This window comes from Engystomops pustulosus, chromosome 8 (assembly GCF_040894005.1).
Source record: "Engystomops pustulosus chromosome 8, aEngPut4.maternal, whole genome shotgun sequence".
In the NCBI taxonomy this organism is placed as follows: domain Eukaryota; kingdom Metazoa; phylum Chordata; class Amphibia; order Anura; family Leptodactylidae; genus Engystomops; species Engystomops pustulosus.
Genome location: NC_092418.1, coordinates 25,941,322 through 26,085,500, shown reverse-complemented (window position 1 = coordinate 26,085,500; position 144,179 = coordinate 25,941,322). Strand labels below are relative to the sequence as shown.

At 44.5% G+C, this 144,179-nt stretch overlaps 5 protein-coding genes and 1 non-coding gene across 13 annotated transcripts; 2 read left to right on the top strand and 4 right to left on the bottom strand.

Moving 5' to 3' along the window:
- Nucleotides 1–2,618: 2,618 nt before the first annotated feature.
- Nucleotides 2,619–20,105, bottom strand: LOC140074980 (uncharacterized). Its single transcript, XM_072120382.1, has 4 exons — nt 20,043–20,105; nt 16,227–16,436; nt 7,041–7,198; nt 2,619–5,069 (listed from the first exon to the last, which is right to left on the bottom strand). Exons 2-4 carry the CDS (start codon nt 16,426–16,428, stop codon nt 4,728–4,730), a joined length of 702 nt encoding a protein of 233 aa, XP_071976483.1. The 5' UTR covers nt 16,429–16,436; nt 20,043–20,105; the 3' UTR covers nt 2,619–4,727.
- A 7,065-nt stretch (nt 20,106–27,170) lies between these two features.
- INTS1 (integrator complex subunit 1) lies at nt 27,171–66,126 on the bottom strand. Its single transcript, XM_072120381.1, has 48 exons — nt 65,949–66,126; nt 65,486–65,553; nt 62,840–63,130; nt 62,016–62,212; nt 60,887–61,024; nt 60,323–60,482; nt 60,108–60,213; nt 59,631–59,817; nt 58,681–58,826; nt 57,793–57,934; nt 56,205–56,381; nt 54,626–54,734; nt 54,416–54,536; nt 53,528–53,605; nt 52,462–52,619; nt 52,249–52,345; nt 51,827–51,918; nt 51,654–51,714; nt 50,094–50,291; nt 49,808–49,937; nt 49,076–49,255; nt 48,692–48,841; nt 48,288–48,467; nt 48,109–48,213; nt 47,642–47,809; nt 46,545–46,656; nt 46,299–46,457; nt 45,858–46,004; nt 45,251–45,349; nt 44,927–45,051; nt 44,151–44,405; nt 43,613–43,772; nt 40,544–40,684; nt 39,300–39,480; nt 38,465–38,588; nt 38,064–38,194; nt 37,120–37,207; nt 36,440–36,666; nt 36,088–36,214; nt 35,150–35,277; nt 34,691–34,883; nt 34,477–34,604; nt 33,078–33,190; nt 32,681–32,794; nt 30,760–30,830; nt 29,287–29,378; nt 28,220–28,329; nt 27,171–27,365 (listed from the first exon to the last, which is right to left on the bottom strand). The coding sequence occupies exons 2-48, from the start codon at nt 65,541–65,543 to the stop codon at nt 27,250–27,252; spliced, it is 6,570 nt and encodes a 2,189-aa protein (XP_071976482.1). The 5' UTR covers nt 65,544–65,553; nt 65,949–66,126; the 3' UTR covers nt 27,171–27,249.
- A 3,826-nt stretch (nt 66,127–69,952) lies between these two features.
- On the top strand, nt 69,953–93,574 carry MAFK (MAF bZIP transcription factor K). 6 transcript variants are annotated; one of them, XM_072120378.1, is made up of 4 exons: nt 69,953–70,146; nt 72,173–72,295; nt 83,610–83,689; nt 85,710–93,574. In XM_072120378.1, exons 3-4 carry the CDS (start codon nt 83,654–83,656, stop codon nt 86,142–86,144), a joined length of 471 nt encoding a protein of 156 aa, XP_071976479.1. In that variant the 5' UTR covers nt 69,953–70,146; nt 72,173–72,295; nt 83,610–83,653; the 3' UTR covers nt 86,145–93,574. The 6 variants fall into 6 exon arrangements, 5 of the variants coding, with proteins under 5 accessions (XP_071976479.1, XP_071976477.1, XP_071976478.1 ...); XR_011849321.1 differs by lacking the exons at nt 69,953–70,146; nt 72,173–72,295 and adding an exon at nt 80,382–80,529 and having other exon boundaries at nt 85,710–90,513; nt 93,153–93,574; XM_072120376.1 differs by lacking the exon at nt 72,173–72,295 and having other exon boundaries at nt 69,954–70,146.
- Nucleotides 93,575–97,544: 3,970 nt separating this feature from the next.
- Nucleotides 97,545–118,849, bottom strand: TMEM184A (transmembrane protein 184A). Of its 2 annotated transcripts, none has more exons than XM_072120372.1 (9): nt 118,617–118,849; nt 108,991–109,239; nt 105,176–105,341; nt 104,435–104,525; nt 103,972–104,047; nt 100,969–101,060; nt 99,401–99,570; nt 98,669–98,866; nt 97,545–98,159 (listed from the first exon to the last, which is right to left on the bottom strand). In XM_072120372.1, the coding sequence occupies exons 2-9, from the start codon at nt 109,237–109,239 to the stop codon at nt 97,909–97,911; spliced, it is 1,293 nt and encodes a 430-aa protein (XP_071976473.1). In that variant the 5' UTR covers nt 118,617–118,849; the 3' UTR covers nt 97,545–97,908. The 2 variants fall into 2 exon arrangements, with proteins under 2 accessions (XP_071976473.1, XP_071976474.1); XM_072120373.1 differs by lacking the exon at nt 118,617–118,849 and adding an exon at nt 110,132–110,224.
- On the top strand, nt 102,347–102,419 carry TRNAV-UAC (transfer RNA valine (anticodon UAC)). The gene has a single exon. It is a non-coding gene; the product is annotated as a tRNA-Val (tRNA).
- A 5,165-nt stretch (nt 118,850–124,014) lies between the features above and the next one.
- PSMG3 (proteasome assembly chaperone 3) lies at nt 124,015–126,268 on the bottom strand. Of its 2 annotated transcripts, none has more exons than XM_072122572.1 (3): nt 126,123–126,268; nt 124,396–124,627; nt 124,015–124,270 (listed from the first exon to the last, which is right to left on the bottom strand). In XM_072122572.1, exons 2-3 carry the CDS (start codon nt 124,624–124,626, stop codon nt 124,118–124,120), a joined length of 384 nt encoding a protein of 127 aa, XP_071978673.1. In that variant the 5' UTR covers nt 124,627; nt 126,123–126,268; the 3' UTR covers nt 124,015–124,117. The 2 variants fall into 2 exon arrangements, with proteins under 2 accessions (XP_071978673.1, XP_071978672.1); XM_072122571.1 differs by having other exon boundaries at nt 125,999–126,132.
- Nucleotides 126,269–144,179: the final 17,911 nt, after the last annotated feature.

Genomic DNA, 144,179 nt, shown 5'->3' with positions numbered 1-144,179 from the left:
AGGGCTACTTTTGGGTGCTGCACCTCTGGGGCAGAGACCGTTGCCTGTTAGTGATGCCTCCACAACACAAAGATGACTTGACGTCAAGAAGGGAGCGAACGGTGTTTGGAGGAACTTTCCATCATTGAGGAAATTCTGACTTTTTAGGGGGGTTTCGGGCTCTGTCCTGACAGATGGGAGTTATGTCCTGGAACATCAACTCTGTCGGCCTCCTCCGGCTGTCAGCTTCCAGCACTATCACTATGCCTCCTCTCCCATAATTCTTTATTTTATATAGTGCCTACAGATTATGCAGCGCTGCACAAAGCATGACAAATTGGTCCCTGTCTCCATGGGGCTCACAATCTAAACAACCTACAAGTATGTTTTGGAGTGCGAGAGGAAACCAGAGGACCCGGAGGAAATCCACGCAAACACAGAGAGAATATACAAACTCTTTGGAGATCTTGACCTTGGTGGGACTTTAACCCAGGACTTCAGTGCTGCAAGGCAGAAGTGCTACTCACTCAGCCACTGTGCCGGCCTCCTATTGCTCCTATTGCTGAATGTAGCAGGGCCGTATGTGCAATGTGATGATGTCATGCCTGCAATAATCTCTATAATATCTGTATATCTATATCTACAAATATACAGAACGGTATAACTAAATGGCAGACTATCTCCTAAAGAGCAGGGGTGCACCATCCCTGAAGGCGAGTTGAGTCTCTTGCCTCAGGCAGCAGTCACCTGCTACAAATCAGGATCTTCCACCTAAAAATAGTGCATCTTCACACCCAATGTAAGCATGGGTGTGATATTCTTCATGGAGAACCCACTTGCTAAAAAAAATTATTGTGTTATATAACTACTGGATGGGGGTGGAGGTAGGTGTGTTTCAAGAGCGAGCCCTCAGGCAGCTGAGAGTTAGGGTTCACCCCTGCTACAGGGTCACAGAGCCTTCACTCATCTATAGGGTTATGGAGAATAAACTCATTTATTGTATCAGTTTCTGAATCCTCTTGTCTCCCATAGTGAAGGTGTTATAAGATCTGCATATAAATCACTCGTTTGCATTTCCATTCAATGGTCCTTTAATTAAGTGATCTCCGAAGGAAAACGGAGCCAAATTAATTAGGGGATGTAATGGATTCTAGCACATGTCAGACGTACAGGAAAGTGTTACCGCGCCCGCCATGTCATTATATGTATGCGGATGGCACCGCACTGCCTTGTGTATATGTAATGGCGAGGGGATGTATATGGGGGAGGGGAGTGTTACAATTGTTGACAAGGAAGGGACAATTGTGCAGATTAGTCTTAACCATGAGACATAGTATTAGTAATGGCCTAGTTATAGGGACACAGAGGTTGTGGACACAACCAGGACCCGGTTCAAATGTCCACATGGGGCAATAGATTAGTACAGTGTTATATAGTGACACTCATTGCATAGGTGCACAGACCCTGTGCAGTGACAAATAGAGTCAAGGCAGGATTATGGGGACCCACCCAGTAGTGGATTATTACATAGGCGGTTTGGGCGTTAGCCCGAGGATCAAGCCTTTTAGGGGGAGCATGGCCACTGAAATCACCCAGACGTTATACTGATAAGAACCCTTACCCAAAAAATCCTTGTACATCCTGCTCTCAATATACATGTACACAACAGCCATTTCAGGACCTTTGAAGGTCCTCCAAAGGTCCTGAAACCGCAGATGGAAAGCAGACGGAAGGGATTTATCCCCCATTTCCCAAGAAGCTGATTCTAGTACCAGATGTAGGAAGTGATTCCCGACTTGTAGGGGCTGTAATAGTCATCCAGCCCGGGATATTCTTAAGCCGCCCCCACCAACTTACTTTTAAGGGGGCCCCCACCAGCAGGTGACTGTCTCTGGGAGAGCTGCACAGCGGTTTTGGATCATCATTAGAGCTCTTGGAGCACCGGCCTCGAGCTTCAACAGCTACAATGATGAGCCGGTTTCGGTATGTAATCGCCTGCATGTGCGTCCCACATGCCCCCACCAACCTTAATCCGGCCCTGAATACGATCTCTACCGGTTCTGTACTGTCATGTAGGGCCACATCTCTTTCCCTGAGAGTATAATGGGATTTTTTATTTCTGAGTGAAGTGGGGTAAAACATAAAAGTACACACAAAGAAACAATAAGGATACATCACACAGCAGCTGGATGTGACATTCGCTGACTACGAGGAGACGTAAAACGTAATTTAGGGCAATAACTTATTTTCAGCACAATTAAAATTCTTCTGCGTCAGGGAAATGCCCCATAAATTGGATGCAAATGGTCCACAGACTGATGTATGGAAAGCGCTTCCTATGGATTTGTAGCGGTGGCGCTTTGATGTTTTTATCGGTAGGGATATGGCTTCCTCTAGTGAATGCATTGAGTATTGCAGGTGGAGGAAGAGACAGTTATGAAAAAAAAGAGACAACTTAATTCTTCTGCCAATTTGGCTTTTCAAATGATGGATCAGGGAGCAGTTTTCCAACAAGAAGAAGTCCAAGAAATTTGAGGCATATGTTATGGGTTGGAATAAATGACTCCTTTAAAATTGACTTTAATTACTAATTTTTACTTAAAATTATGAAAAAAGTTTAAAAAAAAAAACACTAAAACAATAGAATACATATAACATCATATAAGTTACAATGATGGAATACATGTACATGGCCAGAACATCACAGAACTGGTTATCCAGCGTTACATTGGGTAAGATAACATTAGGAGGTGTCACCCCATCTCCCTCAAAGACAAGTGCTGATAGAGTCTTCAGGGGTCATGATTGGGTGTCAGTCTCTATGTTTGTGGGTGCCAATAAATAATCAATGGTCAAGTCATCTGGGAAATAGAAAAGACTGTTTAATGGTGTCAGACAAGAGGAAAGTCTGTGTCTAGGTTGAAATTTTTGCTGTTTGGATCAATTACAACTAATAGTTTCAGAAAGTGTTACCAGGGCTGGCGCCAGCACTGGGCATGCCCGGGCAAGTGCCAGGGCCCAGGGCTGCTGGGGGGGGCCCACATAATGCTGTATATAAGGAATCCATGGGGGTGAGGGGGCTGTATCTTATGAATCCATAGAGGGTCAAGGGTGGTTTATATCATAGTATCATAGTATATAAGGCTGGAAAAAGACGCAAGTCCATCAAGTCCAACCTTTAAGAATTAAATAAATGTTTTATCCCCATAACCCGTGATATTTTTCCTCTCCAGAAAGGCATCCAGGCCTCTCTTGAACATGTACATAGAGTCGGCCATAACGACCTCCTGCGGCAGAGAGTTCCATAGTCTCACTGCTCGTACAGTAAAGAACCTTTGTCTATGGTGATGGTAGAATCGCCTCTCCTCTAAAATAACCAAAACGGGGCTGTATATAATATAACCATGAGGGGTTGATTAGTATGATAAGTTAGGGAATATTTTAGGGAATAGCAGAACTGTTTTAGTTTCTGAATTTTTAATGCTGCCATGTGAGCTCACTGCAAAGGGACCCACGAGGCTCTGTCAACCAGGGGCCTACTGATACCTGGAGCCGACCCTGAGTGCTACCCTCCCAAGTGTCTTATCCAGTACCAAACTGGCCCACTAGAGATTCAGAGGATCTTCCGATGAGCCCCAGTTTGAACCCAATACTTGACATCGGTCAACAAGAAAAAGATAATCTCATTTGAAGGCTACTGAGGTCCAGTGTCAGGCTAGAATGCCTAGGGCCTAGTGGTAAAATATTTTAATGGGGCCCACTGCTGTACACCCTAGCTTGCTTTTTAGCCATTGGCTTGGACTGTTATGGTCTTAGGAGCCCCGTTAGTAACCTGCTGACCGGTATTTGCCTTTAACTCATAGCTCTGTGACTTAGCAATATATACCCATTAAATAGGTCCTGGGGCCCACCAAGCTCAGGGGCCCACTAGTGAATCCACCTGTTCACCTGTGGGCCAGTCCAACCCTGCTATTTATTAGGATTCGATTGGATGATGCGCACCAAAGATAACTTTATGCAGTGATCTGAAGGACTCCAGTCCAACACTGGTCCAATCTGTTGGCTTTAGACTGGATTTTCCTATACTGGATATTTGGGTTGGGCCAATTAATCATGTAAAAACTAACATCACATAAAAGCGTCTAATGGGTCTATTGAACACTTTATCTGTTTTACCTCTTCTTCACCACATAGATAATCGTGCCCATTAAAGTCAATGGTGGAAAACATCAACCGTCCATCACTAGATTTTGAGCTTAATTCCTCTCCACCGGTTGAATCAAAAGAAAAAAATATGTTCTACATCATTCTGTTTTGTACCAAGGATGGGACATAGCATTATTTTTGACGTAATACTCAAAATATAATCTATGAAATGTCTCTTCTTACATATGGGTCCTTGAATTGTGTAACTAACTTTACATATTACCTAGAACTTTTACTGTTAGATATGCAGCCAATGAGCAGTTATGGAGCCACCATCATGACATGATTCCATGTGACCTCCTTACAACCTCAGTGAAGGAAGCTCCAGTTGGTTGGGAGAAGATCATGTAGGTAGGTACAGGTGTAACAGTGGTATATTCTATAGAAGGCACAGAGAGCAAGTGTGTAGTAAGATGAAATCTTCTATGGTTTGGTAGACATCTTGAAGAACACAGTAGACATCCATCTTGAAATCATGGGACAAAACCATTCCAGATCCTCGTCCATGAGTGGTAACATGAAGATTATACTTATTGCTGCTCTTAGTGTGTGACATTTGCCCCTGAATCTTTGTTCATGGTCAAGTCTTGAGGTCCTTCATGTGTTGCTACCAAGCCGTGTATCCCAGCCTCGTGCTCCCGTGCTTTACTACGCAGGATGGCGATACTACGGGTTCTTGTATCTTCTACTTGGTCTGGACCTTCTCTCTTGTGATTTTTGGGGAACAGTAAGTTGTTGTTGGTAGATTTTATGTCCTCTAATGGGTTTTCCTCTGGTCTTTTATGATTTTTACAGTCTGATCTACTCTTTGCTTTCATTTGGATATGATAATTCTGCATCTTCATTTGCCTTCTCATCTTGGCTCGCCTGTTTTGAAACCAGACCTGGGGACGGAAATGAAGAATTATATCAGGTCACCTATCAAATCTGTGTATTCATGTAGCCTCGGAAGGTCTGGGTTACATGGGTGGTTGTTAGGAACCTGAAAAGTTTGTCCGCTTAAGGACAGATGCTTTGTTAGCAAGGTCCCCCATTGGGTTAAATTCTGGTTGTTCTTCTCCTGGAACTCTCAAAATGAAACTACGGAGAAACCCTTGAAGTCAATCTGTCACCAGGTTTTACCCCATTAAAGGGGTTATCCGGGTTTAAAAAATTTCTTATGGCCAGGCTGGGGAGGGCTATTTAAACACAATAAACATGTACTTACCTCCTCCGGTGCTGCCGATGTCCCGCGCCGCGGCCCGTCTTCTCCGTGCGCCGGTTTCAGTACAAGGGCGCACAGGGAGCTTCCGGCCAGCCGGAAGCTCCCATGCGCACCATCTCCCAACGCTTACAACGCTGAGAGATAGGGACGGATGGGAGGAGCCTCCACATCGCGGACCGGAAGCTCCCTGTGCACGGCTTCCGTGCCCCTGTAAACAAACAGGGGCATGGATCGAAGGGACCGCGGCGCGGGACATCGGCGGCGCCGGAGGAGGTAAGTACAGGTTTATTATGTTTAACTAGCCCAGCCCGGCCATAAGAAATTTTTTAAACCCGGATAACCCCTTTAAACTAGCAGCCCCCCTTAGGTCAGGGATGAAATGTGTTTTCTAGAATTTCCTATTTTATGTGAAATGTCACACGTTTACCTATAAAAAATCTCCTCCAAAGTCGTGTGAAAATCAGCAGAAAGCTGTCATCTTTTGCCAGAGATGAGTCAGGCTCAAAAGGCGGAAAGGAGAGAGTAATTTTAGACGCCTATAGTCTTGGGTTCTATAGCAACTATTACCATGATTCTGCTATTATATTAAAGAAGAGAATCTAATCTTTCAGGTTATAGCTCACAGAACCATAAGTCTGATGCAATGTGAAAGAAAAAACTCTTCTAATGCTAGAAAGGACATTTCACAACCTGTCTTAGGCTGCTGCTAGTTTAGTGGGGTAAAAGTAGGTGACGGGTTCCCTTTAATGTCCCTGCAGAACCATCAGATGAAAACTAAAGTGTCCATATCAAAGAGGGCTGTTGGGGCCCTGCATAAAAATCCCTATCACTGCAGAACCATCAGATGAAAACTAAAGTGTCCATATCAATGGCGTCCATATAATCAGAAGGATTTAATTGTTTAGTGCTGAATGAGAATGGCTTGCAGATTAACAGGATGAGATAGGCAAAGAATATTATATATCCACGTCTTTTACAGGAAGAGACAAGAAGGAAGTAGTTTCTGTGCCAAGATGATTTACTGGAAAGAGTATGAAGGTAAAACTATCTGTACCTGCAATATTTTGTAGAGAAAGGCAAGGAGGCAGTGCTATCTGTACCTATATTATTTATAGACAGAGACAAGGAGGCAGTGCTATCTGTACCTATATTATTTATAGACAGAGACAAGGAGGTATTTCTATCTGTACCTATATTATCTATAGACAGAGACAAGGAGGTATTTCTATCTGTACCTATATTATCTATAGACAGAGACAAGGAGGTATTTCTATCTGTCCCCACATCAGTACAAACATCATATCAAGGAGATGTAATGCAATGTACAGGGAGAGACAAGAAGGCGATACTGGGGCTCATTTACTGCTCACTTTCATTGGACTGTGCACCTTTTTCGGGGATTACACGAAGTGTCTGGGATAATTATGGGTCAATGTGGTTTTAGACTGTTATTTTTGCCAGTTTTATGCCAATAGGTTAAGAGGTTTGTTGGGTTGGATGGTTCTGTGGCTACTTTTCTAGTTTCCATTTACATTGTATTTTGGAGAGGTGATGTGCTTGGTAAATGTAGGTAGTTATGCAGCAATACCTTCCTCAAAAGGGGTATAATTGCTACCCCACTACTTATTCCCAGTCACCGTGCCCGTCTCACCTGCACCCGAGTCTCTAACAGGTCCAGCTTCAGCGCCAGGGCCTCCCTTATGAAGATGTCTGGGTAGTGGTTGGTCTGGAAGACTTTCTCCAGTTCTTCTAGTTGCCAGGCGCTGTAATTAGCTCGCGATCTCCGCTGCTTCAGACGATGGCTCCTGTCTAATGGGGGGGGGGACAGAAAGACGACTGAAGAAGACGACTCACACAGAGATGACAAGATCAAGACCTAATGAAGGAGGAATATACAATCCACATCACATCACACCCTATGGTGTGGGCACTGCCATGTCCAGGTGGGTGCCAATCTGCCTGAAGCTAAGATAAGATATACAATCAGAGGAAACTTTAAGTTGTTTCTCCATTGTGATGCCTTTAGGTAAGATCAGAAATCTAGCTTTATTTACATGTTTTCATTAAATTTTTAACATTTATTTCACTTGGGGGATTTATTAGCCAAGTATAATATTTTACGAGACACTTAAAATTGGCAATAAATGTTTCAGGAATGGGAAGACAATTATTACAGTTTCAGATGGGCATATTCACTATGTAAAATATGGAGCATTTACAGGGGCATAACTACGGTGGTAGCAGCCATGGTAGCTGTTATGGGGCCCACAGTGTCATGGGGCCCAGTCATCCAACCTGACACGCTAAAAAATGGAGGATGTGCAACATTATATACATATTGTGCTGCACTTCTTATATCATAACATGTAAAGAACATATATGTGATGTGTATATGCTGTATCTGTGATGTGTATATGCTCTATATGTGTGCGCATGACTGTATAAATATGTGATATTTTGGGAAGCTATGGCGACTGCTATGGGGCCCTGCTTCTAGTTACGCCACTGAGCATATATCCACCATTTTTTCGGGACTGGACATTGGACACTGCCAGGAACCTGGACTCTGAGCATCACAGTCATCTAGCCCCTGCCTAAATTAAGGGACATTCCATCTGCTGCCTCTAAAAACTTATCTCATTTCATGTGAAAATGAGGAGAGAAGAGTCATATTTGCCTGACTTTGGGGGAGATTTTTCTACAGTTAAATGGGTGAGATTTCACATAAAAGAGGGAATTCCAGAAATACATTTCATACCCTTCCTGGGGGGGAGTTGGCAGGGGAAACCTGATGACAGGTTCTCTTTATGTTAAATTGCTGAGTAGTAAAGGTCAGACCACCTGGTCCCCACCAAATTTCTTCCAATGGACTTTCGGAAACTGGGACAAATCCTCTTTTGGTGAGGAGTGGGACTTATGTTGGTTGCATGAGGAGCTGCACCATTCATTAAAATTCATGAGCCATCTCCAATAGAGAGTAAACCCCCATTTTTTGTAATCGCAGCGGCCCCACAAGGGGGATCCCTACCAAGTTACCGCCATAGATGATGTATTATGTATCTGTATCACAACCTACAATGGGGCATGTTTATTAAAGCCCTTGCGCCAGTTTTTTGTCTGACTTTGCACCTTCTTTTCAGCGTAAACTGCTTGCACACGTATTTATTGAGTGTCTGTTACGCTATACCTGATGCAACACGAAAAGGGGAGTTCCAGCTCTCAGTCGGACCCGGAATTGTGTCGCACGCCCCATGTTAAAGGTGCACCAAAAAAAAAAAAAGTTGATGCACTTTTTTGGGGCAGTGCAGGGGGCGCCAGATTCATGAAATCCTAAAACTGGCGCCCCCTACACACTACACAGGACACTGCACATAGTACACACTACACTGTTTTTGATAAATGTGTTTATGGGCAAGGGTATCCACAATAGTCACATATTAATAATTTATAATAGCTGTTGCCCAAGTCTTGTACCTCTTCATCTGTCATCTTATAAGAATTCATAGACGGTTCCCTTCCTACAAGTTACAGATGTAACGCTCATCGTAACTTTCAACAATCCCAGCAATTAATAATTAATGGCAATAATCTCTCGTCTGCTCACAGCCTGGCAGTAAAAACTCACATGGAGAATGAAAAAACATTTGATTTATAGAGTTTTTCTGTGAATATATTTAGGCAGTGGAGTAAATTTGGAAAGTTACAATGCATCTGATCCTGGTCTAATAAATAAGTGAAGTAACTAATAATCTTTGTCACCTTTAAGGGACATCCGGACTGCTTGCATCCACCATGAGGGGGAGCTCTGGAGCTTACTGTATACTGTATGATTATTATGTCCATTGCATTACAGTGTGTCATCAGCTCCGAAGCTCCCTCTAGTGGTGGCTGCTTGTTTAAAAGTTATATCGTTGCTAAAGACTTGAAGCTCGGCATTGTGAGAGTTCCAAATTGTTATAAAGATACATTAGGGAATGAATTACATCAGAATTGTAATGCCAGTCACAGCATTCTCCTCAATCTTTTCCCATGGGATGGTGCCTTAGCATAAGGTCCCTAGAGGAGGTATCCATATATGTTTGGACCAGAATTTTTATTGACATGTTAATGCAAGTGAATCTTTTCAGCTGGTTTCAGTGGAGACCACTTTCTTTTTAGAGCACAGAGAGAACTTTATAATAATAATATTTTTTTATTTGTATAGCGCATACAGATTACGCAGCGCTGCACATGGTGCTCACAATCTATTCAACCTCCCAGTATGTGTTTGGAGTGTGGGAGGAAATTGGAGAGAACATACAAACTCTTTGCAGATGTTGACCTAGATGGGATTTGAACCCAAGACCCCAGCGCTACAAGGCTATAGTGCTAACCACTGAGACACAGTCAGCATTTGACTTCTACCTTTTTTCGTGATTTATAACTTGCTCATACCTGTCTGCCAGTTATTGAAGGCACCTTCCCTTTTAGGATGGTGTCTTAGCATACTTTTACTGGCTTATTAGTGTCCCACAGAGGTGTCTATATAAATTTATACTTTAACCATGTTTGACTTCTGTTTACTGAACTTTGAACCTCTTCTGACTGGGGTTATTGAATATAATTAAGGACACTTTCTTCATGGGATGGTGCCTGAGCAATATGGCTTCTACGTTACTAGAGTCCTGCTGAGGAGTCCTTATAAGTTTGTCCTTTTAACTTTTTCTGACTTCTACCCGAATACCCAATTCAGCCTTCCGTGACTTCTTCTTGATTACCAAATTGACCCAGTGGACCAATTGCACTGCACCCAGGGTCATTTAAGGCACCTTCTCCTACAAGATGGTGACTGAGCATTAAGGCTTCTACATTACTAATGTCCAGTATGCGATGGAAAGGAACGCAGTGTAGTGCAATCAGCACATGACAAGGGGAGTGAATAAGCAGAGGTGGTGTGTGGGTCACACAGAGTTTAGATGGGAGGGGGGTTGTTTATGTTAGAGCAGGTGAGTACGTGCAGGGAGGTGGGACATAAGGTTTAAGAATCATAACCTGAATAAAGTACTCACCATTGGGCTGGAGAACGCTGACCAGAAAGTTTTTTAGATGTCTGGCAGCATGGATCCTGGACTGATGGAGAAAGTGCGGCAGGCAGTGGCCTTGAGGGGCTGTGCATGGCTGGAACAGCAGCTGGACATTCCAGGGGGGTCTGCCTTGTCTCCAGCGGAGGAGACCCCCAGACCACGGAGGAGCAATCGTGCTCGCCCTCCATCCCGTTTGAGCCCGGAGCTGACGTCCCGGTCCCGGCGCCGCTGTCGGAGCCCCAGCAGGGACCCTCCCGCTAGGAGAGCCTAGCTGTGTCGCCGCGATCAAGTGGATCTGGGTGTCGGCCTTCCAGGACGCCGGCAGCTAACGCTGTGCAGGTAGCACGTCGCCCAGGAGGTGGTGAACGGGGACGCGCGGGCCGCAGGAGTGACCTACCGGAAGTGGCGGCCCGTCGGCCATCTTGCGAATGGCAGCTGGAAGAGGAGGTTCCGGAAACGGGGGAAGGGGGGTGGAGCCCCTCCCCTTGTGACGTCAGCGATGACATCTTCCGGGATGTCGACGGAGGCGAGGGGCGGTCCCCGCCTCTTGGGCAGAGTTGGCCACAGGAGGCTGAAGAGGAGGAGCAGACGGAGCGGCGGCCGCGGTCGGCGGTGGCCTGCTCTCGGGCGGCTGAGTTAATGCCAGGAACGGGCTCAGTGGTCGGGAGCCCTGGATCGTCGGCAGTTCCACGAGGAGGATCGGCCCTGCATGCTACGCCCGCTGCGGCTGGAGCCGCGGCGCGGTCAGGTGAGGTAACCACCCATGCAGTCAGCGGGTTAGCCGGGGGTGGGAATTTCTCTAGGAATAGTTTACAGCGTTTGTTGCTTAGTGTGCAGGAGGTATTGGGATCTGGGCAGGACGCGGTGGCGGATTCCCCGGTAGCTGTATGGGGAGACCCGGGGGGCCCTGAAGGGAGGGAGTTAGCGGTAGTCCCGTTAGTAGCCAACAGGGATAAAAGGGAGCCCCCTGCTACAGCAGTGGCTGCTCCTAGTGCCACGGTTGAGGATGTCCGCATGGCTGACAAGGCGCGTTGTGAAGTATATATTTGCTATGCTGGCCCTTTGGGTTCTCACTTGAAGCTAGAGGTTAGGGAGAAGATTTGGCGGGGGGAATACGTAGAGATATTTTCCCTTTTGCCCTTGGATAAATTTAATTTGGAAAGGGGCAGGCCAGATGAGAGCAAAAAGGAGGAGGAAGAACGGAGGAGGTATCGGTTGATACCTCGCACGTTTTTTAATTGGTTCCAGGCCTTTGCCATCTTAGCATCAGTTATTGGCGAGAAGCAGCCCGAACATTGTTCGGCTCTTTTTTGTTACATGGATGTAATTGGGGAAGCCTACAAGGTGTACGGTGGCACGGCTTGGTTACGTTATGACGAACAATTTCGTCAACGGAAGGCCATCCGCCCATCGCTCGGCTGGGAGCAGAAAGATATCAATCTTTGGATGGGATTGATATCAGCCCCGCGGTCCGGACAGTCCTTTCGGGAGTCAGTCGGGGGCTTTGGAGCGCCCTCAACCCGTCCGGCAGTCGCAGGGAAGGGTTGTTGTTGGCAATTTAATGAGGGTCATTGCAAGTTCGGCAATGACTGTCGCTTCAGACACGAATGTTCCGGTTGCGGGGGGGCGCATGGTTTGTCCAGATGTTTCAGGAAGGGAAAAGGAAAGCTCGGGGAGATTGAGGCGAAGAGGGGCGACTCCAGTGAGGGTGGAAAGGATGCGTCAGTATCTAGAAGCGTACCCAGACAAGGGGGTAGCGGGGTTTCTAACTGAGGGTTTTAGTACTGGATTTCCCATCCCTTGTACGTCCGCAAGGGCAAAAAGGGAACCACTCAATTTGGCTTCAGCTAGGTCTCATCCGGAGGTGGTGGGGGCCAAATTGAGTAAGGAAGTCGAGTTAGGCCGGATGGCAGGCCCCTTTAGTTCTCCTCCGTTAGAGGAATTATGGGTGTCACCGTTGGGAGTTGTCCCCAAGAAGGAGCCTAATAAGTTTCGGCTCATTCATCATTTGTCCCACCCCTATGGTGGTTCGGTGAATGATGGGATAGCTGAGGAGCTGTGTACTGTTTCTTATACCTCTTTCGATGCAGCACTGGGTTGGGTCAGACGTTATGGGAAAGGGGCCCTGATGGCGAAAACGGATGTGGAGTCCGCCTTTCGTCTCTTGCCGGTGCACCCGGATAGTTTTAAGTTTTTGGGCTGCAAGTGGGGGGATCAGTATTTTGTGGATTTGTGCCTTCCCATGGGGTGTTCAGTTTCATGTGCCTATTTTGAGAAGTTTAGCTGTTTTGTTGAGTGGGTAGTTAAGAGGGAGGCAAAAGTGCAGTCAGTGCTGCATTATTTGGATGACTTTCTGTTGATTGGCCCGCCATCGTCGTGGGTGTGTTCACTGTTGCTGCAAACCATGGAACGGGTTGCCAAGAGCTTTGGCATCCCTTTAGCTCCAGATAAGACTGAGGGCCCCTGCACCGAGCTCAAGTTTTTGGGGATTGTCATAGATTCAGTTAGAATGGAATCTAGATTGCCCGAGGATAAGTTGCAGGAGATTCGGAGGGAGGTTCGTGATGGGTGCCGCTCGCGTAAAATAAGACTGCGGGATTTGCAATCTTTGATAGGTCGTTTGAATTTTGCTTGCAGGGTTATGCCTATGGGGAGGGTTTTCTGCAGAAGGTTGGCTATGGCTACGGCTGGTGTGCGGCACCCAGACCATTTTGTCACTTTGTCGGCGGATTTGCGGGCAGATCTGAGGGTTTGGGATGAGTTTTTGGGCAAGTACAATGGGAGATCTGTGTTCCAGGAGAGGTCAGTGTCCAACGGCGAGTTGGAATTGTATACAGACGCAGCGGGTAGTTGCGGGTTTGGCATCTATTTTCAGGGCGAATGGTGTGCTGAGGGTTGGCCGGATTCGTGGAAAGAGAAGGGCTTAGTGTCTAACTTAGCATTATTAGAGTTATTCCCGATTGTGGTCGCGACTGTAGTATGGGGAGAGAGACTAAGGGATAAGAAAGTGCGTTTTCACTGCGATAATCTTGGGGTTGTTCAGGCTATTAACAGCCAAACCGCTAATTCTCCACCGGTGGTGAAGCTTCTGCGGCAGTTAGTGTTGAGGGGGTTGGAGCTGAATTCTCATTTTGTTTCGGTTCATGTGCCAGGCGTGAATAATAATGTGGCCGACGCTTTGTCTCGTTTTCAGTGGGAGCGGTTTCGAGAATTAGTGCCGGATGCCGAGGATCGGGGGCACGCCTGTCCAGGGCACTTGTGGAATCTGGTTTGAGTGTGGGCTTGGATTTGGTAAGGTGTTCGGTGAGTGATACTACGTGGGCCGCGTACAACGGCATTTGGAGCGAATGGGAAGGCTTGGTGAGTGCGTTAGGCCAGGTCCGAAGTAGGCTAGAGTGGGAGTCAGCTTTGCTTTTTTGGATTGGGGATTTTTTTGATGGTGGCAGCTCGGCTTCAGCTATAGCCAAACGGATGTCAGCGGTAGCATTTTGGTTCAAGTTTCGAGGGTTAGATGATTATACGAAGTCTTTTGTGGTGCGTCAGGCTGTGAAGGGCTTTAAAAGAGTGAGAGTAGTCAGGGACGCTAGGAAACCAGTTACATTTTCTTTGTTAGGAGATTTGGTGGGGGTTTTAAGGGAGCTGTGCTGGTCAGATTTTGAAGTAATTTTATTTAGGGTAGCATTTATTTTGGCTTTCTTTGGAGCTTTTCGCATTTCTGAGCTAGTAGCGCCTAGTCGGAAAACGCTGGGTGGGTTATTGGTGACTAATGTTCGTGTGGAAGAGGGAGTGATTATTTGTTTTCTGCCCAGATCTAAAACGGATCAGGCTGGAAAGGGGGCAGCTGTACGGCTGGCTTCCCTGGATGGCTCTGCGCTTTGTCCGGTGGTTAACGTTGTAGAATTTTTGAAGGGAAGACCGGAGGTGTCAGGGCCTTTGTTAGTGCATGCTGATGGGTCATTCTTGTCTCGGTTCCAGTTTAACACAATTTTTCGTAAAGCCTTAGGCAGGTTAGGTTTGGAGCCGAGGGCCTACAGTTCCCATTCATTCCGAATAGGGGCAGCCACTGAGGCTTCTAGGTGGGGTTTGAGTAAGGAGCTGATTAAGCGTTTGGGAAGATGGGAATCGGAAAGGTTCCGCCTTTATGTTCGCCCACACCTGGTGGGTTAAGAGGGGGGAACATCATTACACTGGTTCTTTATGTTTGTTTATTGTTTTCAGGTTCGGATCCGGGTTTACTGTGGATAGTCGGTCATTCCTTTGTACATTGGGGAGCTTTAAGAGCAGACGTACGGCCAGCAGGAAGGCAGCTTGGCTTTGCAGCGTCTGAGGTACAGGTACGGTGGATAGGACAGAGGGGATTGTTGTGGTCCCGTTTGTTGCCAGAGATTCAATTTCGAGTGGGGCTGGATAGGCCACCTAATATATTAGTTATTCATGCTGGGGGTAATGACATGGGGATCAGGTCATCGTGGGCCCTGTTGCGTGACATTAAGTTAGACCTATTGTGTTTGTGGACGACTTTCCCGGGCATATTAATTGTGTGGTCTGATATTGTTCCACGCTCCAAATGGCGGCATGCGCGCTCGGTCAAGAGGATTAATAAAGCAAGGATTAAGGTGAACAAGAAGGTTGGTAAATTTGTAGCGCGGAACGGGGGTATTGTGGTCCATCACAGAGAGCTAGAGGAGGGTGGCAACATGTATCTTAGGGGTGATGGGGTTCACTTAACTGATGTGGGTTTAGATTTGTGGCTTCTGGATGTACAAGATGGAATTGATAGAGCCCTAGGAGTGTGGGGAGCGGCGGCGTGTAAGTGAGTTACACTCGCCGCTTTGGCAGGGGAGGAGGGGGCTCTCGAAGGCAAGGCGTTTTAAAGTAGAGAACTTGGAATTAGGATTCCAGTTCTTGGGAATGTAAATTTACAGTTAAGATGGGATAAGCACCCAGCAGGTTGGATATATTCCTGCGGGCAAGGACCCCAGGATGGGTTTAGGTCTTCAACAAGGGGTGCCCGCAGGTTTGGTGATCGACGACCGCGGGCAAGTTGAGACCTGGGGAACAATGTTCAGGGAAAGCGCCTTCGAGGACCCCTCCAAATTTTTCCTTTCCTGTAAAATAAATAAAGTTGGCCGCTGTGGCCTTTTTCTTCCACCTATTATGGAGTTTGGTGTTTATTCAATGGGGTGGAAATGGGGAATTCTAATTGGATATTATTACCGCAGCGGCAGTTTCACTGTCCCTAAGTCATGTCGAGGTGTCTATAAAAGTTTGTCCTTTTAAATGTTTGACAACTTCTTACCCAACTCTTAAACTCTTCAACCAACTTCACCACATCCAGGATTATCAAAGGCACCTCCCTCATGGGATGGTGCCTGAGCAATAAGGTTCCTAGATTATTTATGTCCTCCAACCTTTTAACTGTGTTTACCAGATTACCCAATTTAGAACCTATTTCATCAGCCCTGACCTTTTTCCTTACTACTTGACCTATTACAAACGAACTTCCTACGCTGACCTTGTCATGCTGACCTTGACCTGCTGACTGTCCTGCCGTTCCTAGTTTCCACACACTGGAGATTTGGTGGACTCCCTGAAGTTAAATTCAGACCCCTCCCCCCCCTCACACCCACACACTGCAAAGCAATGGACCACGTAGACAAGTCGCCCTGAGCCAAATCCGCTCAGTAGCCAACTAGATCCGCAGTCACTGTGTACAGAACCTTTGAAGAAGTGTAGATGAAAGAAATGGGATATGAATTGATGTACGTTATTACCTGGCATATGACAAGGCCTCGGCTGCTGCGGAGGGAACACCATGGCATCTTTGTGTGTTCCAGAATGGCTGCAGGGCTGGAACAGTTGAAATCCAAAAATAGGAGCTGGGAAGAAGATGTTGGAAAACCTGTTGGGCAAGATATGACTGTAGATGTGCGCCGCCAATGGCTGAGGAGCAATATGGTGTCCGGGACCAAACATATCCGAGCCTACAGAGAAGATATATAGGGAGCAGGAATTAGAGAACTAAAGACCTGCCAGGGAACACATTGTTTGTGTGCATCGAGAAACTGTCTCCATTCTTCCAGAAATAACCCTGGATCTATCAGTACCAGATTCTAAAAATATTGATTCAACAGCGCCACACCTAGACCTAGGTAAAATCTGGTATTGCAGCTTCATCTGAGGACCGAATTGCAATATCACTTTTAACCTGTTGATAAGGGTGGTGCCATATTAGGAAAACGAAACCATAATACTGAACGACCCTTTAAGGGTCCCTGTGCATGACTATGCAATGTACAAACATTGGATAGTGAATACTATGCAGCCTAGATAAAGGCACCAAATAAGTGTCACAAACCAAGATACCACAAGGGGGCACTTGCTGAATATTCAAACATCTCCTATTGAACGCAATGATCCAGGTGCAGAAAACTCCCCCTAGTGGTGGCTGCGGGGAGAAAGAAAAATGATCTTAATGTTTTCATGATCATCTAGGCTGACTGGGGATGACGTTTTCTAACATTTGAAGCAATTTACAGAAACAGATGGTCAGTCGTTCCTAGCGAAATAGCCAGGTTCATTCAACATTGACCTGATAGATTTGGGAACTTTAATTTGGGTTATCCAAGATGAGAAAAACATGGTTACTTTCGTTGAGACACAGCGCCCTTCCTGTCCTTAGGACATCACTAGCACTGCAGCTCAGCTCTACTGAGGTGAATAGGACTGAGCTGCAGTACCACACACAACCTGTGGACAAGTGTGGCGCTGTCTGTGGGAAAAAAGCTGCCATATTTTTCTAATTCGGGATAACTTTTTTAAAGTTGGCCGCACACATTAGATACCCAGGAGATTGGGTAAAACTAGGAAAATAAATTGCATTATAATAATTCAGGGAGATTTATCAGAAGTGTCTGAGGTAAAACTGTCCTGGTTTCCAATGGAAACCAATCAGAGCTCAGTTTTAATTTTGTCAACAGCTGTGGGATGATGAAAGTTGAGCTCTGATAGGTCACCATGAGCTCTGCTTTCAGTTACTTCTGATAAATCGCCCCCATTATGTCTGGGTTTGTAGTCAAAGAGTGAAATAAACAATATTCCATAGCAACCAATCACAGCGCAGTTTTCATTTCTAATAGTGCTGAAGAAAAACTAAAGCTCTGCTGTGATTGGTTGCTATGGAGAACAAAGACGGTTTATCTTTTAGATGGAGTCATGAATCTGCCCAAAAGATTTTGGGTGTCTACTGTAACTCTGTATAACACCGATTATATACCAGGACACACAGAGCGGTTCATTCTACACATCACAATGATAACATACTGGATTAGGCCTAGTTCACACTTCTGGATTTACATTATGGTAATTTTGCAAATGAATCTGTAGGGTCTTTGCAGGTCCCTGCCCCACAGTGTAATACAGTGTAATAAAGTCGCATTTAAAGGCACGGGGCTTCAATTGGCAACCCCTTTAAGTAAATTATTCAGCATGTTAATTTTATGTTCCATTAAAGGGGTAAAATAATACATATAGATAGACAGGAATTTCCTTGCAGATCCAGCTATCCATAAATCCTTCACAATGTACCTCATCTTATCTCTATCAGTCATGATATTCCCTGTAGAGGGGCTTTTTTTCCCCTATGGGGTCCTAGGGGTGACATACGTTTCTGTATACATACACGGTGCCAGGCATAGTACTCATCTGTCTCAGGTGTACAGTAAGTCTAGAGGAAGGCAATAACATAGTGTGGACTTAAAGGGATTTGGGATAGGGAATAAAAATTTGGGGATATGATCTCCTGGACCACCAAAGATGAGACTAGGATTAGCCTTCACACCATCGTTTTCTACAGGATATCCTGGTGCTTTACAGTCCCAGGTAATATAGGGAAGATTAGGGGAATTTCTCAGTTCTGCCAACTGGCAGGTGTCCCATCGAGAATGACACCATGGCACCATACGGCAGTAAACACATTGCCTATTTCTCCATAACAAGGAACCTCAGAGACAACAGGCAACATTAATGTGACTATTGAACTGTATATCATCTAGGTATAGGCGCAATCACCTGTTTATAGAAGGGTCTATCATCTAGGTATAGGCACACTCACCTGTTTATAGAAGGGTCTATCATCTAGGTATAGGCACACTCACCTGTTTATAGAAGGGTCTATCATCTAGGTATAGGCACACTCACCTGTATATACCATCTCAGTGTAGGTGTAGTCACCTGTATGTAGACAGTGTCCCATAGAAGGGTCTATCATCTAAGTATAGAAGCAGTTACCTGTATATATCATCTCGGAGCATGTGTGCTCACCTGTATGTAGACAGTGTCCTATAGAAGGGTCTATGATATAGGTATTGGCCCACTCACCTGTATATATCATCCAGGTATAGGTGTAGTCACCTGTAGATATGATCCAGGTATGGGCTCACTCACCTGTATATACCATCTCGGTGTAGGCGTAGTCATCTTTATCTAGTCACTGTCCTATTGAAGGTTTTATCATCTCAGTATAGATGCACCTGGCTGTATTATCATCTCGTTATAGGCTCACTCACCTGTATATATCATTTCGGTATAATCTCGCTCACCTGTATATATCATTTCGGTATAGGTTCACTCACCTGTATATATCTTTTCGGTATAGGCTCCCTCACCTGTATATATCATTTTGGTATAATCTCGCTCACCTGTATATATCATTTCGGTATAGGCTCGCTCACCTGTATATATCATTTCGGTATAGGCTCACTCACCTGTATATATCATCTAGGTATAGGCTCACCCACCTATATATATCATCTCATTATAGGTTCACTCACCTGTATATATCATTTCGGTATAGGCTTGCTCACCTGTATATATCATTTCGGTATAGGCTCCCTCACCTGTATATATTATTTCGGTATAGGCTCGCTCACCTGTATATATCATTTTGATATAGGCTCCCTCACCTGTCTATATATCATCTCGGTATAGGCTCGCTCACCTGTATATATCATTTCTGTATAGGCTCGCTCACCTGTATATATCATCTCGTTATAGGCTCACTCACCTGTATATATCATTTCGGTATAGGCTCCCTCACCTGTATATATCATCTCGCTATGTGCTCACTCACCTGTATATACAGTATCATCTAGGTATACGCTCGTTCACCTGTATATATCATCTTGGTATACGCTCACTCGCATATATATATCATCTCGGTATACGCTCACTTACCTGTCTAGAGCCCTGCACAGGTCCCGCCAACAGCAAAAAGGTTTAATAAATCCTCCGGCGGTCTCCTCCGCAGATGTGTGATTGTGCAGCTGTAAAACCCACTCCACATTCGTCTTAGCTTTAGAGCGAGGATGTCACGAGCCGCCACCTGAAGCAGGTGTGATGTCTCGCTGCAGCGTAATACCTGGACTATCCCTTCCAAGGAACCGTTTCTCCTCAATCATTCACTGGCAGGCGAGGAGCTATTTCTCAAAAACTTCAAAGAGACTCTTCAGTCAATTAGAGGGAAGTGTGATTGAGAAGAGAGATTATATTACTGAGTAAATATTCATCCTTAATGCATCTACAGCACTGACCCAGAAAGAAGCTGTCACCGGGAAGATGAGCGCAGCACAGACGGGATGGGCGGGATAGATGGATGACCATGATAAGATCTGTACTGTAAGCAATAACACAGAGGCGGATCGTGAAACTTCTGGGCGCAGTGTGTATGGCGTAAAAAGACTCGAAAATTATGGAGTCCTATTCACACTGAGCAATATTGTGCCTTTCCCTTTAAAGCAAATCTACCATCATGATAAACCAGGGACACTTAGATAGATCCAGGCACTGGGACTGTGGTAATCTTCTTATATTTGTTATCCATAGACTCCTTCCTTCTAAAATCAACGTTCAAAATTATACTAATTAGTTAGAAGGGCTCTCTGGGTGTTACCAGAATCACTCTGTGCTTCAGCTTCACAGGCTGTTACATTGTCTCAACCTGCTCCCATAGCAGTTACTCTTCACTCTGCCTACTGTCATTTCACACAATGGGAATAGGGAGGTGTTGCTGTATTTTTCATTTTTGGGGGGTTTTCAGTGAATCCGTGTCATGCGCTGCCCCTCTAAGGCTGGAGGCACAAGTGGCATTTTGAACCCGTTTTTGACCAGTTTCAATTAAGATAATTGGTAAAACCTGTCAAAAACGCAAACATTTTTCAACGGACTGCTTAAAACGACCCAAAAACGGGTTCAAAATGCCACATGTGCCGTCGGCCTAACCGTAAGCAGACCTTTCATTTTGACATATAACTTGTGCCACAATGGTCCCCAGACAGTGGGATAGTATATTTGGGAGGTTTTTTTATGCCTCAATTGACAGCTCCATAATAATAACAGAAAATAATTTATCACATCTTTGCCCATTAAGCCAGAAAAATGCAGACATGACATAATATACCATAACAGAGAATGTACGTAGTAATAGTCATCGTCTAGGTGCCCTATCAATCCGCTGTCAGCTCTCACTGACTGTCAGTACATCATCTACTAAACATGGGGGATGGGAGAATTACAGGCTCTTGAACCAAGGATAAACTGCAATACCGGTTGCAGACTTCGGGACAAGGTGGCGCCATTTACAGTATATACATCTCATATTATCTATCAATAATAACCTCATCATAGAGCAATGCAGTTACTTTGTAAGGAGAATAAAGTTAAATTTGACTATTTCTCTAAATTGTGATAATGCATGAAATAGAGGTGACCGCCTGCGCCGGGATTACCTCCGGAGAAGCTTTGAAGCCGGATCGTTTTCTCAAAGAAGAGAAAATTCCTTCTCCCTGGAAGTCGTTGGATAGCGTGACAATCCAAATCACTGACAACTAGCAGGTAATTGAATTACGGCCCTCACCTGCCTGCATTAGGCACATTAGCCGCTGTCTACAGGGTAATTCACCCAGAACCGCCACCCCCTGCGGCTGGATCACCTCTCACTACAACACCGGGGGTATTCCTAGTCACATGTCCATCTCTATACAGGTAGACACCCATTTACTAGGATAATATTAGAGGGTGCAGTTGACCCCCAAGAGAATTAGGGTCAGTTTGGCGCTGTAGAGAATACATTATAGTTGAGGGTCTGATACAGATTTTGCATTTGTGTCAATGCTGATGGGAGTACAGGACCAACGGTGATGCAAGGACTCCCAGCAGCATGGACTACTATAATGCTGGGAGTTCGGGTCCCTACTCAGTATGTGGTCCAGGAAATGCAGCTGTCATGTGAGTTACTAAGTACACAGTAAGTTGGAACAGCCCGAAGGCGATATTCACAGGAAGATGGCGGAAGTGAGAAACACAGCCAAGAATCACCTTCCAGTCAGTGGATTAGTAACACGTCTAATTTATTATTGGGTTGTGTGTGAGCATCCCAGACCCTATGGGAAAGTCCAGATGGCCCAATTCTGGTACCCATCAGGCAGTGCGATAGAAAAGCCCTCCCGATCCTGGGTTAGAAACTTGTTATATCAGAGAGAGATCCAGGCAGGTAGAGGAGGAAGGGAGAAGATATTGAAGCTTTCTATGTTATTCAGCCTAAATCGAGGTTGTGGTGGGTGGTAGGGACAATGCAGTCTAGTGGCCTCTTTATTAGCTCTTAGGTAGTAGGGACAATGCTGTCTGCTGCTTTCCTCATCAGCTCTAGGGTTTCCAGGTGAGTAGTAGGGACAATGCAGTCTAGTGGCCTCTTCATCTGTTCTTAGGCTATCTTGCAGGTAGTAGGGACAAAGCAGTCTAGTGGCCTCTTCATTAGCTCTTAGGGAGTAGGGACAATGCTGTCTGCGGCGTTCCTCATCAGCTCTTGGGTTTCCAAGTGGGTAGTAGGGACAATGCAGTGTCCCTGCTTCCTCGTTGGCTTTTGGGTTGTCTGATGAGTAGTAGGGACAATGCTGTCTACTGGTTTCCTTATTGGCTTTTGGGTTGTATGATGAGTAGTAGGGACAATGTAGTCTACTGGTTTCCTTATTGGCTATTGGGTTGTCTGGTGAGTAGTAGGGACAATGCTGTCTACTGGTTTCCTTATTGGCTTTTGGGTTGTATGATGAGTAGTAGGGACAATGTAGTCTACTGGTTTCCTTATTGGCTATTGGGTTGTCTGGTGAGTAGTAGGGACAATGCTGTCTACTGGTTTCCTTATTGGCTATTGGGTTGTCTGGTGAGTAGTAGGGACAATGTAGTCTACTGGTTTCCTTATTGGCTATTGGGTTGTATGATGAGTAGTAGGGACAATGTAGTCTACTGGTTTCCTTATTGGCTTTTGGGTTGTATGATGAGTAGTAGGGACAATGCTGTCTACTGGTTTCCTTATTGGCTTTTGGGTTGTCTGGTGAGTAGTAGGGACAATGTAGTCTACTGGTTTCCTTATTGGCTATTGGGTTGTCTGGTGAGTAGTAGGGACAATGTAGTCTACTGGTTTCCTTATTGGCTATTGGGTTGTATGATGAGTAGTAGGGACAATGTAGTCTACTGGTTTCCTTATTGGCTTTTGGGTTGTATGATGAGTAGTAGGGACAATGCTGTCTACTGGTTTCCTTATTGGCTTTTGGGTTGTATGATGAGTAGTAGGGACAATGTAGTCTACTGGTTTCCTTATTGGCTATTGGGTTGTCTGGTGAGTAGTAGGGACAATGCTGTCTACTGGTTTCCTTATTGGCTATTGGGTTGTCTGGTGAGTAGTAGGGACAATGTAGTCTACTGGTTTCCTTATTGGCTATTGGGTTGTATGATGAGTAGTAGGGACAATGTAGTCTACTGGTTTCCTTATTGGCTTTTGGGTTGTATGATGAGTAGTAGGGACAATGCTGTCTACTGGTTTCCTTATTGGCTTTTGGGTTGTCTGGTGAGTAGTAGGGACAATGCTGTCTACTGGTTTCCTTATTGGCTATTGGGTTGTCTGGTGAGTAGTAGGGACAATGTAGTCTACTGGTTTCCTTATTGGCTATTGGGTTGTATGATGAGTAGTAGGGACAATGTAGTCTACTGGTTTCCTTATTGGCTTTTGGGTTGTATGATGAGTAGTAGGGACAATGCTGTCTACTGGTTTCCTTATTGGCTTTTGGGTTGTATGATGAGTAGTAGGGACAATGCTGTCTACTGGTTTCCTTATTGGCTTTTGGGTTGTATGATGAGTAGTAGGGACAATGCTGTCTACTGGTTTCCTTATTGGCTATTGGGTTGTATGATGAGTAGTAGGGACAATGTAGTCTACTGGTTTCCTTATTGGCTTTTGGGTTGTATGATGAGTAGTAGGGACAATGCTGTCTACTGGTTTCCTTATTGGCTTTTGGGTTGTATGATGAGTAGTAGGGACAATGCTGTCTGCTGGTTTCCTTATTGGCTTTTGGGTTGTCTGGTGAGTAGTAGGGACAATGCTGTCTACTGGTTTCCTTATTGGCTATTGGGTTGTCTGGTGAGTAGTAGGGACAATGTAGTCTACTGGTTTCCTTATTGGCTATTGGGTTGTATGATGAGTAGTAGGGACAATGTAGTCTACTGGTTTCCTTATTGGCTTTTGGGTTGTATGATGAGTAGTAGGGACAATGCTGTCTACTGGTTTCCTTATTGGCTTTTGGGTTGTATGATGAGTAGTAGGGACAATGCTGTCTACTGGTTTCCTTATTGGCTATTGGGTTGTATGATGAGTAGTAGGGACAATGCTGTCTACTGGTTTCCTTATTGGCTTTTGGGTTGTATGATGAGTAGTAGGGACAATGCAGTCTACTGGTTTCCTTATTGGCTTTTGGGTTTCCAGGTGGGTAGTAGGGACAATGCAGTCTACTGATCTCTTCATCTGCTCTTAGGTTGTCTTGTGGGCAGTAGGGACAATGCAGTCTGGTGGCCTCTTCATGGGCTATTAGGGTGCCTGGTGGACAGTAGGGACAATGCAGTCTACTAGAGTCCTTATTGGCTCCTGGGCTGTTTATGGCCCAGAATACTCACTTATTAGGCATTTATTTGGGTTTGGAGGAACACACCAGCACCCACTGGTCAGAGGAGCTGGCATGGGTGACCTCTAAGTGGTTTCTATTATGCATCAATAGCATGTGGAAGTAGCTACTTCCCAAATATCGGACTGTGGATTTCAGAGATGTGCAGGATAATGTGACGCTTCCAGCTCTCTTGACCGTTTTACACAAAAAATGTTCTCCATTTTGGAAGAAAAGCTAAACTTTCTATAACAATGGGGCTAGTATAAGGTGTCTGGTTAGAGGTGCATTCACCAGGGTCTTTGTCTCCTCCCCCACCAGACAGGGGGCTCAGTTCTGGGTCGTTGGCAAAGTGTAGGACGCAAATCCTCAAACACTGAAACTTCTCTTCATGGAAAGAAGCCACAAACTAACAAGACCCTCCTTGTCTGACACTTCACCTCCGAGACTTCAAAGCCAAACGTCAGGTCCTGCCTCGCGGGAATTCCGAGGAAAAACAGGCGGAAGTAAGCGACGCTCCGCAACACCACATCCACACAAACTAGGTTTCGAGAGATCGGATTCCCACTGATTAAAGGTAAACTGTGGATAGATGATTGTACTATGAGTTGTAAAGCGCTACGGTATATGATGGCGCTATATAAATGAAGGTTATTAACACTTTAGAGTATTCCGGGATTCCATTCAGATATTCCCCATGTACATGACTGTATCAGCCCAGTGGACATGTATTCAGACTAGGACTCCCCTTCCCCAACAGCTAATGTGTTAGACCAGCTTAAAGGGGTTGTACCAAGTTTTTTTTATCCCATATTCACAGCATAAGATATAAAATTCTGTTTGGTGAGAGTTCGACTGTTGGGACCCCCCACGATCACGAGAATGGGGTTCCTGATCTTACTAACTGGTACATCCATCCTACCAGTCCATTCAATACTATGGGAGCATCAGTTGCAGAGCACAGCGCTGGGGTATCTCAAATATAGTGAATAGGGGGCGCAGGAAGTCCCAAGCCAAGATCCCAGTCAAAACTGCAGGACTCGGCTACAAATCTTGCAAGACGGTGTTCCACGTTAGGGTCCCCCAAACACCAGCCAAGGGTTGCTAATTGATATATGTTAAATATTGTATTCATCATCCATTTAAACTATTTTTCCATCCCTTTAACCCCTTACAGAGCGATTTTTTTTTGTTCATTTCTCACTCTCTACCTTCAAAAATCCACAACTTTTTGTACATGTACATTGCTGTGTGAGGGCTTATTTTCTGTATAGCAAATTTTACATCTCTATGGCGTTATTTATTATTCCAGGCCGTGTACTTGGAAGCAGGAAAAAAAAGTTCCAACGTGGCAAAGAAAAACGCATTTGCGCCACGTTCTTGTGGGCTTAGTTTTTACGACTTTCACTCTGCGCTCTAAATAACACCTCTGCTTTATTCTTTGGTTCGGTACGATCGCAGTGATACCAAATTTATATAGGTTTTATTGAGTTTCAAAAATTAAACGAATGTGTACGGAAAAATTTTTTCATACTTTGGTGCAGGGAGCTGTGTGATATGTCATATTTTGCAAAATGAGCCGATATTTTCATTGCTACCATGTTGAGGACTGTGTGACCTTTTGATCACTTATTACATTTTTAATGTGATGTAAAATGGTGTAAAAGTCGCGTTTTGGACATTTGGGCGCCATTTTCTGTTATGGGGTCCCCCACTGCCAATAACAGTTTTTAGAGTTTGATAGATCGGGCATTTCGGGACACAGCGATGTTTGTGATTTCTACGGTTTGTTACGTTTTATTTTATTCCGGTTGGGGCGACTTGATTTTTATTTTTCAACCAAGATGGTCTGATTGTTCCTACCAAATACTGCAATACTACTGTAGCATACACCAGTATATAGCATTTTAATACAGTTTACATTACAAAGAGCCAACCGATCATCACTCCCTGATGACATTTCGGGGAGTGACGGTCGGAATAAAGGCGACGCCCACGCCAGCTGCATTGGAATGGATAGCGGGTATTAGTGGTGGGTCGTTGCTGCACTATGCAGCAAACCCCACCTCTGTATGAAGAGGGCTCACTGCAGTACATATACAACGCAAAGCGTGAACAGGTTAAAAAGGTAGTCCCATCTATGCATAACACAATCATGGCATCAAGCATAGAAAATTCCACGGTATGACGCCATCTAGTGTTCAAAGCGTATAGTGATGTGCAGCGCCGACTAATGACCTGAGCACTAGGGGACGCACATGCTCAGTTACCTTCTCCACAGACAGGCAGCCAATAGGAATAGGTTTCTGCCCTCCTTGTCAGGAAAGGAGCAGTAAAGTGGAGAAGACCGTGTAAAGAGTAACCATCATTTCAGAATATTTTTGATATATTCTCTGCAGGAGTGTTGTGAAGCTGATTCTAATATATTTCATTCAGAAATTCTTTGAAGTTTGTAAAGAAACAGACTGCATAGAGCCCCTTAGTTACCATTTTACTTCTACGCTGCTATGGCAAATCTGTCTACAGGATTGAAGAGTGTTCTCTCTCTCCTCTCCTGTTTGTTACACAGCTGTGAGGGTTAACCCTTCTTGCTCTCCCTGGCTGTGGTATGCTATGAGCATTCATTTTAAAGATCAAACTGAAAGTGGAGGGGTTAATCCTCCCATCTCAGGACTGGGGTGAGCGGGTGGATCCTATGTATTCTGTAATATAAAAGTGAATGAGGAACAACAATAAAGTCAGAATCTATTTTAATATAAAAAAACATAATTACACAATGATAAGCGGCGTTCACACTGTTCTGCTTATGTATTTACACCACGGCCTCCATGTGTAGGAGCTTCAGGGCTTCAGAGATCTGCGGGCTGGTGTCCATCTGTCCGTACATGCCCACCAGGAAGGCTCTGTGCAGCAGTATGGCGGCATGTTCTGCGGAGACGGGGAATTAGTGATACACAGAACAGCGAGAAAGGGGTTAAAAAGTGCATGTTTACATAACATAAGTTGCGGTCACTTAACTGGAACCCTTCAGGGGTTCAAATCTAAAGTTTCTTATACTGCAATATTTCAGTACCAGGCGGAAAATGAAAGGGGTTAAATAATTTTGTGGTGTCCCTGTTTCTATCTCTATTCGGACACTGCATAGACAGGGGCAGCCGTAGGGGACGATGGGGTTGGACGGGTGTCCCATTTATGGAATCGTCCCAGCAGTTGCGGTTTCGATGATGGCCGGTCCGGAACAAATGTGTCCTCGCTGGATAACCCCTTTAAGGGAATTATCCCTTTAAAGGGAACCTACCACCACAAATCTACCTATAAAAGGTAGATTGGGTGGTAGGTGGATCTATAGGATGCGAGGAAAGCCATTTTAAGGGCTAATCCTTACGTCCCCGCACTTTTCTTCGATCCTCCTACCCGAAATCTTCGGCGCGCAGCTCCTTGTAGCTGCACGTCCTTGTCCGACAAACCGGCCATCTGTGCATGCGCAAAACAGCAGGCCCGAAGATTTCGGGTAGGAGGATCGAAGAGGCTACTGGGGCATGGAGTAGCCGCGCCATGTAGCCTGAGCTCCGGCTACTCCACGCCCCAGTAGCCTCTTTAGAAAATTTACATATCCAGATAATAAAAGTTATTAAAAAAGTGCGAAGTCGTAAGGATTTGCCCTTAAAAGGACTATCCTCAGGCCCTATAGATCCACCTACCATCCAGTCTACCTTTATAGGTAGATTCGTGGTGGTAGGTTCCCTTTAAACATGCAATGTGGAAGTACAAGAGATACTCACCTTGGCAGAGCAGCGTGTACTCGGGCAGGTTTCTCAGAGCCGTCTGCACCACCTCAAAGTCTCTGCTGCCCAGGCAGTACATGAATGTGGGCAGGAAATCTGCAGCAATACTAAGCACACAAGAGGAGACACTTATTAAGACACAAGAACTCATAAGCATAATTGTAAAAGTTGATTTTAGAAGGGAGGAGGCCATGGGTAACAAATATAAGATCACCATAGTCACGATGCCTGGATCTATGAGTAATGTCCCTGGTTTATTATGGTAGATTTCCATTAAAGGGGTTGTCCCACAAAGCATGGATGGGTCCTCCACGGATCACAAGAACGTGGGTCCAATGTACCACCGAATACATGGGCTGCCCCGTTCATCTTTATGGAGCTGATGGAAATGAGTACGGAGCTCAGCAATCAGTGTCAGCTCCATATAGATGAATGGGACAGCCCATGTGTCTCAGGGTGCGATGGGGCTACATCAGACCCCCTATTCTAGTAATTAGTGGGGGACCAGATCACTGAGACCCCCAACAATCAGCAAGTTAGGCCCTATCCTTGCTTAGTGGGACAACCCTTTTAAAAGACATCTACCACCAGGATGAAGGACTGTAAACCAAGCTCACTGACATACTGGTATGTACCCCCTCTGGAAGGATCTGCTCTTCTTTTAGCTCTTTACACCCTTGTTCCTAAGAAAAATAAGTCTGAGGGGCTTCAGGCTCCATTAACATCCATAGAGACCGGAGCCCTGCAGACTCATTTGCATAATTTTCAAAAGCCTTTTTTTGGAAAACATGGGCTTAAGAAGCTACAAGAAGAGCAGATCCTGCCAGAGGGGGCACACACCAGTATGTCATTGTGCTTGGTTTATAATCTTTCATCCTGGTGGTAGATGTCCTTTAAATACTCAGACCAGCCCCTTTACGGGTAGCACTAGTTCCAGATACATTTGTTTGTGTTATGTAAAGATATACATGCATATTGTGTTTCCAGGTTGTAGTGTAACATAAGCGTAGTAACCACGTGGCAGTATTGTAGCTGCACCGTGCAGCGATAGTGGCGCCACTCACCTGGGATTACACTGGATGGCGCGCAAGGCCAGGGTGAAGGCCTGATTGCGGCACGATTCCTCGGCGGAGCTCATAAGCCTCTGGAAATCACTCTAAAGAGGAGAGACGTGCGACACTCAATGGACCTTCAATACAAACAGCGCACAACATTGATTCCCCCCCCATACCGCGCTCATAGAACACAGGTGCGGTGACCTTGTATCAGCACAGAATAAGATGGCAGCATCCCCTGCCGGGTAAGTGACAGGAGCCGGACCCACCAGGAGTACTGGAAGGATTAGGAGAGGTCACAGCGCTCACTTCATACTCCTGAGGTGCGAATTGTAATTCAATTCATCTACAACGCGGCTGCTTTCTCGTAGCGCCCTCTACAGGCAGTGTCTGGTATCCCAAATACACCGAAGAGAAAGGGTACAGCTGCAATACCGCACACTGCCAACACAGGAGAATGGAGCTGTATCTCAGTGTCCTAAAAATTTAGACCTTTAACCTTAAAGGGGTTGTCCATGTCTGTCAATAACGGTCTATTCTTAGGATGGGCCATGACCTGGGGATGAGTGGGGGTCAGCCGCCTTATCAGCTGAGTGCAGAGCTGGGAAAATACAGCTCTATTCACTGTGTAGTGGCCGTGCTGCGCTATTGCAATTCATATGAAGAAGAGCTAACCTGCAGTAACACAGCCTGACCACTACTCAATGTATGGAGCAGTCTGCTTCCAGCTCTGTACACTGATCAGTGAGAGGTCTGGGTGAGCCATTTTCTTTCCTCTGCCCCTTTTTAAAGGGATTGTTGCATGAAGACATCCCCTTTTCTTTTTAAAAAAAGCTGCTAGTGTAGCACTGCCCACTACAGGGAATGTGTGGTATTACAACCCATGTAATCTACAGATCTGTCAATGCAAAGCAGCTTATTGTTCTGACATACTCATATATTTGCCATCTTTATGTCCTGATAGGGAAAAATGGGTTTGTGAAAAAATAAAAAATCTCACCCGTTTACCTCTAAAAATCTCCTCCAGAGCCATGTTAAAATGAGCAGAAGAGAGTCAGATTTGCCCGAGATAAGTCAAGTTTAGAAGCTCCATGAGGATGGTCACTCCCTATCTTTGGTTCTGTAGTACCTAGGAACATGCTTTTGGTGGCAGCTTGTGATTCTGGAAGCTACAGAAACAGAGATACAGATTTTTATCTGCAGTTTGCATGTCCAACTATGTTTTTAACTACCTGTATATATGGTTCTGTAACTCACAAAACCACAAGCCTAATGTGAAGCAGGTTCGTAGGTACTACAAAACCAATTATGGGGACGTCTGAAGTGACCCTCCCACTGCAGCCTCTAAACTTGACTCGTCTCGGGCAAATATGACTGTATTCTCCTCATTTTAACATGACTTTGGAGGAGATTTTTACATAGTGGCTGATAGCAGTATAATCACTTGGATACAGTTAGATACATCACTATGTCTGGACGTACCGCAAAGAAGGAGAGGATTTCAGGCCTCCGCGTGGACATCTCATCTATGTCGCTCAGGACCTGCAGGATGTCTGCAAGAGAAAGAATCAAGCGCGACACATCAACGCAAATCCATCACAGCGGAGGAGCCGGGTCAGCGGGACACAATCGGCGGCTCGGATACAATTCATTTTGCAGAGAGGATGAAGTGTGATGACAGAGCGGCTCGGATCCTGGGAGCAGGGGCCCAGCTGCCAGCTCTGCACGACACACACCGCCTCGGGCAACGCTTTGGCTGAGCAGATCAGATTGCAGGCGGACGCAGCCGCGGACATGGAATTACTGAGCCGCATTAAACAAGCAAGAAAACAAGAAGCAAGACTCCATAGATCTCCGGAGCTCGTGGGATTTCTTTAATTATATTTGGCTCTGTCTAAACTTCTCTCTAATAAAATCGGACGGCGGCGTTCTTCCAAAGATGGTGAAATATCACAAGTGTTTGTAGCCCGTGGGTGGCGAGACGCCGCGCCGTGTTACTGAGCGCATCTTAGAGCCAAGCAGAGTCTATGAAGTGTAAGAATGTTATGCTGCAATGTACAGGGAGGTGTTATACACAGGCTTTGTATACAGAGCAAGATCACAGCTAGCACCGGCTATGCTTTTTAACCCTTTAGAGGTTATGGGCAATAGTAACCACAGCCCTGGGGGCACCGCCCTGGCATAGCACTGCACCCATTGTTTTGCCTGCACAGAGGCGCTGGAGGACACCCAGGTGAACATATAGCAGCAGATACAGAACTAGATAAAGGGGGCACGTGTCCAGCTTTGTCCGTCTGTTTTTTGGGACTTTTCTTGGCTTTTCTGTTGGTCAGATGATTCTTAGAGGTTATTCTGTACATGTGGCGTTTGCTCTTTAGTGAATTCGCTACTTTTTAAAGCAAAACTTCCAAGCCGATTTCTACACCTGGTTAGGGGCAGCCGTAGTTTTGCGCAAATTTTAGACTTTTTTATTTTAAAAAAAGTTGCAACTTTCACATCTGGAATCAGGTGATGACTCAGGGGAAGGCTGCAGAAAACTAGGCAATGACGAGACTGTTTTATATGCAAAAAAAGTCGCAAATGAACAAATGCGCCATGAAAAGTAAAAATTGTGCTCCACAGTGTTGGGTGCCTTTCATTATTCAGTATCTGTTTGAGGTTCCCGTCTCCTGCAGAACAGAGCCTGCGCTATTTCTGTGAGGCTGAGTTCACGTGCGGTTATAAGCATAAACTCAGGCTATACGTCGGGACATATACTGACAGATGGAAGCAAAGTTGTTGCCTGTATGAGCAGTACACAGCGTGAAAAAGACAGGATGGGAAGATGTAGTGAGTTAAGTCTTTCCATCCTGTTCCCTACTGCTGTGCAAAATAATACAAAGCCTATGGGGGCGGGTGCAGCATATTACACCCCTCCTCCAGGCTCGCTGAGAGGATACGTCGCCCAGCAGGAGAGAGGACACCAGTGATGTCACTGTCCATATCTGGGCAGTGACATTACTGGGGAAACACCTCTAACATCAGGGGGGAGGAGGGGTCCCCGGGTGACGTATCCCACTGTATAAGCACATAATGGAATACGTCTGTGCTGTATGTTAGGTTGGGAATCCGCCCGATGTGTCCTTGCAATGTATGTAGAGAATCGACATTTGAACCCGGCCCAAGGCGCTTCCCATTTACAACCCCTCAGCTATATATTGATAGCAGATGGATCTGGTATATTGAAATTTTGTTACAATTTATAGCATACAAGTGGGTGAAAAACTACAATTTCCAGCATGCCCAGACAGGTTGTAATCCAAACTGAAGCTTCCACGTGGCAGGAGAGTCACAGGCTACAGACCTCAGCTGTTGTGGGTGCATTAGTCACTATATACATTCAGATAGGGAACGTGCCGCTTACCCTCCACCGTGTGGCTGCGCGAGATCCTTTTCAGGTACGGAGCCATCTCTGCAGCGGTTAATGGTGTGAACATAGACACACTGACCAGGGGGAGGGAGCCCGCAGCAGGCTCATCTGTGCCAAAGAGAGGAAAGGAACCACTAAATGTACAAGGTGGATGCAGACATTTGTATATGAGGCTGAAGTGTAAAACCTTACAAGGGTAATAGAAAACATGTCTGCTTTCTTCCTTAAAACATCGCAAAGTCGGTCAACTGGTGGTGCCTGGTATTGCAGCACTACACAGATAAAAAAGAATATGTCTGAACTGCAATACAACACAGTGGACGGGCATGGTACTGTTTTCAGAAGGAAGCGGCCATGTTCTTCTAATCATGTGACCATGCACGTTACACACCTTCCTTCTCTTCATCCGCACTCTTCTCCAGTGTCCCACCTCTACTGGGTAAGCTGAGACCGGCCAGGAGAGACTTCAGCGTTGTCAGGTCATTGTTCTCAGAAGACAATCCACTGTGCACAAACACATAAAGAGCTCAATATGTACTCACATCAACAATCTTGGCAGGTGAGGTGACCATCGAACAGGTACCAGGACTCTCCTCCAATAGTAGGGATTAGGAGGAAAGTGAGAATGTGATTGAGCATGTTATAGGGCAGGAGGAGCTGAGCAGCTTGTATATAGTGTCCTATCTGCAGGCAGCATGTTATAGAGCAGGAGGAGCTGAGCAGATTGTATATAGTGTCCTATCTGCAGGCAGCATGTTATAGGGCAGGGGGAGCTGAGCAGATAGGACACTATGTACAATCTGCAGGCAGCATGTTATAAAGCAGAAAGAGCTGAGAAGATTATACATAGTGTCCTATCTGCAGGCAGCATGTTATAGAGCAGGAGGAGCTAGTACAAAGTGTCCTATCTGTAGGCAGCATGTTATAGAGCAGGAGGAACTGAGCAGATTGTACATAGTGCCCTATCTTCAGGCAGCATCTTATAGAGCAGGAGGAGCTGAACAGATTGTACATAGTGTCCTATCTGCAGGCAGCATGTTATAGAGTAGGGGCAGCTGAACAGATTGTATATGGTATTCTAAATCTTCTGACATCCAGTGTGTATCCTTTTCACAGAACACATATTTGTTATTGTTTTCAAAGAATTAGAAAACTAAAAAGGGATTTCAACAAGCCTGATAAATTGCTCTCAAGAGCAATAAGCCACCAACATAGGTGCATGACATTGCTTTATTCCCTTCTACAAAGAAATAAGACTTGAGCGCACAGTCAAGCAGTGTGCATGTGTTTAGGGCTTGGTAGGAATATCTATAACCAGCTATGCAAGGAGTCTATGGAAGGTATCCAGGATGCCCTATTTTGGGGTGTAACGTTAAACTAAACATTTGTAGAGTTGTCTAGTGTAATACATGGTGTGCAGGTTAAAGGGATCGTCCTCGGCTAACAATGACAGTCTGCTCCTGATGGAGCCTAGGTGATGGAACCATGTTCATTATACATGTGTTGTCTGTACTAACCCCTGGCCTTAAACGTGATCTCTGAGGTCAGAGATTGACGTCATGACCTAGGGTCTGCTGGGAGTGGAAGGTCCAGGGAGAGAATGGCTGCAAGATGAACCAGGCATGTCCTATTGTGGGGGGACGTTTCGACACTATTACTTTAAGACTCTAAATTTGCCCTTATGAGTAAATCTGAAAGATCCAGTGACACTGAGCAGCACCTGGCACTTATAGCTCATAGACATCTATGTATATAGGACATGGCAAACATGGACTATACAAATGACTTACTGGAGGGGGTCCGAGTGTTTCTGCAGGAAGGACACAGCTGCCTGGGCATCGCACGTGATGTACTTGTGGATGAACTGTACAAACTTACTGATGAAGCCGCCCAGCTGCCGGGAGTATTTTCTGTAATTCTGCACAGGAGATGGAGGAGCAGAGAATTAGCAGATGGCTCCTCCGCACCCTGTACAGGGGGTGGTCCGCACGCGGTGTCACATACCTGGAGAAGTTTAATGAAGGAGATGAGACAGTCCCATAAGGCTTCTTGATATTCACTGTGGAAAACCTGGGGCTGGAGAAGCTCCAACATGCCCAAGACGTGAGTGAAGAAGGTCAGGTGGTTCTGCTGGCGAAACTCGTGGAAGTTGAGGTGGACGCGGCCGTGAAGCAAAGCGGCGATCATTGGCAGATGTCTAAAAAGGAGATTTACATACAAAGCCCATTCAATGGAGTCCATTAGATACTACGCGAGCATCAGAAATTGCTGAGCACAGCGACTGTGTATATATGGCAGTAGGAGGGATACTGGAGCGCTGTGCTCAGCAATCCAGCAACACAATTAGTGTTGTGACAACAATTAGTGACAAGACACGTTCATGAGATCAGCAGTTGGTCCACAGGATCGGGGATAACACTCAAACTGAGTACAACCCCAGGCCAGGGGATAACTTGAATGTACCTTAGCAGCAGGATGGGATGGGCGACGGCGAGCTTACGACAAGCCATGTTGGCATCTGACATCCGGCTCTCCTTGCAGTCGCTGGTGTCAGCCAGAAGTGTAATGAAGCGGTGTATAAGATTGTCCATCTGACAGGAACAAGATGGGAACAACGTTAATCAGGCACAACCTCCCAAGGCAGCAGAGGTCAGTGTGAACAACGGAGTATACACTGATCACTACAGTAGTATGATCACAGGATCCGAGCACAAGTGTTAAAGGTACGGCAGGAGGTGCTAGGAAATCATAGTCCATCGGTACAATAGAACCAGGATTTAGGATTAAGACTGCTGCTCTCTACAGGTTTCTTGATGAAAGTCACATATCTGCCATACACAAACTTATCTCATCTACATCTAATAAGAAAGCATATACTATAATCCTGCATCGCCTGAACAAAGATGGTAGTGTCCTTTCTGCAGGCAGCATGTTATAGAGCAGGAGGAGCTGAGCACATTGTACATAGTGTCCTATCTGCTGGAACATATTATAGAGCAGGAGGAGCTGAATATATAATAAACAGTGTCCTATTTGCAGGCAGCATGTTATATAGAGCAGGAGGAGCTGAGCAGATTGTACATAGTGTCCTATCCGCAGGCAGCATGTTATAGAGCTGGAGGAGCTGATCAGATTGTACATAGTGTCCTATCCGCAGGCAGCATGTTATAGAGCAGGAGGAGCTGAGCAGATTGTACATAGTTTCAGAAGTCCTACACATAAAAGCTATAAAATATGAAGCAATACATTACAGTTTATCCTGAATCTAGTCTGTTATATACAACAATCTGCTCAGGTTCTCCTGCTCTATAACATTCTACCTGCAACTTACACTGACTGAGTGACAGGATGATGGGTGAATGTGTAAGTAGTTTATAAGTACATGTATAGACAATCCTCACCTTACAGGTGCTGGTGCTGTCGGCGGCGCCATCGCTGGTCAGTAATATCTCCGGCACGGCAGTGATCATCTCTGGCAGCTGCAGATAAAGCTGCAGAAGAAAGTCGCGGCAATGCTTCCCTAAAGAGCTGCAGAGATAAACACTGTATTAGAGGATTTCCGCTGACCTTTAAGCCCAGGCTTGTAATAACACAGAATCTATGGAGAGGATCAGGTAACAAATGTGTTTACTTAACACTACAATCCATAGAAAACCGAGGAGCTTTGGTGCGGGAGACTGATAAGAGGACGGGCGCAGGATAACACTCAGCTGTACAGCGGAGGGCGGGGGATGGGGTGCAATGGCTTCTCACCTGTTTCCCCATCGTTTTATACAGTTCGTTAAATGCTCCATAACCTTCCGGATGCTTTCCTGGTTGCCATGGCAACAGTTAATGAGAAGAGGGAGACGAGACTGGATCAGTGGGCAAGAGGTTTCCTCCGACCCCTGGTTCTTGGTTTCTGATTCTGTTATTATAAGGTCCACAAGGCAAATGAGCTCCGAGGGTTTCAGCTGCAGAACAAACTCCTCACGTCCCTTCTGTAAGAGGGAAACAGGATGAGTATTAAAGGGAACCTGTCATCAGCAATCAACTTTTAAGATGATGCAAATGAGCTAGAAGGGTGTTACCAAAGCCGTCTGGTGCTAACTTACACAGACAGGTTTCCCCTGATGTAATCTCCCACAGTGGGAGGGGGAAGTTCTCCTGCACAGGGTAACAGAGTGTAAATCTATATCATGGAGGGGTTCTGGTAACGCCCCTAGAGGCCTTCAGGTTATTTAGTATAATTTTAACAGTTGATTTTAGAAAGAAGGACGCCATGTTTAACAAAAATAAGATTAGCACAGTCACGGTGCCTGGATCTATGAGTATTGCCCCTGGTTTATCATGAAGGATTTTTACTGTAGGTTTCCTTTCGTTGTGCATATAAAAATCACGAAAAAAAACTTTGCTTGGAGAAAAAAAAAAAAAAATTTTGCTCAATACTGTACCTGTGGAGTGCGCTGGTCTCTTCCTTGCCATATCCGTGGGATGTGAACACAAGCCCATAGGAAGTCCAGGGAGGCCGATGGATCAAACCTGAGGACAAAGAAACAACATTATAAAAATTGCAGGATTTTGTTACATAAAGGAATAGAATTAAAACTACTACTTTGATATTGTAACCAATTAGTGAAGGGTTTCAATGACTTGTTCTGTATTGGTAAGGAGATGAGGTGTGTCAAAGGTTATGTATCAAGATTCATTACTAGCCAAGACACAGAATCCCAGTGTGGCGACCCAAAAGTCCTAAGACTCCCCTTTTATCAGAGATTCTCCATAGATTCTCATATAGGTTTCCAAGCACCGGATCCAGCGCCTTCAGCTCTGTGTTCAGCACCAAGGACAACACGCTGTGCATCACAGGGAACGTTCCTGGTTGTTGTAACTTTCTTGATAACTTTTGAACCGCAAGGGATATTACAGATCTGATTGAGGCAATCGATCTCTGGAACAATTCTAGGCTTAAGTGGCAGCACGGTGACTCAGTGGTCAGCATTACAGCCTTGCAGCGCTGTGGACCTGGGTTCAAGTCCCAAGGTAAACTGCAAAGAGTCTGTATGTTCTATCCGTGTTTGCATGGGTTTCCTCCGGTTTCCTCCCACACTCCAAAACATACTGGTAGGTTGATTAGATTGTGAACCCCATTGGAGACAGGGACCAATTTGGCAAACTCTGTGCAGCGCTGCGTAATCTGTGTGCACTATATAAATAAAGGAAGTATTATCATTATTCTTTGATCTGCTATGTGACCCCCCCACACACCTCCATTACTAGCGGTGCAGTGACGAGAGAGGAGTCTGTGCTTGTGTGCGATTTCTATAGGAATTTCAAGGAACCGCATCTTGATGACAGTGACGGTGTATGCTGCGTTACCATGTAGAGTGACCATTACCTCTGCTCTCGATGTTTGCTGAGCAGGATGCTGATGCACTGGTGGACGGTGCTCCAGTTAGACTGATGGGTCAGAAGAGCCAGGAGGTACGGGCGGAAGGAAGGGGACTGTGATCCCGAGGGAGACTTTACCTGGAGGACATAATATACAAGACGTAAAATAATTATTACCCTAATTCAGGCCCCCTGTAGGGGTTCACTCCCATTGTGTCAGGTATATATAGAGTTGAGATATTTCCCATCTATGTGTAATATCATTTCTACACAATCTGTCACTGTCACCTTGTATTTCTCATTAAATCACAATTCAGCAGCATCTTCCCTTATATGTAATCATTGTGCTGCCACTCTGATATTCCTCCAGCAAAACAGGAAAGCTGACTAATGATGATGATGATGTACCTTGTTCCATGAAAATAAGAGGCGCTGCTGCAGGTCAGGACAGCTGCTAATGACCTCAGGATCCAGAAGATCTAACCAGTCAATGAGAAGACCAGAGGAGGGCTTGCCGCGAGAGGTCTCCGAGCTGCAAAACAGACGAAGTTGGCGTTCAGTTTCAGTAATCGCCATTCTCAAAATGATGAAACAATGATTCTATATAATCTTCACGCCGCAGCTCTGGCCCCCCTCCCCATGCTTTGCGCCGCAGCTCTTCCCCCCCACCCCCCCATGCTTTACACCGAAGCTCTGTCCACCCTCCCCATGCTTTACGCCGCAGCTCTTCCCCCCAAGCTTTACACCGCAGCTCTGTACCCCCTCACCATGCCTTAAGCCGCAGCTCTGTCCCACCCCACCATGCTTTAAGCCACAGCTCTGCCCCCCCCACCATGCTTTACGCCCCAGCTCTGTCCCCCCCCCACCATGCTTTAAGCCACAGCTCTGCCCCCCCCCCCACCAAGCTTTACGCCCCAGCTCTGTCCCCCCCCACCATGCTTTACGCCGCAGCTCTGTCCCCCCCCCACCATGCTTTACACCGCAGCTCTGTCCCCCCTCCCCATGCTTTACGCCGCAGCTCTGTCCCCCCCACCAAGGTTTACGCCGCAGCTCTGTCGCCCCCCACACCATGCTTTACGCTGCAGCTCCTTCCCCTATGCTTTACGCTGCCTCCCCCTCCCCAATGCTTTACACTTCAGCTAGCCTTGTTGTCCAGTTATGGTTGTTGTCTAGTTAAGCTTGTCAGTCGGCTCATACTGATGGCCTTTCTAGGTAATACACAACACAATAAAGGACGACCTACCTGCAGCTCTCACTCCCCTTCTTCCCGGGTGTCTCTTCCTGCTCCTGCAGTAGTAAAGAGCTCACCACAGCCACAGGGCCTGTAGCAGTAAAGTGAGATGTGGTCTCTATAGTTACTGACAGCAGGGCGGTCAAAAACTCTTCCAAATAGGGAGATTTTGCTTCAATCAGTCCTTGGAGAACTAAGAACAGTGAAAAAAAAACAGTAATTATTATACCGGGAGCCGGTCCATACAAACACCTGGAAAATCATTTCCTCATTGGGACTGTATGTACAGACTGCTGCCACCAGGGAGAAAACAGTCCCATTAACTTGTCTCATACTTTAGATGTCATGGGGTGCAGGGCCGGAGGGTGCAGTAACATTTCTTTTGCTGCTGCGCGGGCACAGGACCCGCACCCGGAGGACCCTAGGGAGAAGAGTACCACTTCTGCCTTCTCCTTTCTTCATGCACTGCAGCCTGGTGTGCAGGGGTTAATTAGAGCTGCTGGGTCTTATCAGTGCCTGGACATGCTTATCAATATGGAGATGCTGGGACTTGTAGTATACCCACATTATACTCATCTTTCTATACTGTTCACTGATGCTCCATACCACTTACCTGGACATTCTGGGTCTTGTAGTCTGTTTCCACCCCTCTCTCTCTCTCTCTCTCTATGGTCTTGTTATATCCCATAATATCAACACGGAGAAATCTGGGAGTTGGAAAGGCATGCTGGGACCTTTAGTCCTTATCCTGTATACCCCTCTCTCTAATCTCTCCTGTGATCAGCATGGGTGCGCTGGGAGCTGTAGTCCGCTTCCTCCCGTTATATCCATTTTCCTGCCCTGTTCCTCATTACTCCCTACCACTAGTGTGGGCATGCTGTGCCTTGTAGTCAAATTCTTCTTCTTACACTCTTCTCTTTCTATCATCCCCTATAACGCCAAAAATACAGGACTAATACAGTCCTCCTCCACAGTGACTATAGTATCTACAGTATATTGTCCCCTGATATCCTGGGAAAACAGGACTAAAAGCGGATTCAAGATTTTTCGGCTTAAACATCATTTGCCATTCAGACGATGGAAAGAGTTTTATTCTGCACAAAGTATTGATTGGATATTGAGAATTGTAATGCTGCACTTAGAACCAGTATTCAATTTCATATCAGGATATTGGGACAACTCTGCTACAGCAGCACTGAAAGAACCCATCGCTTACAACCTAACAAGATAAAACCCTGGGAGGGGTCGTCTCTCACCTTTACCGATGATTTCGGGTTCCACGTTGCACTTATCCCCGGATTTCAGCGTGGTGATGATGGCGCACAGCGTGGAATTAATCACATCTGGTTCCCGACAAAATGCCAAAGCTTCTGCCAAGTGTAAGAATCCTCCGCGCACTGACAGAGAGATCATGAGACGGATGAAACGCTTCTGCTAAACAACGGACTCTAATAGTGATTGCAAATACATGTCATGTGATCAATCTACCCCTTGTATCGGAGAGGAGGTTTCCAGATTTAACCCCATTGAAATACTGCCTCCCCCCCTTTTGTGTCATTAACCCCTTAAGGACGCAGCCATTTTGTAGCTTAAGGCTCAGCCCGATTTTTTGGATTCGGACTTGCTTCGCTTTATATGGTTATAACTTTTGAACACTGTTACTTATCAAAACGATTCTGAGATTGTTTTTTCCCCACATGTTGTACTTCATTTTAGTGGTAAATTTTGGCAGATAAGTTTTGCGTTTATTTACAAAAAAAAGAAAATATGATAAATTTTTTGAAAAATTTGCCATTTTCGAAATTCTAAATCATTGCGTTTTCAGGCAGATAGATTTACCACCTAAATAACTTGCTGAATAACATTTCCCATTTGTCTACTTTACATTTTCATAATTTCTGAAATGTCTGGATAATTTATTTTGATGTCACGCGGCTTACAAATAGAATATCGCTTTTCCGGATTTTCAGAATTGACTATTTTGGGGATAAATACAGTTTTGAATGAAATGTTACATATTTAGCATCAAAACCCCCTATATAACCGACCCATTTTCAAATCTGCACCCCTCAAGCTATCAGAAACAGCTTTTACGAAGATTGTTAACCCCTTGAGATCTTCATAGTAATTGAATCAAAATGGGGGTGAAATTTAGAATGGTCAAATTGTTCCCTTATACGTTCATTTAGCCCTAAAATTTACACATTTCCAAAATATAAAAAGAGAAAACCCACCATACAATTTGTTCTGCAATTTCTCCTGAGTACAAAGACCCCCCCACATGTGGCTGTGACTTGTTTTATGGGCGCACAGCGAGGTGCAGAAGGGAAGGAGGGCGCTGCAGCTGCCAGGATTTTAGTTTTCTCGTTGCCCCCTTTTGAAGGCTATAAAATTTTCGCTTTTTCGTTATTTGGGTCATGTGACGGCATTTTTTTTGCGGGATGAGATGCTTTTTCCATTGTTACCATTTTGGGGTTGGTATCACCTATTGTTGAAAATTTAGGAACTTTTTTTGAGGGCAGGAGTAGAAAAGCATCAATTCTGTACTGGATTTTTTACTTTTTTTTTTTTTGGTGTTCACCGTATAGACTAATAATCATGTTATCTTTATTCTATGGGTCGATACGATTACGGGGATACCAGACATGAATATATTTTCTTACGTTTTACTAAATTTGTCAAACAAAACCCTAATGTGGGGAAAAATCTATCATTTATGTATTGCCGTCTTCCAAGTGGCATAACATTGTTACTTTTTTGGCTACGGAGCTGGTTGATGGCTTGTTTTTTGCGGGACATGTTGTACTTTGCACCAGTATCATGTCTGAGTACATACGGTTTTTTGATCGCATTTTATAGCATTTTTTGTGGGATTGAAAAGGTAAAAATCATAATTTTTGGAGGGTTTATACCAGTTTTTTTTTATGGCGTTTATCGTGGGGGTTCAATAATGATTTACTTTTATTCTACGGGTTGTTACGGACGCGGTGATACTATATATGTGGGGTTTGTGTTATGATTTAGACTTTTTTTGAGTTATATGTCTCTTTATATGTTTTGGGAGTTTGGGGCATTTTTAGTGATTTATGACTTCATTTTTTTATTGAATAACTTTTTTTTTTTTACTTTTTCACTTTTATACCATGGGACATGAAGAAGCAATCTTCTGATTGCTTCTTCATGATAATATTCTGCAATACTCATGTATTGCAGAGTATTATCAGTGTCAGCCTATGCACTTGCATAGGCTGGCACTGTGCCAGTAAGATGACGTCACAGACGCCATCTTACTGGCAATTCTAGCAAGTAACTCTGGGGTCCAGATCGGACCCCAGAGTTACTATAGCAACGATCGGCGCCCCCCGAAAACGGTTCGGGGGGGGGGGCGATCGTGGAGGAAAGACCCCCCAGATGCAGGTTAGATGCCGTGGTCGCGCTGACCGCGGCATTTAACGGGTTAAGCACCCGCGATCGGAGACAACTCCGATCGCGGGTGTTACACTGGGGTGCCGGCTATTAGTTACAGCCGGCACCCCGTGTTTCCCGATGCCGATGGGATATATTTGCCACGGAGCGTGAAGGGGTTAAAGAACGGAATTTCATCATTCAGATCACATAAGGCATAATGTTCTGTGAACGGCAGAACTTGTCTTACAGACATTTCAAATCCAGGCAGGAACTGGATCTTTATCCTAATCTTGCATTTCTAACTATGTCTTTAGCTACAGAACAGAAGAAAGGGGCTTCTGAAGTGACACTCCCCCTGCAATCACTAAACTTGACTCATCTCAGATACTAAAGTGAGAAGAGTCATATTTGCCTGACTTTGGGTTAGAGAATATTTTTATAGGTAAACGGATGAGATTTCACATAAAAGAGGGAATCCTAAAAAGGACCTTTTTTATACCCTACCCAAGGGCACTAGTAGCTTAGTGGGGTTAAACCTGGTGATCGGTCTTCTTTAATAAATTGTAATTATGCAAAACACTATTCCGTTTTCTGAATGTTGTGGTTGACCATCAAATTACTGTTGGTTCCGATCTGGGTTTTAAAGGTGTATTACTACCTTAGGCGTTATAACATATCCACAGATATATCAAATATGTGTCATAGTCGTCAGTCCCTGACTTGGGACTAGCATTTATCTCCACAACATGCGTATTTTTTAACACCGCTTCCTATTCTTATACAAAGGGACAATTAGCATTATTCTCTAACAGTAGAAGAAACCCAAAATCGATAATAGGTTTTGGAAGTAATAAAAGTATAGCAATGTAAAATGTCTACTAAAATATTTTGTGTATCTTGATAAATGTGCAGTGTACCATCGCTGATCCGATGCTTGGATGAGTACTGGGTGGCGAAGGACTTGAGCTGAGCTTTTAGGGGTCCCTCCTCGACGCCGGGACTTTCCAACCACTGCAACATCTGCATGAGCACCTTGAAGAAGAGCGATGAGAAGGCCGTATCCTGGGGCACACAGCGCTGGGAGAAGAATTGTAAACTCATCAGAGATTGCACCCAATTTATAATGCAGTCAATCCCACAAGGAATTTGGGCCATGAAAATAAACTTGCTAGCCCTATACACAGTGATTACTTCTATGTTGAAGTCCCAGCAGCACTTACCCTTGCAAGCTGGCACTATAAGTTAGCTGCAGTCTATGCAGGAATACTGATTTAGGTATAATATAGGTATTTAATAATCCTGAGGATGGGTCCTCGGTATAAAATCATTGAGGGATTTCATCCTTCCCTTTCTAAATAGATGGGTAAAATCATTATCATAAGCAAAATGCATTCAATATGCCATGTCCCGTGTCCCGATCTTCCCATATATGATGCAGAATATGCAATTACTCACCTGATACTGATAGAGTTGTCTCATCAGAGGACAAGAGATGAAATGATTTCTGTGCATAGCCAGAACTAGGGCACCGCTGTGAGGAGAGCTGAGGAGAGCAGCCACCGCCTGCAGCAAACGCACAGCGATACCGGTCAGCTGAGTGTTCCCCTGCCGGATCCGAGCTAGCTCCTGACCCAGTGCTTGCTGGAGGGCGAGGGATATGGGCCGGGGATTGGCGTTCTGCCATCTAGGATCTGGGTTCAGAGGGAAAAGCTGAAATGAAATGATGACTGGTTAGGTACAGCCTGTCAATATAAGGCCCCTTATACATGAACGCATGCTACACCTGGGTCCGAACCGGGGCATAGCATACATTCGGCTGGAGAAGGAGTACTCATCCCTCCTCTCTCTTCATAGAAAGCTGTGCTGCTGTGTCATATTAACGACAAAAGATAGGGCATGCTCAATCTTTTACCAGCTCAATGCACTACTATGGTGGCTGTATGTTAGCTGCTGTTCATACAGCAAGCATACAGCTGCCATATACATTGGTATGCATGGTAGCCCAAGTCTAATAGACAGGCGTTACTTTAGATAAAGAATAGGCCCATAGACTTCCATAGAGCCTCTAATGCTGCTATACAAATCAGAAAATCTACAATGCCACAATCCAAAGTCCTTGAGGCCCAAGGCTATGTTCACATGATGTCAAGCAGCATCTCAGAATCAGGTGCATTTTGCTTAGTTTATCTCTCCCCCTACATTCCTGGTGTGAGGTGAGATACAGCACTTACCTGAAGAAACATCCCAGCTAAGTCATCTTCTGGTCCCAGTACTGGGATCTGAGTGAGGCCTCTGGGTCGCACCTGTCCCTGGGGCACTTCAGTGCTGGGTTTTCGTTTTACTACGTCAGCGCTATCTGAAATTTCAAAGGAGAGAAAAAAAAGTTACCCATGTTCCCCACTCACATTTACTAATTTATTTCCAGGAGGAGAACAAAACGGTAAAAAGCAGAGGTCATAGTGCTACACAAATGTAATGACGGTAACCTTGTATTTCTGAATACACATACAGCAGCTACATTATTAAGACTGTATAGTGGCTGGATTTGTACTTGCCTCGTCTTGGTGGTATTGAAGCGGTCAGCAGACTATGAAATGTCTGGCCCCCTGTCGCTCCTCTCTCGTGCTGAACCTCCACCAGATGAGCCATATAATCTGGGGAACAAAGGAAAAATTAAAAAGTTGAAAATTTTACCCCAATTCCTAAGGTCTTTATGCACACAAACAGAATTGGGACAGTGATCCGGCTGCATAAACGCCTGTGGCACCCAGTCATGGTGTGGTGACTGCAAGCTGTCTCTAAGCATGGAAAAATATCGGACATTTACTACATTTTGCAGTATTATGTTGCCGGTGCTCGGCTTTCAAACGAGAGAGGAGGGGTGTGGAGCATTTACCCCTCCTCTAGCCTGCACCTGATGCTCATCCATTCGTGTGCTTGAAGCCTCAGTCTTAGGGTACATTCACAAGCGGTAGGCCGCCGGGACGCCATTGCTATTCTATGGGAATATATATGCAGCCGCAAATTTGCGGCCGCATGTACGTCCCCCCAGACGGCCGTGTGAATGAGCCCTTAGATAACAATCTAGACCAAAATAATCATAAAACATAAAACCTTATGCCAAAATGCAACCAAAACAGAACACCAAGACGCTCAACTCACTCTTATCCATGATGTTTTGCTCCAGTGACTGCGGTTCGTGGGACACGGCCTGGTCCAGATACTGCAGCAGTTTGCTCATACTGGACACTGGGATCCCAAAGGACTGGACAAAAAGCAACAACTGCTGCGGCTCCAAATCCTGCAAAGCTACGAGCATACACAAAAGTTACAAAAAAAAGAAAAATTCTTAATACATACGCAATATATGTATCGATTTTATACAGTATAGATTCTGGGATGTTAGAAATCACACAGGGGCATGTAGGAGGCTGTGACGCAATATGTGGTGATGCATACTAGCCCAAAACACGCCAAATGGAATATACTGGGTGCATGAGGACACCTAGATAACATATAACACCTCATATATACTGGGGAATAAATGGATCCCAAGTGTTCATAAATGACATACCCAGAAGTGTCAGCTAACGTGTAACCTACCAGCATCTACAAGACGAGGAACCTCAGAGCGAATCATCCTCAGCTTCAGCCAGTCAGGAAGCAGTAACGCTTCTTCTGAGGTGTCCACCAGGAACGCTGTAGGAAGAGGTTTCTTCTCAGGAAACCAGATGTCCAGCAAAGCAAAGAAGTCACTGGGACCTAGCAGCAAATCATACAAGGTGAACATCCATGTCAAATGTACCTGAACGGATCCTTCAAGGAACGCAGCAGAAACACAACTCTTACCCCGAGGAGGTCCCAAGGTCAGCAGGATGACCATGGCGTGGACAACCAGAATATGCATTGTAGCCGTTTCTCCGGTGATCCAACGTAAGAAAACCTGATCCTGTGATTCAGACTGAGAACAACACATAGAAAGGAGTAGATGTGAGATTGTATGTGCGACCACCATTAAGATATATCTGTGATTATAGCTAATCTATAGAGACCAACCTGTGGTAGTGATACACCAGCTCCTTACATGCAGCCTGAGCCAACAAGACTGGGGTTTGTCAGGCAGGTATTACATACATAAGGGATTTGTTAAGCAGTAGAATAACATTGGACACTCCTGCTATATGGTTTACCACCTGTCAATTTCATTTCCAGAAGGAGCAGGACCCCAGTGATAACAATAGCAGAGGTCACAGAGCTCCCAGTCTACATGCAGAAGCCGTGCACAATCCATCATGATTAACCAGGGACATTTACTTGTAGACCCAGGCAACATGACTGTGGTATCTTCTTATATTTGTTATCCATGGCCTCCTTCCTTCTAAAATCAACTTTCATAATCATGCCAATGAGCCAGAAGGGCTCAGGGGTGTTGTCAGAGTCCCTCTGAGCTGCAGTTTCACAGGCTGTTACACTATGCACTTCCCCCTCCCTCTGTCTGCTCTTTTTCTCGCAAGGTTTCATAGCCTGTGAAGCTACAGCACAGAGGGGCTCTGGTAACGCCCCCCAGTGTCCCTGGTATATATGCTTGAGTTTGATGGTAGACTTCATTCAATTACAATAAAATACAAACCCAAATAAGCAAAGCCTTAAAGGGGTTTTAGCACAAAAAAAGTTAGGTCCTATCCTGCTGATCAGTAGGGGTCTTAGTGATGGAACCCCCAGAGATCACTAGAAAGAGGGGTCCGATATACCCCAGTCAGACCCCTTGTTGCTCCCCGACATGAGCTGAACAGCAGGAAGCGCATATCCAACCTGCCCGTACATCTCAGGGAGCGACTAGGGTACATCCGACCCAATCAGACCCCTTGTTCAAGTGGATAGGGCCCAACTTGTTTTGTGGGAAAACCCCTTTAGATGAAAAGAGACGGAAATGGAGATCTACGCACCCAACTGTACACTTCATCTCCTTCCTTAGTTTTTCGCATGCGTTTGACGTATCGCGAGAAGATGGAGAGGAGGGCGGACAGGACAGCATTGGACTCCGGGCAGTACGACAGTTTGGAGAAAAGGTGACCCATTATTGTGGAGCGCTCCACCGTCAGGCGAGCCACGTCCTGCAAGAGATGTAACCAATCAATGCGCTCCCAAAGCAAAGGGGTTGTCCCATGTGAGACATTTATACCCTTATCCACAATGTAGGGGAAAACTATTTGATCAGTGGGGTTTCGACTGCTGTGAGAGGTGTATTATCTATAAATAAGAGTAGGTTACTATAATGAGATGGGATGATTGAAAAGTAATCCCTACAGAGCAGGGAGCGACAATCTAGTACTAGCCTCAAATTGGTAAAAATTGTAGGATAATAGGATTTTTTGGAAATGTGTAAAATGTTAATTTAAAAACAGCCCCTTACCAATGCAAGTTCATTATGTTGTCCCTGATCTTCTACCGGTGCATGCTGGGACAGGTACACTAGATAAGCGCTTATGGTTCTCAAGTCAGTCTCCATATGTATAGCCTGAGAACGACAAAAAAAATTAGAGAAACAATGGCCGAATTGTAAAGGATTTACATCTATACAGATCCAGGTACCTGCTGTAACGCCACCGCAGTGGTCCCCTTCACACTGTCAAATAGCGGGAGCCTGGGCAAATCTCTCAGCAACCACTGATATCCCGGGATCAGCTCAGAGTCACAGGAGTCGTCATCCATAGCCTGATCCTTCTCATCTGCGTCCTGAAGACCTCGTGAGGTCAGCACCATAGAGAGACCCTGGGAAAATGGGGGAGGCAAAAATGTCACTACAAATCCAAAACACAAACCTAAAATTATGAATACACCATACATTAAAGGGAATCTACCACCAGGGTGAAGGACTGTATGCAAATGAGCCCGAAGGGCTCCAGGCTCCATAGGTGTTAATGGACCCTGGAGCCCCTCAGGCTCATTTGCATACAGTCCTTCACCCTGGTGGTAGATGTCCTTTAAATCTTTACCTTCATAGCCAGGACCCTTGAGGAAACCTGAGGGGAGCTGAGGCGTCGCAGGAAGTAATCCAGCACTTCACACGTTGTTTGCTCATCCGCTTTGGGGCCCAGAAGCAAATCTTGAAGACGGCTGAGGAGCTGCCTCTGTTTCTGCTGCCGCTACAATGTGAATAGAAGAACAATCAGTATGGAATATGTAAGCAGCCTGTGCTAGACCGTATAAACTTATAACAATACAGATCTTATTAAAGGAGGTCAATATGACGCTCTTCTGATCTCAGTCATGTACAGAGTTTATGAATATCTTTAGGCCATGATCTTTGCATATGGCAGAGTGTTGCACAATGTAGCGAATCTAGTGAAAACGCTTGCATGTAAAGAGTCGTCTCTAACCTGGTGCTTCTTGGCTCTCTGTTCCTTGCTCTCATTCTCCTCATCATCGTCCCCTGTCCCAGACTCATCCGCAGCATCATGGAGCAGGAATTCACAGAGACACTGGACAGGGAGGACATCCAAGGAGCCCTCACTGGACTGAACCAAATCCGCAAGCCAGGGCATAGACTGGGATGACGCCTGAAAAAGGACACATCCAAAATTATAATACAATATTTTAAACACCATGTATTCAGTGTAAACCAAATGCATTTTCCTATAACCTGGTAGACCTGTATTTTTAAAGGAAATCCACCACTAGGATGAAGGGCTGTAAACCAAACACACTTACATGCAAGTATGTTCCCTCTCTGGCAGAATCCGCTCTTCTTTTAGCCTCCTATGCCCTTGTTTCTACAATAAAAGACTCTAAGAATTATGCAAATGAGCATCAGGGGCTCCAGGCTCCATTTACGGCTATGGAGTCTAGAGCCCTGCAGGCTCATTTGCGTAATTTTATTTTTTTTGTAAAAACAAGGGCATAAGAAGCTCCCACCAACGTGTAAGTGTGCTTGGTTTACAGCCCTTGATCTGGGTAGTAAATTTCCTTTAATATCCATAGAAATAGCAGGTCCATTAAAGAAGTATATTGACGGGGGGAGACTGTGGGATGGTGTCTGCTTAATGATCGTTCAGGCACTTCTCCCCTGTTCTGATATTCCAGACTATATTAATAGTTCAATTCCAACAAACCTGTCTTTGGATGATATTCAGAAGAAAATCGGGATTACGACTGCGGCAAAGCAGGTGACCGAGACGCAATGACTGGTTCAAAGATTTGACCTGCTCTATGGCATTAGGGGGCGGGCGACGTGGAGGACCCCTAAAAGTAATGATGGAAAATATTCTATTAGTGACTATGAAACTTTTGCAGAGAAAAAAAAAAGCTTTTAAACAAAGCCAAAGAGTTGTGTGAGTACAGAACAACTATAACATAAAATACACATCATGTAGGACACATGCAGAGGATGGAGCGTACTGTGGGTCCAGGCTGGTGAGCTGGGACAGGAGAAGGCTGTTGCTCTCCGTTATAGTTTGCTTGGTGGAAGCGGCAGCCAGGTGACTCTCGAAGGCCAGAATTTCCTGCTTCTCCCTTTGTGATATCTGAAGTTCTCGGTTAATGATCTCCGTCCTGGTCTCCTCATCTGTTACGGTGCACGGTGGGAAAGAGTAATTGCTGCCGGAGAACAAAAAAAAAAGGGATAAAAGAATCCAGGGACAGAGAGAGTAAGAAAACTGAATACAACAAGGGCAATGTAACAATACAACAGTACAATATTACTTCCCACATTCATAGAAACAGACCCGTATGTTGGCTCAATTCCATGGACTGCACACACTGCACAGGACGAACATGCCTGCATCATACAGAAATATGATGCAAGGACTCCCTGTCTTCAGCAGAACTGCCGCTCCGGTACTTTCCTAACAGTTTCAATGCCGGCACTGAAGTTCAGCCAACGGACAGGGCGTCCTTGGATCATGCGTGTGATGCAAGGACTTCCCGACTGTGTGCAATGTGTGCGGTCAGTGGGTTCTGAATAAACATACAGGTGCTCTTACATGGGCTGTGTATATAGTCACATGAAGCCAGCCTAAGGATGTGCATATTTCTAAAAAGATAAAAGCTTTCTTTAATAAAAGGGTTCATCTAAAGGAAATCTACCATCAAAATCCATCATGATAAACCAGGGACACTTACCAGACACCAGACACCGTGACAGTGGTAATCTTCTTAGATTTCTTATCCATGGCCTCCTTCCTTCTAAGAATCAACTATTAAAAAATGCTAATAAGCCTGAAGGGCTCTGAGGGTGTTACCAGAGTCCCTCCGTGCTGTAGATTACAGCACTGTGCAGGAACACATCCACCGCATCAAGCAGAGGAGGTCATGGATAGCAAATATAAGATGATTACTACACTCACGGTGCCTGGATCTATCAGTAAGTGTCCCTGGTTTATCCATGCTTGATTTTTATGGCAGGTTTCCTTTAAAAATTGACAGCTAGAGATGAGAGGACGCATAGTTTCAGGTTCAAGTTCAGCCGTGCAACCCAGACGTATATTGCAGCCAATCCGGCAAATTGACGCCATGGCCATGATTGGGCAAAGATACCCCTGGCCAATCACAGCTAGTAGCAAGGGGTGTCAATTTGCTGTTCGGCTGCCAATCCTGCAATATACTCGGTTTGTGCGACCGATCCCAAACGCAAACTATGGGTCCGTTCATCTCTACTGATCATAAGAAGAGACTGTCATCATTACTACGGTGGGGTCTGTATAAAGCTACAGAGTCTCCAAGAAAACACACAGGGGCAGATTTATTAAGCTGTCTGAAAGTCAGAATATTTTTAGTTGCCCATGGCAACCAATCACAGTTCCCCTTTAAAATATTCATGAGCACTGGTAAAATGAAAGCTGAGCAGTGATTGGTTGCCATGGGCAACTAGAAATATTCTGACTTTCAGACAGCTTGATAAATCTGCCCCACAGTATCAAGGACGGCACGGAACACGCTGTATGTTGCTGCTTTACTTACTTGGTCATCACCATCTCCATGAGCATCTTTAATGTTGGATATTCATCCCATGCAGCCAGGCCTGATGTCACCAGAGGATGAAAGTAAAGACACAGGATTGACAATATATGAGGCTCAGGTATTTATATGAGTGACAGAACGCACACATGTAACCACAGTACTTTATCACTCACCTATATTCTCTGGATTAAAGGCAGCGACAACAAGTAAGAGCGGCCAGGCCTTCCAATATAGTGTTGAAATGGCTAAATTAGGAGGCTGATACCTAAAAAGGTCAAAAACTATGTGTCAGTAATCACTAGTACTGTCTGTGTGAGTGATACTAATAGCAGCCAGGTAAAGTACAAGAAGAAAATGTAACCATTACTGCATATAAGATAAGAATTGAAGGCATAGATTTACCCGACTTGTAGCAAATCTAATCAACGAAACATCAATATAATGAACATATATACAAACATACACATATGTATATGTGTGTATTTATGTATGGGGGGGGGGGGGGGGGCAAACAAAACTGAATTAGAATAGCAATCAGGTGACCCGAAACAAGAAAACTTAAGGGAAAAACATGAACAGTGGGAGAAAGTCCTACCCAGGGGGCAGCTGGATGTTTTCTGGATGGTGGTAGGTGCACAGATTTAATACGGCATCCAGGAGCTGAATCCTTTCGATTTTGAGGACCTCCAAGTCTTAAAAAAATAAGAAAAATCCACAGAGCATAAAATAACAACACAAGATTAATATTAGCATAGTACAATCAAAGAAAGAATAAAAAAAACTCTATAATTCCTATTATTCTGTATACCGTCTGCCTGCACAGCTGCCGCCCTTTTCACCAGGTGATCCGCGAGCTCCATGGCGTCAGCTGGACCGAGAGGGAGATCACGTGACAGACCGATGACCAGGATACGCATCAAGGTGTCTTCTAAAAGAGGCACCTCAGAGCAGAGACGAAGGAAGAAACTTTATTGGACAAAAGGAAAAAAAAAAAAAAAAAAAAGAGAGAGCGCAAAGGGTTAATATGAGCGATGCAAGAAAGGAGTGAGAAACCTGAAAACAGATGTCACATTAATACTGACAATAACCGCTCATTAAAGGGGTTGGCTACTCTTACACAAGATGTCCATGTATCTTTGCTGCCTTAATAAAACCCAAATGTTCATCAAGTGATTCAGTACTCCTGTTACTTTTTTACTATATGCAGGCCCTCCATGCTTCTTTGTGCACATCTCTGAGCTCTGATGAATGAGAGTTATAACTCATCCTGCCCCCTCCCTCTACCTGTCTCTGTCAGTGAGGATGGAGAGCAAGAGAGAGACACAGCGGGTGACAACATGAGGATGGATTTGAGCAGCGAGAGAGTAAGTTGCGTGTGTGAACATGCCAAAGCTTTTACAGGAGGCAAAAGCATAGACACATATACATGCAGGTCTAATGGAAAAGATTTATTGAAAAGTGGCCAACCCCTTTAATATACTTGACCTATCGGAATCACGAATATTTTAGACTAAAAAGAATGCCTAGCACCCAGTTGTCTATCTATATTTAGGAAAGCTGAGTCTTCTCCAAATCATGTTCCTTTCTGAGGAAATAATCTATCTCTACATCTATGAAGCCAAGATTGATCCATAAAACTAAATCTGTGGCCGGATCCAGACTGAACTTCACATACCAGTCGTCTGCAGACCAGTTAATCCACTTAACGCACTTATTAAATTTTACAGCTCAAACTCGGCTGAAAGAAGGTGTGAAAAGTGGAAGATTTGGTCTCATGGATGTTGCCACTTCTGCAGCGCAAGATGTGAAGCTTTTTCTCTGAGCTTTCTGTGTTATAGAAATGGATATGGATATTGAGATAAATAAAAACTTACTTGCGGTCACTTTCCGGTGGCCAATTGTCCCATTTATAGTAGGTTTCCGGTTGTTCGGTGAAAAGAACCTTGTGCAAGCTGCAAAAATGAAAAATAACTAAATAAATCGGGAAAAAAAAAAAAAAAGACACAAAAACAGCCCCTTAAAGGAACACTATCTTGTGCAGGATCTGAAGGGAGGAGCATGTACATACAATTAAAAAAAAAAGAGTCCTGCTCCTCCCTTCATGCCCTGCACCAGGCATTAGCTTTGACTGGAGTGTCCCTTTAAAACGGTTGTACTAAGTTTGATTGTCTTCACCCGTCCACAAGATAGGCTGATGGTTGGGGGTTTGACTACGGAAACCCAACCAATGACAAGAATAAAGCTCTTACAGAAGGGTCGCGGGTCCAAATCTCAATGATTGATGACATTTCTGAGGATGACATAGTACTGAACGGAGCAGCAGAACCCATAATCAACGTGCCGCCACATTCAATGCTGTAGAAGTGCCAGAAATTGGCGTGCACAGCACCCAGCTAACTGGGGTGAGAATGGGATCCCAGTTCTTGTCAACTGCAGGATAAGGGGGTGCTTTCTCAAGATCAGTGGGGGTCCCAGCAATTGTACCTGACCGATCAGATTGTTGTCCTGCAAATAGGGGACAACAATCAAAGTTGGTACAACCCATTTATTAAAAGAGAATATACCTTGTGTTTATCACTCAACGTTGTGTTTAACATATACAGCCCATAGTTTTTAACTCGGGAATACCCAAATTTTCCAGCGGAGGCACTACAGGACAAATAAACACTTGCTATCCGGCTCCAGCAGCATGCCATATGATAAACTTTGTGCTGCAAAAAAATGGATAAACCCTGGACAACAGTATACGACAAGCACAGTACCAGTGCACATAATCTTTAGGAGAGAGCTTGCTGATGGACGGCACCACCGTGTGTAGCCACCACACCGCATCCCGCTGAATGGCTGCTATCTGGTTCTGGAATGACCGCAGGACCTCCAAACCTACCACAAAAGCAAAGGAGTTATAAACTCATCAAAAGGTGCAAAAGGCAGAAGAGTCACATAAGTCGCTACTACACAGAGATACTTACTCTTCTTCTCTCCCTTGTCCCATGCAATCCCAGCTTCTTTGACCTGAACAGTGATCCCCAACATCATAGACACAGCAAGCAGATCCGTAATATGGAGCACAAAGCGTTCCTAGAAGGAGAGAATGTCAGTACACATGATGGGAACCACCAGGAATATCTGCTCCAAAGCCTTGTATGTACCTTGGCTATTCCGGTCAAAGAATCAGAAATCTTATTGTGTTTACCAGATATTGATGGTTTCCCCTATATCATATGGTGGCAGCCTGGATCCTTGCATCCCACGCAGTCAACAAAGTTGGGATGAGCACTACGTTCTCTTCACTGACTATAAAGTACAGCACCGTACGTTTTATAGTGGTTGTGCCTGGTATTGTAGCTCTTTCTGGTGAACACTGTAAATATTATAGTCTGAGACAGTCCCTCACCTAAGGATGGATCCTCCCAAAATGGAGAAGAGTGTCCACTACCACAGCAAAGTGTGCAGAAAGTAGACTAAGAAACTGTAGGACACTTGGGCTGGAATCAGTTGAAACGCATCAGTAAGACTATAACAAACGGCACTGGAAATGTTAAATCTGTCACCAAGAATGTCATTTTTGGCTGGTGACAGGCATTGGTAGCCTTGCTATGCCAATTTTAATAAATTTATCAGTTTATAATAGTTTATTTCACATTACCTAGGAAGGAACAGCTGCATCCTGTGTGTGCCTTTGCCTCAGTCTCCTCAAGCATTCTTCCTCTACTCCACACATCCCCCTCCCTCACCTTTCCCAGGACTCACCACATGTACTGGCAGGGGGGCAGGTAATGTGCAATAAAATTTTATAAAGTGGTGGAAGTACTCCGAATGCGGACAAAAGGCATTTTAAAAATCAGCACAGCATAGGCTACAGATTAGAAATTTCTTGTGATACCTTTATCTTTTCTGATCTCTTTAAACCTCCGAATGTACACAAGAATATTTCTATTCACTGACAGTGAATTGTGAGTTAACAAATGTGGGCCCTCAGCATCTTACAAAAAAACATTAGGGGTCATTTACTAAGGGCCCGATTCGCGTTTTCCCGACGTGTTACCCGAATATTTCCAATTTGCGCCGATTTCCCCTGAATTGCCCCGGGATTTTGGCGCACGCGATCGGATTGTGGCTGTGGCTGCACGCGACGGAAATCGGGGGGCGTGGCCGAACGAAAACCCGACGGATTCAGAAAAACCGCCACATTTAAAAAAAAAATAAAAAATCTGTTGCGGAGCTTGCACTTACCCGGCTCGGTGAACTCCAGCACGTTCCGATGCTTTTCAGTGCAGCAGCGCCACCTGGTGGACGGCGGAGGAACTACCTTAATGAATCCCGGCCGGACCCAAATCCAGCGCAGAGAACGCGCCGCTGGATCGCGAATGGACCGGGTAAGTAAATCTGCCCCACTGTTTCCTCTGGAGGACCTGTCCTGCAATCTATCAGTGAAATGGCATTGTGTAGTACATAATATCCCCTGTGGTGGCGCTGTGGGGACACTAAACAATTTGTGAGATATTTCTTCGAGAAATTAGGAGAACCCCTGTAGCAGACAGCAATTACCTTAAACTCCATCTCTGTGTACTGAGGCTCCTTCCTCTCCTGCATGAGTCCTAGGCAGAACGCCTGGAAGTTTATCTCGTGTTTGGTCTGTTTGATGATTTCTCGGAGCAGAGCGCGTGAAGCCCGGAGATAATCCTCTTTATTGGTAAGCAAGTCTTGGAAAACCATGGCAAGAAACTAAGAAGGAAGAGATATTAAGAGACTACGTAACCAACGCCAGTTCTCATGTGTGAAGTTACAACAATATAACATGTGATATTTTAACCATTTAAAGGAAACCTACCATTTCATTTGATGCATTATGAACCAAACATACCTTGAGAATGCTGTAGCTACACTGATGCAGAAACATATCTTGTATAATCCCCAAATAGTTTTTTTGAGCAAAATCACTGAATTCATGGATTAAACAAGATATGTTTCTGCATCAGTGTCGCTACAGCAGTCTGTTTGGTTCACAAGGCAAAAAAACAAAATGTAGATTTTCTATAAAGGGAGTATTCTCACACTTTTCAATTTTATAAGCATGAACAAATTAATCTTACTCCCTTGCTAAATACCTCCCATTCCAGCACTGCAGTTTCCGAGGATAAAAGTCCCTATTGGGACGGAAGTGATGATGACATTTCCATTTTTTAATAATAATCTTTATTTATATAGCTCCATCATATTCCGTAGCTTTACAAATCATAGGGGACATATACAAATATAATATTACATTACAGAGTACAAACTGTCATATGGAACAATAGGAGTGAGGGCCCTGATCACAAGAGCTTACAGTCTATGAGGATGAGGAGGTGACACAAGAGCTTACAGTCTATGAGGATGAGGAGGTGACACAAGAGCTTACAGTCTATGAGGATGAGGAGGTGACACAAGAGCTTACAGTCTATGAGGATGAGGAGGTGACACAAGAGCTTACAGTCTATGAGGATGAGGGGGTGACACAAGAGCTTACAGTCTATGAGGGTGAGGGGGTGACACAAGAGCTTACAGTCTATGAGGGTGAGGGGGTGACACAAGAGCTTACAGTCTATGAGGGTGAGGGGGTGACACAAGAGCTTACAGTCTATGAGGGTGAGGGGGTGACACAAGAGCTTACAGACTATGAGGATGAGGAGGTGACACAAGAGCTTACAGTCTATAAGGATGAGGGGGGTGACACAGGAGCTTACAGTCTATGAGGATGAGGGGGTGACACAAGAGCTTACAGTCTATAAGGATGAGGGGGTGACACAGGAGCTTACAGTTTATGAGGATGAGGGGGTGACACAGGAGCTTACAGTTTATGAGGATGAGGGGGTGACACAAGAGCTTACAGTCTATGAGGATGAGGGGGTGACAGAAGAGCTCACAGTCTATGAGGATGAGAGGGTGACACAAGAGCTTACAGTCTATGAGGATGTGGAGGTGACACAAGAGCTTACAGTCTATGAGTTAGATGAGTATTGATGGGAAATCGCCCGTCAAAACCAAGCATGATAAACCAGGGACACTTGCGGTGCCTGGATCTATGAATAAGTTTCCCTGGTTTATCATGCTTGGTATTGATGGGAGATTTCCTTTATTGAGTCTCTGTTGTTACCTTTGGTGCCTGCTCGGAGCTGTGCTGCAGCACGGTGTACAGGACTTGCATGTTGTTTGGGTTTCTGGCATTTGAGAGTTCATTAAAAATCACAAACTTCACCATTGTGCCGAGATTATCTCTGTGGGCATTCAGAAGCTCCCTGCGACAAGACAAAGACATGTAAATAATAATAATTCCTTTATGTATATAGCGCCTACAGATTACGCAGCGCTGCACAGAGCTTGTCACATCAATCCCTGTCCCCGTGGGGCTCACAATCTAATCAGCCTACAAGTATGTTTTGGACTGTGGGAGAAAACCGGAGGACGCGGGGGAAACCCACGCAAACACGGAGAGAACATACAAACTCTTTGCAGATATTGACCTGGATAGATCTTTAAACCAGGACCCCAGCACTGCAAGGCTCTAATGCTAACCACTGAGCCAGGAGGTAATCTCCTTATATTTATTATCCAAGGCCTCCTTCCTTCTCAAACCATCTTTTATAATTATGCTAATTAATCGGGAGGGCCCAGAGCCACTTCACAGGCTTTTTCACACGTGATTTTGAAGGTAGATTTCCTTCCTACAATGGGAAAGTGGGGTCTCTCCAACAAGGGCATCCTTGAATATCCCTGTAACAAGGTTTTCGTGTTACAGAAACTTTACCATATACTGGACATGACTTGGCGTCCTAGTTCTTATTCCTAAAATTATTCAAATTTTTATGTATCCACTACACCCCAAAGTCCAAGCCCCCGGAGCTAAACTGAACGTTCCTCAGACAGCGCCTCATCTACATGTTGGTCACGTTCACAAGAAAGTAAACACAGACAGGTCCAAGCGCAGAACAAGCCTCTCATTCAGCCCTCACATTAACCAGGACAAGTTCTGGATCCAACTTACCGCACAGACAGCATGTAATGGTTGAGGAGGACCTTGGGTTTTAGGCGGATCTTAATCAGGTTGGAAATAACTTCCATATCGTCGGAGCCGTGCGTTTTACAGTTCATGCAGACGGACATCAGCAGGTCCTGGGCAGGACGAGTCAGCTTATGATTTACAAAGAAAAAAAAAAATTATAGTTTAGAACAATAAAATCGGAACAATAAGAAATATTAAATCAGATTACAAAATACTTCTAATGTTCAGTCCCCATGACCTGCCCAATACTACATAGATCTCCCTGGACTGGCTTATCCTATAGGTCCCCCCAGAATCTGATAGAAATCAATGGATAAGAGTATTTTTCCGGGACTAAGGGGCGAGAACAGGACAAGCTAATCCCAGATAGGGAATAAAAGTCGTAAATTACAAAACCCCATCAAGTAGTAGTGTCAAGCTCATCCTGGGAGTCCCAATTTGGATAAAACAGTTTAAGAAAACCTGTGGTCCAAGAAGTCAGACCCGCAGTGATCAGACATGAATTAGGGAATAGAACCCCTTTAAGTAATAGTGTCTGCTATTACTGCTCAGAACATCTTAGTTCCATTCAAGTGAAAAGGCATTAGCTGCCATTCCAGCCATCGCCACTATGTAATGTAAGGCGCTGTGCTAGGTAAGTAACAAAGAGAACTGGGTCAAGAAAGTCACATATGGAGGAAGATTGTGCTAAGCATTTGGACTCTTAATTCCCAACTTCTGACAGACACCTTAGTGCATGCAGATGGGGGTGTCTGAGGACACAGATCTGATCTGTACAGCCAGCTACAGTTTCATCACTATAGTGCAGAAGTGCATTCACTGTACAGTTATGTTTCATTTATAGTATCCGTGATGCCCCTTCTCCCTCCTGGCTTTGTGACATGAGACATTTTAAGGGCTGATCAGGTTCCTATAAGATTCTCTGATTGTACCTTAGGATTCTGCAGCCACATCTCCAGTCTCTGCACCGCCATCAGACGCACTTCCTTATAGCCGCAAGTAGCGGTAAGCAACCGCAGGAGATTCCTGGAGACGTTGTCCATGGGCTGTCGGCGGTTGAGTTGATCTCTTAACATATCGAGGACATATTCCTCCACGCCCTCTGCCAGCTCCTCGTACCTATGACAACAGTCAAATATAGAAAATTCCACCAGTCTATTCCATGTACTTGCAGTCATTAACTATACAACGTGCACCGAGCATGCATGTGTTTTGCGTTGGAAGTGGGGACTGAGTCACCATCATACACCTCAGCCAATTGCTTTCTTCCAGTGAGAACATAGGATCAGACATATTAAAATAGAACATGCTTGATCCTTCTGCAACCAGGGGAGAATCCCAATATAACGGGAGAGCTCAGCAGCGCCTCCTGCAGCATCAAACAAGCTATAACATAATAGACACTATACCGTGGCATCAGCTGTCCTTCCTGCTCGGGGCTCATTTTCTCCTCTGCGATGAGCAGCTCTGTCTGACTGTCCTCCTCCTCCGTCATAGATGGGTGAGGGCTGTTGCCTGAAATGAAAATGTAAGTTATAGATCTTTCTGCAAATTGTCTGGTGACTGGTAGCAGTTCATAATCGTGAAAGGTTAGGCAAGAGGTCAAGTCCATCAGTCTACCTACCAGCACTTAGGTCCCCGGCTATGCGACCAGCATCTCCTTGGAGCGCCATGTTTTTTGGGGGCATTTTTGTACAGAATGCAGTCTGGATGTTGTCGACAAAGGTTTTACAGTGAGGGCTGTCCACCCAAATCCTCTCTCCCAAAGAGTCTTCTATATAAACCTGGAAGGTAAAATATGCCGTATATAGTGCCAATAGGCATCTGCGGGAGACAGACATCAATCCCCCACTCCCCCCCATCACCTATATCTATAGATAAGCCATCACTAACACTTCCTACACAGCTCCTATAATAAATTCCTTAGGGTGCATTCACACATGCAAATGCCAAGGGTTGGGGCTTTGCCCAATTGCATCTATATTTCCAGAGAAAGGCAAACGATCGGTAACCAGCATTTTGTATTGTGTACACGCAGAACACCGGGTGCTGATTACCGATTGCGTGCATTTCACTGGAAATGTAAAATGTGAAAAGGCTGAGCCGCACCATGCGTTTTTTAATGCAACTCAAACGCCACATGCGAACGCCCCTCTTTTGGAAACATCCAAAGATGTTGCAGTCTCACCTTAACAAAAATTTCAGGCCAGTTTTCATCTTCTTCGTAAGCCGCCATAAGGAGGTTACAGGCGAGCACAGACACCAGGCTGTTTCCCTTGGCTTTGAAGTTTATGGAGGCGTCTCTTCGCAGTAAGCTGCACAGGGCCTGCAAGGGGATTATTACATAATTAAAGGGATATTCCCATATGATAAAGTGATGTCAATTTATGGGCCTACCAATACAATGGATTCAATACAATGACCAGCTCTTTGAATTGAATTGAATAATTGGGGGGGGGGGGGGGGAGTTGCTGTTTTTTGTGTAGCTCCAGCTATTTAGCAAGAGAATGAACCCACAGGACCTTTAAAGTAAATATACCATTAAAGTCAATAATGATAAACCATAAATCCAGGAACTGTGACTCTGGTAATCTTCTTATATTTGTTATCTCCAACCTTCTAAAATCAACTTTTACAATTATGCTAATGAGGCTCGAGGGGGAGCCCCTGTGTGCTACAAATTCACAGGCTGCTACACTGCTCAGGAGCACTTCCCCCTCACTGTGCACTGAAACCTCGTCTGCTGCAATGAGATTACATCAATAATAATAATAATTAATAATAATAATTCTTTATTTATATAGCGCCTACAGATTATCCAGCGCTGCACAAAGCATGTCAAATTGGTCCCTGTCCCCATGGGGCTCACAATCTAATCAAGCTAGCAATATGTTTTTGGAGTGTGGGAGGAAACCGGATGAAACCCACACAAACACGGAGAGAACATACAAACTCTTTGCATATGTTGACCTGGGTGGGACTTGAAACCAGAACTCCAGTGCTCAAGCAGAGGGAAGGGGGAAGTGCTGAGAAAGAAGAGGGTGAGACAGTGTAACAGCCTGTGAAGCCGAAACATGGAGGAGATCTGGTAATACCCCCAGGAGCCCTGGGCTCATTAGCATCATTTTAAGTTGATTTTAGAAGGAAGAGGTCCATGGATAACAAACATAAGAAGATACCACAGTCACGGTTCCTGGTTAATTTTGATGGTAGATTTCCTTTAAGAACGTAGATCATTAGGCGACATCTTAAAAAGTACAAAAACTTTAACACATGAGCAGGAGAAAAATGTTCTTAAAAGATGAAGAAATTCCTACCTCAATGACACCTTCTGTTGCAAATATATTTGGTTTAATTTTTGCCAAAAACATCAGGCTCAGGTATAACGTGGGGTCGGGCTTTGCACGGTTCATCTTTAACTGCTTCACGGCTCCGCAGAGCACCCCTTCAATCCTGTCATCATTGCCATCTTGTTCTGAAGCTTCAACATCATCCAGAAGAGAAGCCGGGGCAACTAGATGAAAAGAGGATCGCAATGTTAAGCCCAAAATTTACAAGTGCCTCTACATGTACACTAGCTTACACCAGCTAAAGGGGGGTCCGCAAATATTAATATATCGGTCTAGCCCCTCCATGCAGATAGGAGATAAGGAGGCTTAACCTGCCATATATTATGTGTATAGGAACCATAGAGTCATCCCTGACAGTCAATGATGGGGGAATCAGACACAATGGGGCACATGTATCATAATTTTTTGGCTGCCACAAGTTTCCTGAAGTCTCCCTAATTAATCATTGCAACGTAACTTAAGTTTTTCCCCTAATATATGTCATGAGTTGCCTGTTTAGTATCACTTTTGAGACTTTTTGTGGTGTGCAAATACCAAAATAGTGCAAGTCCCAAAAAGTAAGTCTGGGTCTAGCCTGCTCTGTTTTGGGACATATAAGGCGCAAGAATGGGACAATTTCTGAGCCCAAAATTCGCACAAGTTGAACAAACATCTGGTGGAGCTTTCTCTCCTTCATCCATGTAAATCCTAGGAATGAGGCGTATTCATGTCTCAATCACAGCAGCCGATGTTCTAACTAAACAGGTGAAAAAAAAAAAAAAAAAAAACGGAACAGAAAAACAGATTCTCACCTTCAATTGGGACAACGGACGGCTCTTTGATGGACGGGGAGATGGCTCTCTTCTCAGCAACTGCGGCCTCAGCCAGTCGCCCCAAGGCACTCAAAGGGGGAGTGGAGGAAAGTTTTGGGCGTTTTGTGAGTCCAGTCAGTGCTGAAGTGGTGGCCAAAGCAGAGGGGGCTTCTCGCTTTCTTTCAGAGGACAATCCAGGGGCAGGCGGCTTTATCAGATTAGGGGGGGCTTTGGAGTCACTGGATTGTCCCTTGTTGCCTAAAGCTATAAAATCTCCTGGAGGTGGATGACCTGCGGATAAAGAGAAATTAATATTTCATATAAATGTCCCAATCCCCTAGACAGACAAGGTGTAACACATCCGGCTCCCCTTTGTGTGGTGCACTCTTGTTCCACAGTCATTCAGGCCCACATTGGAGAAGGAAGGAACAGGGGCCCCCAAATTTAGTAGGTATAATCACATACACTAATGTGATAGGACATTGCCCTGATGCTCTATTAATGAGGCTATTCTTAGTAACTGGATCCCTTTAAGGAGCACCTTCGCGCCCCCTAACATGTCTGCTTTAGAAATTAGCTGAATTATTTTAAAATTCATCAATTTCTCTGTTATTCTTCTTAGGACAATGTCAGACTGTGCAAAAATACATCTCTAGTTGTCAATTTATTCATCTTTTTTTTTTGACAGTGCTGGCACTTAAATGGGTTGTCGCAAGTTTGATTGTGATCCCTTCATAAAGGACAGGAGGAATAACAACCTGACTGGTGGGAGAGCACACTGGTGGTCCCCACTAACTGAACCTGCATAGATCCTGCAGGTTCATTCAATACCATAGGAACATCAGAAATTGCTAAGTACAGCACTGAGGCATTTCCAGCCCTCTCACAGACAGTGAATGGAAATAACAGATACCTGAGCGCTGTGCTCTGCAATTGCTAATGCTCCTATAGTGTTAAATGGAGCAGTTGCAAGCATGCTCGATCTGCCACTCCATCACTTAGTGATTAATTCTTGCAAACTGATGTGAGGATACCAGCAGTCAAACCCCAGACCGATCAGATTTGTATTCCCTATCCTGTGGATAAGGCATAACAATCAAACATGGGACAACCCCTTTAACAGACATGATGTGATGCACCCTCTTTTATGCATACTGTAATTACTGGTCACATATGAATTATTCACAATACATATAAGTAATACAATTTAATGGACAAGACATTTTAAAAAAAAATACAGGACTTAAAGGGAACCTGTCAGGGAGTGATTTGGGACACTAAACCACGCACAGGTCCGGTGGTTGTGTCCCAGATCACCCTGTAACTGGAACCTCTATTGTGGCTGCTATAAAAAAAAAAAACCTTTATACTTACCTAAAGACAGGTCTGATGAGGCATATGAGATCCACCTCTGGAACACCCTGTGCCTGCACAGTAATGCAATGACGTTGGAGCAGTACACCCTCAGCACATGCAAAGTGCAGACAGGGTGTAGTACACCGGCATCCCTGTGTTACAGCGCAGGGAGTTCCGGGCCGAGGTACGTATAAAGGTTTTTTGGTACAGAGGAACTAGCTAAAGGGCAATATGAGACACTAAACCACGGATCCACACAGACCTGTGGGTGGTTTAGTGTCCCAAATCTCCCTGAGAGGATGAAGGATTGTAAACCAAGTACACTGACATACTGGTGCGTGCCCCCTCTGGTAGGATCTGCTATTCTTTTATGCCCATGTTTATACAAAAATAGACTTTAAAGAGGGCCTTATCGTGGTGATTTGGGATACTTTACCACCAGTAGGTCCTTATGGACTAGTGGTTTAGTGTCCCAAATTGCCCTTTAGAAATTCTCTATGGGCCTGCTAATAGAAAAAAAAAAAACTTTATAGTTGCCTTGTTCGGGCGAATTCCCACATGTCTTTTTTTCACGGTTTTTTAACACATCCAAAATGCAAGTGGGAGGGGGTTTGGCCAAAACGCATATGTGTATCCCATGAAACGCATGGGTCTGATGGGATACAGATATGCATTTTAGCCAAACTCCCTCCCACTTGCAATTTGGATGCGTTTAAAAACGTGAGAAAAATACAATGTGGAAATCCACCCTTAGGGAGCTCCCTGCAAATCTGCACAATGTACCACTCTGGCTTCATTGCAGAGGCACGGGGAGCACCCGAGATGGGTCTAATGAGGTGCATCGGACCTATCGCTAGGCTAGTATAAAGGTTTTTATTGTTTGATAGCAGGACACAAGATATAGCCAAAGAGCTATGTGGGACACTAAACCACCTGTGCATAGGAACATTTGGGAGGGTTAGTATCCCATATCACCCCCTGACATAACAAAAATTATGCAAATGTTCCTGAGGGGCTCTGGTTTCAATAACAGCTATGGAGCCCGGAGACCCTCAGGCTCAATGAAATAACTTTAAAAGCTTTTTTTTTTTTTTTTTGTAAAATCAAGGGAATAAGAAGCTAAAAGAGGAGCAGATCTGCCAGAGGGGGCACACACCACTATGTCAGTGTGCTTGGTTTACAATCCTTCATCCTGGTTGGTGGTAGATGTCCTTTAACGTATAGACAACATCCCAGATACGAAACATAATGAGGAGAGGAGATGCGACATTGTGGATGACCATGTAATACCTGATGATTTCCCGGCAGCGCTGGGCCGGCGCACGGCAGTGGCCTTGGGGCGGTTCATCTTGTTTATACTGTAGAAGATAAAGCACAATCATGAGTATCATGGACAGAGAAGAAGAGACAACACGTTTAACCTTGTATGTGGTTGGGGTGTATACAGGTATCCTGCATGGGGAAATGTTCTGATACACGTATTGATGTATATTGATGTAAATTGCTTTCAACATCCAACACAAGCAAATGATCACTTCCGCAGCAGAGATTTGGCGCCTCCAGCTGCGAGGACAGCGGTTACATACAATGGTGCAGCCAATCATATGCTGGATACACTTATTCTATGTAAGTAGATGGGTCAGGGGTTTACAGGTAGAATGAATTCAGAAACATCCCTCACACATAAGGAGACACATGTGTCAGAGACATTGTAATACAAAACAATGTATAGGAAATAGGGCGCTGTACACACCACAATGCGGCACTAGGGGTAGGGCCTGTTCTACAGCGGGGGGTGACTCCGCCCCATCACCCGCACCCCGGGACAACAGAGGGGACCGGGAACCGGCCGACACACAACACGACAATAACCGCAATGCGCAGACTCCGCTCTGCCGCTCGACTTCCGGGTCCTGCGTGCCGGTGACGTCAGGAGGACGTTGGAACGTACGACACGCCCCCTTCCAGTGATAGTGTATAAGGGGGCGTGGCAGAGACCACACTGACTCATACCAGAGCAAAGGCTGGAGTAATAGCTGTGCCGGGGCATACTGGGAGTTGTAGTTCTGTACATGCCAAAGGACGCTGGGAGTTGTAGTGCTATATATGCCAAAGAACGCTGGGAGTTGTAGTTCTCAGATGCCAGAGATTGCTGGGAGTTGTAGTTCTCAGATGCCAGAGATTGCTGGGAGTTGTAGTTTTCAGATGCCAGAGATTGCTGGGAGTTGTAGTTTTCAGATGCCAGAGATTGCTGGGAGTTGTAGCTTTATAGCTGTCAGGGCAGGCTAGGGGTTCTGTAGATGTCAGTGAATGCTGGTGGTTGTAGTACTATAGCAGTCATGCATTGCTGGGAATTGTAGTTTTATAGCTGTCAAGGAAGGCAGATGCCAGGAAATGATGGGAGCAGTAGTTCAGTAGGTCTCAGGGCATTCTGGGATTTCTAATTATGTAAATGTCAGGGAATCCTTAAAGTAGTAGCTCTGTATCGTTCAGGGCATGCTGGGAGTTGTAGTTCTGTTTTAGTGAGTAGTAGCTCTGTATCATTCAGTGAATTCTCCAGTGATATTCTTAATTTATATAGCACCGTCCTATTCTGTAGCGCTTTACAAATCATAGAGGGCATCACACGGAACTATAGGAATGTGGGCCCTGCTCACAAGAGCTTACAGTCTATGAGGATGAGGGGGTGACACAAGTGCTTACAGTCTATGAGGATGAGGGGGTGACACAAGTGCTTACAGTCTATGAGGATGAGGGGGTGACACAAGATCTTACAGTCTATGAGGATGAGGGGATGACACAAGAGCTTACAGTCTATGAGGATGAGGGGTGACACAAGAGCTTACAGTCTATGAGGATGAAGGGGATGACACGAGAGCTTACAGTCTATGAGGATGAGGGGGTGACACAAGATCTTACAGTCTATGAGGATGAGGGGTGACACAAGATCTTACAGTCTATGAGGATGAGGAGGTGACACAAGAGCTTACAGTCTATGAGGATGAGGGGGACACAAGATCTTACAGTCTATGAGGATGAGGGGGGTGACACAAGAGCTTACAGTCTATGAGGATGAGGGGGTGACACAAGAGCTTACAGTCTATGAGGATGAGGGGTGACACAAGATCTTACAGTCTATGAGGATAAGGGGGGTGACACAAGAGCTTACAGTCTATGAGGATGAGGGGGTGACACAAGAGCTTACAGTCTATGAGGATGAGGGGGTGACACAAGAGCTTACAGTCTATGAGGATGAGGGGGGTGACACAAGAGCTTACAGTCTATGAGGATGAGGAGGTGACACAAGAGCTTACAGTCTATGAGGATGAGGGGGTGACACAAGAGCTTACAGTCTATGAGGATGAGGGGGTGACACAAGAGCTTACAGTCTATGAGGGTGAGGGGGTGACACAAGAGCTTACAGTCTATGGGGATGAGGGGGTGACACAAGAGCTTACAGTCTATGAGGAAGAGGGGGTGACAAGAGCTTACAGTCTATGAGGATGAGGGGGTGACACAAGAGCTTACAGTCTATGAGGATGAGGGGGTGACACGAGCTTACAGTCTATGAGGATGAGGGGGTGACACAAGAGATAACAGTCTATGAGGATGAGGGGGTGACACAAGAGCTTACAGTCTATGAGGATGAGGGGGTGACACAAGAGATAACAGTCTATGAGGATGAGGGGGTGACACAAGAGCTTACAGTCTATGAGGATGAGGGGGTGACACAAGAGCTTACAGTCTATGAGGATGAGGGGGACACAAGAGCTTACAGTCTATGAGGATGAGGGGTGACACAAGATCTTACAGTCTATGAGGATGATGGGGGACACAAGATCTTACAGTCTATGAGGATGATGGGGGTGACACAAGAGCTTACAGTCTATGAGGATGAGGGGGTGACACAAGAGCTTACAGTCTGAGGATGAGGGGTGACACAAGATCTTACAGTCTATGAGGATGAGGGGGGTGACACAAGAGCTTACAGTCTATGAGGATGAGGGGGACACAAGAGCTTACCGTCTATGAGGATGAGGGGGTGACACAAGAGCTTACAGTCTATGAGGATGAGGGGGGTGACACAAGAGCTTACAGTCTATGAGGATGAGGAGGTGACACAAGAGCTTACAGTCTATGAGGATGAGGGGGTGACACAAGAGCTTACAGTCTATGAGGATGAGGGGGTGACACAAGAGCTTACAGTCTATGAGGGTGAGGGGGTGACACAAGAGCTTACAGTCTATGGGGATGAGGGGGTGACACAAGAGCTTACAGTCTATGAGGAAGAGGGGGTGACAAGAGCTTACAGTCTATGAGGATGAAGAGGTGACACAAGAGCTTACAGTCTATGAGGATGAGGGGGTGACACAAAAGCTTACAGTCTATGAGGATGAGGGGGTGACACAAGAGATAACAGTCTATGAGGATGAGGGGGTGACACAAGAGCTTACAGTCTATGAGGATGAGGGGGTGACACAAGAGATAACAGTCTATGAGGATGAGGGGGACACAAGAGCTTACAGTCTATGAGGATGAGGGGGTTGACACAAGAGCTTACAGTCTATGAGGAAGAGGGGGTGACAAGAGCTTACAGTCTATGAGGAAGAGGGGGTGACAAGAGCTTACAGTCTATGAGGAAGAGGGGGTGACAAGAGCTTACAGTCTATGAGGATGAGGGGGGAACACAAGAGCTTACAGTCTATGAGGATGAGGGGGTGACACAAGAGCTCACAGTCTATGAGGATGAGAGGGTGACACAAGAGGTTACCGTCTATAAGGATGGGGGGGGACACAAGATCTTACAGTCTATGAGGATGAGGGGGGTGACACAAGAGCTTACAGTCTATGAGGATGAGGGGTGACACAAGAGCTTACAGTCTATGAGGATGAGGGGGACACAAGAGCTTACAGTCTATGAGGATGAGGGGGGTGACACAAGAGCTTACAGTCTATGAGGATGAGGGGGGTGACACAAGAGCTTACAGTCTATGAGGAGAATTCCATAAAGGAAAATAGCGCCAAAATGTCCGAATCAACACTTTTTTTTGCCATTTTGCAACACATAAAAATTTGAATTAAAAAGTGATCAAAAGGTTGTACCGTCCCCAAAATGGTAGAAATGAAAATGTCATCTCATCCCGCAAAAAAATGACACCTACACAGCTCCGTACACCAACGTATGAAAGGGTTATTGGCCGCAGAGTAGAGCAAACTGATGATTTTATTTTTTTTTTGTACAAAAGATTAAAAATTCTTTAAAATCTACTAAAACACAGTAAAACCAATATGAATTTGATATCTACGAGATTACACTGACCCAAAGAATAAAGGAGAGGTGTCATTTGGAGCCATAAAAACAGGTCCCAAAAGAAAATGGTGCAATTGTGTGTGTGTGGTGGTTGTTGTCAAGTTTATCGCATTTGGAATTTTTTTCCAGCTTCCCAGGTACGGAATAGTAAATACTTCCTACGGAAGTTATGAAATTTTGGGATTGAAACATGGTTTCGCAAAAAGGGCTGTGTCCTTAAAGGGTTAAGTAATTTTAATATATTTGTTTATACAGCTTATGTTATGGCTGTTTACAGTAACCTGTGATAAGTGGCTCTGGAAGGGGTTAAAATCTGCATTGTCTTATTGCGCTTCACAGCCACAGCTCAGCTTTATTATAGCACTGCGGGTGGAGACTGGTTGCTATGGGTAACTGCGGCGAGCGGCTGTGTCGGGCACGTGACCCTTCCCGCTCCCTGACGTCGCCGCAGGCTTTGGAATGAATGGGTAACGCAGGAGGGGGCGGGGCTCATGTGACGATGACGTCGGCAGTGACGTTGAGTTCCAGGAAGTGGAGTGCGTTCGGCGGAGCTGGCCGTTGTTGTTGTTGTGGTGGTGAGGAGAGCCCGGCGCGCCCCCGGCACCGCGTCTATCCCCCCGGCGGCCCACAGAGGCAGCAGGTAAGCGGGCGGGACCGGGGGTTAGTGCGTGTCATTGCGTCCTGCCGGGCTGTGCATAACCGGTGCCCGGGGTATCACAGGCCTAAGGCATGACAGGAGCCTCTGTGCCACTGCCTGCAGGGGGACTACAACTCCCAGCATCACCTGTCACCTCCCAATAATATGTATAAATGGCAACTTCACCACCACCTGCCGGCTGATAACTGCGGCCAATAGCTGCAACTAGACAAACTGAAGGAGAAACTATTTTGGGGCATTTTGAGCCTAGAGCTAGGGTGGTATTCCCCTTTAAGGTGATGATCGGGGACTGTTCACACTGCTTTGTACTATATTGCTCTGTATACTGCACCATAGTATACAACACGAGGTCTTGTATGTGTGTACTGTATACCTGTGCCGATCTATGTGTCTCCATGGTAACAGACAACAAATACATTCTGTGTAGCCGGATCTGACTGTTATCAGTCCTCCCTTGCTGACCTACCTCTGGCCTGTAGTATGGGAAGGTAGAGGACACATGGAGGTAGGTACAGATGTTAGATCAGACTCTGGGGGGATGTTTGTAGCTGTAGAAACAGATAACAAATATCACTTCTAAATATTCATTGACACCTCTGGGGTAAGAATATAAAGACACATACACATACATACCTCACTCCATCTCCTGTGTCACTCTGGTACTTCCGGACCCTGGACCCCAGAATTTATGTGGGGTTAAAGGACCCAAATGAGCCAATGACTGGCCTCCTTGGGTACAGGACGTTGTTCCCATTTTCCTGTGTTGTCCCCTGGTCTGAGTCCCCAGTCATTGGCCATATAACACTGGAGCTTCTGGTTTGCCGCAGTGGCTGAAACCCGGAAGTACTGGAGCGATGCAGAAACTAAGAGCTGGAGTTAATTATGTGTCCTGTTTTTATTCCATATGAATGGAAAACCCCTTTAACTGAAGATTGTGGCAGCCAGAAGGCTGCGGGAGGAGTGGAGAGCTGCTGTTATTACAGAGGGTATCTAGGCTAAAAATATTCAGAACGTGTCTAGAGATGAGTGATGTTTGCATTCAGGGAACGTCCACACGTTCAGTTTTTGATGCCCAAACCAGGAGTGGAGTGAAAATATAGGAGTAGTACCACTTTTTAATGATAAGTCCTCACCCGTAAATGATCCACACCTGCGACCTCAGAGTACGGCCATGCGATCTGGTCCCGGGTAAACAGCCAGTCCAGAAAATTGACGCCCCTAGCAACCAGCTATGGCTATGATTGGCCAGGGAGACACATCATAGGCATGGTTAGTAGCATGGCCGAACCCGAATGAAAATGTCGGGTCCACTCATCGCTCATTTACTAAGAGTTCGCGGAGCGCATTTCCCGTCGATTTCCGTTTTGCGCTGCATAGCGCTGGGGATTGTGTCACACGCTATCGGATTTTGGCACATCGGCGCTGGCTTGCACGTAACACAAATTGGGGGTGGCGGGCCGTCGGACAACCCGACGGATTTGGAGAAACCACTGAATTTAACATTTCAAATTGTGTCGCAAGACACGCACTTACAAGCACTGGGAAGAAAAAGGTGAACTCCGGCAGACCTCAGCGCGGAAGTGACACATGCAGGATATCGGGCGCATGAGCTACGTGAATCGCGCCGGACTTCATCTTCGTTGGATCGTGACAGGACCAGGTAAGTAAATCTGCCCCAATGTGTCTATATTATAGGTCGGCAATATGATATTGGTGGGCTTACAGCACCCTTCCAGTTGGTTTAGCAGGACACATATCTGAACCACTGCTCCATGAATTAAAATGAACAGGACCCCTGTTCTCATCCTCTATAGGGGGGTGTAACATGCATTACTTCAGCAGTCTGGTCCCCCAACAATTAGATTGTATCCTCTACAGACAGAATAAGGAGGTACAATTTGTCCTGCAAAAAAAACAAGCCCTCATCTGGAAAGGCAGGAAAGGGAAGGCTTCATCTGGAAGGGGTTATACAATATTTAGTGTTTTGTATTGTTTTATTTTCATGCAGATCTCAGGTTCTTCTATCGATTGTTACCCTAAACTGCAACAGATTTAGGCAGCATTCACACGTGGCGTTTGCGTTGTGTTTCGAAATGCGACGCGCAGACTGCTCATGTGATCACCTATTGAGGTAAGTTTGCATCGCGTTTACTAAGTATGATGCAAGATCACAATCTTACCTCAATATGGAGATTATGCACTGCCTGTTGTAATGCCGCCTAAGGTCACATGCGCGTGAATGTGGACATTTTTGGCGTGGGGGGCGCAAAAAAAAAAGGGCATGTTAATTTGTTTTCATGTAAGTCTGTACATCTACAGGGTGCAGTACAGTACACGCTGTATACACTGCTATGCGGAAGGAATATAACTTGTAAGATTCCCTTTACTTTTCTATATCCCGGACTCCAATGTAAGATCGGGATCATAACTCCTGTCACCAAGTGTGTTGTCTCCTTCTAATCCTGCCCTCTAAGCAGAATAGTAAAAGGGTTTTATGCCAAGATGACATCAGATGTTCCTGGCCAAATAGAATCCCTAGGAAACAGCCTCTCATTGGCTACAGTTGTATCCACCTCGTTCCTAGTTTGCTACAATGTATCAGCCCAGTGTCCGGGCTGGGATGCTTGAATGGATGCAGTTTTATCTACCTCTCAGCTCCTGTAAGTGTCCATTCCTTTACAATCAGTAGGGATCTTATGAGTGACACAGGTAAGAATTGCTTGCTGCAAGCCTTATTTTTGGGTACCCCGGCATTGTAGCATATGTCCTTTTTATTTTTCTGTATACGGTGGGGGAATAAATAAAATGCCTTTCTATCCCATTTTGCCGTTCCTTCTCATATGTTTATGCCCCACTGGCTCACACTTGTAGTGATCTCGCATTCACACCATGTGACTGCTACAACCAATCACTGGTCTTTCAACAGGTCAGTCATGGTCGCTACAGAGAGCTGTAATTGGCTGCTGTGGTCACATGCCATGAACAAGACATCTACTACTGACATCAGCCAAGGGGGTAAAATATGGGATAGAGTGGGAATGGTACGGACAATCCCTTTAAAAACGTTATGGAAATGCTGTCAGATATATTGTATAAGAAAGGTAAAAGCCGTTCTGCTATATAATTTTCTTCTTTTTAGGGTGATTAACGGTGCATTCACACTTTGCTTTTAATACATACATACTGTAAAATACTGTTAACAAACATGTGCGTTAACACAATGTCAACACACACATTAACATCACGGGTGCATTTTTTAACTCAATGTAATTGGGCAAATCTCTCCATCTGTTGCATTGAATTTTTAAATATATGCGTTATATGCAACGTGTGAATACACCCTAAGGGCAATCTGTCACCAGATTTTACCCCACTAAACTAACAGCTCTCTCAGGGGGTTAAATGTAATTTCTAAATTCCCTCTTTTAGGTAGCATCTCAGCTGTTAACTTATAAAAATCCCCCCCAAAAGTCAGGCAAATATGACTCGTCACCTCTTTTTCACATGAGATGAGTCTGGTTTAATGGTTGCAAGGGGAGAGTCACTTCATAAGCCTCTATCTTTGGTTCTATAGTACCTAGAAACATGCTTCTTGTGCCATATTAAAGACTATATATACAGACAGTTAAAAGTAGACAGGATCTTCATCTGCTGCTTGCATTTCCAACTATGTATTTAGCTCCCAAATATATAAGCCTGATGTGATTTGAAAGATGAGATCCCTATCTTTAATATGTCACATAAAGTATGTTTCCAGGTGCTACAGAACAGAAGATAGGGGCTTCTAAAATGACATTTCCTTCAACAACTAAACTTGACTCGTCTCATGTGAAAATGAGGTGAGAAAAGTCATATCTGTCTGACTTTGAGGGAGATTTTTTTATTTTAAATAGGTAAACAGGTGAGATTTCACATAAGAGGGTATTCTAGAAAGGACATTTGATACCCTACCTGTTTGTGCTAATAGTTTAGCGGGGTAACACTTGATGACTGGTTCCCTTTAACAGACAATGGCCACTTGTGCCCAGTTCTGTCTGTGACGGAGTCCTGCGCCCTCTCTATCATTGTTACCTCCAGCCTGTCTATTTTTAGGCTTTGCATGCCTGGCGGGTCGAGGTGTCGTCACTGATGTAACCACAGCCAGCGCACAGAGCTCTCCTCAGCACTAGTGCTTTTTGTTGTGGGGTTTAAGGGGTTAAAAGGTGTGCCCGTGTCACATTGACACTCCGCAGCGAGGAAAACAAACGGGCATTTCCTTGTGTAAAGGTCAGCGGAGCCGCTCGCTCACTACATAAACCTGCTGAGGTGCGGGCGCACCATGAGTCAGGCCCCCGCTACATACACGGCTTAGTCACAGATTGTCGCACCACGCCCCTGCTCTCTCACTTCGGCCTCCCCTGTAGGTGAATTTAAAGGTCATGTCATCTTTTCCTTCGCTGCTACTTTTTATTTTTGGGTTACGCTACCTCTTTTTTTTCCTTTTGTGAGTAGCTGACATTGCTGTCACATCCATACATCCATTATTTCTCGTAGTCCTGTTTCCATGAGAACTAGAACTTTACTACGATCGGTCATATACAAAAATAAAATCGTTGATTCAGCGGTGACGGACCGGACCCCTCCCCGACTGAGGTGTCTATGAGGATCTACCACCGATGTCATGGCATGTGGCTAGGGTGTGTGGAAGATCTCTGATAGTGTGAGCGTATCCTTTACTATTTCAGGCTAAAGGGGTCCCTGCTATTAGGAAAACCCCTAAAAGGATCCGTATAAAAATAGATTAAAAGCAGCCATGCAGAGTATCCAAAAATATGCTGGAAAAACTTTCACTTTATGACGTGTGTGTGTGGGGGGGGGGGGTTAGACATTCGGACAATCTCTCAAATAACGTTTGACTTGTCCAATGTTTTACAAAATGTCAGGTATTTATTAGGTAATTGTACGGCCACAATATCTACAGTCATCAAACAATCCGAGCCAAAAAGTAAGACGTCAGCGGCTGCAAAGCTTCTGGCGATCGTCCAGCGGAGAAATCTTTGTGGATTGTTGTCCTGGCGCTGACAGGGGAATGCATCAGCAGTGCTGACCTTTTATTCTGCCTCAGCTATTTCCAGATAAAGGTGGTATAGTTAGTAACTTGGTTCAAAGCGTAAGAATTGAGGCGGTGCCATTGTATAGGCTTGGGGTTATGGGATCTTGAGACTAATCCACAAGAAAGGAGATAAAATTTGGTCAGATGGGGTCCAACTTGTGTGATCTTCGATGGTTAATATAACAGCAGCCAAAAGTCCTCCTTGTGAATGAAGCCTCACCATTGCACAGTTTGGTCCTGTAGCTCATAAGCTTGATACAGACTGAAAGATGAGATTCTTGCCTTTAATACAGCACCAGCAGCATGTTTCTAAGTGCTATAGAACCAAAGATCTGGGCATCTGAAATCACAACTTGGCTAATCTCTGTTAAAATATGACTCTTCTCTGCTCATTTTTTTTTATAGGTAAACAGATGAAATTTCACATAAAAGAGGGAATTCTAGAAAGGACATTTCATCCCCCATCTGAGGGGGCTGGTAGATTATTGTGGTAGTCCTTTTAGGACGTTAAGGATCAATGTACTGATCAAGGTTCCAGAACTTTTACTCCCCCTTTTCTCTTATTTGTTGGGGGTCTCAGCAGTCGGACCTCTAGCAGTCAGTAACTTAGAGGTAACAATAGTGGGACAATAAATTTCCTCAGTCATAGACTATGCATTTTGTGCTTTCTACGGGACCCCATACTGTGTATTAGATCACTGTCTCTTCTGTATATTATAATCCATGAAACCAAAGGAATGATCCAGCTCAGATCCAGGTAGATTGCAGCATAAAACGAAATCTTTATTTAGACCATTTTAAAAGAGACATGGGAACAGCAAGGAAAAATCCAACGCGTTTCAGACGCTCACGGCGTCCTTAGTCATGGATAAAATAACAATTCACAATGATGGTATTTAACAAAAAGAAACATGTCATGTGACCAATAAGCCCTCCTCCGTGGAATAGAAAAAATGCAATTAAGAAGACCAGCAGCTGGTGTGAATGTATCAACGTCATGGGGCTGTGCAGCCAATCAAGATCCTCAAGGGGAGTGGTTTAGTGGTTAGAACCAGCGGCGAACAACTTCACCATGGCAACCATCAAACACACTACGCTGCGAGGTAAAAATCTGCGGAGAGTCACTATCGCATAATGGATGATCAACAGGGTAAGATTAATCATGAGCATAGTATCAGCATATATGAAGGAAATTGCTGGTAATAAATACCCCACTTTGGAGTTTAAACATAAGAGCATTTGATAGAAGAAATGTATAAAACACATATGAAATACAATGGTGATATTTACCAGGAAAATCATATTTTGTGATCACTAAGCCCTCTATCGTGAAATAGGGGAAATGCAATAGAGAAAACCAGCAACTGGTGTAAGTATGTACATGTAACAAAGTAAGATTAAATGTAAACATGAATGTAAACATAATGTTGACATATAAACATAAATGTAAACATAAAAGGAAACATGTGTTGGTTGTACCACACGCAAATTTAAAACCAGAATTTTGGAGCACCTGAATGATATCTCAGGATCAGACTCACGTAATATTAGTGGAGCGTCAACCCATTTCAAAACCGCTCACCAGAAACGTACCTGTAATTTTACAGCTTTTGGGATAGAAAAAGTCACAGTTCCTAAAAGAGGAGGTGACATTAGGAGACTGTTATTAGATCGTGAAGCTTTTTGGATTATGCAACTGAATTCTATGTCACCTTTTGGCATGAACATTAGAAATGAAATTATGCTTCACTACTAACAATCCCCTTTTCCTCTCCTTATTTTTCATTAAAATAAGTCTGTATTTTGTTTCCTTCCTATTACGCCTGCTCACCTCAGCCAGATGATGATTGATTTTATCACATATGCTTCATATGTTCTTCTTATCAAATATTTCCATGCCTAAATTCTTTAATGTCGCATGTGGGGTACTCATCATCAGCAATTTTCTCCATACATGTTAACATTATGTTTACATTTATGTTTACATGTTAACATTTTGTTTACATTTCAAATCTACATTTAATTTTACTTTGCCGAATATCCCACATGCGACAGTGACTCTCCGGGGATTCCCATACATGTTTCCTTTTATGTTTACATTTATGTTTATATGTCAACATTATGTTTACATTCATGTTTACATTTAATCTTACTTTGTTACATGTACATACTTACACCAGTTGCTGGTTTTCTCTATTGCATTTCCCCTATTTCACGATAGAGGGCTTAGTGATCACAAAATATGATTTTCCTGGTAAATATCACCATTGTATTTCATATGTGTTTTATACATTTCTTCTATCAAATGCTCTTATGTTTAAACTCCAAAGTGGGGTATTTATTACCAGCAATTTCCTTCATATATGCTGATACTATGCTCATGATTAATCTTACCCTGTTGATCATCCATTATGCGATAGTGACTCTCCGCAGATTTTTACCTCGCAGCGTAGTGTGTTTGATGGTTGCCATGGTGAAGTTGTTCGCCGCTGGTTCTAACCACTAAACCACTCCCCTTGAGGATCTTGATTGGCTGCACAGCCCCATGACGTTGATACATTCACACCAGCTGCTGGTCTTCTTAATTGCATTTTTTCTATTCCACGGAGGAGGGCTTATTGGTCACATGACATGTTTCTTTTTGTTAAATACCATCATTGTGAATTGTTATTTTATCCATGACTAAGGACGCCGTGAGCGTCTGAAACGCGTTGGATTTTTCCTTGCTGTTCCCATGTCTCTTTTAAAATGGTCTAAATAAAGATTTCGTTTTATGCTGCAATCTACCTGGATCTGAGCTGGATCATTCCTTTGGTTTCGTGGCTTCTACTCGTCTGGGGCGAGGACCCGTGCTCTCCAGTATTCAGCGTTCCACTCGTGGTTTGAGCTGGACTTTCCTTTGCTTCCATATTATAATCCATACACGTGTCTCCTCTGCGGGGATTCCCTTTATCACCCACCTCTGAGATGCTGGCAGAGTACTGTGGGTCGCCTCGTCTTTGCCCATGGAGCCAATGCACATGCTTGTCTCCTGATCCTTTGCCATGTGATGGGGAAGCGCTGATCTCCCCTGCACCATGTATATTACAGTAGCAGAACTCCAGGGCTTAGTACAGTTGTTCCTGGAAGTTGCTGTCACATTGATGTCACATGAATCTTGCAGTCATAGGGTTTCAACATCAAACTCGCCCTATAAAAGCAGTCGTATGTAATGGCAGATGTCCTGGTCAAATGACATGCTGAGGAGAGGCACGGGACATGGGGAGGAGTAGTTGGGAGTGGCCAAGCTGGACACGCCCCGACTGATGCCAGGTAATAAGATAAATTTGATTTAGGGTGCAGCCACACGGGGCGTTTTCGGACCGTTTTGAAGCGCATGCGTTTTTGTATGTTTAGCTGGTGTTTGGCTGGTTTGAACCTGATTGTCTTCATTTGTAGTACTGTAGGCATCTGTGAAACGGATTAAAACCAGCCAAACGCACGGTAAACATACACAAACGCATACGCTTAAAAACGGGTCAAAAACGCCCTGTGTTTGGAGGGCTCTGTGGGAACCTGTCACTAGCTGTATTCATGAAAATGTGCTGACAGGTTCCCTGCTTTGTATATGTTTGTTTTCCTCTCGGTTGCATATTTTTGTAATTCGGTTTATCAGCTTTGGAGTCTTTTAGTATTATATCATCTCTATTTCCACATTAGATTCCAGTGTTTTCCCTTCTTTGCCTCTACTGCGGCGGCTTATAATTATTGGCCGTCTCGTGGCGTGAGTCAGATGAGAAGTATGTCCCAGAGTTTCCTCTGGAGCTGTCAGATCCCCCCCCCCCAGTGCTGAACTTACTATATACTGAAGGTGGGTGCTTAATATAAGTTGTTTTGGTTGTTAACCATTTGCAGCCTTTACCCATCAGTTTCCAGTTTATATAGTGCAACAGCGCAGACACCAGAACACATAGCCCAGAAATCACAGATATAACTTGTATACGAGTTCTGTATCTGAAATGTAAGGTGCAAGATGAGCACTCTCCTCCGTATTGTATAGCTATGAGTCACTAACTCCTTGCATTCCGAGTTTATCCGCGTCCTATCCGTTTTTTATTTTTGTGGATGGCACACTAACCCAGTAATTTCAGTGGCCCCATTCACACGATCTGTATGGAAGCTGTGATACAAACTTGTAGCAGGTCCTATTCCTGTCATGTGTGTGTGGCTAGAAGGCAATGCGAAAATTGGGTGAAAATTTGGGTAACACAACCGTGACCTTTTAAAGGTGTTGGGACAAGCTACTTCCATTTTTTTTTTGTTTTTTTCTATACGGGGTTCCACAAAAACTGATGACCCATGTTGCAGGCAACAGGTAATGCAAAAACGGATCATGGGTTCATTACTTGTTGTCCGTGAGTCTGATACTGACAACCTGACCCCCATTTATCCGACCGCTTGTGTCCCCCAGATTCTGACCCAGAACTGTCCCTATATGCGGCCTCTCCTGTGAGTGCACATAATCCGGCCATGTAAGCACCTAGAAGCGTGACCAGCAGATGTGTTTACTGTGCGTTTTGCCTTCCGTATAAAATTCCCCTAAGCCGGACAGGAATGGTATGTACCGACTCCTCGCTGGTGCCGAGCCCGTAACCATCGGATTTCTCTTGCCTCACCGCAGCGAGTGATCCCCATCCAACTTTAGTTTGTTTATTATTTTATGTATTTGTTTGTCTTGTTTTACCCCCATGTAAAACTTTTTATAGACGGGGTCTTTATTAGTTTTTGTCGTTTGTTTCTTGTGTGAGTGCGGTTGTGCACAATGTTGCTGCATCAGGCTTCCCATAGTTATAAATACATGGGGTAGGGGGGGGACTTCCTTATACACTACTATAGTTTGGAGCCACAAGCACGTGGGAGCCGGGGGAGTGTTGGTCTGGGCTGTGGGAATGCGAGCTCTGCAAAGCCTGTAAACAGGCGATGAGTCAGGGCATAGCTATGTCACCCAGCCAGGAGGGCCTCCCTCAGTGTGTGAGCCAGTGGGTGTACCCGGGCAATGTCTTTACACCGATCAGGGCCTCCTCCTGCCTATTTGCTAAGCCTTAAGCAACGCAGCCGGTCACCATCTCTACACAAGGTGAGACTGCAACCTCCCGGAACGTCAGATTCCATGGATTTGTTCTTTGTCATTCCCCCTTTTGCTAGGGAACAGGGCACGGGGAGGACACATCAGTCGTCCTGACACTCACATGGACCCTGCGCAGTCACAACATGGATTTGATTTGCGACGTTGAGTAAGCAGATGCTTGTCTGGAAGCAAATGTCCATTCACTTTTATCCTAATATCCACTACTGATTTCTAGCGTTGGGGCTTCTGCTTTATCTAAACTATCTCTGGTTTTTGAACTTTTTTTTGTAGGTTTTTGTTTAGTTTTGATTGCAGACTGTGAAGCATTAGGCAATGTAATGTTCTGTAGGAATTGAGGAATCGGTGCAGGATATCGACCCGTTTTAATCTATCTAGTGCTGTCCAGTGTGTTTGCAGGACGTGTTTGGGATTCATAAAAAAAAAGGGATGCATGTTAAAGGGGATGTCCACTTTATTGAAATAATTGATATTGTTTGTGTAAAGAAAAGTTATGCAATTTAACAAAATACTTTTGTGTATCAGTTTCTCATTTTCTAGATCTCTGCTTGCTGTCATTCTATAGGAAGCTTAATTTTTTATTTCCTGTAGATATTAACCGGTCCCTGGTCGTGTGATGTCATGCAGGTGCACAGCTCATTAAATATCCCTAGTCAGGTGATGTCACACAGGTGCACGGTTTGTTATATCCCTGGTCATGTTATTTACACAGCTCTGATTACTCTGTGTGATATATAACGAGCCATGCGCCTATGTGGCATGACAGTACCAAGGATTAAACGGGCCATGTAGCTGTGTGACATCACATGACCAGTGATATAATGAGCTGTGCACCTGTGTGACATCACATGATCAGTGATATAATGAGCTGTGTGACATCATGTGACCTGGGATATAAGGAGCCGTGCACCTGCGTGACCTCACATGACCAGGAATATAACGAGCCGTTTACCTGTGTGACATCACATGACCAGGGATATAAGAAGCCTTGCACCTGTGTGACATCACATGACGAGGAATATAACGGGCCGTGCACTTGTGTCACATCACATGACCAGGAATATAACGGGCCGTGCACTTGTGTGACATCACATGACCAGGAATATAACGGGCCGTGCACTTGTGTGACATCACATGACCAGGAATATAACGGGCCGTGCACTTGTGTGACATCACATGACCAGGAATATAACGGGCCGTGCACTTGTGTGACATCACATGACCAGGAATATAACGGGCCGTGCACTTGTGTGACATCACTTGACAAGGACCTAGTTACCATCCATTGGAAGTAAATAAAGCTTCCTATATAATGACAGCAAGCAGAGATCTAGAAAAAGATTTGATTAAGAAAATATATTGGGGAATTGTACAACTTTTCAATACACAAACAATATCAAATATTTACTGAAAGTGGACAGCCCCTTTAAGCCTTCATTGATTGTTGCAGCAATTCTGTAATGTGTGACCCTTGGCCTGAAGGAGTTTTAACCTATTTCTGTCTGAGAATGGGATAAAAACCTAAAAAAAAAGCAACTCTCCATAATAACCTTCGCCTCTCCTGTTCCAAAGTTTATCGGTTTATCGTGTAACAGCCGGCTGTGGCTTCCTGTTCCCCTCGATATACAGGAAATGAGTTCTCAGCCAATCATTGGCCACGATGGGCGATCCTATCAACCAGTGACGGGCCTGGCAGGCATTTGCTCAAGACCCGATCAAAAAATAGGGTCTCGTGGGTAAATGCTGATTTTGTTTTTAACCCATTCTAAGCCTATTTTACTCACAATTTCCGAAATTCAACCCCTTTAAGAGCGGTCACAGGATTGTCCATTCTGTAGCTGGTAGAAGTCTGCATCAAAAACCTGGAAGAGGATGAGACGAAGTGGATTTATCCCTCGTGATCGCAGACTGATCACAGAGCGACGTGTAACAGGAGCCGTCATTAGATAGTTAGCGCACGGCCGCCGCTTCATCCCACGGGCGTCCCGCTGAGTATCTGAAGAGATCGGACCGGATGAAATACCCCTCCCCCCCCCCTCCCAAGAAAACAAGACCTGATAATCTCCTTGTTAATGAAAGCGACGCCTGTGATCCTCTCGTCACGCGGTCACTGCGAGCGCTGTGCGTCGTTATAATGACTTTCCTCGTGGCTTTATTTATTTTATGAATTTCTGATGCCGTATCCCTGCGCCCCGGGCTAATGCTTTCTGAACAAACTAGTGGGGGGGGGGATGAAAACTTAATGCCAATATACAAGGGGGGAGGTGATAATATGGAAGACAATGTTACTACAAAGTTATAGTAGAGGGCCTTTATTATTATTATTATTATTATTATTAATATTATTTATATATTTTTTTTATTTTATATATATTTATTATAATAATTTACAGAGTAAAAAAAATAATTCACAAATAATAATTAATAAATTTATATATTAATTTTTTTTTAAATTATTTATTCATTTTTTTTACTCTGTGTGATCACATTCCCCCACGTCCTGAGCTTCCGGGACACGTCCTTTCATCTTTTCGAGTGTTTCTCACCCCTCCTCCGAGTCCCCACCCTCCTCCGCTCCATCAATGAAACTGTTTGGCACCGTCTTTGTTGGACTTGCCCTCGAGTCATCCGCACACTTGGACCCCCTTTTTTTTTTTTTCTTCTTCTTCTTCTTTTTCTTCGTCGTCTTTTGTCTCCATGGTTACAGTCTCCAAGTTGGCCGGTTTTTGATGGTTTCCATGACGACCATCCTTGGGAAATCTGTGGTGTCTCAGCTACATTTTCTCTTCTTCTTTTTTTTTTTTCCCATCAATGATTAAAGTGTCGGGGGTTTGTAATACAGCCGTGTGACATGTCGTGGGGAGGCACGGATCCGGTTCCGGTGTCGTTTGTTTGATTTGCTGGGAGATTCCGAACCTACAACTGCGCGATCACTGCAGGATTTCATGACGTGATTCTGCTGACTGGGCAGGTTTTACGAGAAAAAAATACACACCCTTTAATTTGACGTCTATTGCTTTGACTTTCGGTCGACCGCCGTTTGCCGAAACTTTATATTTAGGCGATTCTGTGTCATTGTGCATCTCCATGGTGAGTCCGTATTGGAGGGGATCATGTTGTTCAGTCTGTTAATAATAATAATAATAATATTATTATTGCCTAAATGAATGTAAATGATGTGACATTTCTAGAGCCTGATAATAATTGTAGCCTTTTGTTTCTTTCTAGTGGCTTTTTCTGCACCGTTCTGTCCTGGCGATTGTTTACAGGTTATGACGACTAATCTCAAACCAAACAAGGCATTAAAGGTAAGAGGCCAAATTTTTTAAAAATGTAATTTTAGTTCTAGGTGTGAATTATGTAACGGAAAACTACCATTAAAATCCTTTATGATGAACCAGGGACACTTACTGTTAGATCCAGGCACCGTGACAGCAGAAATCTGCTTATAGTTGTTGTCAACAACCTCCTTCCTTCTAAAATCAACGGTTAAAATTATGCTAATGAGCAAAAAAGGAGTTACCTGATCCCGCTCCGTGCTGCAGCTTCACTCTGTGCAGGAGCACTTCCCCCTTCCAACGTGTAAGATTACATTAGATGCAGGGAGACATTGTAACACCCTATGAAACTACAGTACGGGGAGGCTCTGATAATACTCTATGGAGCCCTATGGGCTCTTTAGCATAATTATAAAAATTGATTATAGACGGAAGGAGGCCGTGGATAACAAATATAAGCAGATACCACAGTCACAGTGTCATTATCTATGAGTTATGTCCCTGGTTTATCATGATGGATTTTGATGGTAGATTTCCTCTTCAGCTCTTATGCACAGTTTGTGTTAAAATCGTAACCAACACGGCAGCACTACGAAATACTATACGTGTTTGCCACTTCTAGCAAAGTTTAACAGGGTAAAGTCAGGTGCACACAAATGCATGTTGGTCTGATCCCACAGGCTGCACCCTGTATACAGAACTGCAGACTGCAAGTCCTTGCTCACTAGTCCTTTCTGGAAGTCACCGCTGGGAGTTATAGGTCATGTGACCCTAGGCCAGCAGCACATGAGGCTTCCTGTGACGTCCTGTGTCCTGCTGGCTTCCGGCGAATGGAGGGGGCCATGGAGTCATCACTGTATGCTCACCCCCTCCACTCCCATATCAGTGGTCAGAGGGGCGTCCAGGAAATTCAGAGTCCAGCTGCCAGGGTGGCATGTTTGGCAGGGTAAATAGAATATGAGTGACCCTACTAGGGCCTTCTATGTGTTTGCTATGGGGCATAATTTAAGTGGGCAACCCCTTTAAATTAGAAGATGGATATTAGTAAGACTTATAGAGATGGGTGCAGGATCACAATACTTTGGCCTTGAAGATGGACACACCCTTAAAATGTTTTATAGGGGATTTCCCGAAAAAGACAAATTTCCCAAAAACAAAAATCCTGGAAATGTCAATGCGCCATGTACCAGGCCATATATGGACAGCGATCCGACATTGTCCTGGAAGTGAATGGAGCGGTGTTCATGCATGGAAAAACACACAAGATTCGGGCCCCACTTTCATAATGATTGGGGGTCCGAGTGGTCAATGTGTAAGAGAAAAGTTGAGTTTGTGGGAAAATCCCTTTAATGAATCAGACGGCAAAATATGCAACGAGACAGGAACTTCCATAATGATTAACAATGGAGATTTACAGCTAAAAGGCAAAGTTCAGGAGAAGTTCACAATAGTGTAGATGGGGCCGAAGAGAAATGTATCATCCAAACTAATCAAAGGGAACCAAATAGGAACAGAAAACGAGAACATTTTATCTGGATCCTCTACAGCTCAAACATCGTCTGCCAAAGCAAGGGGAAAAAATTCTTGAATATCAGTAGAATCAGGAATTTTCCTTCTGGATCTGGAAACTTTTTCCCAAAAGCCTGTGACTATCTGCAAATAAACTAGAGATGTCTATATGGAGAGAATGAAAGTAGTGGAATTGTCAAGGGAAAGGGTTATATTGCCATTAAATGTAGTGTGTCCTCCAACCTTCAAGGGTGGGAAGGCGGACAAGTGCAACAGCCTGATCACAGAGGGGCTAGGGTAGCCATTCAGACTTATTAGAATCATTTTAAAAGTTGATTTTAGGAGGAAGGAGGCCATGAATTATAACTATAAGATTATTAACACAGTCATTGTGCCTGGATCTATTTGTGTTGTATGATACTGCGCATGTGTATTTGTAATGACGTGTAATGACTCTAGTAAAAATATGCTTAAAAAAAAAGTACACGTAACCTTAAAGGGGTTGTCCAACAATGTAGTAACTTTATCACTTTTCCTCCAGGTAAAGAAGGAGGCGGGAGAGAACGCCCCAGTATTAAGCGATGATGAGCTCGTGTCAATGTCTGTGCGGGAGCTAAACCAGCACCTCCGAGGTCTCACCAAAGAGGAGATCATCCGCCTGAAGCAACGTAGGCGCACATTAAAGAACCGCGGTTACGCCGCCAGCTGCCGTGTCAAGCGCGTCACCCAAAAAGAGGAGCTCGAGAGGCAACGCGTGGAGCTGCAGCAAGAAGTGGACAAGCTGGCGCGAGAGAACTCCAGCATGAAGCTCGAGCTGGACGCTCTCCGGTCCAAGTACGAAGCCCTCCAGACCTTCGCCCGCACAGTCGCCAGGGGCCCCATCACCCCGACCAAGGTCGCCACAACCAGCGTCATCACCATCGTGAAGTCCGCCGACTTATCATCGGCGTCCATACCCTTCTCTGCAGCGTCCTAGTATCCAGCGGAGAGAACTGGACGCCTGTTCTGTGAGGGACATTATGGGATTCACGTAATCTGGTTTCTCGGTTCTTTCCTGCCTATTCGGAGGTTAGGCATTGCCTTTTATTCCATAGCCCCGCCCCCCCGACATGACGCACGCAGGTTCACGACACCGCGGCCTTGTCGTAATTCCACCGGGGAATATGTCGCGTCGCGTTGGATGAGGTTTATTACTATTTGTAGGACTAATGGATCGTCTCGGACCCTTCAAAAACATCACCTTAGGAAAGTGACGGGGGAGGGGGACTGCTGCGATTTAATTTTTGTTTTTTTCCAGTTTTTTTCTTTAAAAAAAGAACAAGACCTTCTCTTTACTTTATGTAATAATTTATATATGGCCGATGTTGTGTGAGGATTGTGGTCAGCGCCTGTGAAGTTGAGAGGTGATTTTTGCATGTCGTTCTGGTGGGATTTTTTTTTGTTTGTGTTTTTTGTTTTTTTTTAATGGCCTTTGTAATGAAACTCAGGATATCCTTATAATATTGAAATGTTCTGTGTGGGGGGCGTCTTATGTACCCCTTGTGATGCCACCCAGCAGCCATTGGGCAAAGCGACTCGATGAGGTAGATTTGCTGGTGGCCCAGTGTCCTCTGTTGGCTTTTTACTCCATTCAGGGATTTCCAATGAATTTCCTAAATCCTGCTGGAAGTTTTTACACCCCCCCCCAAATTGTATTATTGAAGCCCCCCGGCCAAAACTGATCTGTGTTGTGCCGTGTACAAGACCGTAGGATGGGGAGTAAGACTTGATATTGGGGTCTTGCCTTCGCCATAGGCATGACGCTATGGGGGAGGTATAACATGACCAGTCTTAAGACCACCCATACACGTCAGATATCGGGTCTCGGCTCGTCTGAAAGATCAGGTCAAATGAATCGGGAGATGAAAGTGATCAGGTGGTAAAATTGACTACGCCCAATCCTTCAGTAAGAGGAGTAGTGGGCGTAACAAATACACATAAGGAGGTTGGCCCAAAATCTAATATGAATGGGGACCTTTACACCAAAGTCAATTAAGGTAAATTGGTCAAGACATTTGCTGAGTTTTTGACTTTCTAGGAATCGGACACTGCACTTTCCACGATTTCTAACCCGATTTCGGGTCATGGGTCCCTTGCGTTTAACTCTTTAAGCCTTGCGCCAATTTTACTGGTGAGAAACGGGATAAAAGTTTCAGGTTTTGGACTATTTAACACTTCAAAATTGACACAATTGGTATGAAATATCAACCCCACATTTAGCCGGAGCGCTTCTTTACAGATGATATTTCGATGGGCTCGGTAAGTGTGATCCGTATGACAAGCAGGTGTATTGTGCTGTAGGTCGTATTTCGGTAATTTTTTTGCTACTTTATACAAGTATTGTTGGGTTTAGGAGTTGCTCAACCCCTAACCTTTTGTTTATCCCAAAAGTATTGGACAAATCTCCTCCTGGCGCTTTATGTTGACGAGGCGACGAGGTTGTGTTATCGTAGTGTTTGGCACTTAGTAGGTGTTAGTAGTTTTGTAGGAGACTTTGACCACTGCTGCGTCGGCAGGGAAGGAATCGGATGCAAGTCGTCCAGTAGATTAGGCAGAATGTGTACACGGGATGTAATGTTAGACATTATTGGTGTTTTTGGCAAGTTTTTGGAAATGTTATACAGGTGCAGATGGCATAGGATGTGAGGACGGGCTGTATAGTGATGGATTCAAAATCCCCTCCCCCCAAATCTGAGGTTTTTGTTGTTGTGATGTTTTAGGAGGTAAGGGCTCGCGAGTCAAATTTTTATTTATTTGTGTTCACGTCTTATAATTTCACCACCACCAGATCTACATCAGAAGTCGCACCCGCTCCACCCCCCCATCACCCCCCACCTCCTGTTCACTTTGCTGCTCATTATTGACCATTCATATCAGCCCCGACCCTGTGACGGCGTCGCGGGAGCTCAGGGTGCGCTCTCCATGGTCCCGCTCTATGATGTTTATATTGTTTGTTTTATGACCTTGCGACTTGCATTCACATTGACTATAATCATTTCAGGAGCACTAGACTCACGGCTGCTATGAAAAGGGCTGTTTTTAATGTATTTATTCGTTATTTGTTTGTTTTTTTGTTTTTCTTTGTGGTAGGGGAAATCCATGTTGTCATGTGACGTCTTCTTAAAGTGGTTGTCCACTTTCAGAAAAGAATTATTGTAATGAACAGTTATACAATTTTCCAGTCTAGTTAATCAATTCTTCACGGTTTTCTAGATCTCTGCTTGCTGTCATTCAACAGGACGCTTCATTGTTTACTTTGTGTGGATACATACCGGTCCCTGGTCATGTGATGTCACACAGATGCACGGCTCCTTACAGTAATCGGTGCTGTCTGATACAACGAGCACCTTTTTGACATCACATGACAAGGGATATAAGGAGCCATGCACCTGTGTGACATCATGTGACCAGGGATATAATGAGCCGAGCACCTGTGTGACATCACGTGACCATGGATTTAACGAGCCGGGCACCTGTGTGACATCACATGACCAGGGATATAACAAGCCGTGCACCTGTCTGACATCACATGACCAGGAATATAACGAGCCGTGCACCTGTGTGACATCACGTGACCATGGAGTTAACGAGCCGGGCACCTGTGTGACATCACATGACGAGGGATATATCGAGCCGGGCTCCTGTGTGACATCACATGACGAGGGATATAACGAGCTGTGCACCTGTGTGACATCACATGACCAGGGATATATCGAGCCGGGCTCCTGTGTGACATCACATGACGAGGGATATAACGAGCCGGGCACCTGTGTAACATCACATGATGAGGAATATAACGAGCTGTGCACCTGTGTGACATCACATGACGAGGGATATAACGAGCTGTGCACCTGTGTGACATCACATGACGAGGGATATAACGAGCCGGGCTCCTGTGTGACATCACATGATGAGGAATATAACGAGCTGTGCACCTGTGTGACATCACATGACGAGGGATATAACGAGCTGTGCACCTGTGTGACATCACATGACGAGGGATATAACGAGCCGGGCTCCTGTGTGACATCACATGAGCAGAGACCACTGTTTATCCACAGGATGTAAGCATAGAGGCTTTCTATAGAATGACAGCAAGCAGAGATCTTGAAAACTGTGAGGAATTGATGCAGAAAGTATCTGTTTTTTTCCACAGGAAGTATGACCGGTAGGAATTTATTGGAAAATTGTACAGCTCTTTATTATACAAATCAATATCAATTATTTGCAGATAGTGGATGGCCCCCTTGTTGGTAACCACACACATTAGATCGCTGTTACCCATTGTCACGTGACAACTACTGTTTACCCATGGGTAGAGGGTTTCTGTGATGTCACCGGTGTATGATGTCATACTATACCAGTAATTAGACATTTCTCATATTTACAACGTAATGTGCCGTAACATGATGTGATAACTGGACATTTTCTTAAAGGGAAACCTCAGATATGTCATCAGTATCTGACCGGAGGGTGTCTGGCACCAGCATCAATCCAAAGCTGTCACCGCCCTCCAGCAATTTTTATAGGCCTGTGATGTCACGTCTGTTGGTCGTATGACCCATTGCAAGTCAGTTGTACTCAATTGACCGGCGCTGACCTGTGATACCAAATTCAGCCACTTTACAACGCACGGCGCTGTGTCACAGTCTGAACAGCGCACTCTCTCCCTTCAGCTGACCATAGGGGGCGCTGCGTGTCAGACACCCTCCGATAATATCTGGCGTATAATTGCCACTTTTTGGTCAGATTGAAAGCCACATATCACGGCAGCGTACGGACAAACTCAATAATTATTTTTGCATGCATAAGTTTTGTATGTTTTTTTGAAGGTGTCCGAGTCATATCCAATATGTATTTTCGGGGGCAGATTCCCCTGGGAGATATCACAAGGCTTGTAATAGTTCCCGATTGACGACGCTGGGGAGGTCTCAAAGACGGCTAAGTTTTATAATAGAGGGGATAAAATTCTCCCTTCTTCAGTCTGACAAGTCCCGCGCAGTCCGGGACAGACGTGTGTATGTAGCCGAGCGCCAGGTCCTCGTGTAGCGATACATGACCGGAAGGAACGCAGCGTACGGCAACCGCAACAAGGAAGTTTCTACTGTGTTTTTTTTATCTTATCCGATTTATCTATTTATTTGACGTGTGCCAAAATGTTATTTTTTTGGCTACGAAATTGCTAGCCCGAAAAAAAATAAAATAAAATAAAAGTGACTCCTCTCCTCCTTCCCTATAGGAGGCAGATTAAGCTAAAGGGAGAACAGGGACCTGGGCGTCGCGAGGCTGTTGATACCATGGAAATGGTAGGTAATCCATATTGGATATCCATAAGGAACATAAGGAAATTATTTAAAAAGAGATAAAATAAAATTTTAAAAAATTTTATCGTACAGAGTTTTTTTTTTTTCCTTCTCTTTAACGGGGAAAAAAAATATATAATTTTTTTTTTTTTTTTTCACGTTTCGAAAATGCAGTTCTTTATCGGAAGACGAAGCGAACGTTCTGTGGGTTACTGTGAAAATAATCTTTTTTGGGGAGTAAAGGGGGTAAAAAATCCTAATCTCTCAATCTCTATCAGACAGGATTGCAAATTGTGTTTTTTTGTTTGTTTTTTTTTAAATAATAATATAAAAGTTTGTGAACCCTTTGCATTCTGCGATTGCCTACGAGTTCTGGGATTGGGCTCTTGCGGTGCACAGGGGGTTAATGTTCTAATTGTTTTCTCGTTTTATTCTGCACAAGTGTTTTTTTAATCTATGGGTTAATATTTCATACGTGTTTCTGTGTATATGCTTTAGTTTTTATGTATGTTTGTACTTAAAGGGGTTGTCCTGGGTTGGAAAAACAGTGCCGCTCTTGTACGGTGGTGGGAAGTTGTATTGCAGCTCTGTTCCATTGAAGGCTGCAGTACTGCACACAACCTGTGGACTAGTGAGGCGCTGTTTTGGAATGGAAGGAGCCATGGACGGCACCTTTAAATAAATTCTTCCCATGGTGACCCCCCACCCAAAAAAAAAAAAACACTCCTTTTATCCCAGAATTTCTCTGGATGTATTGTCTATTGAGATAATATACAAATATATGGTATTCATCACGTCAAATCCTAGAAGTTCGGCAAACCCCCTATTTATTTTAACACGTAGCTCAGCCAATTCATGTTCTTAGCTGCTTTCCTCTCTAAACAGCGTCACACAGCGCCCGCAGGTCGTATGCGGTATTGCAGCTCCTCTCTTTTCATTTCAGTGTAGCTGCAGTAATAGACACAACCCATGGACCAGTGCCTGAACCTGTTTATCTGAACCTGTACAACCCCTTTAAAAAAAAAAAAAAAATGGCAAGGGCTGGATAGCAATTGCTGGACTCCCGTTTGTGGTCGGGTCCGTAGGATTAAGGTCGAAACTTGGAGCATTGAACCTTTATCTATTGTTGATGCCAGCTACACAAAAAAAATGGTCGACTGCAATTTTTTGGTGGGGATTTGGATTCGGTTGTGTTCACAAAAAGACCTCGAAAAGGCCAAATGGAAGAAGAGAACAATCCCTTGTTTTTGGGACCCAAAGGTTTCTATTAAACGTCAAGTGATGGGGGCCGACTCTCCCGAATGGCTGGTAAAGCTCAGAGAAGACGGAGTCACATGACTAAATGGTGGGAGTGCTCAGAGGAGACTCCCCTGGTGGGAGGGGACTGTTATTACCCTATTCTGCATATCGGGGGGGGGGGGGGGGGGGAGGTCACAGGTTCCCCTATGAGAATGAATTGCACTTGCAGTATTAACCTATGTCCAAGGTTGCCTTAACGTTCACGTACTTCACTCACTTGTCGTATTAAGTGATGCCGACCGGTGGGGGGCCCAACACCCCCCCCCCCCCCCCCATCAAAAATCCTTAACATGTCGTATCGATTGCCCCTCTGTATTTGCAGACATTGTGCTATCATGTGTAGTCAGTCTATGCTGCTGTCCAGCACCTTGATGACCAAGGCCCACGCGTTTCTGTGCCGCTCTGTAACACTGGTCCAGGGGCTAACCTGCTGCATCTTCTTCCACACTTCTGTTCTATGACGTGTTTGTATCAGCAACCTTCAGGTATCGTCGCGTGTAGTATCTTCTACCTGTTGTATCGTATCACAGTGTCTACCTTCCACATCTGTATCTTATCTGTTAGGCGGCTCTGGTGGTTACTTCTAGTATTCCAACAAAAGATTTGTCCAATATATCCACCGAACAGCTCATATACTATAACGTCACGGACCGATATACCTCCCCCTCCCCTCCCGGCTACTAAATGGTGCATTTGCCTTAATCTTCAAGCATCTATTTAAACCACCACAACCCAATCGCCCAATGTTTCAGTGTTGTAGCTGTTGCCAGTCAAAGCGAAGACGCCACCACGAGTGTATTTTTTTTTTTAGGTGGGTTATCCGATTATGTCGAAACAATGTCGCACCTGTCTGTGCCTGTGTCTGTGATTATAACGAAAAAAAAACAATAACGATGCTCACTAGTCATGTTTAGAAAAATTAAAATGCGATTAAAATTTTTGTTTGTTTTATAAAAAAAAAAAAAAAACTTATCAAATGTTTAGAAAAAAAAAAAAAAAGTATGTACTTTTTTTTTTTTTTTTTTTAAGTGAACAGTGATTGTACGGTGGAAGAGCATTTACGATGTTATATTGCACTTGTTTGTAAGCGTGAAAGCACCCGTCTTATCGCTTATTCCCTCACCCTTCACAAAAACAAGGAAAAAAAAATTTTAAGGAAAAAAATCCTCCATTATTAATTTTTTTTTTTTTTCCCTTCAATATCCGGAGCTGTAAAATTCTGTAACCTCAGCTGGATGTCAGCGTAATGTCACAGTCCATTATTTTACCTCTTATTACTATTTTTTTTATGCTGGTTTTTGACAAAAATGTGATTTTTTTTTTTTTTTAATTTCAAATTTCAGCGTCTTTTAGGTTGAAGACACAACCACCGAGGCAGTCGAATAGCTTTGTACGCTGATCAGACTAGAGGTCATTTGTAGGGTTCATCGCCTCCTGATTCGCCTGTGGTTTTTATTCAGTAGGCCTCATTTCAATATTTATTTTTATTTTATTTTAATTTTTTTCCTGTGCTGCTTTCTTTTTTATACATATATAAATATATTTAAAAAAATTGAAAAAAAAAATTCAAATAAAAAAAGTAAATTATTGGGATATATCCAAGTAATTGTGGATTTATGTTTGTATGTCGAAGACCGTAATCCTGTGTACTGTACGTGTGCACCAATTTCTCCTTATCTGACAGCCACAAAGTAATTTATTGCTGTATATAATACTGCTGTGACTGGTTTTGTACCTTTCCAATAAAGAGTTCTCATTGAAAGATCGGGGGGATCGGTGTGATTTTTTAAAAATTTAAATGGGAAAAACTTGGCTGCTATATTCCAAAAACAGCGCCACCCTCTGACCATGGTATGTGCTGGTATTGCAGCTCCACTGTACAGAGGTGAATGAAGCTTGGTTGCAATACTAGGGATTACCCACGGTCAGGAGAGGAGCTGTTTTTGGAAGAAAGGATCCACTTGCCAAGGCAGTGTGCTGGACTGGATGGAAGGTAAGTTCCTAATCCTTTAAACACCACTTGAAAATGTTAATAAAAAATAAAATCTGGATGCCCTTTAAAGGACATCTACTACCAGGATGAAGGACTGTAAACCAAGTACACTGACATACTGGTGTGTGCCCCCTCTGGCAGGATCCGCTCTACTATAAGCTTCCTATCCCTTGTTTTAAGAAAAAAAGGCTTTAAAAAAATTATGCAAATCAGCCCGAGGGGCTCCCAGCTCAGTTCACAGCTATGGAACCTGGAGCTCATTTGCATAATTTTGAAAAGCCTTTAAAAAAAAAAAAAAAAGCGTAAAAGCAGCTAAAATAAGAGCTGGTCCTCCAAGAGGGGGCACACACCAGTATGTCATTGTGCTTGGTTTACAGTCCTTCATCCTGGTGGTAGATGTCCTTTAAAAGGTGTCCATGCTTTAGAATGTTCTGTATACGAAGTATAGCATTGGAAGTAGTAGGAGGTCAATTGGCTTATTTTCTTTTTTTAATTTAGTAGTGGTATAAATACACTTTGACAAAAAAAATGCCATCCCTTCAGCCCTTACCTGATTGCAAGTAATGAGAGGGCAGAGCGTGATACTTTCTGGTAGTCTCTGATCAGACACAATCTTTTGTCTCTGTTTTCAATCCCATGATGCCTCAGTTCTCTATAATACAAGCCACTTCAAATGACCCATCTCCTTTCCCTACTGGGAGGACAGAGCATTATACTTTGTTTTTATTTATTTTTTTTAGCAATCCCATGATGCCTCAGCCCTACATAGTACAGGCAGTTTGAAATGAATGCTCTTGTTTCCTTACTAGGAGAACAGAGCAAAATGCTCTCCTGTCTGCCCTGATCAGATGTAATCTCTGTTATCAATCCCATGGTGCCTCAGAACATACAGGCAGCTGGAACTGAACCATCTCCTTTTCCTGCTGGGAGGAGAGTAGGATTATATCTATGTTTATATCTTCCTAAAATCCTAAATATATAGTGAACTGTGCGACAGGGACCAGTCTATTGGGATAGGAGTTGGTGCTTTCCCCTGTGTAGTACAGTCCAGAAGCCTGAGATATGACCCCTCCTGAGACCACAGAAAGGTCAGCCTAAGATTACATGACCCAACTGAGGGAAAAGATCCTAGAAATACACAACATATAGGATACTGACAGGATGATACATATTGTAACAGATGAGTAAGGCAACTACATTGTCAGAAGTCCCAGTGGTTTCCATATCATCACCTGCTCCGGTACACGGATGTAAGCGCTCCATACGGCTGGAGATTCCCATATCAGTGATGTCTTTCACAGGTCTCAGCATTTGCTGAATCAGCCGTTTCAGCGTCTCACTTTGCAACGTGTTGCATTCTTAGGTTTGTGCAATCCCCTGTCACTGCCGGTGTGGGGGAAAGCCGATACCCACGGTAGATGGTAGACGTACTCCTGTGCTTGCAATCGGAAAACCGATCCGTACAATCGTCATCAGCATAGACGGATAAACAACCAACATTGAAGGGAAATGTGGGATTTACGTAGACCAAACTCTTATAAGAGGTTAAGTTTCAGAACTTCCTTCCCTCATCTTCTTTCTGTTGATCCTACTGTGACTCCCATCACAATCTACACTGAGAAATGAGTGATGACATTTTCTCTGTGTGTTCCAGAATCTCCTGTACAGTATATGGCTGTAAGATAACTGGCCGCAGCTTCATATCCAACCCTTAGTTTGTCTTTATCCAAAAAATACACACACAAATAAATACAAACAAATAGACAATACCATCCACAGACATACAGTTTATACATATATACGCAGCCAATACACAAAATACCTTGACACAGTGGGCCCCATAGCAGCTGTGACAGCTACCCCTGTAGTTAAAGGAAACTTACCACCACGGATCTACCTATTAAGGTAGATCCGGTGGCAGCTTCCTCTAATGTATAGTAGTAGAGCCCTTTTTTAGGGCTAATTCTTTTGTGGCCCAGAACTTTTATGTATTTTAATTCCTCTAATATGCAAATTTTCTAAAGAGGCTACTGGGGCGTGGAGTAGCCGGAGCTGAGGCTACACGGTGCTGCTACTCCACACCTCAGTAACCTATTGCGTTCTGCCTACCAATCCATCTTTAGCGCGCAGCCCCTGGTAGCTGCACGCATTTGTCTGCAAGAGGGTACTGCGCATCCACAGAGAGCAGGCCACCTGCTGTGCAGTCTCGGCTCCGAAGACGTAGCTACTGCTTGTGCACAGAACCCGGCTTCGCAGGAGAGTACGCGCATTTACCAGGAGCTGCGAGCTGAAGATGGATTGGTAGGCGGAGTATCCGTGCCATGTAGCAGCAGCTCCAGCTACTCCACGCCCCAGTAGCCTCTTTAGAAAATTTGGAGGAAAATTTTTTTTTTATAAAAGTTCTGGCCCACGAACGAATTTGCCCTAAAAAAAAGGCTATCCTCACATACATTAGAGGAACCTGCCACCGGATCTACCTTAATAGGTAGATCCGTGGTGGTAGGTATCCTTTAAAACACTTATGACTATTAAAATGGGTGTGAACTGAATAAAAGGGGTATACCCAAAAATTTTGACTCCCAATTTTTTGGAGGAAACAAAGCTAGTTGTAGGGTAACAAGAGAAGTTAGATTACATAGTCTTAACCTTCGCCAGATTTTTCATCCAGTGTCAGACACAGAGAAATTTGCCACATTTGTCTAAGGCCGGTTGCCCACAAGTGGGTTCAGACCAAATCTCGTACCACTGGATTGAAATCAGCATGTCCGTTCAGTCCAGTGGTTCAAGGTTCAGTCCGGGAATTCCCTCCAGAGCACAGAGTTTTTTCCAAAACGAACTGTCTCACGGCCTTACATTGTCTAGTTTTATTTTTAGACCCTTTTGATGAATCTGCCCCACTATTCATTGTGATCCCAACCCCAGAGAGCACATACCCTTCCATCTCCGATTCATCCGAACCCAACCATAAGAAAATCAATACAGGCAGTCCCCGGGTTACATACAATATAGGGTCTGTAGGTTTGTTCTTAAAGTTGAATTTGTATGTAAGTCGGAACTGTATATTTTATCATTGTAACCCCAGCCAGAACTTTTTTGGTCTCTGTGACAATTGGATTTTAAAAATGTTGGGTTGTCATAAGAACCAGGATTAACACTAAAGCTTCATTACAGACACCTGTGATAACTGTTACAGCTGATTATTGTAGCCTAGGACTAAAGTACAATAAATTACCAATATCCAGAGGTCCGTTTGTAACTAGGGGTCGTATGTAAGTCGAGTGTTCTTAAGTAGGGGACCGCCTGTATTTTACAAAACTTTTTATCTGTCCAATCCCATCTCAAATCAAAATTCCAGAACAACGATCTTTCTGGATCCACATCTTTATTAAATTCCTGCAGCCTTTTCCCTGAAAACGTACAGAAAATCCCGATTAAACGTCCTGTAATAACCCAGAAGAGCAGTAAAACGGTTGCAGATATCCACAGGGTTGTCCATCAATCTCCCGGAAGAACCGTCCGGCGGCACGCAGTCCGTATTACTTGAAATGACTTTGACGCATTGTCCCATTCTTATTCTGCATCGGTTATGATGAGAGTGTGGGAAGAATATCAATGGAAACTCTTCGGGAGGAGGAGATGGTCGTCCGTCACGCTGACCTTGGACTCTACACGAATTACTCTGCCGCGAATCTTCAGTATTTGCATCGGGATTGCAGACAAGTGATTAACAAGAATCAATAAATAAAACATCCTAAGATTTTTTTTTTTTTGGCATTATGTAAAAATTATTACAAAAAACAGTAGACAACATAAAAACAATATAAAGCTCAACTCTTCACAAATACAACACAACCAACAAGGAGACATTTGGCTGACGACACAAAGAACATTCAAGTCAAGTTGCTCCATCCTTGGCAAGGTCATGACCTGATGCAGACCAATACATTAGTTTCTGTACAATCTTTGGGGTGGGCGTCGATCCCATACATGGAATGGGTCCTTTAAGGTGCCCACTAGTCAGAAACATTTGTAAACCAAAGCAGCTGTAGACACAGGGCGGGAACTATGAGTCTTGGTTGAACATCTCAGAGTGTTCCTCTTGGTTTCTAGAGTTCATCATCTGATACAATGAGCATCATCTTCTCGTTCTGTTTCTTCTTCTTATTCGAGGATTGTCCATTGCTGGGAATCGCGTGCCCGTTCTGGCCTTGAGCCTTGCGTTCCATGTCTTGCATGGACTGTTGGGTGTACTGCTGGTACGTGGGGGAGAAGTTGTGGATGGCATCCTGAACTATGTCATGGGGGCTCATTGTCTCCTTTAAACCGCTGGAAATGCTCTGCATGGGGGCCACGTTTGCTGTAAGAGAAAGTGAAGAAGTTAGGGAAGGTTTTGGCTTCTCTCCAATTATGAAGGACCTAGAAAATCTAGATATTACACAAAAAGTCCTGATGGCACTGTATGAAAAGTGACTACTTGGCTTAGATTTATGATGACTGGTGATCTTATCAGACCATGTAGAATATATAAGGGGCCACTATGACTGGGAGGGCACACAAAGCACCGGCTGTAGGCCAAAACACCACCCAATAGTTGAATGAGGTTTCAAGTAACACTTATTTTACCCAAAACATCAGGTGGCTGGATCCTGGCCATGTTGAATCATCTATATGTGAGCCATCATCACAGTAAAGGTAACAATGATAACCCAAAAAAGAAGAAGACTCTTGTTGTTGGGCGATGATGTTTATGTCCATCCACCATCACCGCCTTGCTCGGTTCTCTCATTTTAAAGAGCTCTTAAAGTCGTGCACAGCTCTTGGTGGTGTCCACACAGCACCCCTAATCATCACCTTCCACCATGTTACCTGTCGAGTTCTCTTTCTTCTCCCTGTAGACCTGGCAGGTGAAGGCGTATCGCAGAGCAATGGCTGCAAACAGCATTTCAATGCAGATGATGAAGTTCTGATACCCGGCAGCCACCGTCCCGGCACCAACCGTGTTACCATTGATGATCTGGACCTCAGGAATGGCGCCACATCTCTCCAGGATAGCCAGGAGCATTCCTGCAGGAAAGAAGGGACAGGAGTGGGTAAGCGGACAGTAAACTGTCATGTATCCCAAATTTTTATAGTGGGGGGTATTAATTTGTGTTGATGCCAATGAGTGGACACCAAGGGCACCTTATATCAAGTTTGCTGCCAGTGAAGGGGCACTAAGTATTTATTATACTCCATGGTTCCACCAAAAGGGATTATGTTTGGAGTTTCTAAGGTGGCTTCAAAAGAAGGTCATCCTATCGTAGCACGGGGCACAAAGGGACTAGTTGGAATGGGTAGGGTCTATTGTGGGTTAGGGACATGTCCCCCTCGGGAGGTATGTACTGGTGATTACAAGCATCTCATTACATTGCAATCCCCTAAAATCATCATAAATGGTCCCACGGTGGGTTATGGGGGGAAACAAAGACACCTCCTGCCCTCTAGACACTGGGCATCTTGCAATATAAGGACATTTAGTGCGGTTTACATCATGTATCTCATCTGCCCTGGCTTAGTAGAGGATATTTAAGGATCGGGCCATCAATGTGTACTACCAACCTTGCCAAAACGATAGAAAGATGACCGCTTTGATGGTTAGAAACTTCAGCACAGGCTCGAAGGGATGTAGCAGCTCCTTGGTGGCAAAGTAGAAGAGAAACAAGGCGTAGAGAGCCAGGCTGACGGAAAAGTTATATATAATGGTGATGTACAGGTAACCGCTCTGCACGCTGCAAAGACAAGATCAGAGAAAAATTGGTTTACTGGCCCTTTAAGAGCGTTACAACAGTGTGCAATACAGTGGCTGGCCTATAGATGGCACCAGTGTAATATAATGTTATGATCATAGAGAACAGCTCGGGACAAGGGGTCTTCTATATCGGAATGCATCTAGTAGCCGTGACATGAAATATAGTAGCCAACAATGCTTAATATAGAAAATATCATGTACAATAATGTAGAAAACTACATTCAAAAGAAAAAAAATATATATAAAATATTTAATCACAAAAAAATATTATTCATAGAGATATAAAATTCTCTACAACCAGGATAAATGTATCAAACCACTGACCATATACACTTCTATCCATCTTTCCCGAAATCGTCACTCCCCGTGACATCATCGTCATCTTTATAAGACACGAGGCTGTAAATTTTCTGATGATCTGTTACAATGTGCAAGTTGCACAATGTAATAGATCATGTGTAAAATTCCCATATACTGCAATACTGTGGAATTACAATATATGGTAGGATCATTTAGACAACCTAGGGTTATAGTACCTTAGGTGGCATGAAAAATAGTAAAAAAAAATAAAAACCTAAGAATTCTCTCACTCCCCACTTTCCCTAGAACTGCTGTAAAAAATCCTAAACATGTTAGGTATCCCCTTTGACCAAATTGGCCAATCTTTTAAATATAACAATTGTTATTCCCGGCGATGAATCCCGTTACAGAAAATCTTGACCAAATGTCGCCATTTATTCGCCATTTTGCAACATAATTTTTTTTTTTTTTTTTTATAAAAAGCAATCACAAAGCTGTACAGTCCCCAAAATGGTAGCAAAAAAAAAAAAAAAAGTCAGCTCATCCCTAAAAAAATGACACCACCCATGGCTCCGTACAACGAAGTATAAAAAAGTTATTAGCGCCAGAAGATGGTGAAACAAACAATTTTTGATTTTTTTATATATATAAAATAATAAATTATTTTTTTTAATTAAATGTATAAAAACACAATAAAACCTATATAAAATTTGGTTTCCCCCCCGTGATCGGACCAACCCAAAAGATAAAGTAGATGTGTCATTTGGAGCGCATATTATAAGCCATAAAATCAAAGCCCACAAGAAAATGGTGAAAATGCGTTTTTTCACCATTTGGAATTGTTTTCCTGCTTTCCTGTACATGGCATGGAATATTAAATACTGTCACTATGAAGTGCAAGCAGCTCTGTCATACAGCTCTGTACACGGAAAAAAATAAAGAGTCATAGATTTTTGAAGGTGGGGAGCGAAAAATGTAAAACGCAAAAACGAAAGAAAGCCTGGTCGTTAAGAGGTTAAAAAAATTGGACACTTTGGGGATTTCCTAAAAGGAAAAATGCCATTAATAAATAACTCACTTGAAGTCGCCATCATGGTATTTCCCAAACGCTTGTAGGATAATCGTGACAACCGCCATGATGGGCTTCACTATACAGAACTGCAGGGTGGCCTGTGAAAGGAAGGTGGCGCTGTTACATACAAGACCACAACTTATACATCTATACATTGTATACTCTATACCAGTGATGGCGAACCTTTTAGTGGCCGAGTGCCCAAACTGCAACCCAAAACCCCCCTTATTTATCACGAGGTGCCAACCAAAAATTAAAGCAGTAACTTATTACTCCCTGTACAACAACTTTCAATCAGATTAGCCTCCTGAGGACTGCAACACAGTAGAAAGATGGAAAAATTTCATCATTTTAGCTTCTTTCCAGTGTCCCTCTGTACAAAGAGAAATTCATGGGGCCAGCAGGAGGTCCACCAAAGATAATTTGGCCCTGTCTACTCATTCTCCCTCTTCCTACAGTCCGAAGTAGCCAAGTAAGTATCAAAATATGACTGAAAGCAACATCTTTTAAGTTGCTTGGAACTGCAGGAAGATTCTTTGAGTTCTGTCTGGTGTGCTGGGGCGATGACCCGGGTGCCCACAGAAAGGGCTCTGAGTGCCGCCTCTGGCACCAGTGCCATAGGTTCGCCACCACTGCTCTATACACATCTATCTAACATTGATTTAACACCATTTTGGCTACAATTATGATAAATTTTTAGTAAAACGCTGCACTTTTGCTGTGATTTTGTGGTGCCATATGATCACCCAGCCTTATTCTCTATCCTCTAAACCTATTCAACCTCAACGTACAATATGATCAGTGGGAGTCCAAATGCTGGACAGGGGTCTGGTTGTCACTAATTGATGGAGCGCCATTGACGGTCACTTTATTCAATATGAGAGCATCAGAAATTGCTGAACACAGCGCTCCGGTATCTCTAGCAGTCTCACATTCGGTGATACCCAAGCACTGTGTTCAGCAATTCCTTATTCAATGGAGCGGCGGAATGCAAGATTAACCTGCTGCTCCATCAGTTAGTGAGAAGGACCCTCGTTCTCGTGATTGGTGGGGGTCCCAGCAGTCTGACCCCCAACTTAGCAAATTTTTCCTGTGTGATTAAATTTTCCCCAGGCTATGTAACCTGTTAGTCTAAGGAACACCCCCTTTTGAGGTAAACCGGCCCCTATTTTTAGGGAATGATTGGCATGCAAACGAAGCTTGGAGATCTGGGATTTTAGGAGGTCTCATGTTTTTGAGAGCCTCAGGAAGTTCCTTTGGGAGAAACTGACGTTAGGGTCTTCATGCCGGTGGGGGAAGGGGGATTTAGAAGGGGCGGGGGGGGGGGTTGATATGGAGAAAAACCAAAAAAGCCTCAGCTATCCTGTTCACTTTTCCATCAGCTGGTTCCATAGTGTAGCGGTTATCACGTCTGCTTTACACGCAGAAGGTCCTGGGTTCGAGCCCCAGTGGAACCACTTTTTCTCCAATTTATATTACATTCTTATATTATTATATAAAGCTACATTTTCTAAGAAAACCATATTCCTTCAAGAAAATTTACCCCAGGTGCCCGTAGGAAGTGGGAGAAATAACCAAACTAATGTATAGTCTCTGGAATGGTCTATAGAATCCGACCACATTCCAAAAGCCTGGAAGATCCTGGAAGTCACTGGAGAGCTCCATAGGTTATTCACACTCCATTGTATAGTAAAATCCACTGGTGTGATGAGCGCTGACTCACTTCTGAATTTCCGATGCTCTGGAACCCGTCACTAATTATAGGTTCACCCATTAGCAGCCTATCCCTATATATATAGCTTATGCCTGGATGAAAGACTTGTAAGAAGAGTATCCCAACCAAAGAATCGACCTTCCGTTTTTGTTCAAAGGTACTTTAAAGGAAATCCGGAGACACATACTCATAGATCCAGGCACCGTGACTGTGGTAATCATCTTATATTTCTTATTCACAGCCTCCTTCCTTCTAAAATCAACTTTTAAAATGATGCTATTGAACCTGAAGGGCTACTAGGGGTGTTACCAGAGCCCCTCCGTGCTGTATATTTACACACTGTTACACTGTCTCACCCTCCCCTTGCTCCCTCTTGAGCAGTGTGCACTTCCTGCTGTAATCTCCATGCTGGGGGAACAGGTGGGAGGGTGAGACAGTGTAATAGTCTGTAAAGCCAGATTACAGAGGGGCTAGGGTAACCCCTCAAGGTCATAAGCACACATTCAAAAGTTGGTTTTAGAAGGAAGGAGGCCATGGGTAACAGATATAAGACGATTACCACAGTCACGGCGCCTGGATCTACGAGTAAGTGTCCCTGGTTTATCATGTTGGATTCTGATGGTAGATTTCCTTAATAGGGGGTTTCCATGTTAGTGATATTGATGACCCATCCATAGTATAGGTTATTGATAATGGATTTTAGGGGGTATAACACCAATCTGCTGATTTTAACAGCTTCTGATCCTGGAATCAACACATGAACTACAGCGCCATCCTCTGTGTAGTGGCGAGACCCCAGTACTGCAGCTCAGCTTCTATTTCATTGATCGGCTACAGTCCCCACTAAACATAACATAGAGCTACTGCAATCAACTTTAGGTATAGGGGACCCCCCCCCCATCAATCTGATATGAATATTGTAACCTGTAACATCCCTTTTAGCTTCTGTAGATGTATATAAATGTCCTTCTAGATGTCTGTAGCCATATCACAAGTAACTGAGCCCCCTAGAATTAACGCGGCCCATAATTTGTCCAAAATTATTTCTACGGACCAGTCCTCTGCTCAGCTTCAGAAAATCCCTTCTCTAGAAATCTCCAGGACTTCTCTTGTGCTGCACCTACTCCTAATTTTACCGGATTTACATATCGGGAAAGCGAATGTTCTATTACATGGTCCATGCCCAGCCGGATGTGGACAGCCCCCTTCCCTGGTCGTATCATTGTCCCTTGTACCCTCATAGGCTCAGATTTTGGGTGGGTTCCTGCAGTTTATACCCATTACCTTGCCCTTACCTGTTTGCAAAATCGGAGGAAGCCTATGGAGTAGGACATTCCTTGGAGACAGCAGGTCCCATAGAAGCAGCTGGATCTGATGGAAAGACATAAGAACCATGAGCCAAAAAATATGAAATGGAGAAATAAATGATACATTTATTGATAAGGTCACTCCATGGGCCCCTACAAGTCTGGCATCACTTCCTTCATCTGGTAATAGAATCAGCTTCTTGTAGAATGAAGGATGTGTCCCTTCTGCTGCTTTCAATCTGCGGTTTCAGGACCTTTGGAGGACCTTCAAAGGTCCTGAAATGGCTCTTGTGTACACGTGTGTTGAGAGCAGGAACAGATGTAAGAGGATTTCATAGGGGAATGTCCTTCACAGTGTAGGATTTGTTGGGTGGGTTTGGTGGTCATGGGCCCCCTGGAAGTCTCGGGCCCCGGGCTACCGCCCAAACTTCCTATATTATAATCCACTCACTGTATAGGCTTGCCACGTATCTCGGTCATGATGGCACTTTCTCCACCAAGATACTCAAAGCAGAGGCTGAGGAAGCTGTAAATCACAAAAGCTGTCGGAGAGAAAGAGAGAGAAGAGTCAGTTTATGAGGCTGATAACAGAAAGCAACAGCTGAAAACATAATACAATCTATTCATCAATTTCTGTAGATAGAGAAGTTGTCATTAAAGGGGCTGTCCCAAGTTATGAAGGTTTCCCCCATCCTATAACTTGCTGATTGGTGAGAGTCTACATCCAAAACCCCCACTCATCAGAAGGACCTGGTTGAGAGGGATCATGGAGGACAGGAGGCCACTATATAGGGAGGATGGATGAGGATACAATTAAAGAGGGAGTATTATATTTTGCCGAGTTGTATTAGGGGCTATTATATTGGTCCTTAGGGGCAGTTGGCCACTGGAAGGGGCATTATACTATATGGGGCCATTAAGGTCGATATTATGCTAGGTTTGGGGGTGGGGCAAGGGGGCGGGACATTTTGTCCCTCTATCTCTAGTCCAAAAGTTGGAGGTATGGATACAGCTATACACAGGCTGCAGCTGTTCCTCCCATGGGACTCACCACACCCTGCTGACAGGGAGCCAGGTAATGGGAAAAAAAGTTTTATAAAGTATTGAAATGAATACTGACAAAGGCATTTTTAAAACCAGCATTGCACAGGCTATTGGAACCAGCTAAAAATGACATTCCTGCTGTCCCCACCTTCATAGCAATCCCTGACAGAGTCGAAATACACGTAGTACTGGTCGTTGCCTATGAGCAGGAGACTGAGCCACGAGTCAAAGGAGTAAATGGGTACGATGAAGAGGATCCGGATGATATAGCGCTGCTCGTTGGGAATTGTGTAATTTCGGAGATGGAGATAGATCTAGAATACAAAGTACAAGTTATAGGATTACACCAGGAGTATTGGGAATGACCCAGACAGATTTGGATAGGGGCAGCTCCACCTGCACACAGACTAATCAATTCCTGAGCCAACAGGAAGATACTAGTCAGCGAGCAGGGTACAAGGGTCACATCCCTGATCAAATATCATTGGGGCCAGGGACAGATGGAGATATCGCTGCAGGTATGACAACAGGTAATAAACCTCAGGAGTAATGGAAATCTCTCATGTGACTCCATACCTCCTGCGGCATCCTCCATTACCTCATAGCCGGCCTACCCAGTGACAGCACCGAGAAATACAACGTAACCATAATGACTCCAGAGACACGTGCACATTTATAATAGGTGAGGAGTGATGTCATCCGGGTCACATTATAGATAGTGATATCATCTAACTATATGATCCAGGCATTAGCCTTATCTTAAAGGGATTCTCTGCTGAGATATTGGGTGAATGTGGGGGTCTGACCCATTGGGATCCTGACCCTTCAATGAACTTATATGAAAGGAAGTGTAGCAGGTATAGATAGGGCCCATACAATATTAGAAATTAATAATTCATCTTGTATGTATGGAGATGTCCCCACTCTGCTCCAACCAAGGGCGGATTAAGACCACCATGGACCCTGGGCTGTATGGATATTATGGCCCCTACAAGTCTGGAGTCACTTCCTACATCTGGTTCTAGAATCAGCTTCTTGGGGAATGGAGGATGTGTCCCTTCCGTCTGCTTACAATTCGCTGTTTCAGGACCTTTAAAGGACCTTCAAAAAGGTCCTGAAATGGCTCTTGTGTACATGTGTATTGAGAGCAGGAAGAGATGTACAAGGATTTCATGGGTGAAGGTCCTTCTCCGTGTAAAATTTGGTGGTTGGTTTGGGCCCTCTAGAAGCCTTGGACCCCGGGCTACCGCCCAGGCCGCCAATATTATAATCCACTATTGGCTCCAACAGCAGGTGTTTTGGGTGAAAGGAGGATCGGGCATTTTGGATTCTGATATGTTCAACCATAGGCCACACATACATTGTTTATCGTGTGTCATATGTAGAACGGATTGGATATTTTGGATCACAATATGCCCAATCACCCGTTTCCGTATTAGATAAGCCACTCCCACAGTCGTCTACCACGACGACGGTAGTTACAAGTAGAGATAAGTAGACACAATGGGGCACATTTACTAAGAATGGTTCAAACTGCACAATGTGCAGTGTCCTGTGTAGTGTGCAGGGGGCGCCAGATTCAGGATTTCTTTTGAATCTGGCGCCCCCTAGACAGCTCCAAAAGACTGCACCACTTTTTTTTTGGTGCACCTTTAACATGGGGCGTGCAACACAATTCTGTTGGACTTTGCATGATAAATCTGGCGCACGGCCCGACTGTGCACTGGAACGCCACCTAGTGTAGCCATGTGAGACACAAATGTGGCGCGGACACTTCTAAAATACCTGTCCAAGCCGTTTGCTCTAGAAAGAACGTGCAAAGTCAGACATAAAAGTGGCGTAAAGCCCTTAGTAAATGTTCCCCAATGTTTCCATTTGGGTTCAGGTTCATTCCCCACGACCCAGACATATTGCCGGACTGGCCGAATAGCCGATCCCGCAAATTGATGGCATTGGCAACAAGCCATGTCTGTGACACTCCAAAGACACCCCAGGCTACTTGACTGATTTTAACAAAACAAATTCCAATTCAATCAGGGGCTCAGCGGCGATCACATGGGGCAAGATATATAACATAAGGGCCCTGAAATGTGCAGATTTATGGTACGGTCATATATATAGTACATGGTCACATCTTCCATACTATCAGTCACATTCCTGTTACCTGGGAGTTGTAGCGATTATTATCAGGTAATTACAAGTAGCCAATGGGGCGCAGGTTACAGGCCGCCATAAAACAACATATGTTGACTAATTTGCGGATTAAAGGATTAGGATTAAAAAAACATGGATGTTGTTTTCCAGGAACGGATGATACATGTACATGGCTTGTGTCTGGTCTCCCATCTCAGATCCATTGACGTGAATAGAGCCAATGGGGGAGATTTATCAGAAGTGTCTGAGAGCTGAACTCTTCTAGTTACCCATGGCAACCAATCAGAGCTCAGCTTTCATATTCCTACTGCCTTTTATAAAACTAAAGCTGAGCTCTGATTGGTTTCCATGGGCAACTAGAATAGTTTTACCTCAGACACTTTTGATAAATCTCCCCCTTAGATCTAAATTGGAAAACCAGGATTTTGGAATTTAGAAGCCATGTTTTTTTTAATTAAAAGGCTGTTTTGGCACAAATGGCATATTACTAGACTGGGTCAACCTGGTCAACTGATAAGATGACAGCATGGGTGGCCATTGAGTACAATGGACCGATTATACTGAGCGGACACAGAGGTGTACTTTGTTATCGTAGCTCGGATACAACGGACAACTCTGATGTCAGACGAGATAAGGATTGGACAGATCTATTTCAACATGTATGATCCTTCTGTTCGCCAGGGAAGTTAGATCCCACCATAAGTATCTACCAGCAGAGATGGGACGAAGGGTAGGCCATCACCTAGGGCGCCACCCATGCTCTCAATAGCATCTTTAAGACGCACACACCACTCAATACAGGACACACTGCAAGTAACTAACGCTAGAGATTGTTTAGTCCACAGCTATCACATACTATATGACTCCCCCACACACATGCACACTCGGCTCAGCCACACATCTTTCAGAGACCTAAAGAACAGGGCTATTGAAATCCAAATACTTGACCCTTGACTCTTTTCTGAAATATGGGGAGGCCTTCATAAACCAAAAATAATATATGTGCTCTGCTTATGCCCCTCTTCCAATTTATGAAGGGTTAATTTCCACAATAAGGGGAAGCAAATACATAAAATCTGGCTAGGCTGGTATAGTACTGGCAGGGTGGTCACACTACGGAAAATTCATGTCAGGGGCGTAACTACAGTAGTAGCAGCTGCTATGGGACCTGCAGTGTAAAGGGGCCCGGCATCCAACCTGACACTAAAAATAAAATGGAGAATGTTCACTATGTGATGTGTATATGCTGTATGGTGTGTGTGTATATGTGTTGTATATTTGCATATGGCACTGTATGTGTGTGTATATGCTCTATATGTGTGCACCATGTGTATGGTGTGTGTATATACTGTATGTTTATATATGGTACAGTATGTGTGAGCACATGAGTGTATAAATGTGTTAGTGTAACTCGCATGTGTGAGTATACGAATATCTATATTTTTTTTAGTTGGAAAGGGGGGCCCCATTCAGAAGTCTGCTATGGGGGCCCTACCTCTCCTAGTTACGCCACTGGTTCATGTATGTGGGACTATAACAAATGCATTGAAAGTTATTGCCAACTTTCCCGAATGTCATAGTGAATAGTTATAGTAAAACTTCTTTGGAGGGGACTAATCGAAAATTACATTGACCAGAGGTCGGCCGTTCACAATGCCACCCCCAACATGGCTGCTTATATGTATTGGTGGGGACAGTCACTCGGTTTTCCCTGAAACAGATGGAACTTTAGTTGATTGAACTTGTTTCAACTTGAAATAAACAAGGACGGATTCAATATAATCAGGAAATAAGGGCAACATTTCTTACCTGATGGCAGGTGAGTAGCAGAGCCACCCAGACGAAGACCCCAGAGATGCCCTTAGCCGCGGCGGTTGTCAGGAACAGCCGATCCCCATCCATGGTGTTATTGGAAGCAGCCCGCACCTCCGCTGTGTCACTAGCACCCATAGTAAGTAACTCTGCCAACGTGATCGGACCCCCCGGCGTGGAATTCTGAGCATAATCCGACATGTTTGACTCCATCGTTACAATCTGTTCCGGCGTTGTGCTGCTCATCTGAGTACAGGGAGAAAGGTGCAAAGGTAAATTCAGAGACACATGACGGACAGATTACAGAAGCAATGATTGTCCCCTACAGGGGAGGAGCCATGTTACAGAGCAAAACGATGGACTGATGTAGCAGAGCTGGGTTTGTCATTACCTAGTCATAACTAGGTCAAATTATGGAAAGTCTAGTCTTGAGGATAAAGAATGTCATCACATGATATAACGCTATACAACGAGCCAGACCTTCCTACATCAGGGGACAATATTCAATTCCCTGCCTTAGCCCATGTTAGTAGCCATCCATAGCTTATTGTTGCCCACCCTGGCATCGAGCACCCAACTTCTGGCTAATGGCAAAATGTTTGCAGTTGGACTCTTTATATTACATTTTGCTGGGGGAAAAAAAAAAATAAACCTATTAAAATTACAGTAACATACAGTACATTTTGGTAACAATTCATCAAATTTGGCTGCAAAGGGCCAAGGATTTAGAAAACTGTGCCCTTAAAAGGGCATTCCTTGCTAATTGTGCATAATCCCAGCATCAGTGATTAAAACTCCTTATTTGTAACAACGTAATATCCATATGTGGCACTGTATACATCTGTACGCAGGGAGCTCCCCCTAGAGGTGGCTACAAGTCGCTTATATATCAGTGTCAGGTTAACCAGCTCACTGCCAGGTTCTATAACAGCGATACCTTCCTCTATGATAGGTACATTACTGATTACCATTGTGTTGTACATGAAATAGTTTCCATATGGTCCAGAACTAAAACACTCAGACCTGGTAGTTGTAGCTCAGCCAAGTAATAAGGTTACGGAATAGCTTGCATACTCTATTGCACGTTTAAGTGGATATAAAAGCCTGTTTTTCTAGGAAAAGGTCAGAAATGTCTCACCGGTTGGACAGGTTCACTTTGGCACCTTGTGTATGTTCACGACTCTTCAGCTATAAAGAACGGAGCGGATGTTTTTATTGCGCTGCTCCAGACCGCGGCGTCCTAGCACCTACTGCTCAGGGGACGGCATTTGCCCGCAGCATGTGATGGGTGGTAAATATTTAACCACTGCCCTGATATTAACTCACTTTACACCCCTGGGTGTCCAGCACTTATTACATGGGTGATAGCTATACAATGTATACAGGGTCCTGCACCCGGCAAACAGGGGGTGCGATGATGGACCATCAACCATCATGGATCTTAGAGGGCGTTTCCATATTTGGTGTATAAGAGGTGTTCATTGTATGACAAGAATTTAAACTATTTTTTAATATACGTTCAGACTCAGATGTTCAATCTTTGCAAGACCTTTGCTTCTGGTCAGTGAATAGAATCTACATGGTTTATCTATTTCGCCTTAAAGTCTGGCGACTGAGTGATGGCCTAGTTGATATGATTTACTGCTGAAAATTCCAATGCAAAGGGATTTTCTCCTACCTGGAGCCATTTTTCTTTCTGTGCAGAGGAGCTGATACTTAGGTCCATGAACTATAGTAGCAATAACAAGGTTTAGAGGATACCTCCTAATACGCAGCTCGGCTTCTGCGGCACCACCTAATACGCAATGTGGCTTCTGCAACTCAGCTGCTGCGGAACATCATCATACGCAACTCAGCTGCTGCGGAACATCATCATACGCAACATTGTATACAACTTCGCTACTGCAGAACCAACTAATATGCACCTCGGCTGCTGCAGAACTTCCTAATGTACAAATTGGCTGCTGCAGAGCCTCCTTATATGCAACTAGGCTAATGCAGATCATCATACACACCGCAGCTGCTGCAGAACATCTTAACACACACCTCAGCTATAAATTTGAACTGCACAATATGAACTGTATCCTATACATTACTACAGAGTTATGAGCTACACTTCTACATGCAGAGGGGAGAGTGACCAGCCGACAGAGATATGAATAGATATCAGGAGATTTGGACGGACCTGCCAGTGGTCTATGGCCACCACTCATCTCCTCTGTCATCACAGCGTCAGTAGGCGGCCGTCGTACATTAAAGCCAGGTAAATATTGGCTTCTTTTCATCTACAGACAAAACATTTGCTTTGCATAAGGTGACAATATAGGATCCTGATCTGACAACGTCACCTCCACCTCCGCCGGAGCCGCGGCTTAAACTCTCAGCAGATTCTTTACATAATAATAATGTGTCAGGACCTCAAACGCAACAATGTGACATATCAGTGTTTACAAAGCAAAAAGGGTCAGTAAGGCCAAAAGAAGAAGAGAAGGAGGAAGGGGGATAAGGAGAAGAGGAATAAGAATATTTTCTATATCTCCTGGACAACAAGAGCTGATAAAAAGTAGAGAAGTTTTTTCCCCCCTTTAAAAACAGAAGGCTGAATTATACAGAAAGGCTCTGCACAGAGAGGGTGCACCGTGTGACAGCACCCTTAGGGTGAAGACACACATGGCGTTTTTGGGCCGTTTTTACTAAGTGCGTTTTCAGATCGTCAAAAACGCATGTGTTAATAAACGCATCCGTTTTTTAAAAACGCATGCGTTTTTTGAAACCGCATCAGTTTTTGTCCGTTTTTCCGAAATTGCGCAATGAAAAACGGACAAAAACGCATGCGTTTTCAAAAAACGCATGCGTTTTTAAAAAACGGATGCGTGTTTTAACGATCTGAAAACGCACTTAGTAAAAACGGCCCAAAAACGCCATGTGTGTCTTCACCCTTAGAGGTTCTACGGCAGCTGAGAAGCGTGTATTAGGATGTTCTGCAGCAGCTGACGTGTGTATGAGGGTGTGGTCACACGGTGCTTTCTTGGTCCATTCTTTGTGCGTTTTTAAACACCCCAAAACCGCATACGTTATACATGCTTACCATGCATTTGTCTGATTTGAATTTGTTTTTCTTTATTTCTTGATGTGTAAGCAGCTGTAATAACATTTTCACAGCTGCTTACACTTCCAGAAATGAAGAAAAAGTAATTCAAACTAACCAAACGCAAGGTAATAATAATAATAATAATAATCTTTATTTATATAGCGCCATCAAATTCCGTAGCGCTTTACAAATCATACATGTATAACGCATGCGTTTTCAGTGTGTTTAAAAATGTACCAAGAACGCACCCTTTGAATGTTCTGCAGTAGCTTCCGTGCGTATTAAGATGTTCTGCGGCAGCTGACGTGCGCAGTAGGACGTTCTGCAGCAGCTGACATGTCTAATAGGATATGGTGTCATGTTCTGTAGTAGCTGTTGTGTGCATTAGGATATTCTGCAGAAGCTGTCGCATGCAGTAGGATGCTCTGCGGCAGCTGACGTGCATTAGGATGTTCTGCAGCAGCTGACGTGTCTAATAGGATATGTCGTCATGTTTTGTAGTAGCTGGGGCTCAGTTTTAGGCCTTCCCGCTGGTGTAATAAATAGTATAGATAAGCTTCATGAATGTTTGAGCAATAGTTGCACTTTAGGTTGATTCTATGAATAATTGAAGAGTCTCTGTCTGTAACTCATCAGCGATCATTTCCCCCCGGGAGGAGGAGGACTTGTCGCTCCTGTCTGGCCCTGTGTAATACACGCAGTAGGACTTTAACTAACCTTTACTTCATGTAATACAGGCACCCCCTCTGTGCTGCTTCCAAGTTCTTTCTTATTATATCGGTTTCTGGGAAAGTTGGGTGACAGCTAACATTAAAGTGGTCACCCAACTTTTCTAGACTCCTGAATGGCAACCAGGGCTCATTGTCCTATAGAAGTGAGCGGAGCACAGATCAAGTGTGAACAACTTTCATCTATTCCCCATTCCCCTGATCCATGGGGGTCCCATCATTCAGACTTAACCTCTTCTTCCCTGTATGGGGGGAGTTTATTACGCCACCTCCCTTGTAAGTGATCAATCCAGGAGGCGTTTAGTTAATGCCAAACCCCAACAGAAGAGTCTGGTAAAGCTTTTCTATTGTGTTCGGTATCTTATAGATTGGGTTGATGTTTGATGTTCCTGTAGAGGACTGGATGACATTTTACACTGTCAAATACATTAAACCAGAAAGACAACAATATTGGATCCCCCGCGGTCAATACATTAGGACATTCCTTGCACGCCTCGTGTCCCAGCTACCGGAGCCAGATCGACCGCCAGGAAGCAGCATTTTATTCTGGAAATGAAAAAGTTTGGCTTAAAGAAACACAAAGAGGATCAGATCACATTGTCGTGAGAGTCTTGGTCCCAAAGTTTCATCTAGTAGTTTTATTTTGTAGATTATAAGTCAAGGAAGGTTGGGAGTTGCCCTCATGTTGTATAACATTATGAGTGGTGGAAGTGAAAAAAGGGACAACAAGTTACTTAATGAGGGTCCTACTGCTTGGACCCCTACCGAAAACTAGAATGGACCCATAGCAATCCAGGATGGCTTGCGTTTTGGTTGCGCTTTGAAATGCATTACAGCTGAGGAGAGGCGATTGGCCTAATTACATTACTGTTTACATTTGTTAACACTTTGTTCATGCATGTGTTAACATCACATTTACATTGCGTTATGCAAACCCAAATAAAAAGACAAAATACCTCTCCTCAGCTGTTGTAATGCGTTTCAAAACCCAATGAAAACACAACCAAAACGCAACATGTGAACGTGGCCTAAGAGGTGGAGAGGCAGGTCCAGTCAGTGTCCTCCCACTATATCCAATAGTTCGGGAGTGCTGGAGATACTCCGGCGCTGTGCTCAGCAATTTACAATACTCCCATACTATATAATGGAGCATTAGGAAACCTGTTGATCCTAATGCTACACCCGTTAGTCAGAAAAGAAGCCTCGTTCTCTGAATTTCTGGGGAACTTGTTCTCATGATCAGTGGGAACATCAGTAGGACCCTCATCAATCACGCCCTAGGATGTACACATAAAAAAAAAAACAAAAAAACAAAAAAAACAATATGATTGCCGTCTGTGGATCAGAACCTGGTGATCCATAGAAGTAGACAAAGTCCTAAAACCAAAAAAGGACAACTTCAAGAGGCAAGTAGAGGTCAAACATAAAATTTTGGTCAAAACATGAGCCAACGTGTAGACATAACAATATAGTCGCCATCTGTGGATCAGAACCTGGTGTTCAATAGTAGTAGACAAAGTCATGCCCTAAAAGACAACTTCAAGAAGCAAAGCAGGACAAAAGAGAAAATTTGGGTCAAAACATGGACAGAGGCCAAAGAAGTGAATCGAATATGGGATTTAGTCGACTAATACTCAAGGGAGGATGAGGAGGCCTCTGACCACTTATGTAGGCCTCCAAAATCGGATCTCATTCTAGATACCATGGTCTAATGTCCCCAGCATGCGGTGGGTGCCATTGCAACACATCTTGTGTACAGACAGGATCCAAGATGGTGGTAGTATTAGGCCAAGCGCTGTCCTGACAGCAGGGAAAGCTTAGCACGTGTTCAGACACATCCAATATTTCCCCATCCTCACTCCCTTACATGCAGCTAATGTTTGCCGTGTCCTTCATGCTCACACATCGGCGTGTGGGACTCTAATAACAGGTCAAAATGTGACAGAAAAGCACTAAAATGCTCCAGTAAGCGTAACCACACGTTACACACGTAGAAAAGAGTGTTAACAGGATACGCAAGTAAGCGCAGAGAGTAAATAGTCTGCTGTTTGGTGAGACTAACACAGTCAGAGGCCACCTACTCAACGCGTCGCAGGAGGGGACACCTTGGTGGAAAACTACACATGAAGAAGATGGGAGCTCATGGAGGCTTTGTAAGACATGGTCAGTATTTGATACTGAGTTTGTTGTGGGGGAACCAGTGGAAAGAACTGCAGAGAGGAGCGGCAGAGGAGACAGATGGATTAGCCGGGCAGCAACGCTCGGCAATCTCCTTCAGCTCCATAGATGACCGGCTGCTCTGGGGAGCGACGAGGGGTCTGAAGTGGGTACATCATTCTCCCATCACTGAGACCCCCACCGATCAGTAAGTTAGGCCCTATCCAAACTTGTTTTATGGGAAAACCCCTTTAAAGGAAACCTACCGCTGCTCGCATGATGAAATCATCCGAGCAGACCACCCGGTAGGTTATTTAGGCTACTGATGCCGGGACATACTTTAGTTAGGCACGGCGATCTTTAGTTTCGCTAAAAAAAATATTAACTTACATATGTAAATAGCCCTCTGGTGCTACCCTACGTCATCTTCGGAAGGGCGATGGCTTCCGATGTTTAAATATTCACGCCTCCTTCATTGTACCCGTCCTCCTTCAGGTGCCGAGAGCCGTGATGTCACCAAGCTCTCGGCACCTATCGCCAGCCGGCTGTGCGAGAGTTAGTATCTGCGCATCCGCGATAGGTGCCGAGAGCTTGGTGACGTCACGGCTCTCGGCACCTGAAGGATGCGTGAATATTTAAACATCGGAAGCCATCGCCCTTCCGAAGATGACGTAGGGTAGCACCGGAGGGCTATTTACATATGTAAGTTAATGGTAGGAGATGATGAGGGCATGGACTAGTAATTGTGAAGACTCCGGATTGAGGAAGCATCAGATGCGCAAGTTTTCTTCTGGAGGTGGCAGGTTGTAGTTATGAACTAAGATGTAGGGGCAAACTTTGGACTTTTGAGATTGGGGAGGGTGTGGAGCCATGAATTGTGATAGTAAGGTGTGAAGGGAGAGATACATTAGATGGAGAAACAATTATGGGGCATATCTATCATTCCATCTTTCTGGAGTACAAAGGATGAAAAAGTTGCAATTCCCACCACGTGGCCAGACAATTGCAACTTTGTGAGGGTTTTGCATGTTCCATGGCACTTTCTTAAAATGGGGCAAAGGATGGCAGGAGCTGGGATGCCCTGGACCCAAGGAATTCACTACGTCAGGCAAGAACTGGAACAGATTTAAACTGTCTGTATCTCTGTTTCTGTAGCTCACAGAACCGCTAGCCTGATGTGATCTGAAAGATGAGATTCTTATCTTTAATATGACACCAGAAGATATGGGCATCAGAAATGACCCTCCCCCATCAGACTGTAAAGTTGACTCATCTCAAGCAAAAACTGATTCTTTTCTGCTCCTTTTCACAGATTTTATTTTGTAATAGAAAAATGGGTGAGATTTCACATAAAAGAGGGAATTCTTGAAAGGGCATTTCACCCTCTACCTGAGGGGGGTGCTAGTTTAATAGGGTAAAATCTGGTGACCAAGAAGCCAAATGTCAGGGGATTTCAAAGTGTTTAAAAAAAAACGTAAAGCATTTTAATTGTTTTTTTTTTTTAAACCATTGCTGCATAAAAGTTTCTCCATAGATCTGTGCCCCCTGCATATATTTGCTCCGCTCTCCTTTTCCCCCAGGAATCCGGATGGACTCTTAGGTAGCACATTTTTATTACATTACATAACAAGAAGCCTAAACACATCGAACACAGTTTTTTCTTGCCGGATTTATAAAATCCCATAAAACTCCAGTAATCACGGATAATCCACCATGGATTACGGGAAGGCCACACCTGACTCATGTGCGATACAACAATATAAACTCCCACAGCTGTTTCCAAATCTACCACAACAAAAGACAAGCGCCATGAAAGCCGCAATATCCAATCATGGAGACATAAACAAGGAACAGATCACTCGGATTTCATCTCCCCACCCTGACAGCGCTGCGCCATCCGAAGCTTCATCCCTAATTCTATATGGAGAGGACTAGAAGGGATGTGTATGGCCGTCACTGGTGAAATGTCTCCCGAACATAACATCTTCATGTAGAGCCCCATCCACAAAGATGGTTTGGCAGGGAGAGACCTGTCAATAACCGTGTGTGTGGGTGGGGTAATCAGGACTCTCACTGTCAATCACTGTGTGTGGGTGGGGTAATCAGGACTCTCACTGTCAATCACTGTGTTAGTGGGTTAATCAGGACTCTCACTGTCAATCACTGTGTGTTAGTGGGTTAATCAGGACTCTCACTGTCAATCACTGTGTGTTAGTGGGTTAATCAGGACTCTCACTGTCAATCACTGTGTGTTAGTGGGTTAATCAGGACTCTCACTATCTGTCACTGTGTGTTAGTGGGGTAATCAGGACTCTCACTCAGTCACTGGGGGTTATTTATTATACGCTTGGTTGCTGGCGCATGGGGTGTGCTGTCCCATTTCACAGCCCCCTTCCACTTGGGGTGGAGGTGGTATAGTAAGGGGGGTAAGAATCGCAATTCCTGGCGTAGAAGCCTTGATAATCCTCCCCTCACTGTCTATCCTAGGAGTCCTGTCTTTTATTGAGAACTCCTACTACACATCCTATAAACCTGTAGATGACACAGCTCAGCTTCTCCTGCTCTTTCATGTCTCATAGAGTGGCAGGAAGCACCTGACATTTTTACATGTGACCACAGATAAACATTGCCCTGTGAGTCACGCGTCCTACATGTCTCCATACAGGGCATTCCTTATGTGATGCCAAGGACCTATGAAGTCAGTAAAATACGGACCTGATGATGGACATATTTATCAAACTAAACAACCCCCCCTCCCTGAGTTGTCATATGATCCATAGACTACAGACTGAATATACAGTGTACGAGTATATGTAAAATAATATAGTCCCTATATCTGCCCTTTTGGGTTCCGTTCACTATGAGGAAAGAATACCAAACCTCGTACACCAAAATTCTGATGCCAAAAAGTTGCACAATAGAACATATTTCTGGCTTAATTTCACAAAAAAAAAAAAAAAAAAAAAAATTGTATTTTACTGCCCTTATTGAAACGCGATGTCAGATGCCGCTGGTGCAGTACATTACACTATGTAAACAACATGCACCCCTGGCCCATTGTGCTGCACGTTTATGGGCAGACAGCAGATCTGCAACAATATCCGCACATAGCAGGGTTAAAGGGATCTTCCTATAAAACATGATCTATGGGGCTTACAGATAAGACCCCCATCACACCACAGGCAGTGCCCCCTTTCCTGACACTGAGTGCATAGTCACTCACTAATAATATAGAAGTGAGTTTTTTGAAATGAAAGGGGGCAAGAGGGGAGTACAGACAGTCAGACCCTCATATTTCAGACTCTTATGTATCACATGGATTTGCCACAGTGTCAAGAGGCGGCTGATAACGCTTAGAGCATGCTGGGATTTGTAGTTCTTCAGCGGTTACAAGATAAATATATAAAATATGGAACTCTTAAACAATGGATTTCTTCAATATGGGACCCAGAGACCCACTACAGTGCATATACAGGACCCTCGCCTGTCCAGCACCCCCTTTAAGGTGTCACGGGACCAGGATCTAGGAGTTTATATAGGATTATATAGGACTATATGGGATACAAAGCCCTCAGAGGGTGTAGTGTCCCGAATACTCCCCAACAGCTTCTGTGTTATAGAAATGTCATAGTAACCAGGTACTATACCTGCGCAGAACCCCTGCCAGATTTAGGAAACTTCTACAAGTTCAGGTGTCAGTTCTCCGGATAATTCCACAGTGAAAAAAGTTGGTTCTGATGGGTCCTGCTGGGATTCCAGGATCTGGCAGATCTCTCTAGGGATCCGATGTGAGGTCTGTTCCCTTCCTGTCTGTCATCTCCCCGCCTCCTGTAAGGTGGATCACCCTGTTCTGCAGGACTGAGCTCAGCTGTCCCCTGCCCTGTTACCTGCACACAAGCCCCGCCCACAGCCCACAGGCCACGCCCCTCCCAGAGATACTGCTGCTGAGAGCAAAGTGTCTGTTCTTAAAGGGGCGAGCGAATGTATATCACACTACATATTATTATGACGGAATATTAATATTGTGCAAAATGTACAAATCGGAATGTGAACACATCAGGGATTGGTCACACTATAAAAATGTCCTACCCCTTTAACAAATGGAGAATGTTGGATCTTATTGATTGATTGTAGCCTTCAACTTGTTTCTATTTTATTTAGAGGGATATCAAACAAAAACGATACATTTTTTGCTTCCCTTCTTCCAAGCACCATATATTTTTAGCTTTATGAGGGCTTGTTATCTGTGGGATGAACTGTACTTCCTAATGGCTCCATTTATACTGTTCCATGTTCTAAGGGGCTGAAAAAAATTGTGGAATTGTAAAAAAAAACCCCACTGTTGCAGAATTTTCTTTTGTGCAAGTCTTCAATCCCCATATTCTGACGCCCGTATCTTTTTCATACTCCGCTGTACAGCGTTGGTTTACAGGTGTCATTTTTTGTGTGATGACGTTTTCATTGATCCTTTTTTGGGAACTGTTGATTGTGGCAGGTGTCTGATGATAAATGCCCCCCACCCTGCGTGGAAGAGGTTCAGCCCGTAACAGTTGTGAAAATGTTAAAAGTTCTTTAATTTAGGTAACATTGGGAAATGTACAAAATAAAGGGTTAGAAGTGTGTGTGTGTGTGTGTGTGTGGGGGGGGGGGGGGGTCCAAATTTAGTTTCAGCTGCTTTTAGGGTTTGTACCAACTTATATTAATATAACAATCCGATTAGTGGAGGGGCCCATTTTCAATATTTGAATGAAGCGGAAGGTAGAGCATGTGTCCTGCATTCTATATTATGGGAGTGAAATTGCTGAGCACAGCGCTGGGGTATCTCCTGTACGTTCGTTCATTGTCTACAAGAGTGCTGTGCTAGGTAATTTCCAATGCTCCCATAGTATAGATTGGAATGATAGGGCTAATGCTCATCCTGCCTCTCAATCTATTGGTAAGAATGGGCCACCTGCTGTAAGGATCAATACGGCTCCCAGCAATAAGACCCCACAATCATATGTAGCCCCGCCTCCAGTGTGCTATATGCTAATTTGCATAGGTAGAAAGTTGCTGGCCGTTGTATACATTTTTTCATTGGGAGACCCCTAGATGTGTGTAGAGTGGTCCGAGTAACTCCCTTCTCCCTAGAGTGATTACATTTTCCCTCTAAATCCCTTCTACCTACTGAGAATACATGGACCCTCGACCGATCTGATGGGGCATGCGAGTGTCAAAAGGAAAAGTGGTTGGCCGAATAGATGTCCACTGTTAAAGGGGTCGTCTGGAGGTTGAAAAACATGGCCGCTTTCTTCCAAAAACAGCGCCACATCTAACCATGGTTTGGGCCGGTATTGCAGCTCACCTCCATTTATATCTATGCAAATTAGTTGCAATACCAGGACAAACCACGGTCAGGTGTGGCTCTGTTTTTGGAAGATGACAGGATGTTTTTCAACCTAGCTTGTCGCTACACATTTTGGGGTAGAAAATCATATATAAAGGATAGAATCCAGTTTTGGGAATAAAGACAACCTATATGTATCCTTACAAGCATTAAAATTCTAGCAGCTTCTTGCAACCTTTAGGGGCTGCCAGCTACACGTGGATTCGTACAGAAAACAATGGGAAATTATTTGGAAATTAGAAGAAACTTTTGTTTACGTAGTCTTCACAGCAGCAGTAAAGTGAGATTTCCCAGATCAAAGTCTCTATGGTGCCTCTAGTGGCCAATAATAAAACTGCAAGATTTTCTAATAGATCTTAACAACTGGATGTCTTGGCAAAACAGTTTTTTGTGGCGCCGGCCCTTTAACAATGACTTTTGCCTGTTTTATTCTCTACCAGGACGACTTTGATCCTTCTTGTATAATAAGGTTACCAGAGAGAAATCCTTCTCCATATCTGTTCCTCAGTGATGTATCTTCTCAGCGAGTTGCGTTTGCGTTACATTACTCTCACTAATCACCCGCTCGCGCTGCCGCGTCTGGATCCTTAAACCTCATTTTCCGCGATTACTTTACATTTTCTAGTTTCACTTTTCCTTCATTTTTCTTCTCCTGATATAATTTCCATTGATTTGGTTCATCCCCCGCTCCGCGTCTCCCATTTATCGTCTGGCAGCAGATACGTTTTTATTTCCCCAGCACGGAGACAGGTCGGATTACATATAAATGTGAGATTGTAAAGCGTAATTATCCCAGAAAAACAAATAAAAACGCTATTTCCTGATTTATTCACAGGGAGATGTAGCAGAGCCGACGCCGCGCAGATCGCAGATCAATTCACATTTCGCCTGGGACGTACATGTACAAAATTACAGAAGAAGCGATTTGTGTGTTTGTAATTTTCTCTTGGAAAAGCGAAAAAATTAAAATGCAAGAAAAAAAAATTTAAAAACACAACTTTATTTAACAATCACAAATGATTATTATCGTTGAAACAGAGTAACAGAGATTCTCCATAGATTCTCAAGCAGATTCATAATGATTGGATCCAGTGTCTTCACCTCTGTGGGACAACACGTCACATAGCTGTGCATCACAGGGAACGTTCCCGGTTTGAATCCGTTTTTTCAAATTTTTTGGAAGTGTAAGCAGGTCCGAAATGTAAACGTACCAAAGATGCATCATGTGACCACATCTTTGCACACATATAACAAAAACATGAGGTAAAGTGGCCAACCCCTTTAAAGTTTTAATTCCTTACCGTTAGCTGGATCACTGACAGCAATCACAGGTCTTGAGAACTATAGAGTAGAGATGAGTGGACCCAATGGTCCGGTTTGGCGTTCAGCCACCTGACTTGGACATAGTAATCCAGCAATATGTCAGGGTCCGCCAACAGAACCCAAACGCCAAACCACCGGGTCCGCTCATCTCTATTATAGGGCGATTCTCTATGACTGCTAGCTGATGGGCAACCTCTAAACTTGTCCATGTGGTTGTTCAGGAGCGAGGAATAAGGTGCCATAATATGGAAGTATACAAGTAGTGTGTACATACACCCACACCTGCCTAGCAGCCGGGGTCTACATCATGTACAGGTAGAGGCAGTACTACCTGTGCCTACATCCTGTATAGGTAGAGGCAGTACTACCAGTGCCTACATCATGTACAGGTAGAGGCAGTACTACCAGTGCCTACATCATGTACAGGTAGAGGCAGTACTACCAGTGCCTACATCATGTATAGGTAGAGGCAGTACTACCTGTGCCTACATCATGTACAGGTAGAGGCAGTACTACCAGTGCCTACATCATGTACAGGTAGAGGCAGTACTACCAGTGCCTACATCATGTACAGGTAGAGGCAGTACTACCAGTGCCTACATCATGTATAGGTAGAGGCAGTACTACCTGCGCCTACATCATGTACAGGTAGAGGCAGTACCACCTGCGCCTACATCATGTACAGGTAGAGGCAGTACCACTTGTGCCTACATCATGTACAGGTAGAGGCAGTACTACCAGTGCCTACGTCATGTACAGGTAGAGGCAGTACCACCTGCGCCTACATCATGTACAGGTAGAGGCAGTACTACCTGTGCCTACATCATGTACAGGTAGAGGCAGTACTACCTGTGCCTACATCATGTACAGGTAGAGGCAGTACTACCAGTGCCTACATCATGTACAGGTGGAGGCAGTACTACTTGTGCCTACAACCTGTACAGGTAGAGGCAGTACCACCTGTGCCTACATCATGTGCAGGTGGAGGCAGTACTACTTGTGCCTACATCATGTACAGGTAGAGGCAGTACCGCCTGTGCCTACGTCATGTACAGGTAGAGGCAGTACTACCTGTGCCTACGTCATGTACAGGTAGAGGCAGTACTACCTGTGCCTACGTCATGTACAGGTAGAGGCAGTACCACCTGCGCCTACATCATGTACAGGTAGAGGCAGTACTACCTGTGCCTACATCATGTACAGGTAGAGGCAGTACTACCTGTGCCTACATCATGTACAGGTGGAGGCAGTACTACTTGTGCCTACAACCTGTACAGGTAGAGGCAGTACCACCTGTGCCTACATCATGTGCAGGTGGAGGCAGTACTACTTGTGCCTACATCATGTACAGGTAGAGGCAGTACCGCCTGTGCCTACGTCATGTACAGGTAGAGGCAGTACTACCTGTGCCTACGTCATGTACAGGTAGAGGCAGTACTACCTGCGCCTACGTCATGTACAGGTAGAGGCAGTACCACCTGCGCCTACATCATGTACAGGTAGAGGCAGTACTACCTGTGCCTACATCATGTACAGGTAGAGGCAGTACTACCTGTGCCTACATCATGTACAGGTGGAGGCAGTACTACTTGTGCCTACAACCTGTACAGGTAGAGGCAGTACCACCTGTGCCTACATCATGTGCAGGTGGAGGCAGTACTACTTGTGCCTACGTCATGTACAGGTAGAGGCAGTACTACCTGTGCCTACGTCATGTACAGGTAGAGGCAGTACTACCTGTGCCTACGTCATGTACAGGTAGAGGCAGTACTACCTGTGCCTACGTCATGTACAGGTAGAGGCAGTACTACCTGTGCCTACGTCATGTACAGGTAGAGGCAGTACTACCTGTGCCTACATCATGTACAGGTAGAGGCAGTACTACCTGTGCCTACATCATGTACAGGTGGAGGCAGTACTACTTGTGCCTACAACCTGTACAGGTAGAGGCAGTACCACCTGTGCCTACATCATGTACAGGTAGAGGCAGTACCACCTGCGCCTACATCATGTACAGGTAGAGGCAGTACCACCTGCGCCTACGTCATGTACAGGTAGAGGCAGTACTACTTGTGCCTACATCATGTACAGGTAGAGGCAGTACTACCTGTGCCTACATCATGTACAGGTAGAGGCAGTACTACCAGTGCCTACATCATGTACAGGTAGAGGCAGTACTACCAGTGCCTACATCATGTACAGGTAGAGGCAGTACTACCTGTGCCTACGTCATGTACAGGTAGAGGCAGTACTACCTGTGCCTACGTCATGTACAGGTAGATAGAGAGAGGAGCTGTAAGATACTGGAGGCCATAACTGAAGGTAGAAAACTCAGGTGCAGAATGAGTAGCTTGAACTTTTAATGTAAAAAACACAAGATCATAGTAAACCACAGACTAATAATAATATAAGGGATGAGCATCGGGGTCGTTCTAGGGGTCACCAGACCTGACACCTCTTTATCACCTCCTTCACTGCCGTTACACAGTCCACGCTCTTGTCCTTCAGCGCCAGGCCCAGCAGCACCGGCTTGTTCTTGGATTCCTGGGACACGAAACTCACCAGATTCTTGGCGCAGACGTGGACGACGGGCTGCGGAAACATGGAGGTCACGTTAAAGGGTCATCATCTTTTCCAGATTTTCGGATGATCTGATGACACCCCTCAAGCTCATTTTGCAAGGGGTATGAATATTTATGCAGCCGGGTCCTGCTCACCTCGTCACATCCTAGGAGGACCTTGGTGGTCAGTGTGGGTCTCTCCAGGTCACCCGTCACCATGTTGGGGGTCACGGACACTAAGGTTCCTATCTTCCCGTACTGGGTCACCACTACCAGGATGTGGTCAGTGAAGGCGCTGCAGACCACCTGTGTGACCACCCCATGGATCACCTCCTCTGCTTGCTTGGATACGACAGCCGGCTTTACCTCCATCCCCAGTGTATTCATCCTAAAAGATGGAGAGATACAAAAAAAAGACGAGTCACTTTTATTCCACATTATTCCAGACCATGCTTTGTAGTAACGGGAACCTCATTAAAATATCAGCCCCTCAGGTGGGCGATGAAATGTTCTTTCTAGAATTCCCTCTTTTACACAAAATCTCACCAGTTTACCTATAAAAGTCATGTAAAAGAGTCATATTTTGGCTGAGATTAGTCACTTTTAGAGGCTACAGTGGGAGAATCATTTCAGACACCTCCTCTATCTTTAGTTTTATAGAACCTAGAAACATGGTGTCATATTAAAGATAAGAATCTCATCTATCAAATCACACGAGGCTTGTGGTTCTGTGAGTTACAGAACCGGAGATACAGGCAGGTGAGGACATAGTTCAAAACGTGAGATGCAGGTAAAGACCCAATTCCCACCTATTTATTTTTAACTTCCTGTAGATCACAGAAATAATAGCCTGATGCGATCTGAAAGATGAGATTCTTATCTTTAATATGACACCAAAAATTTCGAAAAGTTCAAGATAGGGGCTTTTGAAGTCCCCCCCTGCAGCCTCTAAATTTTACTCATCTCAGGCAAATATGACTTTTATTTGCTCATTCTCACATGACTTTGGAGATCATTTTTATTGGTAAATGGAGAAGATTTCACCTAAAAGAGGGAATTCTAGAAAGTACATTTCACCCCCCTTCTGAGGGATCTGCTAGTAGTTTATAGGGATTGAATTCTGATGACAGGTTCCCTTTAAGGATCTATGGCAGAATGAGTCAAATGACTGACGTTTCCACATAGTCACAGATTGTGTTACTGTATTCTGATAGAGTCAGGTTCGTGGGGGTGGGGGGGTGACACCGGGATACTTAGAACATCAGAGGGATAACTCCGCCCCCTCTGCACTACACACTTTTATCAGGAACGTCCCTTTAAGTGTATATTAACATCACAATTTAGTCTTTATGTCTCATAATAAGTGTCATTCTACAAAAAGCCACCTGCAACCTACACAGGAGCAATAAAAAAGCCCCTGTCATTACCGAAGGGGTGGGCGCAGCTTTGTGACCGAGCCGGTTCTGGGTATATGATTGCAAGCTCCTAGGTCAAATCTAAAACCAGTACCAAGGTTCTTGAATAGCGATTATTAATATTAGTTATTACTTATTAGTATAATTTTACCCACAGAGATTAGATATGAGATCTCTACATTGTGTAATTCCTCTGTTATTCCTCCTGGAAATGTGTGACTGCCGCCCTGAGCCCTGAATAATGACACCACGCATCCTTTTCAAAAGAAAAGCGCTATTATACAACTTCTAGTATAATAAAAAGTCAGAATATGTAATAAAGAATATTCCATAAAATACATCACATTAGGGGATTGCCGGGTGAGCGGCGCATGCGGCGGGGCATGCTGGGACATGTAGTTTTCTGGTCCCGCTCCTGCTGACGTGTAAGGTAAACACTCCCGCCGTTTCTGGTACCCGGTCGCTCACCTCCTGCCCCTCCTCCTCTCTCCAGTCACACTTCCCGGCTCCGGGACAGCAGGCTGCCTTCACTCACAGCCCCGCACGTCAATCACTACAGCAAATATGGCCGACGGACTACGACTCCCAGCAACGCTTGCGGCGAAAACTTTACAACACGCTCTAACTTTATTGGCAGCGAACAAAAAGAACAAGATGTAAAGCACATAGGAAACGCCACAGCGCCACCTAGTGGAAGGCGAGTAAATTCTCTTGGGGAATGTTTTCTTGTAAGTCTTTTCCAGAAATGGGAGAAGTTTCCTCATAGCCCGGGGCGATGATATTTTTTGGGATCTGTTAGGGGGGTTGTGAGTGCGGCCATTGTTCTGGGGGCGCTGATACTGGTGGCTATTGATGTTGGGGGCACTGCTGCTGATGCTACTTGGAGGGCAATGCTATTTGTTACTACTGTTACTGTTTTGGGGGCATTGTAGTTTATATTAATGTGGGGGCACTAGCTGCTTGTGTTTTAGTAGATTGTGTGTGTTTTTAGGGGCACTGTTTGGAGGCACTGCTGTTGTGAGCACGGCTTCTGACGCCATTTGGGGTGCTCGCACAGGAATTGGGGAACAACCTGCCAGTGCTTTCTGCAATTTGTTTGGTTTTAGGGGCACTGCTGTAGACACTGTTTTGGGGGGCACTGCTAGTGAAGCTGCTAAGGGGGGCACTCCTATAAACACGGTCTTGTTGGCACTGCCATTGACAATGTTGTGGATGGCACTGCTGTTGATGCTGCTTCGGGGGCACTGCTGTTGACACTGTTTTTGGGGGCTCTGCTATTGACACTGTGGCACATAATACCATCAAGGGGGGAACTAATTATATGTGAGTGTAATGTATGTACTATTATTATACAGATGTCGATGTGATACAACTAATTTCCCCCTTTGAGGATAATAAAATATTCTATTCTATTCTAATTGCTGGAGCTTTTATGGTAGTATGTCCTTGATGTCATTTTGTGGACACCGTGGCTAATGTCATTAATGAGACTGCTGGTTCTTTTTAGGGGCATATCTTGTTGGGGGACACTGCTTGTAACGCTGATTTGGAAGCACCCTGGTTTATGTAAGGTGTTTATTAGTAGGTTTTTGAGGAACTGCTGCTGTTGTGAAAGCACTTTTTTCTATTCATGTAGATTTCTGAGGTGTTTGAAATATTTGGTCTGTACTGAATATATACACACAAGCAGAGGTCACATTAGCGCCTCACCACGCATCATAGACGCATGATGAGGCGCAATTACCTCCAAAAATAATTGCCATGCGTAAGAGTACGCTTGGCAATTATTCCCTGTAGTGCATAGGCTGAGCAGTTTGGGAAGCTCCGCAGGACACGTGATACAGTGCCCCGTGTCAGCGGCGTGCCGGAGATACCCGGAGTGAGAGTGCCGGGTTGTCCGACGTCCACGCCCCCCGATTTGTGTTGCATACAAGCCGCCGCCGACAGGCCACAATCTGATTGCGTGCGCCAAAAACCCGGGGCAAATCGGAAAATGCGTCCGACGGACCTTTAGTAAATGTGCCCCCATGTTTAGTGAGTGTGTGCAGTGAGTGTGAGTGCATGCTGTGTGCGGTAAAGATGATTTTCGTGTATAAATAGCGCCTGTTAACATTATATACAGATAGGGGTTAAATATTTGTATTACAGAAAATGTAATACTCCTCCTCGGCTAAAAATAGTATTATTACCCTTCTGTAAAAATGTTAGTGTGACCTCTGCACACAAGGGGTATATATATATGTATTGATAATCTTTTTACTATTTATAGAATACACTCAATAATAGCCCTGTATGCAGTGAGCTCCTTAGCTCCCTCTAGAGGTGAGCAGGTGGGCTGTTACCTTTTATGTCTGTGTAGGAGATTTATAGCTCGGTAGCAGGAGATCTCTGCTATGAAAATATATTGAAGAATTTTGGACATAAACTGACACAATGCTCCAAGGTGGAGATTTTCTGTGTGAGTATTGACCATCTCTGTGCTGTCGGTTATTTCGGGGGCGCAGAAGGTCACCCACTACACGTCTTTGTGTCCTCTTAGTTATTCTTATTGTCAATCTGGTTATTTCTGTATATTCCATAGAGATAGCGGACGCCTCTTGCTCCGCCGTCACTTACAAGCCTCTCCTTGACCTATTGATTTGCTTGGTGAGAACGTAGAATTGCACTGGATACATTATTAATATCCAGCAATAGACACCGACACTTGTCAGACAGTATCATACATTGTATCCAGGAGGAGGAACTGTAGCAAATCAGTGGAGACCGTTTAGAAAACCTCCCACATGTTTGTAGCTCCAATGCAGATCTAAGTATCACTATGGAAACAGACTACAAACAACCATTATGTGTAGTCTGATCAGGGAATCAACTTCCTTCCATCTATTTCATAGATTAGTAAGAAGAAGAGGAATAGGTGGAGGGGAGGAAGAGAACCATAGGGGCACATGGATCCGAATTTTTCACTCTTTGTTTCATTGCAGCCAATTGGTAAAAAGGTTATTCTTTTGCGCATTATTGTGCACTCCGACCCCATCTTGACAGAAAAAAACAGAAATGTAGATATTTTTGCTAATTTATTAAACAAGAAAACGGAAATATCACATGGTGATAAGTATTCAGAGCCTTTGCTCAGTGTTGAGTAGAAGCAGCTTTGGAATGTTTCATCCCTGGGGATCCTCTGCCTCTTCCTTGCGGATCCTCTCCAGATCCCTCAGGTTGGATGGTGAACGTTGGTGGACGCCATTTTCATGTCTCTCCGGAGATGCTCCATTGGGTTTAGGTCCGGGTTCTGGCTGGGCCGGTCAGGAATGGTCACAGAGATGTTCTGAAGTCTCTGCTTTGTTATTTTAGTTGTGTGTTTAGGGTCAGTGTCTTCTTGGAACCTTTGGCCCAGTCTGAGGTCCAGAGCACTCTGGAAGAGGTTTTCATCCAGGATATCTCTGTACTTGACCGCATTCATCTTTCCTTCCATTACACCCAGTGGTCCTGTCCCCTCCATAGCCTGATGCTGCCCCCACCATGTGTCACTGCTGGGATTGTATTTGGCAGGTGATGAGCGGCGCCTGGTTTTCTTCAACGCTTAGAATTAACACCAAAATGTTCATTCTTCGTCTCATCAGACCAGAGAATCTTATTTCTCATAGTCCGGGAGTCCTCCATGTGTTTTGCACACTGTATGCGGCTTTCATATGTCTTGCACTGAGGAGAGGTTTCTGTTGGTAGATTCTGCCATAAAGCCCCGACTGGTGGAGGCTGCGGTGATAGGTGACTCCCATCTCCCTACTGCATCTCTGGAGCTCAGCCACAGTGATCTTGGTGTTTTTCTTTACCTCCCTCACAAAGGCTCTTCTACCACGATTGCTTAGTTTGGCTGGACGGCCAGGTTGAGGAATAGTTGTAGTGGTCCCAAACTTCTTCCATTTAAGGATTATGGAGACCACTGTGCTCTTGGGAACCTTGAATGCTGCAGAAATTCTTTTGTAACCTTGGCCATATCTGTTCTGTCTATGAACTCATTGGGCAGTTCCTAAGACCTCACGATTCTCATGTGCCCTGACATGCAGTGTGAGCTGTGAGGTCTTACATAGACAGGTGTGTGTCTTTCCTAATCAAGTCCAATCGGTTTAATTAAACACAGCTGGACTCCAATGAAGGAGAAGAACCATCTCAAGGAGGATCAGAAGGAAATGCACAACAGGTGAGTTAAATATGGGTGTCACATTTAGACAATACAAGACCGTCCCTGTGTGTTTTTGTTCTGTTTCAAAACGCTATTGTGTCTGACTACTTATGACCATGTGAAATGTCTACATTCCTGTATATTTCAGTCAAGATAGGGTGTACGTTAATGAGCTAAAACAAAGAGTGAAAAATGTAAAGGGGTCTGAATACTTTCTGTACCCGGTCCTCATCTGAGACGATGGAAGGAGATCAGGTTCTATTTCGATACAATATATCTGACAATATTCTTTGCGAATATTTATTGATTTCCCGGGGTTTCCTTGATGGTCCTTTGGTTCTTCATTAAAAAGGCATCTGCCCTAGAAATCAACTAATTTGACCTCTGGAGCGCCCTTCCATCAGTCCTTATTGCTGTGGAAAGCGTCACACTTCATATATTTGGTCCTGGAATACCCCTTTAAAAACTTCTAAGATGTATCACCCCTTTCCCATTCAGTTTATGACTACAGTTTGTACATCCCAGTTATTTTGGTACTCCCTCATTCTTTCAGACAACCCCTTTAATTGAATACATTTTGCTGCATTAAATGAACCGGCCACTAGATGGCAGTGGAGTTCCATGAGATGAATCCGCCCTTGATTCCTCGCTATTGGGTAATCTGTCAGCCCCGGGGTGTGATGTGGATGGAATCAATAATCCTGCAGGGTCTGCAATATGTATGGGATATAACAGAGAACGGCCACATGCTGACCTCATCCATATCCTGGGGTAGAGTCAGGGGGATGTTCATGTACAAGGGTGCAGAAAATCTACCATCACAATCCATCCTGATAAACCAGGGACATTACTCATAGATCCAGACACTGTGACTGTGATATCTTCTTATATTTGTTATCCGTGGCCTCATCCTTCCATCTACAATCAACTGTTAAAATAATGCCAATGAGCCTGAAGGGCTCTGGGTGGCTTTACCAGATCACCTCAGTGTTGTAGGTTCACTGGCTGTTACACTGTTTCACCTCCTTTCCACATCCCTCAGCACTTCCCCTCTCCCCCTACCTGGTGTAATCTCACAAAATGTATGGGGGGAAGTGCTCCGAAACAGTGTAACAGTCTGTGAAGCTACATCACGGAGGGATCTGGTAACCTAGATGTCCACCACTTAAAAGTCATCTTTTCCTTTCTGCTGAAGTTATTTATGGCTTAGTTGAAAGAGGTGCAAATATTTAGGGTCCGACATGATTGGAAGAACAGGGGCCCTGTGTACGTTGTGTGAATCGGGCCAATTCATCCATATGAAGAGAAACTAATTACTATTAGAATTGTATAAGCGACTTGCAGGCCCCTTCATACATATGACCTGTGGGGGGAGTCAAAGTGCAATGCTCCTTTAAGCACCAAATAATTTTGGTTTACATTGAATTTACTAGTAATCATATGTTAATATCTCTAAGTGATAACAACAGACGAGGACAAAGCAAACAAACGAATAAGAAATGTCTCCAGAGTCAAAACCTAGAGGACAACAAAGTACCAAATCAATAGATAATAGAGACAACCAGAAGATGAGCAAAAGGGCTCAGAAATTACCTGAAATAAGACTAAATACACACGAGCTCGGTCAAGTGTGAACTATAACAATAGGTTCCCAAGAACTTTTATGTGATATCATAATCCTGGTTCCAATGCTGATGGGATAAGGTCCATCACAGCAGTTTAACTGTTAGTGAACCGGAGCAGAACTGCAGAGTGATTGGTACTGATACCAAAAGATAACAAAAGACAAAAACAGCGCCTCCTCAGCCGCACTCTACGGACATTGGATGACTCTGACATGGATGTTACAGTTTAATTATACTATGGGATCCGTGGGGGGTGGGATACTCAGGACCCACCTCCGCTCAGCTGATTCCAGCGAATAGGGGCTAAGCTGCAGTTCCCACGGCCGACCACTAGATAGAGGACTAGAGGTTGTTAGAATCGAATGATTGATGGGATCTTGAGTATCTGATATTGATGACTTGTCCATAGGATTATTACAGTGGAAAACCCCTTTAAAAATTCACACTCAACATACCTAGCGACCTCCTGTGGACATGCAGTGTGTGCTATCCCCAGTCTTGAGTCTATATATTGTGCCTATGTTCTGCATTGATCCCCTATTTGATCGCTCGGCTCGGGGTCTCCTGGCGCCCATGTTGATGCCTTCGCTTGTCAGGGTCTCACTGAATGACTGACACTTGATCTGATCTCTCATTCCTTCCAGGCTGCGGCTTATTCCCAGATATTTTCAATTGATATGTCAGAGTCAGCGCCCGCTCGCAGCTTTCCTAAACAATTTGTAGACAGAAGAGGATCTACTCCAATTCCTTCCCTTTCCTGCAGTCATAGGAGACAATTCCTGCCTATGAAAGGAGTTCATAATTAAAGGAAATGTCCATTTTAGGACAGAACCTGGGCGCGTTGAACATTGAATCAGATATATTATGATCCTACAGTATTTCCGATATGTAAATATCACAGTTACTCTCTCTCTTTTGCTCAGGAGGACTGGAGCCTGTAATACTTCATTTCTCCTCTGGGGGCACTGCAGGAAAAATGAATATTTGCTAATTGGTCCATCTTTCAGAAAATCATTTAATATGAGGGCAAAAGCCAAAAGCCAAAGGGATTGTTTAAAATGGTAAACCCCTTTAGCGATATTTAGTGATTATTATTAAAGGGAATGGTTCACTGGTTGTAACTGGTACACAACCGGTCACAAATTTCTTCTCTGCTTGTTCCTAGATTTACACTTTGCAGGGATTTTGTTTATTCTATGTGTACAAAACCCCTGGGGGTGTGACTTGTACATTGGCCACGCCCCCCCAAAAATTGGTGTGTTGCACCACTTACACGGGGTGGGGTATAAAAATGGCGTGGCCTGTCTTCAAAAAATTCATGGCACACGCTGTACTGGAACAAACTTGCCAAATGTTGTCAAATTGGATTAGATCTGCCTCTAGGAAAGCTGGGTGACACCCAATATGGCTGACACTACAGCTGTTCCTGCTTCTTGTGCTACAAATTTACAGTTCAGGATCCTGGGAAAGCTGGGTGATTGGTCTATCACAACAAATACGTATCATAATTGATGTTTCAAAAATCAAAAGTTTAAACCATACGGAATTTCTATCATTCTGATTAGTGGTGCAGGGATATGTAATGGGGGGCATCAGATTTTAGAGGGGGTCTCCATCGGTGCCCCAGCCCGGAGCGGAGGTTCCTCGGAGTGTAGATCTATAATCCATCTTCCTGCTCCAGAGAGCCGACGCCTCGGGGCTGCTCGCTCCTGCTCTGGATAGATACACGGAATATTCCGAGAAAATTGGATTTGATTAATTCTGGTTGATCTTAAAGGGTAACATTACCTGAGGGATTCGGAGAGTGGCGGCATCCATTGTCCTCGCCAGACCTTGAGGGGGTGACGTTACCAGACAATCAATCAGTCAATCAATCCGTGCACATGTCGCCGGCAGACGCCACGTCCTGGAGGCCGAGTAATAATCCACTACATCCCCGAGAGTAGACGGAGGCGAGGAATTCATGATGTAAGACAATTTCTTAACATATTTCTATCATGGGAACCCCCCTGCTCAAAGGAAATCACAGCTGCCTAACGATCAGAGAAACTACACTGCCTCCGCAGGCGAAATGAGGTATTACAGTAAGGAAATTGGGCTGCCTATATAATGTATGGACATGCACAGTCCTCCAAGGTGAGAGACACTCTTTGTAGCTCCCTTCAGATGAGGACCATCCATAGTGAGTTCCCCTGGTACAAAGAGGATTTGGACTTGGGATGTCTAAACTACAACATTTTTTAAGATGTATTATTTTTTTTACATTCCAAGAAATCTGTAAGAGAATAGTAATGATACAGTTTATGTGAACATTTCCCCTATACAGACCTCATACTTGTTTTCTACAATGTTATTTGTTCTAGAAAGTCCCATGACCTAAATACTTAAAGAGAACCTGCCATTAGATTTTACTTAATTAAACTACCAATCCCCTCAGGTAGGGGATGAAATGTCCTTTTTTTGAAATCTACGTGAAATCTTTCCTCCAAAGTCATGTGAAAACAAGCAGAGAACAGTCATATTTTACCTGAGATGAGTCACTTTTTAAGGCTACTGGGGCAGTGTCACTTCAGCAGCTCTTATCTTCATTCCTGTAGTGCCTATAAATATGCATTATGTGTCATTTTAAAGATAAGGCTCCTATCTTACACATCTCACTAGGCTTGTGGTTCTCTGATCTACAGAACTGGAAAACCATAAAGCGAGCAGGATTCTCATTCCTATTGTTTGTTCTGATTATGTTATTGTTTTATTTTCATGTGTCCCCCATGATTTGTGCAGCGCTGCTAAATATGATGGCACTATATAAATAATTTATTATTTATAATATTTATACTAACTATAGTTACAGATAAATTCGAGCTACAGATAAAGCTCTAGTTCTTACCAATCTCTTTGAATCCCTGTATCTCCAGATCTGTTTCTCACAAAACAACAATCCTGATGCAGTCTAAAAAATCAAATTCTTATCTTTAAGATGACACCAGAGAGAGAGAATGCAAAATAGGGGGTTATGATGTGATACTCCTCCTCCAGCCACTATAAATGACTCTTCTCTGCTCCTTTTCACATGAACTTGGTGGAGACGTTTTATAAATCAGTGAGATTTCACATAAAAGAGGGAATTCTAGAAAGGACATTTCAGCCCCTACTGGAGGGGGCAGGTAGAGCAAAAGTGCAGTTATACCTTAACCTTGGAGTCTGATGGGACCCCATAATTAAGAATATGATCACAGACCTTGATGTGAAGGCGACTGCCCCCAGGACTCCACTTGGATCATTGCTTTTTCTTTTAAGACTATCACATGAAAAAAAAATCCATAAGACATTTTGCTCCTGGACATGTTGAGTTACAAGATCCATCATCCCAGGGGTGATTGGGGATTGTAGTCCAACAATGGGCACAGGGCGAGAGACTGTATCCCCCTGTGTGATCTGTACACAGCCAAAGACGTAAAGACCTGACACACGATAAAGGGGAGGCTGCACGACACTTTAACCTCTTACACTGTGACCTTTATAACTATTTGAAGTCTCTCCTTTGTAGTCAGATACTATATATATATGCTATATACTGTAATATAGAGAATCTTAAAGGGTTTTTTTAGGACTAAAATATTGATTATCTAACAATGCAGCTACAGTCCAGAGAGCGCCACTCATGTGATGCCTCCTTTATCGGTCACATGACCTGGGGCAGCTGAGATTCATTTAAAGGGAACTTGTCATCAACTTTTACACCACTAAGACATCAGCCCCCTCCGGTAGGACATGAAATATCCTTTCAAGTATCACCTCTTTTATGTACAAATTTCAACCATTTATCTATAACTAAAATCACCTCAAAAGTAATCATGTCTGGAGGGAGAGCATCACTTCAGTTGCCATTATCTTGGCTTCTATAAAATCCAGAAACTTGCTCTTGGTTTCATATTAAAGTTAAGAAATTCATCTGTTAAACCTATCAGGAATGTGGTTCTAGGAGCTACGAAACCTGAGATACAGGTAATTAAAGACAAAGGCAGGAACAGCATATTTATCTATATATCACATTCCTAACTATGTCTTTAACTGCCTGTCCCTCTGGTGCTATAGCTCTCTGAACCACAAGCCCAATGCGATCCGAAAGATAAAATTATTATCTGTAATATGATACCAAGAGCATAGTTCTAGGTGATAAAGAACCAAAGAAAGGGGCATCTGAGGTGACGCTCCCCCTGCACCCTATAAACTCTATATCACATAAAAGATGGGAATTATAGAAGGGACATTTTATACCCTACTGAGAGGACTGGTGTAAAAGCTGGTGAGTCCCTTTAAATGATGGAGCCATGAGAGTAAATTATCCACTAATGATTGGGAGAACTGAGGACTGAAAGAACTGGGGACATCCCTGTGACTGCTGGCTACTGTGAGCATCACTGTGATTGCTGGCTACTGTGGGCATTCTGCTGACTACTGGCTACTGCATTCATCCCGGTGACTGCTGACTACTGTGGGCATTCCTGTGACTACTGGCTACTGAAGTCATACCAGTGACTACTGGCTACTGTGGGCATCCCTGCGACTACTGGCTACTGCAGTCATCCCAGTGACTGTGGACTACAGTGTGCATTCCTGTGACTGCTGGCTACTAGGGGCATTCCTGTGACTAGTGGCTACTGCGGGCATCACTGTGACTGCTGGCTACTGGGGGCATCACTGTGACTGCTAGCTACTAGGGGCATCACCGTGACTGCAGGCTACTGGGGGCATCAATGTGACTTCAGGCTACTGGGCTATTCCTGTGACTGCAGGCTACTGGGGGCATCACTGTGACTTCTGGCTACTGGGGGCATCAATGTGACTGCAGGCTACTAGGGGCATCACTGTGACTGCTGGCTTCTGGGGGCATCAATGTGACTACATACTACTTGGCTATTCCTGTGACTGCAGGCTACTGGCTACCTATGACTCCATTTGGTCAATATAAGCAGAGTAAGCAACAAGCGCTACTTGTGTGACAGCACATAACTCTGGTGTTTTATCCCTTTCCACATTCTGTTTAGTAAATCCCCCTCGCTGCCTCCTGTAAGCATCTAACAGCAGCTGCGGGGTTACACATCGCTTGCCAGCTCGCTTCTCCTCTAATGCAAGCGACAGGCAGGCAAGCCGTAATTTAGTGAAACAAGCGACGGCTGCACATTCCCTACCCCCAAATGAATGAACACCTGGATAGCGCTGGAGTAGGACCCCCACCCTGTACTTATATATAACGTGCCACCCCCCACCCTAATACAAAGTGATCCAGGAACCACAAGAGGCTCAGGGTAGAATCGGGCCCCGGAGCGGAGAGCGGCGCTGGAGATTAGGTTAAACCTTGTTAGAAAGAATTAACCTTCCCGCCAAGTGATGGTGGTCGTATCCAGCCTCCGCCATGGCACTTAGTAGAGTGGATCAGTCGGTGGTTAATTTAGTTGGACGTCTCTTTTATATCTGTGCCAGGCATAAGTGTCACTTCACAAGAAACGGCTCCCAAATTAGCGCTCCGTCCCACTATCTCCATACGGAGGTAGACCCCCATCCTCCGCAGCCCCCTGACGGAGGGAGATTTATCTGGGCAATTAGAGGGAGTGACCTTTCCTTCCTCCTGATTTGGAGAGGTTTGTTGATTGCAGAAAGAATCACACAGCGACCTATTAATCCTTCTATCCGGGGGGGGGGGGGTGTCCTGACGCTGACACAATGGGAGAAGCCCCCCCACCCCCCCAAATGATGCAGAAAATGGATGGATTTTCTCGCAAAAATGACCAAAAAATGTATTTTTTTATTTTCTGATTCTGAGTTTGTCATTGGGCACAATTCTGATGCGTTATCGCTTCGTACAAATCGGAAATGACCTGTTCATACCGTATTGCTAACAAATATACAGTACAAAATAATTAATATTAAACCATATAATAGGGTATATCTATGAGATTGGTCGAGGTCCAACATCCAATATCCAGCACTCTCTTACGGAGAAGGAAACTTTCAGCTCCTGCGTGAAAGCCGTAAACAGTGGTGCATCAGCCATGAGGCGAGTGGAGCCTATTGCCTCAGGCAGCATCACCTGTAGCAAGATCAGGAGTGCAGTCACCTGCTACAGCAGGACCGCAGAGTTACAAATAGTTTCTCTTGACACATGATATCAGCACAGATGTGATGCTCTGCATGGAGAACCCACTGATATATTACTACTAGAGGAGGCGCCATTGTGTTCGGCTATCTTCAAGTTTGCAGCCCCATGTGTTAAATAGAGTGCAATCACCCGCTCTGTTCATTTGGGGGTACACCAGACCCCCATTCTCAGGATCTCACTGCTGGGACTCTCAGCAATCACCATGTTATCCCCACTCCTGTTGATGAAGGAAAACTTTCTATAGACAGTACCTTTAAGCTGGTTTTGCACAACTTGGCAGCTTGAACTATATATATGGCTAACCTGAAACCTTTTGTAAAGATGACCTATCCTTAGGATATATGAACGGTGGCACCTCTGCTGGTCAGCTGCTCCTCAAGGACTGAGAACCAGGCTGCCAGTGCTGGAATGAAGGACTAATAATGGTAAAAAATTGTCTGCCTTTTTTTTTTGTTATTTAAAGTATTGTTCACATGTTTTGAGTGAATTGCTGGATAAAATACTGCTACCTCGCATATGTTTATAACCCAGGGCCACTTTTGCCATCATAATCCAACAGACTTTAGAAATGCTCTAGATAATCTGAGAAGGACTATACTGTATAGATGCCAATAGATTGTGTTCTCCCAATACTCCAGAGACACATTGTATCTGTGTACTGTTTACTGTGGAGTATGTTCTGAATCAGTATTGGTCTTCCATTATGGGCTGTCAGCTCACTGAGGGATCAGGTTACAGCTCCCCATAGAAGTCTATGGAGGGTGAGTAGGAACCAACAGAAAAGACATGCCAATGATTATCTTGATTCATGTAATTTAACATATTCCACAGACCTCCCCATTGACATTTGATTCTGTATTATATAGTTAGGCCTGACTCCGTCCTGGTTTATCAACAGGGGGTTGACATTCAGTAGCTTTTCGTCAAGCATCTATTATTGCTGAGTTCTCTATATATGTATTAGGATTGAGTAGAGTGGGTAAGTGAGACATTTATTATCACATACTTCATCTCCTTTGAAAACAAAGGATCAGACATGTTAGAAGTCATCCACCCAATCCTAATATCTGCTTTCAATGACGTATGATTTTTGTTAAAAAATGTAATTTAGACTTTTTTTTTTAAACTAAGGCATCACTCTCTACCTTACCCATATGCCTTATTATTACGGTGCTCATTCAAAGCACCGTCATTTAAATATATTTGAATAAATTCGATAGGTGTCCTCCATAGTGGTGAAACTGACTGTCTGCAGCCACCACTAGGAGGAGCTCTGTGCATAGAAATGAATACACCTTTTATTTACTTTAAACAAATGGTATGATTAGAAAACTGAGTGCTCCCCCTAGTGATGACTGCCTGAATATTCACCTATTTATATTGGGAAGCAGGAGAGGATAGTCAGTATGGGGCCCAATAGGAGCAGCATGATCCAATGTGATTCTTTGGATTACCAGCTTCTATTTTCCAACAAGTACTGGATTTTCAGCAGAGCTGTGACATCTCGGAGAACTGCTTCTCATAAAAATATGGCAGGGGTAGTGCTGCAGTTTCCCGCGTGATTAATGACAATGGGAACCATAAATATTTCCTTCTGTCCTCCGTTTTGGGATTAAATCATAGCGCTGTCTGGGACACCAGTCATTAACTTCCAGATATGAGAAATGATTTAAGAGATTTTGACATGGGCAATGTTGCTACTTTAACAATGTGCGAGTAGAACTTCAGAACGCTATGGGCGATTTTCTCCTGGGACGTCTCCGCATTAAATTCATTTGATCTTCATCAAAATTGTAACAGATAAAAGATAAAACGCGTTATGTGATTAAACAAGGAACGTACGACGGCTTGTACTTCTAATGAACGCATCTTTGTAGGTGACTCACCTAAAGACCTCTTTGAACCTAAGGCCATTCATGTTACATCAAGGGGAAATTTTAGTGGTCCTCAGGAGAAAAAAATCAGGAATTATTCATGACTGAGTAAAAACTAGAATGGGTTAAAAAATAGAAAATTAGGAAAATTTGGTAATTAAAAAAAAGAGGGGAGGAGACGGTGGAGGGAGTTGAAACCACAGTTGATCTCTCTGTCTTGTAGTAGTTGCCCAGGATTTCCAATTGTTGGCTTATCCCCAGTGTAGGCTGTTCATAAGCAAGCAAATATCTGGCCCCCAAACCAATCAACTGTTTGAAACCCTGAAAACACAGGTAGGTGGGAGGAGGGGGTCAAGTCTACAATTAGCCACTCTGTCTTATAGGGGATGCCCATGATTTCCTATTGATGACCTTTGCTCAGGGTTGGCCATCAAAAGTTGATATTGGTGAGATGACACCTGGCCCCCACACCAATCAACTGGTTGAAGCCCTCAAAACACGGAGAGAAGGAGATGTAGATGAAAGGAGGGAGCCGAGACTGCAGTCGGTCTCTCTCAACCTTCTATGAGTTGTGTAGGATGTTCTATTGAGGCCTATCCACAAAGTAGGCCATTAATAGTTGATATTAGCGCGATGAGATGGGGTGACATGACACCTGGTCCCCACACCTATCAACTGTTTGAAGCCCTCAAAACACAGAGGGTGGAAAGGTAGATGGGAAGAGGGAGTTGAGAATACAACTGGTCTCTCTTTCTTGTTGGAGTTGGCCAGGATTTCCTAGAGATGGGTTATCCTCTGTATAGGCCATCAATATATTTTCATTAGCTAGCACACATCTGGCCCCCCCACCAATCAACTGTTCAAAACCCTGAAAACACAAAGGGGAGAAAGGTGGGAGGAGGGGATCAAGTCTACAATTAGTCTCTGTCTTATAGGAGATGTCATGATTTCCTCTTGATGACCTATGCTCAGGGTAGACCATCAATAGTTGATACAGGTGAGATGACACCTGACCCCCACACTGACCAGCTGTTTAAAGCCCTTGAAACACAGAACAGAGGAGATGTAGATGGGAGGAGGTAGATGAGACTGTAGAAGGTCTCTCTCAACCTTCTAAGAGTTGTGTAGGATGTTCTAGTGAGTCTTATTCACAATTTAAGCCATCAATAGGTCATATTAGCTCTATGACATGACACCTGGCCCCCGAACCCATCAACTGTTTGAAGCCCTCAAAACACTGAGGGTAGAGAGGGAGATAGGAAGATGGGGTTGAGACTACAACTGGTCTCTCTTTCTTATTGGAGTTGGCCAGGATTTCTTATAGATGGCCTATCCTCTATGTTAAGCGATATTACAATAAGTTGATGTAAGCTAAAATTTAACTTATGTTCTCCTTTTTCGCATACATGGAATGTATCTTTAAAGCCCTCAAAACTCAGAACGGAGGAGATGTAGATGGAAGGAGGGAGTTGAGACTGCAGTTGGTCTTAACCTTCTAGGAGCTGTGTAGGGTGTCCTATTGATGGCCTATCTACAGGGTAGATATTGGTATGGATGAGATGACACTCAGAGTGTCCGGTGTAGTTGGGAAAAGGGAGTCTAGACTACAACTGGTCTGTCTTTCTAATTGGAGTGGGTTAGGATTTCCTATAGATGGCCTATCAATATATTTATTTATATATACCGTATTTTCCGGACTATAAGGCGCACATAAAAGCCTAGGATTTCCTTAGAAATCCAAAGTGCGCCTTATAGTCCGGTGCGCCCTATGTATGGCTCAGGGCAGCGGACCCTACTTACATAGGTCCCCGCTACCGGAGACAGCGGATCTCCAGCGGGAACTGCAGACCACGCGGGACGAACAACTTCTGCCGCGTGGTCTGCAGTTCCCGCAGGAGATCTGCTGTCTCCGGTAGCGGGGACCTATGTAAGTATGGTCCGCTGCCATCCTCCCCCCTGAAAGGACCCCCTTCCCCGCTCACCTCTCCGGTCGCTCCGTCTCCGCTCTGACACACCCCCGGAACTCCGACACGCCCCCGGCCACCCTGCGCCTTATATTCCGGTGCGCCTAATGGCCTGGAAAATACGGTATATATATCTCATTAGCAAGCACACATCTGGCCCCACTCCGATCTGTTCGAAACCCTCAAAACACGTAGGGGAGGAGAGGTAGCTTTGAGTAGGGGATCGAATCTACAATTAGTCTCTCTGTCTTATAGGAGATGCCATGATTTCCTTTTGATGACCTATGCTCAGGGTAGACCACCAATAGTTGATACAGGCGAGGTGACACCCGGCCGTAGGATTATCAGATTCATGGAAAATCCCATATTTTTATTGTTTTTTTATACTTTATATTCAAAAGATTTGGGGTGATAGAAATAAATCTGAATAATTATAAGAAATATTGGGTATAGTACGTTCCCGCCATAAAGCAATCTAACATGTTTCCAGTTTTTCTTTGAAATGAACTATTTCCTAAGTGAATTATCCGCAGATATCTCGGAAAGCCACGACTCGCACCTTATCATGGGACCTGAAATGACAAGCTGGTCTCTTTTTTTTTTTTTTTTTTTTTTTTTTGTAGGATTTCTAAATTAAATAATTTTCAATTGAATTAGCTGAATTCACCAGTGTCTACAATGTTATGGCAACTCACATAAATGGCTATTAACCAGTCATAATGACTTTCTCAATTTATCAACTAAGCCCCAGTGGCTACTAAGCTCCATTTCCCTCCTCAGATCATGAATTCTGAGGCCTTTATTGTCACAAGGCAAGTAAAGCGGAAATAGCGATAAAACGGATCAGTTATTAAAAAGAACTAATTTCTTTCACGTCGTGCCACCTTATCAGACTATAGAAATGGAAATGAAATATACACTGGAGCAGAGACTGTCTGACTGGGGGCACTTGAAGGACCTTTCTGCACTTAACCCAATCCTGGACAACCCCTTTAATTATCTTTTTCAGCTTTCTCTCACTTAACTCTGGTAGAAAAGATATCGATGAGCCACAGGCTGCGCTGCTGTCTATGAAAGGATTTCCTATATGTGTCATTATTACTATATAGAGAGAATAATGTACTGGAATACACAGGAGAAAGTAGAAATTACTTAGAAATATATACTGCCTAAGTAGAAGCAGAGACTAGTGGGGTTGTGAACATCCGTTCTACACAGGGATGTAACTAGGAGAGGCAGGGCCCCATAGCAGACTTCTTATAGGGGCCACCTACATATTTGTAAAACAAAATCTACAATATATAATGGTAACAATGGGTCCACCAATCACATATGGCTCCCCCTCCCTGCACAGTGACCTGTGCACACAGGGCCGCCGATAGGGCAGTACAACTGGTACTGCCCTATGGGGCCCGGACTCTAAGACACTAGGGGGGGGGGGGCCCGGGGGCCCGGCCGGTGGGCCGCAGACTGTGCGGTCTGTGCTGCACAATATGTGTGGTCAGCGCCGCGCTCGAGTACTATAACTGAGCCCTCACCCCTCTCTCACCTCTATCTGCGTCCCTTCCGGACACAGATAGAAGTGGGTGCTGCAGTGGAGAGCGGAGCCATAAGCTCCGTTCTTCACTGCAAATAGCAGGAGACGCGGTGACGTCATTACACCGCGTCCCCTGCTTCTACCAGCTGAGTACAGTCCTGGGAGACGGAGACGCGGTGTGATGACGTCACCGCGACTCGATCCCGCGCAGCCAGAAGAGGAGAGAAGATAAAAGAAGACAGGTGAGCATGAAAGTTTCTTTTTTTAATTGACAGGACATTAATTTAATTTTTAGGGGGGCTGGCAGGCTGTATTCTACTGGGGGGCTAGCAGGCTGTATACTACTGGGGGGCTGGCAGGCTATATACTTCAGGGGGCTGGCAGGCTGTATACTACTGGGGGGCTGGCAGGCTGTATTCTCCTGGGGGGCTGGCAGGCTGTATTCTACTGTGGGGCTGGCAGGCTGTATTCTACTGGGGGGCTGGCAGGCTGTATACTACTGGGGGCTGGCAGGCTGTATACTACTGGGGGACTGGCAGGCTATACACTTCAGGGGGGCTGGCAGGCTGTATACTACTGGGGGGCTGGCAGGCTGTATACTACTGGGGGGCTGGCAGGCTGTATTCTACTGGGGGGCTGGCAGGCTGTATACTACTGGGGGACTGGCAGGCTATACACTTCAGGGGGGCTGGCAGGCTGTATACTACTGGGGGGCTGGCAGGCTGTATACTACTGAGGGGCTGGCAGGCTGTATACTACTGGGGGGCTGACAGGCTGTATACTTCAGGGGGGCTGGCAGGCTGTATTCTACTGGGGAGCTGGCAGGCTGTATACTACTGGGGGGGGGGGGCTGGCAGGCTATATACCTCAGGGGGGCTGGTAGGCTGTATACTACAGGGGGGCTGGCAGGCTGTATACTTTAGGGGGGCTGGCAGGCTGTATTCTACTGGGGGGCTGGCAGGCTGTATACTTCAGGGGGGCTGGCAGGCTGTATTCTACTGTGGGGCTGGCAGGCTGTATACTACTGGGGGGCTGGCAGGCTGTATTCAACTGGGGGGCTGGCAGGCTGTATACTACTGGGGGGCTGGCAGGCTGTATAATTCAGGGGGGCTGGCAGGCTGTATAATTCAGGGTGGCTGGCAGGCTGTATACTACAGGGGGGCTGGCAGGCTGTATTCTACTGTG

Bases quoted from the DNA above. Each gene is read 5' to 3' on its own strand.
- PSMG3 (XM_072122571.1), bottom strand. From the start codon at position 126,039: ATGCCCCGCCGCATGCGCCGCTCACCCGGCAATCCCCTAAT. The intron at 124,628-125,998 runs GTGATGTATTTT...TCCATCTTTTAG, and splicing joins TCACCCGGCAATCCCCTAAT to GATGAATACACTGGGGATGG. The intron at 124,271-124,395 runs GTGAGCAGGACC...ATGTTTCCGCAG, and splicing joins TCCTCCTAGGATGTGACGAG to CCCGTCGTCCACGTCTGCGC.
- INTS1 (XM_072120381.1), bottom strand. From the start codon at position 65,543: ATGAACCGCCCCAAGGCCACTGCCGTGCGCCGGCCCAGCGCTGCCGGG. The intron at 48,468-48,691 runs GTAAAGATTTAA...CCATTTTCCCAG, and splicing joins CAAGGGTCCTGGCTATGAAG to GGTCTCTCTATGGTGCTGAC. The intron at 35,278-36,087 runs GTGAGGATTGTC...TGTTCCTGTCAG, and splicing joins ACAGCACCAGCACCTGTAAG to ATGGACAATCTTATACACCG.
- LOC140074980 (XM_072120382.1), bottom strand. From the start codon at position 16,428: ATGTTTGGTCCCGGACACCATATTGCTCCTCAGCCATTGGCGGCGCAC. The intron at 7,199-16,226 runs GTAATAACGTAC...CCCCCCCATTAG, and splicing joins GAGGCCTTGTCATATGCCAG to ACAGGAGCCATCGTCTGAAG. The intron at 5,070-7,040 runs GTGAGACGGGCA...TTCCGTCCCCAG, and splicing joins TGTTAGAGACTCGGGTGCAG to GTCTGGTTTCAAAACAGGCG.
- TMEM184A (XM_072120372.1), bottom strand. From the start codon at position 109,239: ATGAGCAGCACAACGCCGGAACAGATTGTAACGATGGAGTCAAACATG. The intron at 99,571-100,968 runs GTGAGTTATTTA...TTGTCTTTGCAG, and splicing joins TACCATGATGGCGACTTCAA to CGTGCAGAGCGGTTACCTGT. The intron at 98,867-99,400 runs GTTGGTAGTACA...TCTTTCCTGCAG, and splicing joins CTTTCTATCGTTTTGGCAAG to GAATGCTCCTGGCTATCCTG.
- MAFK (XM_072120374.1), top strand. The intron at 83,690-85,709 runs GTAAGAGGCCAA...CTTTTCCTCCAG, and splicing joins AACCAAACAAGGCATTAAAG to GTAAAGAAGGAGGCGGGAGA.